Genomic DNA, 144,179 nt, shown 5'->3' with positions numbered 1-144,179 from the left:
AGGTCCTGGACATCATCCATGTGAATTTGCTTTTCATCATGTTGGGCACCTATACAAACGTTGTCCACATGCCCCTCATAACTCCCAAAACCTTCATTGTTTGCCCGAAGACCATTGTCATCCCCTACCTCCGTCGAAAAATGAATTGCAGACATAGCCAATTGTTAAGGCTCTGCATTTCCTATAGGACCAACAGGAGCCATCGTAGAAGAAGAACCATGTGGTTCCACCACCACAGGACCATCATCTTGCACCAAGGGATTACCAGTTTGAGCAGCCAATGCCTGCGATTCCGGTTCAGGTTAAGCAACAGAATTTCCAGCTTTATCGCCTTTCTTCACCCAAATTTGCCCCCTTTTACCTTCTTTCGCTGATCAAAGCCATTCCTATAGTTTTTGTGATTATGTCTCTGGCAACGACAGTTGGAGCAATAGGCAGGTAGAGTCTCTAAAATGGCTCCCTGTTTTCGGATATGTGGTGACCCAGGTATCTTAATCCAGAATGAAGAAATGGGTTCCACCGAAGAGTCAACTTCAAGACAGACCCTAGCCCCATCAGTTCGAGTTGCATAGGCCGTGACATTATCACGACAAATATAATTCCTGATCGGCGCCGTTAACATCTTCAAAACAGAGGAATGGTAGAAGTTCGGTGGAAGACCTGGCAAGAATACCCACACCGACACACATAGCGGTTCAAAATCTTCATCAAAACCAGGTTTCCATGCAAATGGACGGTAAAAAACATCGTTCACTTCACAAGACTCGAGGTAATGCCTTGTTAAAATCATTTTCGTTGGACAAGCGAACAATGACATGTCGAGGTCGTTGCATGGCAAAGACAACGGGCATACTAGACATACCCCAACGACAGCGAATAAAAGCTCTGATGGCGTCCAAGGATGGCCGCTGCTAGAGGAATTTCAACACCATGGAATAGCGAAACGGCTCAGCCCTTTTTTCCATTTCATCCACTATAAAAGAAAAGAAAATCTCTCCATTTAAGGCTTTTGGTTGACAGAAAGGAACCTCCACCGCTGGCAGGGGTTGCGGCGTTGCAGAGATGAGGTCAGCAAACGACCGGGGGCGGTGAGCCATCGACAGCCTCCATGCAGCCTACGTAAGGACCAGACAAGGAAGAAAAAAAGTCTAACCCTACCAGAGCAGAAAATTTCAGGAGATCTGTTTCTAATTAATATGGGAATAATTGGAAAAAACCAGCGTGATCTTTTCTTTTATTTCTACCATTTTTTTCCTAGAAAATGAGAGGAATCAAGATCAACCTGGCTTGCCCAAATTCAAGACTAACTCAAGGGGGACTGACCTTTAATAAAGCCTAGCTATCACAACTCTTCAATAGACAAATCTTGCGCAAGTATTTGTTAAAAAATGAACCTCACTTTAAAAAATTATAAAAAATTATTTTTTATTAGTGAGATCCACTTTATCTATTTGTAACTTGTACCTAACATTAGTTCTCACTTATTCAATCACGACCTACGAACTAAGTACGTATATATTCCATAGATAATTAACTTGAAGGACAATATTGCTACACAGCCCCCATTTTCCTCCCTGACGATCGATTCTTTTGTTCTTTTCACTTTTTAATGAATACTTATAAAAAATTGATAAGCAATAAAATTTGTTTTTTAAAGAAGAATCAATGAAGAATTGCTATCTTTGGGTAATGAGATGAGATGAGATGAAAAATTCTTAAAAATTTTCACAATTTCCTTTCCAAACAATATCACTCAAACACAAAACATTTTTCAATTTTAAATCTTCAATTTTTTCATCTAATTATCATTACGTAAGTATTATGAGTTTTACAAACATCCAAACAAAACACAAAAATCAATTTTTTTTTTTAATATTTCAAGTATTTCCTCTAACTACTAATACAACATTTTTAAACTTTAAATTAATAAAAATAATATTCAAAGACTTTTTTAACTTTATAATATTTTTATTTAAGTTTTTTCCTCTCATTTTTCAAAATCCAATAAAAAAAATCTTAACTCAAACTATTTCACTACTATTTATAAAATTCTGAAATACTCTAAGTGTTTTCTTATAACACAATTATTCTCGGAATTAGACTACTTCATTACTATTCACAAACTATTATTTATTAATTCATTACTATTTAAAGATATTATGACATATTCTTACCATCTAAAGAGCTTTTTGTTTTTTTTTTGTTGATTGAGAGAGGGGGGTTTCGAACTCCAAAGCTCCATTTTGAAAGTTGGGATTTATGCCAATCAGGCCACCTCTATTTTAGAGACTAAAAATTATATCAATCAAGTCACAGGCAGCCTTTGGTGCCATCTAAAGAGCACTAAGTGTACAAAGTAGCCATAAAAAGCGTTACAATTGATATGATCTTGATCAAGAGGTCTGGTACAATAAGAGATTTGTGATTAACTTTAAAGTTCAAAGGAATCGGGGGATATCTAATTTGATTGGCCATTGGTTCGAGAAAGTGCTACAAAAAATTCAAAAAATAAGATAAAAAGGTGAAAAAGAGCATCACAACCTTTCTGGAGGGTATAAAGGCTCATCTCAATGAGGTACGATTTGCGTTATGGGCTAGCGCCTTTGGCGGAAAGCTCAATCGTGCTTGTGTGGACGGACCTCTCTCTCATTTATTATATATAAATATATATATATATATATATCCTCAATTAATAATGTATGCTGATGGACAAAACAATTAATAACGGTAATACTAATAGTTATTGCCATTTGCCACTCAAGACCCACCTGATTTTTTACATCAACATATATCACAAAGGTTTTCTGGAATAAAGATCAACAACGATGAACATTGTTGCTTGATTCACACATATGACAGCAATCACGTACCATGCACATACGCAAGCAAGCGAGCGAGAGAGATGGAGAGGGAGAGGAAAACAAAGTGCAGCTTATAGGTGACATAGATAGGCACTTTTTGGGCAGATCATGATCTCAGTGCTCTAGAGACAAGATGGTGACAGTACATGCGAATAACTAAACTGCACATTCGATTGCTTGGAGATCGGGTCCCGGGCTTTCCATGCTTTTCTCAGGCTCCTCTCTTTGTTCTTCATGCTCTTCTTTCGCGCCATCTTTTTTCAGATCATGATCATCACCACCATCAGCATATGGCTGAGCATCGACCGGGTACACTTCAGAAGTCCCTAGCGTGCTTATGATCACGATGCTTTTTATGTGCTCTGGGAGTTTCTTCTCCCCTATGACCTTCTTGGTACTGTTTCTGTATATTGCGTACAGCAGCATCTGAAGTAGCCCCAGGATAAAACCCAGAACGTTTGGGAGCTAGAAATTATTCAGGAAAACAACACACAAAGTAAGATGAAAATTAATGGCTGATCACAATTACGTAATTAATATATAGGAAATAAGCCGGGAGAGAGTTTTGCCGATGGAAGTTATATATACTTACTGCAACGCAAATGTCCTTCAGGAACAGACCATAACCAAACCACATCACGGCACTCAATGTGAGGAAAAACGATAGGCTGATCGGCATAAACTCAACACTCCTGGTTCGAATTACCTGTGCCTAAAAGAAATAATAATAGAAAATTAATTATAAATTAAAGAAAAGAAATATGAAAATTATAGTTTTGAATGCTTTTCTGCTCACCACAATGCTCAAGGGAGCTGCAAACACACTCACAGAAATTACAACACATATCCATCCCAGAACTTGGACACGGTATGAACTTTTCACCAGAAACTGTGAAGTGAGAACGATCAAGGAGAACACCCCCATGTTCATAGAAGCAAACAATTTGAGGGTCAAATTCTGCAGTCAATCAATTAAAATTCAAAAATAAAAATTATTAGAGCACGAAAATGGGTAATTAAATAATCATATATATATAGGCCGTCTTGGTAAAAATTACTATATATATCATGATGCATGCATGCTTACCCTGGGAGCCTTTGGGGCGTAAGCAATGAACATGCTGATGTAAATCGTCTCTATGAAACATCCAAATAGGTTGATGGTGATGAGAAGCACGGCATCTTTTTTGAGTAACGCGTAGTACAGCCAAAGCATGGCACTGAACAATGCCACCAGATACGGTATCGATTGGAAACCTTCAGTTGATTTCTTCCTGAAAATTCGGTAAAATGTCGGCCTGCAATATAATTATCGTCATATATATATGATGTATATTGCTTAAACCCTTATTGATGAAATAATAATAATAATAATAATAAAGCTCATGCATGCAACTGAAACAAATTAAGGTGGAGAAATAGAATACTTACAGTGGAGCCAAGTACACCATGAATGAAATGATGTTACCTATATAGCATTGAACAGAATAGAAATTAATTAATTATTTTTTAGGAAAAATCACTAATTAGTATCCTTGTGTAATGGGTCACGTAAACATACACCAGGAGAACAACTCATAACCGGAAACACGGCTACGTATACATATCAACAAAATTCAATAAAATGCATACGTGATAACTCATCGATCTTACGTCTAGTTCATGATATTCATTTGGAGAAATGAAATACACACACACACATATAATATATATATATATATATATATATATATTCTAATCTCTGTGTGAGGAAGCTGGTGCATCATCCATTAGACCATCACACAGGTACCACTATTCATACAAAAAAGTAATAGAAGATCATATAATATATATTGACGTTACAATTAAAAAAGTTAATATCTACTATAGTACTTAACTAAAGCACACATTCGTTGAGAGAGAGAGAGAGAGAGAGATCAGATCAGAGAAGAGGAAAAGCTAAAAGCACAATTAGGGGATCGAACCAATTCACTTAAGCCAAAAATAACGTACGTATAGACCAAGAGTACTGCACAAAAACCTTGGAACTTTATGTGAAACTAGACTCGGACGAACTAACCAAAGAAGAAGAAGAAGAACAAACAAGAGTAATAGAGCCGAGAATTGGTCCTGGTCCGAGCTAAATAAAGCTGGTGGTTGCAGCTGTACGTATTCTGACGAAATCTAGCTAGCTAGCTATCAGAATTATTCTTTCTATATATGTATTTATAGAAAGACAAAGATGAACATAATAGGTGAGCGATGAGAGCATGTATTTTGAAATTTTACCTAAGATGCCAAAGGTAAATGCCCATGCGTGACTGTTCATAATTGCCATATCGAAAATGAAGAGCAAAAATTTCCCACCCTCTCTGATCTCTCTCTCTGGAAAGAAATTAAAATGCTGGGCCTGAAGAACCCTAGCTCTCTGTCTGAGCCAACCCCAGGAACTATCTCATGCAGACAGTGAAGGTTGGTGAGGATGGAAAAATAAGGCTCATGGAGCTTCATATATATACACATGCCGAGGAGAGAAACAGAAGAGAGTATGTGTGCGTATTGAACTCGTTCTGGGTTCATGCCAGGTGGGGCATTAGTAGGTAGCGTACCATAAAATCATTCACTCAACCGCAATCCCAGGTTCCCCCCACTCCCACTGCCGCCCACCCTCGCGTGTCAAAACTCGCCCACTCAAATGCCGCAAAATTTCAGTATGCTGGGGAATGGTTACCAAAAAACGTTTTAATAGTACAAACTTATTCAACCGACCGTTAATATTAAACCGGTTTTAGTTTTTTTTTTTTTTTTTTTACCTTTCATATAATCGGTTCAATTGGGCCATTCAGACCTATTTGAGTTGATTCCAACTAATTCAAAAGTCTCGTTCATTCATTTGTGTTTGTAAAATTAGTTTTTTTTTTTTTTTAAACTAGCTTCTTGTACAAGGATACGATATAAGAACTATATATTTACATATATATGTTAACTTTTCATCACTATGTTTAACATATAATAAGGATAGAAAAATTGAAATATATATACAACGTACATGAGATTATCATGTAGTACTATTTTATTTGAATCATGAATAAGAAAATAGGAGATGGATAATAAGTTTATATTAACTTAGTTTGTGATTTTGCACAAAATACTATACCATTGTCATGACCTTATAAAATATAGCTAAAAGGTATTTATTTTTTCATAGAAGGAACATTTGTGGCAAAAAAAGTGAATACAATTGACGTCAAATACATAAATCGGACGCTTAGTACTTAAGCTATTTATATTTATATCATATTCTTATTAAGGTCAATAAAATAACTCTTATTTTAAACATTTTTTTTTTTTACATATGTATGATTTTAAATGTTTGGATTGCATTTTATATATAATATATTTAAATTATTTTTATTAACAGTGAAATATCACATTAAAAATCATCTCTAATTTAATAAATTGAATTATGGAATTCATTTATAAATCAAATCGGTCATTCTTCAAATAATATTTCGATATTTCGGCATTCAATCGAAATCATGTAGCAATGTGTGAAGATGAGGTAGGCGCGCGGGAGGATCGGTTACATGCATGCATTTGGGGCATTTCAACAGGAGGATGAGGAAGATTGGACGCGCCTGGAGAAAGCGTGAAACGAGGTTGAAAGAGAACTTAGCTAGGGTTTTTACGTTACTAGAATAACGCAAATTAGTTGTCGAGGGTAGAGCTCGATTCACGTGACCTCTCCAAAAACACTCATTTGAGCCGTTTCTTTTTTCTTTTAATTTCTCTCTGTATCTCTCTCGCCTCGTCAGCCCTAAGTGTCAATCGCACCACCCCTAGTCTCTCTATCTAGATCTCTCACTCTTACACGATGTTCACAAGCTTTTATTTTTAATCACTTTCCATCCAATCCCAGCTTGTCTATTTGTCCGATAGTGTCTGCATGGAAACTAAAAGGTTTCGTGTGGTATATGGGTACGTACGTTCTGGCTTTTTTCTTCTTGAAGCTAGCTAGCCCTTAATTCCTTCGTTCTTTTGCGGTTATGTGTGTGTATATATATATATATATATATATATATTATATATATATATATATATAAAAGAAAAGAAAGATATATAGAAAGAAACAGGACAAAATTGATGAGCTATTATAATAATAATTAATGATGTTGTTATCATTTCTTGTTTTTATTACCTGTTTTGGGATTTGCTTGGGAATGCTAGGTGGAGGCGATTCAAGGCCACAGCTAGGTGCTCTGTACAGTAGAACTACTGTCGATCGTCTTTTTCTTTAAAGATTTTTTTTTGGGGGTATCTGGTCACTAGCTAATTAGTTACTTTAAGGAGTGCACATGATAATCTCCTCAAAAGAGGGCTCCTTTAGATCATCATGCAGATCATGATCAATACGGTGGCTAGCTAGCTAGATATTTCTCTTAAAAGAAAACGTTTTAATTTTGCTCTATTAATTATTGTACGTGTTGATCATGAATTGCTTACGCGGGAATTAGAAATAATATATATATATATATATATCTACACACATATATATATCATGCATCATCTAATTGTTAGTGTTTAATTAAGATCGATCCCAATCATGCCTTAATTAATTCAAACCTATCCATTTTGCGTCACTAATCTCATTATTTCAATCATATAGATCATAAAGTTTATGTTTGCTTTATATCTGGTTAGGGGAAATATTGAAATGACGCAAATAAAGATTGACACCGTTGGTTCTTCTGCCCTTTTTAGCGATCCGATCTTGGGTCTTTGTTTGCATATATATTGTTGATGACGCGTAACGCTACTATTAGCCTTTGCTTTCTGCTGATCAGCGCTCTTTAGGGACAAAGTTTTCGATTTAAAAGACAGATTGACATGCATGCAGTACTTTTTGTCACTCATTTCCTATTATGCAATCACACTGCTAATATTTTAAAAAAAAAAAAAACAGCTAAATTAATGGTCGTCTACGTACGTAATAAAAAACATGCACAAATATATATATATATATATATATATATATATAGGAATAATATCTTTGAACGATATATATAATAATATACCTAGCTAGCTAATAGAATTTGGATCGAGGAAATACTTCCAATTTTTAAACGGCTTTTAAAAAGTAATCCGTGCTTCCTTTCTCTTGAATTTCTTTGATTCATTTGATTTCGTCATATATTTGAATCGAAGATAAGAATTATCCATCAATCAATCAAGAACATGCTGGTGAATCTTTATTCGGCTGCCTCCCCGAAGGCCCCCCCATACTCCACCATATGGCACGGGTATTATCAACCTTTGGCTTTGCACAATTGGGTTCAAAACATTCGGAATCCTATCTTCATTAGCTGATGATCATGATCAATATGCGAAGTGAGGTGGGATAAGGAAGATAAGGAAGACCATGCATGATTAGCATTACAAGAACATATCTCTCTTTAACTTGGGTGCTCTCTCTTTTTTTATTAAAAAGATAACCAACCGATCATATTTTAGTCAAAGACACCCGGAAATATACTGATCCATGGTCCCGACGTTTCCTTCTTTTATTGCTTTAGGACGTCACGATTTAGCAATGTAGAAAGCGATGAGAACCATGAGGTGGAGTAACGATCGAAGACAATGATTAGCATTGATCTCTGAAATATGCATGCATGCATGCATGGAGCTTAATTTAGATATCTTGATACAGTACTAATTAGCACCCAATTATTCATCGATGGTTCTGACATGATGATCATAATTAAGAACATAGACAAATGAAGAAAAAAACGAGTACCATTCCTTAATTACAAAGATAAAACATATTTTGGCTAGTGATCAATCCCAAGAGGCCGTATATATATCGTTGCAAGTTGGAACTATATGTCCGACTAGTACTGCAAATCATGATTAAGCAGCGCAAGCGCCAGCGACCATCGTTTATCTGCAGCTCATTCCAATAACATTTCGTGCAATTAATGTCACATTAATATACCTTAATTTGTTGTATATATATAAAACCAAAAGGGAACAAATTTGATGTAGGCAAAAACAAGTGATCGTTATCAACCAAATTAATTAAATAGCATATATATATATATATATATATATATATGAAAAATGATAGTTGCAATCACAATTGTGTAAGTGCTGTATAATTATTTTAGAAAAAATAAATAATTACAAGATTTACATGAAAAAAAATTAATTTTTTAATAGTAAATTCTATTTTTTTTCAAAATGACTATAATGAACTCCACGACTAAGTGTAGCATTTATATATATATATATATATGATGTGGCTATGTATTCTTTTACAGCTATATATACACGTGTACGGAATTGAATTTTAGCGTATTATAATAATCGTGTAGTACTTTACAGCGGTTCAGAGACAACTTGATTAAGATGTGATGTCACAATCTTTTAATTTCTTACTCCTGATCCAACACTTTATCAGACGGCCACTACATATATATACAATGCTTAGCTTCATCGTTAATTCATCGAGCACTAACTTGATGTGGGTCTAATTGCCTTTATTTTTTTAGACAAAGATTTAAAAATACGTTCCCCCAACATGAACTTGGTTCTATGGTGTAGTGGTTAGCACTCTGGACTTTGAATCCAGCGACCTGGGTTCGACTCCCGGTAGGACCTTTTGATACTTTATTTTTTAATCATTTCCAACTAATAGTGTGATGAAATGGAGCTCAAAGCGAATATGAAAGAACCGATTGATACTTTATTCTTCTTTATTTATTTTTTTGGTCTTAAATGTTCAAGGTTTTTCCAAATATAGCATGTGATCATTCTGCATAAATTAACCAACTTGATTGCAAATCGTCAAGTCATGCTCAATGCATGCCTGAATAACCAAAATAATAATAATAATAATAATGAGATATGTTTTGTAATGGTCTGGTTTAAATAGTGAGATGAGATGAGATGATCTGTGAATAATAGTTAAATTATTTTGTGAATAATAATAAAATGGTTTGAGTTAAGATACTTATGGGATATTTGGAAATGAGAAAGAAAATATTGAATAAAAATATTATAAAGTTACAATATTGTTATATTATAATTTTTTAATATTATTTTTGTTTTGAAATTTGAAAAAGTTGAATTGTTTGTTATGTTTTGTTTGGATGTTTGAGAAAATTGTAATGATTAAGTAATGATTAGATGAAAATGTTAAATACTTGAAATTGAAAAGTGTTTATGTTTGTAGTGTTTATATATTGAGATAGGATGAGATATGAATACTTTGCTTTCACAACCAGGCCTAAATAGATCACATCCAGACAAAATCTATTAGTTTTCCTCTACCAAATCAATTATTATTTCCTTCCACCATATGATTATTGAAGTTTAAATATAATATGCAAGTTCTTAAGGGCATATTTAATCTCCGTCCTTGATTATGAAATTTTTAAGTTAAAAGCAATCAACTTATAGATCATAGAGGAATGTCAACTTAGGGCATGTTTGGGGTTGCGTTATAAGTCTTAAAAAATGCTTAGATAGCTTTAAAAGCTCTTTAATGGAAAAATTAGGTTGTTCAGGTATTACATATTAAAATACTTTTTACTCTCAAATAAACTAAAAAGTATGTTCGAAGAAAAGCATCATTTTGGTGTTTTTCCGGATAATATGGAATGTAATTCAAATTTTTAAAAAAATTATCAATAGGCAAAAATACTCATACAACTTTAAGATAATTACAACTTTTAAATTTCAATGATATGATCATAATTTTAAAAAAATCAAATGATCGTCTTTTCTACATCAAAAAATATTTTTTTAATTTATTTTCAAATAATTGTAACATGTTTGAAAGTGTTTTGAACACATGATTACTAAACGATAAATAATTTTTTAATAGTAAAACTTATTATTTAAGCTATCAGCTATAAGTCCTAAAACTATAAATTATATTTTCCACCGCAATCTCAAACATGCGCTTATACTTGATCCGTAGCCATTCATCATTTTTTTTATATAAAAATGACTTATTTTTATTAGAATAATTTGATCATTTCAAGTCCTAAAAAATAAGAACAAATTATTCTTGTAACTTAAGTTGTAGGGCTAGGTAACGGGTGGAAAACCAAGTGGATTCTTTTAAATTATTATTATTTTTTTTTTGAAATAGGAGCGGGTGGGTTTTGGGCAATATCCATCCATTTTATACCCGCCATCACGCCCACCTATCTATTACTATATATAAAAGTAGAGTCATATAATTCTGACGTGGCATTCTATCCATAAAAGTAGACATTCTCCATTAAATTTGAAGTGTTATGTTTATGAAGTGATAAACATTTTAAAAGCAATGTTTCATCATGAACTATTATAACTTTTATATTTCTTTTCTTACATATAAAGATATAAACCGATTCAAAACTCCACCTAAAAGTTATAATTCAACATTTATATTGTTTTGTATTTTAAACGGAGTCATATGACTCTGATGTGGCATTCTACCCATAAAAGTATGAATTCTACCCATCAAACTTGAAGTATTATGTTCATGGAGCGGTAATTTTTTTAAAAATAATGTTTCATTATGAACTGTTGTAACTTTTAAGTTTCATTTATTTTCTTACATATAAAGATATAAATCAATTCAAGTCTCCACTGAAAGGCACTAATTCAACCTTTATATTGTTTCGTCAAATAAACCGCTCTATAAATTGTGTCGAATTTTTTCTCTATAAAACCCGGTATCTCTCTAAATCTCTTTTTCTCATACACAATATACACAAATGCGCGGATTATAGGCTCGTACTAATAAATTAAAATTTTACTCTAAAATTACAATTCTACCATTAGATCCTAGCAGTTTATTTTTTTTTCTTCCCTCCATTTTTGCGCGTCCAACTTCTCTCTCTCTCTCTCTCTCAATTATTCTTCCTTCTTCATCTCTTTTGTTCTCTGTAATGGACCCACTACATATTGACTCTGTTCGAGATAGTCAATCTCCAGAATTGAGGTAAGAAGAAAAAGGAAAGAGATAAGAGAAGCTGAAGTAAGAAGAAATAGTTCTAAAATGAACTTCCGTGATTTCCTTCTTCCTTATTTCTCATTTCATACCATCTTTATTACACGGCATTGAGTTACAACACAACTAAAGACTAAAACATCATCGTATCTATTTACAATGAAAGATAACAAATGATTCATTCAATTACTGACACAAAACGACACCATGCAACTTATCCAAACGACGCCACACAACAAAACCACAAATTATCTTCACATATCTCAAACGACTACATTTCAACCTATCAACTACTTTAACAACCCATTTCTAATCTGATTTTCCTAAATTGCTATGCACCGGCCTTTCAACCCAACTCTCACCATCTTCCATGCCTTGAGCTATCACTACAACCCATGACATTCTCCTTCCTCGTTCTTTATGTTTCTCATTTCAACAACATACATTGGATTCAACATTACCCTAACTCCAAAAATCGCTTCTAATGTTCTTTCTTTTTTAGTCACTACAAGTAATTAGGCCTTGTGATTTTAAGATCGCTACAAAAAAAATCACCGCAAATAGTCCTTATTTGTAGCGATTTCCATTTCGCTGCTGAATTCCAGCACGAGTTTGGAAAATGTTGAGGGAGAATTCACTGTTAAGTTTTTTGCGGCGACTTTTTTCGCCGCAAAAAACTATTGTTACTTTAATGGCACTTTCTTTCTGTCGAAGAGGAAAATCATCACAAAAGATACTTTTGCAGTGAACATTGTCGTTGTAAAAGACTTATGCTGCCAATTAATGCTTATTAGCGGCGAATCAAAAGCACTTGAAATAGCATTTTACAAAATTTATGAAAAATTGTACCAGACTATTTGCGGCGAATTTTAGTCGCTGCAAATGAGCAGTTCCAACCATTTTTGCTTCGTCGAAAATGAGATTTTCATCTTTTGCGGCGATGTTTTAAGATTTATGTGGTGAGTTGTGGCGATATTAACTCGCTGCAAAAAGTTAATTAAATTTAATTACACCGCGCATTTTCCCCTTGGTCATTTCCCTCCAGCCGTCTCCCCCCCTCCCTCCTCACTCTCCACAATCTCTCTTATGCTTCAAACATCTGCCGCGCACAACCCATCGCCAACAACCCCACCACGCCAATGCCACCGCCACCTCACCTCGATGGCAACCCCCTCATTCTCCCCCAACCCCCTGCCAATCTTTTTCCTTTTCCTCGAATCTGGCCTCACTTCTCTCTCTCTCTTGGATTTCTCTATATCGCCACAGCTAGGGGCAACGTTCGCCACCACCTACACCTCGACACCGTCGCCAGTCCTCCGTTGGAGCCTCATTCTCCTCCACGCAAACACGCCCTAGAGGTCTCTTTCTCTTTTTTTTTTCTTTTTCTTTTTTGTTTCAGAATAAACCTTCACCATTCTCTGCACTCTTTTTATTTGCCCAAGTTTATATTGTGGCTTGTTGACATTCGCTTATTCATGTTCAGTTTTGTCCCATGGAAGCATTTAAAGTTGTTGTTAGAAACAGAGTCAGGTTTTTTTAAATGATTAATTTTTTGGAGTTCTTTATTGATTCATGAAACATTTCAAGTTGAATGTTGCGACTTTCTTTGGTTTAGCACCAGCGGCCCGATGGTTAACATAAATGTGGCCATTACTACTGAAAGAGAAGTTTAATTCTATTCTACTCATGGTAGTTTGATGTCCCTAACTGTACGCAAGTGATGCAAATGATATATCATGGAGGTGGGGAAAATACTGAGGCTGCTCCTCAGGAAAATTAGTACTTTCTCCACCTCCATAACATGATTTCATCAAGCCTATGTGCAATTAGTATGCACTTGGGTTATGTTATCTTTAGTTTAGATTCATCTTTAGTTTTTAATTTTTTTTATATTACACATGATTATATGAAAATTATATGGAGCAACTGTCACTCTTCTTGAGATCGCAAGGGTTTTTGCTACTAAAGTTCCTGGGAAGATTGATGCTGATGTGTTACAACTACTATGGAAAGTAGGTTTTCATGCATTCTTCACCTACAATAAGGCTTTCCCCTGTCTGTATGACTTCATGCTCTTTTCACTTTCAGGGTTTTTTGTTCTACTAATATGTTGGTGTTGTGTCTTTCCAGAAAACTCATATACAGGTATGCCTCTATTTCTATTTTTAGTCTCTCTCATAAGTCACACCGATGATTTATATCTTGTTCATTTTCTGTTATTTTTTCTTCTCTCAAATATGAAAGAGAGTAGACATGGATTTAAATGTTGGATTTGAAGATATATTATGCCTTAGAATCTGTAACATCTTTTAACAGCCTCCCAGAGATGAAAGAAACCATATAAACCAATTATATATAGAAACAAAGTCAGAAAGTTTTTGAACGAGTGAGTCTCCTATAATATAAGCCACCACTTTTCCACTCTTATTACAATGTGTATTAGCATGCACCCTAATTTACTAAACTTTCTTTTATACAAGATCACCAAATGGTATGATTGGAATCTTGGTCATCGGGCTGGCAGGGTTCCATAAAATCTGGACGGAGATGCTCGTTGTTGGATAATTGGTCTACACTTGAATTTCTAGTTTGCACAAATTCGTTGTGGATAATTCTCAAAGCTCTGCGAACAGGTGATGTCATGATTCTCCCTACAAAAAATACTTATTTTGCATGAAGTTGTAGTGTATCTTAATTATAGATTATAAATAATGGTGAATTACTTTATATGGCTTGCTATGGAACCGGAGAAAAGTTGATGGTTGCCACAACTTCTTAATTAACAAAACAGCCTAATAGCATAATGAATGAGCATGGATGTAAACTAGGCATATGCTTAGGTATTTTAGGTACCTTAACAATTTTAGGTGCATTTGGTTATTCTCAAATTGCTGGAATTTACTAGGAAAAAACAATAGGGACAAAAAATATACCAAATTCTATATTTATTAAGGAGTTGGAAACATTGGGTTTAATGGTTGTGAATTATGATTGGCTAGCTGAGGTATGGATGTAAAAAAACATATGGTGCACTAATGCACATACCAGAACTACTTTGGGAGAGGAGGGGATGGGTAAACAGATTAGAGAGAGGAGGCTAGCAGTGCATTTTACCTTTTGAGGTCTATACATTTGGTTAGCTAATTTAATAGAGTATCACAGTTAATAATTCAAAATAATTTTCATGCAGTTTTAATATATATTGAAATGTATATGAGTGTTCATGAAAGGTTACATGCATCTTCAGCATAATGCGTAGGCCTACGCAGAAAATCGAGTGACCCGGCCCGTCCGTGAGCATCGACCAGACCCGAACAAAAAAATACGGGTTTAACTCTTAATCAGGTTCGACCCATACAACCTGTTTATAAAATCTGCAGATGAAACCCTACCCCCCAAAAATGTTTTTAACCCTTCTCTAAGTATCGAAAATTACTTCAAGATAGTAAAAGATGCCAGGTATTATCTACGAGATTTCATGGAGCTAGCTTTAACTTCTTTAAAGCTATGCTCTCCTTGAGCTTCAACGTGCATATAGAGTCTCGAGGTCTTCCTTGGTTTTGTAGCTGATGTGGAACATGTGGGTGAAGTTGAGGGACGAAGACTAGTTATAGAGGACAGGACCAACGGTGAGGCTAAGGACTTCGTCAATGGAGACCAGGTTGTTGAGCTCAGTGAGTTGGGAGTGTGACTATGAGAGAACCAAGACCATGGCGATTTGAGTTTTCTGAGTTCATCTTCCCATTTTATCAAACACTTCACAAGCTTTTCATTTTTCTCACTCAGCGCACCATTTTCTCTTTAATTCATTTTCCTAATTACATCCATTTATATTTCCTCAGTCATTCTATTTTACATTTTTACTTCACTTTACATTGAGAACCATAACAGGGAGTCGATGCTGCACGACGGGGTAGAGATCTAGAGGCAACCGACAACGAGTCGGCGACGGGCTAGCAGTAGTGGGAGCAGGGACCTAAGGTTTACAATCCGTGAAGTGAGAAGTGAAACTGAGAGCACCAACAATGTTGCGGGAGTATGGCTTGAAGGAAAAGGAGGGTTGAAGACGAGGAAAAAAAAAATCGGGTTGACCCAATCAAGAATATGCAGATCAGGTCGATTATGCCCAACCGACCACGAAATGCGGGTCAGGTCAGGTCGGGCCCAAATGTTGAACATGTCGCAGCCCTAATAATGCATCATGCATTTAATTGTTGGTTGCTGTATAGTACTGATGCATGGAGTTAACATGTTGGAATATTGATTACAAACTTCAAGTGGTTTGATCTGCACCTAATTGAGGAATAGTGGATGCTGATATGACTATATATAAACTCCCTTTGAAGGTGGTCGAATAGAAGCAATCAAGAGTATTGCTGTCCAAAAAATACACGTTGAATTTTTCCACCTCCATTTTGGTCATTATTGTTTAGAGAGTTCCTGTTCTTGCATGGTTGCATTAATGTTGAAGTCGATATTGCACCCACCCCCACCTGGAGCATATTACTATTGCTGCCTAGCATCTAAAGTTGATTAGAGGAGCAGTTACTTTTTACTTAAAAGTGCAAAAATTATATCTGTTAGGCTATGATGTAGATAATTGCCTAGGGATGGATCCGATTTATACTTGCTTTCCATGTGAATGCACCACTGCCTACAGTATGTGTATATGCTAGTACATGTGTATCTTGTGGGGATGACTTCTAATAGGATGGGCACCTGGCCATCACATGTGTCCAAAAACATTATTGTAAGAGCACCATTGACTGGTTTAATGAATGAGCAGTTAGTTGAAACTAATTAAATTGTGCATTTGGATGAATCTATGATGTCATATATTAAATTTGAAAAGTCTCAGTACCTTTGTTATTATGTTTTGATGGGATTCCTACACAACAAAATCCAGGTTACATGCAATAGGTAATTTCCTAATATTGACTTGTCTTGTCATTTTTGTTTTCCACATATAAAATATATTTATTGTGAGAATGCATTAGATCATTAGTAGTCTATATGCAATGTGATTTTTTTGGGTGTTCAGGAGGTAAAGTATATGATATTTCTTGTCTAGAATTTATTTTACCAAAGTATATGCAGCACCTCTCAATTGAAGAGGTACTGCATGTGTTGTTGGATCATAATGACATTTTTGGGTGTGAGTTGGGAAGCTCGAGTAATTTATGTATTCTGTTTTTGTGCATTTTTTTATTATGTGAAAAACCTTTTTCCGGTGAGTAACGGAAATATTTTTTTTCATCCATTAAACTTATTTGTGATGAAAAAACCGCCACAAAAGCTCTATTTTGACAAAAATTACGCACTGAGAATATTTAATGGCGACGATAATTCATAATCGCTGAAAAAAAGGTCTAGTCATTTGCGGCGATTTATTGAGTATTTGCAACGAAATTTTTCATTGCCATTGACTTTTCTCAACGATTTAATGCTAAACGAATAAGACTAGTTGGGGCGAATTTTTGTGCATTTGCGACGATTAAAAATCGCCGGAAAAAATAATTTTTCTCGAAAAGTTTTGCCTATCGCTGGTTCAATTTATAAATGAATAAACAATTGCGACGAACGTTCGGCGTAGTAAAAATTGCTAGGAAAGATTAAATTCAGAAATTTTATGGGTTATTTGCGACGATGATTAGTGCAAAAAAAAAACAGTTTTTCTTGTAGTGAGTCTTCTTCATTGTTGTCATGGAATAGCTTTTGAGGTCGAGCATATGTTCTCTTCATTCTCATCCTTTTTATTAATTTTGTGGCTGACCATTATAGTCTGGAGATTTGATTTTTTTATTATTATTATTATTTGTTGGAAGTTTTGTTGTATTTATTATGAACTCACAGGTGAAAATGGTGAAAATTTGTCCGTCCTTTTAATGAATGCAGGGGAGACAGAATTGAGGCAGTGCTGAGGTGTTGTGCCAAAAATTGCCCTATTAAGTTGTAAGTTTTTTTTTTCTTTTTTTATTTACTAGTAAGTAGTAAGTTGGGACAATATGAAGATTAGTAATTTGATGATTAAATTAATTTTACTTAAGGGGAAACCAAATGAACACAACAATTATTTTTTTAATTTAAAAAAGAGAAATGATATTGCAAGTTCTAAGATATACAAATTTCGTACACTTCTTTTAAAAAAAGTAAATAAATATAGAGCCTATGTTAGGACTAATGTTAGATACAATCTATAAGCCTCACGCATCTCCTTTGAAAAAAGTAAAGTTCACCATTAAAAAAATGATTTATTTATGTGAGTTTCAGATTTATCCACTTTTTTAAAATGAGTGCGCATGACTTGTATATCCTAAAACTACAAATTTCATTTTTCAAATATGAGACCCACATGAAAGATTATTTTTTTAATGGTATGCCCAACCCTTTTGCAAAATAAATGTGTGTAACTTGCACACTTTAAATTAGATTACATTTGGATGTTGGGGTGAGTTAAGATGAGTTAAGTTATTTACAAATAGTAGTGAGTTGAGATGGTAGAGTGAGTTTTGTGGAACCTACCTAAGATGAATTTAGATGTGTTTAGATGTTAATATGAGTTTAGATATATTTATGTGAAGTTAAAAAATGTTGTGGATCCTACGTGTAAAGAGATGTTGAGTTGAAAAATGTCGTGGATCCTACGTGTAAAAAGGTCTTGAGTTGAGTGATATTTAGTGATTTGGGAGTTGTGTGTTTGGATATTGGTTTAGGCTTAAATTTGAACTCAATTCAGATGAGACCAGTTGCTTCTATATTCCCAACGTAGCAATATCTAACGAAAGTGAGATTATTTTAAGAATAATTCTTATTGCAATCCCTATTCGGGGGACTACATTACAAGCTTAATGAAACTGCGTTTCATTAGAAGGAAATTGAAACGACCCCCGCCCCCTACACACACGAGGCTACCTATCCCTCCCCTTCTAAGTCCTGAAGTCCCCCCCCCCCAAGTCGCTGTCCCAAGTTTGTCTCCACCAATTTCACTGTTGTCGTCGTTGTCCCTCGAGAAACGATTCTAAACAAATGTAAGTGGAATGTGAGGGAGAAGTTGAAGTATTTTCTCGCAGCACCATTGTCTTCTCTATTTTTTTTTCATTTGCTGTTCTGCTTCCCTGTGCCTCTAATTTGATGTTCTGCTTCCTTTTTTATCACCTGTAAGAAAAGCATCACAGATCAATTATTTTGATGCAAGATGATATCTATTTGGTTTTTTTATGCAAGATTATATATGTTTGGTGTTTTGATTCAAGAAAAGAAAATAATTTGATTTGATCAAGAGCTTTAAGACAAGTGCTGAGATTTGAAAGCAATAAGGCTTCGTTTGGTTTCTAAATTCATCTCAACCCATCTCAATTCATCATTACAACTTTTTCAAATCCCAATACAAAATATAATAAATAATTCAACTTTTTCAAATCTCAAAATAATAATAATATTAAAAAATAATATTCTAATAATATTTTATCATCTCAACTCAACTCAACTCAACTCACTTCAACATCCAAACACTACCTAAATGTACATAAGATGCTACCCAGATTTTACGCATATTTTCAATTTATATATTTCATATTTTACGCATATATTTTCAGCGTGCAAGAAATGTACAAAAGATGCTAGATTTTACATACCCAAATCTAATTATGATGAAATTTTATGAGAATTAATGGTCATTGAATATGACTTGAGCTGGATGTTAATCGGTAGGATTTGAGCACAAGTTTGCGAGAAATGATAATGAGAGACTGAGAGTGAAGAGCTATAAACAAAATCCTTACCTGTGGAGGAGGCCGGCGAGGTTGTCCCGTCGATGTTGGAGGAGCTTGGTGGAGGAGGTCGTTGATGGTGAAGGATGGAGTCGAAGGGCACAGAGAGGGAAAAAAAAAATTCAGAAGCCATGAATGAAACTCTTTCTTCTAGGTTTAGTTTTGAATCGAGGGCAATTTAGTCAATTTAATACTTCACACATGCGAACTACAAAGGAGTCCCAGTTCTGGGACTGTACGTAGCATGATCCTTATTTTAATATGTTTGGTAAGTACAAAGTTTTTAAAAGTAATATTCATTTTCAATGAAATACAATTATATTTCATAATTAGAAATTCTTGCATTAAATGGAAGTTTAGATAGTGAATTAAGATGAGATGAGTTGAAATAAAAATTAAAAATTGAATAAAATATTGTTAAAATAGTATTTTTTTTAATATTATTAATATTTTTAGATTTAAAAAAATGAATTATTTATTATGTTTTATATAAAAAAATTTGATGAAATTATAATAATTAGATGAAATTAAAATGAAATAAATTAAAGGCTTTGTATCCAAGAATAAAACTAATTTATCTCTCCGTTTTGACCGCTCAATTTGACTGTTTGTTCAAAAAAAAAATTATTTTATTTAATAATTAAACAATGATTTTAAATGTATTAATATATTTTTTTATTTTTTAAAATAGTTAAATATATTAAAAAAAAAAATTCCACCAAACTGTACGACCAGCGGCAAAATAGCCCCACTCTTGACTCCAAACCTCCGGCCTAAATAGTTTTTTCTTTCTTCTCTCGTTGATTTTGACCTTCTGAGCCGTATTACCTCTCTCTAAATTCGTGATTTTTCCGGTGGACTAATGGGTCCCCATATATTTACTCCAATTTTCCTTCGTTTACCTCTCCATCGTCTCGAACAGAGAATTAGCTTGTAGTAAACGCACAACAATGGAGCAATTTAAAACCCTACAAATCGTCCGGAAGACTCCAAATTCACGCGTCTTCCATCTCTACCTAAACCGCCCATCCCGTGGAAATGCTCTCTCCGTTGACTCCTTCTCCGAGTTCCCCAGAGCCCTGGCCGCCCTCGATCGGAACCCAGACGTCAACGTCGTCGTCCTATCGGGCGCCGGCAAACACTTCTGCGCCGGTATCGACCTCACAGCCCTGGCTTCCATCACCTCCCTATCTGGGGATCGCGGCCGTTCTGGAGAGAAGCTTCGGCGAGATATCAAATTCCTACAGGACTCTATCACCGCGATCGAGCGGTGCCGGAAGCCGGTTATCGCTGCTGTCCACGGGGCGTGTATCGGCGCTGGCGTTGACATCGTGACCGCCTGCGACATAAGATATTGCACGGAGGACGCGTTCTTCTCGGTGAAGGAGGTGGACTTGGCAATAACCGCCGACCTTGGAACGCTTCAGAGATTGCCTGCTATCGTCGGGTACGGTAAAGCGATGGAGTTAGCCCTGTCGGGTCGGAGAATCTCGGGTCCGGAGGCAAAGGAGTTGGGCCTGGTATCTAAAACATTTTGCTCCAAGGATGAAATGGACAAAGAAGTCGGACTTTTAGCCGAGGGTAATCTTGCCTTTTCCAGGCATCTTTTTTTTTCATCTTCTGACACTATGAGAATGATATATCTTGCCTTTTTTTGCCAATTCTAAGTTTTGGGTGTCAACTCGTTATAAATGGTTGCAAATGGTTCGGTCCGATTGGATGATGAATCGAATATTTTTTATCTATTAATTTTTTGGACCGAACATTCATGGGATTGGATCGGTAGTTATTGGTCTATTCAGTCCGATTTTTTTTTTTTTTTAAAAATCAATTAATAAAAAATTTTATTTAAAATATTAAATTAAATTAATTGATTTATTAATATGGATTATGTAATAAATTTAATAAAAAAATATTTTATATGATCAATAATAATAAATTAGATAAAAATTATATTATTAATTTATATAATTACTATATAATTAACTAATTGATATTATATATTAGTTAATTCATAGAATATTAACAAGTGTTAATAACATATTTAAAATTTTATATTGTTAATAGTGATAGGTTAGATGAAGATATATATCAAATATTGTTAATTTATAGAATATTAACAAGTTTTAATAACATATTTAAAATTTTATATTATTAATTGTATCATTATTATATATATATAATTTTTATTTATTTTTTCATTCGGTCCGGTCCGAAAAAACGGTGGACCAGATCGAAACTTTTCGATCCTCTAAAATGTGGATCGAGACCGACCGGTCTCAATCGCGGTCCGGTTTGATCCGGACCAACCGTTTACTTCAACTTATAATTATAGAAAAATTAAGGTAATAATATTCTTTTATTGTTGTGAGACCCATTTTAATAGTGTGTTGGACATACAAATAGTGCCAGTTTTCTTTTTTTAAAAAAATAAAAATAAAAAACTAAGACAAATGGTCAGGTAATTTTTTTGAAGAGACTAGAATTATTTAGAGGTTTAATGTTGTATAATTTTTTGTCACTAAACTAAAATAAATTTTTGGATTGGAGAAAAAAAACAAGCAAATAAAAATTTAAATTTTTTAGAAGTGGGATGAATAGCCTAGGAAGCATGAAAAAATTTGGCCGGGGCCCTCGAGTCATTGGCATCTTCAATATAGTCTAACTATGGGACTGCGTGAACGTCTGGGATTCAAAATTCCCAGAGAGTTGAATTCTCCCAAGCATGAAGATTGGGGATCAATAAACTTGAGCAGCAAAGAGGATGGAATTTACCATATGCTTATGGATAATGGCATAGATATATATATTGGCAATTCAAAAATATTTGTCTAGAGTTCCTTGAGTCGGCATTAAATCTCTTTTTTTCCTCTAGTTTTTATAAATAGAGAGGCAAAATGGTGTGGCATGCAGGAATTGCTTCCAAGTCTCCCCTAGCTGTCACAGGGACAAAAGCAGTGCTACTTAGAAGCAGGGAGCTGAGTTTGGATCAAGGGTTGGATTATGTTGCCACTTGGAACTCTGCTGTGCTGGTGTCCGACGATCTGAAGGAGGCAGTCTCCGCACAGACTCAAAAAAGAAAGCCTGTTTTCGCCAAGCTCTGATGCTGCATGCAACCCCTTGCATTTCACTGTCCAACATTCGATGGGTTTGTTTCATTCAGATTGGAAGGTGGCTTTCTTCTCGATCGATTCCTTCTTCTACCCCTCCCATAAACCAATCTCGGATAAGGAAGAGATAAGAGGGCCCCATCATGGAGAATGTGATCAGATTGCCATCTCATTTGTTGTTGTATTATTGTCTATAAAACTTATTTTATTACATCGTGTTACAACTTTCTCAGGACAAATTAAACCTTGGGATGTCTAAATTAAGGTGCTGTCTGCAGGATAAGTGGATAACAACCATAGACATGTTTCTGCAAATAATTCTGCTACGGGTACCCATTGCGGAATCGGTTTATAATGCCTTGCTCTATTTTAGTGATTCGGTTTATTTGAGAACACCCATCTCGTTTTAGGGCATACGAAGTGTGAAAATGAGATCGATGATTCAAGAGAATGAGAACAACCTATGACTCCCTTCGTGTTTCGTCTGGCAGCACATCGGTGGGCAAGGTTGTTTGAGGAGAAGTTTGTGGCCACCCATCATAACTTTGTGGAAAAATGGTCTTCGTAACAAGTTTGGAAAGCTTGGAGGTGTTTACAGTGCGAGGTGAATATTGGGGTTCTTCATCGGCTTCCATGGGTGTTTCGGGTTCGTCTGGCAGCACGTTCGTGGTACAGGTTGTTTGAGCAGAAGCTTGTGGTCACCCATCGTAACTCCGTTTGGGAACCGATTCCGTAGCAAGCGTGGAGGTGCGAGGTGATGATTGGGCATCGAAGCAATCTTCTATGGGTGAATCGTGAATCGTGAATCGCTTTGTTCAATTCTAAATCATCTAGGTATGAGCATTCGTCCGGGTTGATTTTAGAAAGAAGACTAAATAATTAAACGGTGCGTTTAACTTAGGGTGCATACGCACCGTTTAAATAATGATGATTTGGCACCCAGGTACGTGGCGTGTTCCCCGTCTTGGGTGCAAGTAGACTTTTTGTTCTGCAAATGAGCTAGAGAATCCCAAAGACGAAAGTATTAGAATTTTGTGTGTGTGTGTTAATATCTCCTCATTGGATCAGTCCAAAGCTATATGTTGAAGAATTCAACTAGCGTTCATGATAGATAGTTAGAAAATAAATTAACGAAACACAACTAGCGTTCATTAATACTACAATATATTATATGCACAAGCAGGGTTACTTCCCGAAAACTATTGAATATGAAAGCAATCATCCGGTTATTTCTTATTGGGTAATATCTTATGATCATCTTCCTGAAAATATGGATTTGTCTCGTGAGATTTCGAGGGGGTGTCTTAACCTTGGATATAAGGATGGGTCAGACAGATTTGCCAATTCTTCCTCGTGAAAAAATGCTCTCCTCACATGATCTCTCACAGTAGTTAGTAACGCTATATTAGTATCAATCACAGTTTGACACTTGTCAATTTGACCAGTCGTGTGTGTGATACGTGCATGTATAAAACTTTAAAAAAAAATTGAAAGGCATTAAAAATTATTTCAAAAAGTAAAATGAGAAAAAAATCCAAAATGGTTCAAATGCTACTAAAGGGCCACTACACAACGATATACAGGCCCAGAAAAAACTATCATGGGGTTCTTAACCTGATCTGTAGGCCTGGTCCAGTAGGCATGACTCAACTAACAGCCCAAATCTGGAGGCTTCTCTTTGTCAAATCGGATGCAAAACTAAACCATCAAATTAGCAATGAAAATCATCCTTGAAAAAACAATAAACTGACATTTTCCCAAAACCCTAAACAAAAATCTCAAAATACTCACGGGCATTACGTACTAGTTGATTTACCGAGCTAATATAAGGAATCGGACCTTTTCCAACCATATCTACATATATATATATAAATATATATATATTTACGTGTGATGTTTATCACAAAAAGTGAGAGATTGATATAACGTACTTAGTCATAGCTCCTTAAATAAAGCTTTAGTTGAAGTGATATCAGATAATATTATTACGTCCTCAGAGTCCTCCCGCCCTAGATATTCTCTCTCCAACGCTAGATTATATATGTGTGTGTGCGTGCGTGCAGGCGCTGCAGGTAATGCCAGTTTGAACCAATCACCTGAGGGTTTGTCGTTGATATGTGCCGGGCTTACAAGTATTATTGATAAACCATGTAATGTGGAAACAAATTAACACGCCAGTATAAATATAGATATATATATATATATATATATAAATATATAGTAGAAAACGAAAGGATAAGATTCCATGTTAATTTGGCTGTAGCTCTTACACAATGACACTTAGGAAAATGCTGATCCAAGAGCCCCTAAAAAAAGGAATAAAGTTAGAAAGACGATGAAATTTGCTTGTAAAGACAGGAATGATCTGTCCCTTGTAAGCTTCGTAGAACGAGAGAGTTAAGAGTTAGAGTTAAAGACGGTACGTACGTAGGTAGGTTGGAATGTGTGTGGGAGTGATGATATCAAGCGGGCCACTTCGGTTCACATGCCCAAAAGACAAACCCCCATTTATTTGTTGTTACTTTGATGGGCTTTTTGAGGAAGTTTCTCTCTCTCTCTCTCTCTCTCTCTCAAGTACTGTGCCGGAGGCATAGAGATTCCGATCCACCAAATGCTGAAAGCAACTTTTCTAGTTTTGACAGTTAATAAAACATGCAGCTCATGGCGATTTACACGGAGGAAAGGTACGTTTCATGTACCACCATACGTACAAGTAATGTAATATATCGGGGGAACATGATGTCAATTAACACTGCTTTGAAAATTCTACATGATCTCTTCATCGAGTAATTGGGATTTATAAGGACCCATCCAACTTGTAGCAGTAAATAGTAATATTCAACCATCTAATCACCAGATATATAGAAATTAATAAAAACCCAACCCCATGCATGCACCTTACTTTCCAATAACTCCATTCACTAGTACTCTATATTATTATTACAGTTTCTGCAAATATATATATATATATACACATACAGAGAATTGCTTTTTGGATGGTTTATAGCAAGTTGCTGGGGCGGACCCGACAGGTAGCCAATTGGGTGGAACCCAAATGTTGCAACCTTATTGACATCCTAAGGTCTGTACGTCTGATTCAAGCTTACGTAGTCAAGTAGAATTGGGCAAAGAAAGATCATATCTTCGATTCTTGGGTCTCTATTATGTTTTAAAGTCATACAACTTTTCGTTGCCCATCAGTACCACTGAAGAAAGACAGCTCTAGCATTCTTTTCTTTTCCTTTTTTTTTTTTTTGAAAGAAAGGTGGGCAGCACCTCAACCTGTATTGAGAAAACTTCATTTATGGCGGATGACAGCTCTAACATATCGCCTTTGTTTAATTGTTTTTATTATTATTATTTTATTTCTTTTATGATCTTTATTATTTGATGCTTGCATGTATGTATATATATTCTCTTGGAAATATTGTGGCAGGCATGTGTATATGTTGACAAAATTGTAGCTTCAAAATGAAGAAATGGTCTCTCAAATTGATCTTCTCAATGGAAAAAAGAAAAGTAATGAAAGTCATATGCATCATCTAATAAGGATTAACTGGGTCAACTTTGAAATCTATGGCGTTTTTTATAATTTCTCCACTCTTGTTCTAGAAAACTGCTCTCATTGGATATCAGTTGTTTCGTTGTGTTTAAAGATTTACATATTTAATACGTTTGAGTAAAAATCAGTACATAATTAATTAATTACATCTGCATGATATTGATGATCAGTCCTTGCATGAGATATTTGAATCTATTTTTCCTGGAAAACAAGAGCTAATTAAATGGAGTATCGAGTTTCCAGCACCACCCCCATAAATTAAAATCTATCTCAGTGTTCCACCTAAACTGCATTATTAACAAAACCTAATTAAAGTGACTGAAATGAGGACACCGGCCCCTTTTAACACATGGAAAATGATGATGATGATGAAAGAAAAGGGGTATGATCCATTTATGATTGACAGAAAGGACGGAGCACTATTTCTTCTTCAACATCAATCTCCCTTTTACTGTTTGCACCTCTTTTGAGTTCACAATTAACTGAAATAATTAGTAAACAATGTTCCAGCTGGTTCCCATAATTATTATCCAATGATCTTTGCTACACAACCTCCACTACACTCCACACTTTTTTAAATTTTTTAAATTTTTAATATTTTTTTTTTGAGTTTATTCTTTTTAAATTATTTCAAATTTTTTATTCATTATTCATATAATAAATATTTAATAAAAGAAAAAAATAATAAAAATAAAAAATAATATGGAATGTGGAGGTTGTGTGAATAGTAAGAGGTTGAGTAGATTTTTTGTTATCCAATAGCCTTACATTTTATTTTAAATCGTTTCAATATTCGAAGAACAAACAAATGCAGTCAATCATTCAAATTGTTCTTAGATTTTTTTTTATTTTTTATTTTTAAAGTCAATATTCTCATAAAAGATGTCCTATGATCTTTCCCTTGCCAAAGAAAATCAAAAGATAACATCTACTGTTTCTGCATGTAATTAATATCCACATACTGTAAGGCTTTCAGCTTTTCCTTCCAAGTATAAACTTTTTTCATTATTGTTGTTACAAAACGAAAACAGGAGTAAATGTCAGAGTCCTTTAAAAAGCTCTCTCTCTCTACAAGTTAGTGAGAACATGTTCAGTAGGTATATCAATGTATATGTGTGATCCAATCTGATGTTATTTTTGGATGCTTCAAAGGAGGGCAACCCCCAAGAAAAGTTTATTAATTAATAAGAAAAAGTCTCAAAAAAAGAAAAGAAGCGTGAAAAGATAAGAGGAGGGAGGGAGAAGGAAACCCAAATGAACGAAGCCAGAAAACCAAAACCAAAACCAAAACCAAAACCAAATGGGGGTGGGGGATCACATTTAATAGAGGGAACAAAAGGGGTATGTATTGTTAGATCGATCATAAGAAGCACAAAGACATTTTCCACTGAAAAACATACTTTACTCAAAACGCAATAATTGCAGCCTTTGACGTTTCCCTCTTGCTCCTTAAAACCCTCTTCAACACCCACACGCAAACTCCTTTGACCCCTCCAAACAAACAAAAGAAAAAAAATATATATATATATATATAAATAAAGCTAATAAATTAATAAAGAAAGGAAGGAAAAGGTAATGAAAATCATGGCCGCAATTTGGCTTACGAAAGCCCACAACTTTTTCTCTCCATAGAAAATATATATATATATATATATATATATATATGGAATAGAAGAATTATATATGCATTATGCAAGTGGGTTGAGAGCAATTGCTTGTGGGAATCTCACATCCTTTTACAATACACATGATTTTCTTTCTGGGTCTGTGTCTGTGTCTGTGTCTGTGTCTGTCTGTCTCTTTTCCTATTCAGTCTTCTCAGTTTTTTAAAATTATTCGTGGAAAATAAGTGTTTCCCTTCTCCCTACGGAATCAGGCTTCTTCAATTGTCAATGTTTGAGGCTCCGGTTTAACTAACATCTCAACCGTCCCACGTTATTCCCACTTCCCTTTTTTTTAAATTCCACAACCATCCCTCCTCATATTTCTTTTAGAACTACTCCAATTCCAATAAATAAACTCCATCCGCCTTCTCCATTTTATTTCCTATTTATGTTACAATATATATATTAATTTATAAGTTAGTCTACGTACACTCTTTAAATAGAGACTACTCATGTAAGCTCATATAATTATATTTATAAAAAATTATAATTATAATAATATTCTTTTTAAAATTATATTTTTTCTCTTTTTATCAATATTTATCAATGGGACTACACACCTAGTCTCTCACTCAAAACTATAAATAAAAAATTTCTTAATTTATTTATATTGTGTATTTATTAATTTTGAGTGCATCATGCGTGAGATGGGAGTGCATCTATGACATGGGATCCAATAACTCCATGTTTGCTAATTGTTTAATTACTAAGGCTATGTTAGGAATACAAACTCACAATATCAATCCAACTCAAATCAATCATTGATGAAATCCATTACTTTTTTAACTTGTAATATAAAATTAAACTCATCTCAACCTATTTTATACATTTAAACATATATCTCAATTTTCTATTGAAAATATTACTATTCACAAATTAACTCAGATTATCTCACTAAAACATCCTCATTTGAGTTTAAACAGGTATATATATATATATATATATACACACATTGAAGGGGTGACAAAGATAATTTTCTACATTAAATTGAAAATAAACGCAGCATTAATGATAGGCCAACTCAAAAATAAATTTTGAACCTCTTAGTATTTTGTGCATGAAGTATTCTACGGTATTAAAGAAAAGCATACCATTAGTATAAATTAATAAATTGTACATATATATAGGGGGTCTCCTAATTAGATGTCAATTAACATTTGAGATTGTTCAATGTTTTATTTTTTAACTCATGATCATCTAGAAATTAAATACGAGTCAAATAAGATGTCTGCAATTTAAGGTTACGTTTAGATAGTGAGATGAGATGAGATTATTTTACATGAAAATTAAATAAAATATTGTTAGAATATTATTTTTTAATATTATTATTAAATTTAAATTTAAAAAAGTTGAATTATATATTATATTTTGTATATAAATTTAAAAAAATTATAATGATGATATGAGATGAGACTGTTTCTATGAGCTCATGTAAAAGTAGCTATGTTTTGTTTTAGCCGACTTTATATTAAGTTTAATCCTTGGGAAAAATATTATATTAATGAAAATCAGAAAAAAAAGAATTATATTATGATGTGACGTAATATATATATTTATATATATGTATATATTATTGCATGCAAATGTAAAAACACTATTAATCTTCTATTGCTTATAAGGAACCGATAATCACAAATTCACAATAAGTACTAGAGGCTGTCATTTTATAACAACTCTATTGAATATTAGGTAAAGTGTAATTAATAAAAATATATATGGTGAGCGACTAAAACGTACATCTAGCTACGGCGTAAATAACATGATGATAAATAATAGACTTAATCTTATCATGATTTAAATATATAAAACCCAAGATCCTACAATTGCAAAATTATTTTATTAGTAGCCGAGTTTCTTGATCTTAAAAAATAAATTTATAAATTGACATAGTTTGATAAAGTATATTAAATTATAAAGTCACTTTTAATATATAATAGATCTAATAAATTACGTAAAATTATATCAATTTATAAACTTATTTTTATATAATTTTTTTATATATATAATAACGAAATAGTAGATAAATAATTCGAATAAATTCCTTTCGCAAAAAGAAAACAAAGTACCATTTACTTATTGGACACGAAAAATTATGCACACACTCTACTTCTACTAGCACATCATGTATCATTAGTCAATCAATTTAATGCCATAAAATAAAATAAAAAACTAAAAAAAGTTTGCCTGGAAATTCAGAATAATTATAAGGCAATTTTGTATTACCTGACAACTGATAGATAATCCTTTGGAAATATTTAGGAAACGAGCCGTATAAGATAATCTATTTGAGGTAGAGAGGAGAGAGGATGCATTTGTCTTTTCACAAGGAGGAAGAGAGGGATTCTCCGTCTCCGAACGATGTGTACTGAAAACTTTTTCCCATGAGAGACAAGAAGATTTGGGGAAATCTTGAGATGGGGCATGATTTGAAGGTGGCATTTTTGTCAGCTACCATAAATCCGATGTGGGGTGCCCGTCGTTTTGGGGGCAGGTAGGTCCCCGACCTTTATTCCCTTCACCCAACCCCTCCATCTAGGTCACAATTATCTATTTATTCACCAATCTATCCCTCCCTAATCGACCATTTCAAAAATTTATATCATTAGTTTTTGCAAATTGTGATGCCAAATGCCAATGGCTACAGTCACTTTTATTTATGAAAAACATCCCATGCATTTGTCAATGTCAAGGACCCCCAACCCCATATTCCCATCCCAATCTCCATGAATTTTCTCCTTTTTTTATTTATCACCACCATCACATTAAAATAATTAAGGCTTCGTTTGGAATCACAACTCATCTCAACTCATCATTACAACTTTTTTAAATCCCAACACAAAATATAATAAACAATTCAACTTTTTCAAATCCTAAAATAATAATAATAATAATAATAATAATAATATTCTAACAATATTTTATTATCTCAACTCAACTCAACTCACTTCAACATCCAAACGCAACCTAATTGTCAAAAGAAGTTTTTTTTTTTTCAAAAAAAAAAATTAGAAATTGGAATAATTTTGGGGAAATCAATGAGGAACAGCTCTACTACTTTTGCACTATTTTTTATGATGACTTTTAACAGTTAATTAGTTCAATAGAGAGAGCAGCCGCAGGCATTTTTATGTTTTAACCAACGAAAGCGTTGGAGGGAGAGAAAGGCCAAAGAAGAGAGATGGTTCCCCCTCATATGAGCACCTTCAAAGGGTATATTTGTATATTCACACATGCCGTTTAAAGGCACCGGTAAACTCCAGCTGTAAGCATATGGCATAAGGACCCTACAGGCTACAACCATGCACCCCATTAGCGGGTAACATCGAAATGACGATTATATCCATCATCTTTTTCCCCAAAAACAAAAAAACAAAAAACAAAAAACGACTAAAGATCAAATTACATTTCTTTATATAATCTTAGACAAGTGAATTAATTCTCCTTATAGCATTTCTTTTATTCGAATAAATATTTTGAACAATACTATATATTCAATAAATATTATAAGATCCAGAGATTTTATACTGTCCTAAAATTTGAACAGTAACTTCATATGCCCATATCTGCCTCCACCTATTATTTTAAAAAGAGTAATGTTAGATACAAGTTTCAAATAGATAAATTTTATATAAATTTTTTGTAAAATAATGAATCTCACTAATAAAGAATAACTTTTTGTAACACATGACTAAGATCTAATTACATTTCATAGACCCTCTTAACATTCTGAGCAATTAATTTGTTAAATATTTAATAAATATTATAGGATCTATCCATTTTAACTCACTATGAAATATGAATAGTAATTAAATAAAGATTAAAAATTTATCTGAATTGCGTACTCAAACGGCGCTTTTAAAAGGTAAAACAAATTACTTGTTTTTGTGTTAAAAAAATGTTGTCTTTTGGCAAGGAAGGAAAATAAAATTAATACTAGAAGAGAGAGAGAGAGCTCCGGTGATTCCCACACACAACACAAAGGTCGAAGACCACTAGGCTTGTTTTTTAGAAGTATTCGGGTTTGGGTTTCGTTTGCATAAGAAACTCCAACCTCTTTCGTGGACACCCAAATGAAACTCTCTAGACGTTTGTTAAAATAGCGTCAAAGGAAAGGAGTTTGAGTCTCGTTTACGCCAAATGGGTCGTCCTATTCCCTTCCTTCTTCTCCTTCTCCTGCTCTTACCTTTTTTCTCTCAACACCCATTACTATAAAAGAAACACACCACCACTCTTCCCTCTCAAACACAACCCCCCCACCCCACCACGATCCTTTCTTTATTGCCCCTGTATCTCTCCTTTTTTTTTTTTTTCCCTTCTTTTTCCCGTTGATTTCCTTTCTTGTTATTCCACATATATATGCATATCTTCATCAAAAAGGGGCTATATTTAAGAGGTCTGCATGAGTTGCTTGCTTGCTTGAGTTGTAGCCAGCTAGCTAGCTCAGTTGTTTAAGGCGGGTTCTGGGGACAAAGGGCCTGAGTTTGTTTTCAAAATAGCAAGCTGAGCTGAGCTTTTGGGTTTGAGGGAGGTATATAAAAATAAGATAAGATGGAGAAGCTCAACTTTGTTAAGAATGGTGTTCTGAGACTGCCTCCTGGATTTCGTTTCCATCCCACAGATGAAGAGCTTGTTGTTCAATACTTGAAGCGCAAGGTTTTGTCCTGCCCCTTGCCTGCCTCCATCATCCCCGAAGTTGATGTCTGCAAGTATGACCCTTGGGATTTGCCAGGTTGGTTTACATGATACACACAATTTATCAAAACTTTTGCAGCCGCAATTCTTTCTTTTACTTTTTGAAGGGGGCAGGGGGGGGGTTGCAGTTGTGTAAGTTTTATAAAATATTTAACGAATCGCAAAAAAACATGACTGCAAAACAAAATCAATGCCTTCCAAACTTTTTAGGATTAGCGGTTTCTTTCGTTTGTATTTTTTTCCCAATTTTTCTGATTCACGAAGCTTCTTGGGGTTCAGGTGATTTGGAGCAAGAGAGGTACTTCTTCAGCACTAGGGAAGCCAAGTATCCCAATGGGAACCGATCCAACAGAGCCACCGGCGCCGGTTACTGGAAGGCCACTGGAATCGACAAGCAAATTGTAACTTCAAGGGGCAACCAAGTTGTGGGGATGAAGAAAACTCTGGTTTTTTATAGAGGAAAGCCTCCACGCGGCTCTAGAACTGATTGGATCATGCATGAATACCGCTTTGTTAATGCTGAAACCACAGCCGCCAATGCCCCACAAAAGAAGAACTCAACCGAGGTGAGTTCTTATTTCTATTACATTTTTCCCAATTCAGAACACCAAATCTATGCAAATTTCAACAAACCCACGTCAAAAAAACATGCCCAAATTATGCTCCGTAAACTACCAGCATTGGCCATGTAGATTATCCTAATTTTTTTAGTAAAGGTAACGATTTTATCTCAATCTTCTGCAGAGCCTTGCGGTTCCAATGGACAATTGGGTTCTGTGCCGCATATTTTTGAAGAAAAGAAGCTCTAAAAACGAAGACGAAAACGTACAATTCGGGAACGACAAAGCTGCCCGGAAACTCGGGGTTACAAGGCCTGTTTTCTATGACTTCATGACAAAGGACAAGACGGACTTGAATCTTGCCCCTGCTTCATCCTCTTCTGGCTCAAGCGGAGTCACAGAGGTCTCGTCCAACGAGTCAGATCATGATCACGAAGAAAGCAGTAGTTGCAATAGTCTTCCGTTTTTTAGAAGAAAACCATAACAAAGCTATGTAATCTTCTTAGGCGTTCTTAATCTGTACCAGTAATTGGGCATCTGATTCCCTAATCAGAATAACCATCTCTGAAATCCGATCTTGGGTCATGAAGTTTCGTGTCTCTTGTATGTTACTATCGCCATTTTCAGTAGAGTAACCAAGAAACAATCAAACCGGCATCAACTTGTCATTGGCAATATGGTTACTATGTAGTGAAATTCCAAAAGTTTCAACAATATTGCGGTGTTCTGATCTTATTTGCATTTGAACAAAGTTTCTCACGAACACATTATAAACTGACATTGTTAAAGCACACCATGCAAAGGTACACCTCTTTATCGAAAGGCAAATGAATTTTGAGTATAATTGTATGAGAGAGTAAAGAAAGACGGAAAGAGGGAGGAAATTAAGAGAGGGAAAGGGAAGGCATATGCATGTATTGTAATGATAACTTTGTCAAAAGAGAACCAATTCTTGGGAGCACAAGAATGAGAACATGATCTTTGTTAGATCAGCTTCGCACGTGGTTCCATTCTCCCTTTAGGAAAGGCAAAACCTCTTTAAAGATCAAATTCCCAAACCCTTTGTGTCGAAATAGACCGAATCTCCAAAAAATATGAGTCGGTCTCCAAAGTCCAATAATATCGCGTCCTTCATAAATATACCAATCTATTTCTTTGGAAAAATGGCCGACTCTTGTTCACAGAAACAGACGTCCTGATCTAAATTCACACAATTTTATAGATGCTCTCCAATCTGGGTAATTGAAAAATGGCTGATTCTTGTTCTTGTTCTTGTTCAAAGACACAGACATCATGAAAGCTATTTTCCACAACATTTGTTGCGTTTGTCTTGCTCTTATACCAGTACAAGGAACCAGCAGAGTAGGTAAATTGCTGCTGTGGGGAATCAAAATTAACTAAAAATTTGAATCTACAAGACCAGTAGGTGAAAATTAATAGACTAGAAAATATGAGATGGGGGGGTCCCAGCTGGCTTTGAAAACTAATCCAATGGCGTTGGATTCTTTCAAGTACATGAATCTTTGCACCTTCCTGTAAGTTTGCGTAAACAATGGTACAACATGGTAAGCAATCAAAGACAGGGCATTGGTCCGCACCCTCAGAGAAGTATAGGATCATACAAAGCATATGATTTTTTTAAGATTCCCGATTTGGTGAATGTCATGTGGACCCAATTCTGCTATCGTTTTCGTTATTGAATTTTTGGGACAATAAACAGCCAATATCTGCATGGCATAGAGATTCTCCATCTTCCAGCCATATATACTGCAACTTTGACCTGAATTAACTGTGTAAAATACTGGTGTTGAGAATGAAAGGGGGGAGAATGAGGTAAGAGAAGACGAGGAGAGTGAATTCTAAATCCAATTCAATGCTTGCAAGTAACCTAGCTAGGTATTTATAAATTACTATCATCAAATTTTCTTGAGAACATGCACTTCACCCACGAAACCCCAAAATATATATATTTTTTAATTTCTTCGTGAAGTAATGCCCTTAACATTTCTTAATATAAAAAAAAAACTAAAATTAAGTACATATTGTCGTGGACGTGTCACGCATGCATGGGCCATTAGCCGGCTATAGTTGACTCACCCAATCATCAGTATATAAATTAGGGTGAAAATACAAGATGATCATCCCATACTTATTAATCTATCAATGTAGGTCCAAATAAATTAAATCAATAATAATAAAGATAATTAATTCAGGCAATTTGTAAAATATGGTGGGACAAAGGGTGGAAGTTAGGTTGTCCCCGCACTCAAACAAGGATGATATCATTGTGAAAAATAGGTTAAAAGGGAAGGACACAAACCCCAAAAGAGAGTGCCAAGTGGACAGCGGGCAGACGAAGGACGGCATGTAGGAAAGGAAACCTTGTCAGTTTGATTAGTTTTGTATTATCGAGCTCATTGAGTTGTTTTCCTATTAATTATATGACATAACAGGGAAAGAGTGATTAAAATTTTGAATAAGATAAGGAAAAATATTGCCGACCAGAGGTCCAGAGTTTCTTTGTGACAGTGCTATAGAGAATCCATCTAAGGCTGTTGGAGTTCTTCACGTCACCCTTTTCTATATAAAATTTCATTTTCGTGACAGACCCAAGACGTGAGAGAGAGAGAGAGAGAGAGAGAGAGTTGAGTTGTGGCTTGCTGACTGGGGGCTACATATTTTGTCAATCACGTGGGCAGCCCGTCATGGGAGACCACACACTCGCAGGATCAACTTTAGTAGGCTCACCTGATTAGGTCAATCACATAAAAGAAACCCCTACCTGTGTAGAAATGGGTGATGACAATGTGGGGTCAGTATCAAAGATGGGCAGTTTTGACATCTTCTGTAAACATTTTTGCCTTACAGGCATGGAACTGAAGGGAAAAAGAAAGCCAATGAATTATCAATTATGTTGACCGGTTCCCAAAGCCAACCTACTTTTTTATATGTGGTTTTGTTTGCACAAAATCAATATTTTTATTATTAAAAAAAAAAAAAAAAAAACAACCTTGCTTAGTATCTCTGCAACAAAGACATCTCCATTTTTTTAACCACATTAATTCCAAATTTCCATTAATATGGTCTGATCAAATATGAATATATAAGGTTGTGGGCCATGATTGTAATTGAAGGTTTCACTCTCTCCCTCTACACCAACCAGATGGGTATGCCTGTCAATCTTAATCATCCATTTCATACAGCTGAAAGGTATCCAAAGACTTACAAAATTAAAAGAATCTCTCTCTCTCAGTCTCTCTCAAATGAGAATTATGAACTAAACATATGAGTGGCAAGAAACCAAGATTAGGGTAATCCATTATTATTTATTATTTTATTATTATTATTTAATATTCTATAATTATTTTTTCACTATTAGTCATATAATATCTGAAATCATCTCATTAACTAAAAGCAACTTAAAGTCTCATTTGTTTTGACAGATGATATGAATTGAGATTAAAATTAAAATTGAAAATATTTTTTTTAATATTATTTTTATTTTAGAATTTGAAAAAATTGAATTGTTTATTTTATTTTATGTGAAAATTTTAAAAAAAATTATAATAATTAGATAAAATAAAATAAAAATAATTGTAAAAAGAAACTAGGACTAAAAGTAATAGCTAGAACTCGGGCCAAAAAATCCAAAAACCAATAAATTGTCCCAACAGTGGAAATAAATGGGCGGGGGAAAATGTTAAATGATGTTGGGACAGCTGCCTCCCGAGGTGGTGGGGTGGGTGCCCCCACATACACACACTGAGCCCGAAGGATTAGATCTAATTTAGAACTCTGAGCTCAGGAACAGTTGGATGCATGGACGGCAACAACCTGCATTATTGTGGGGTTGTGATTTCTTGCCCTATTCGCTATATTTGTAAATAGCTAATTTCCGAGGAAACGCAAACAAATGAAACAAAAGAAGTGGCAACATGCACAAACATGTCAAAATTCTCAAGCTGCGGAAGTCACATTTTATGCTTAATGACAAAAGTACACATTAGACGAACATACGAACAACTTATTTTCTAGGAAGGGCCCACACGTGAGAACGTCATGTGAGAGAGTTGCGTGTAAAAGGGCAAACTTCCCCAAGAGTGGCAAAACGATTTCCCTTGAAATAATTACTGTACATATTACTGCTATATACAATAATTCTTGACAATTAAAAGTTATTTATATTCAGATATTTTGGATGTGAAAATCAGTCACCTGGGTAATATAGAAGGGGAGTAGGGAGGGGTTTTTCAACCTTTCTTTCGGTGGTTTTCGTATCTAAATGTCTATCTATCCAACCACATTTTTCTTCAACAAACAACAAAAAGGACCACCTCTTCGTACAAGTATTATCCTTTCTATGACCATTGATTAAGATTCCCCGTGAGAGAAATTATAAAAATCTCATCAGCCCTTCAGCTGGGGAGGGGACGTTTTCCTCACTAGTTAAAGGCCAGCAGAAACGTCTATGAAACATCTAGGCTTTGCACGGGGCACGAAACCTCTAAATTCAAACAATCACGTGGAAGCAAAGTTACATTACAAATGAGTAATTGACACCGAAGAATATACTTCCACTGTCAAAAACCAGCAGTTTGACTTGTAAGATCATGGTCAAAATGATCACATTTAAAGGCTAGTTTGGATAGTGAAATGAAAAGATATGAAATAGTTTTAGATGAGATGAATAAAATATTATTATTATTTTGAGATTTGAAAATTTTGAATTGTTTATTATATTTTGTATAAAAATTTGAGAAAATTGTAATGATGAGATTGGTTAAATGTTTTTGTATCCAAACAAGACCTAGTCTTCCCACCAATCTTACACTTGGCTCCCGAACTGAAAATGTGATTCATTTGTGATTTACACAGTAAGAAAGGGCTTCTACAGCTCTCAGTATCTCACTCATGATCATTGACACACAAATATCGGGTATGCACTATGCAGCTAGACAGATACAAAACTGGTAAATCTCAAATCTTTTAGGCCCACCGTTGACAATGAAGTTTTAGATATTGTTATTGACCATCTGACGTTCGTTAAGAAGTTGCCAAGCCAAAGATCATACAACAACTAAAGTTCATAGTGTGATCAAAAGTAAGTAATAACCATGAAATTATATTATAGAGACATGACTGTATAAAGTTTAATATTATGGAGTGATCAAAATGGCAGTCACTCAATAACTAATATTATAGAGTGATCAAAACGGCGGTCATCATTAATATCCAGCTAAAGTTTCATGCTACACTTCAAATGAAAAGAAAAACTGCACTATGAAGCCAAGAATCACAAAACTACTCCTTTCAGGCTTTCCTAGTGTTCTTATTCATTTTGTCAACTGACTTAGCTGCTCCTGATGTCTTTCTCACTAGCTATTTCAGTACCAGCCCCTGAAGTTTTTGAAGGAGGTGGTTCAGAACATGCCCTCAGGACAGCCTCATTCTGAAGGACAGAAAAAAAGTCATCTCTGAGACTTTAGGTGTTGACAATGTCCAACTACCCGTCCCTAAATACAATCGGGACCTTAGGTGTTCAACCCATTACTTGAACACCACCCTAAAAAAACAACCATGTTGGCTGCCTTTATTCATGAGCAAAGTCAAGATGCAACTCAACTACAATCAACATCATAATTTTTTTTTATAGGAAAAATGAAATTTTATTGATAAAAGAAAATATGTGTAGCCCAAGTACAAATGAAGTATAAAAGGAGAACACCTAGATACAAGTTAGTAACTAGTAATGGATACTACAATCAACACCATAATTAAGAGTTGCAAAGACAATATATGCACATGAATGGCATTATATAAAATTATTAGATTATTCATTCATTCAATAATTATGGAAAAGTATCGGGCCAGTAACACTTTTAATAATCTCGTACATAAGTTTGTTGGAGACAAAAATTTAAGTGCTAGCAAAAATGCAAAGGTGACAATTTAGCATGCACTTACCTCTCAGATGAGGTACTCATTTATACAAAATGAGTCCTTTTTTATAAGTACCACTCAGATGAGTCTTTTTTCTTTTTTTTTTTCAGTACCTCTCAGATGAGTCTTTAAATTGTTTGTACAAATCGGGTGGCAAATACAGATAAATTTGAGCTGGACTGCACTCTGGCATATTCGAATTCATAGACCAGGCACTTCAGTTGGTGGATTTTAATTCACAAACTTAGGATGTCACGTTGATGCTAAGCAGCTAGCAATGGCAGAAAAGGCTTTCTTATGTATATCATGTTAAATCAGATGAGCGGCACACAATAGTTTTGTCTACCCAGCATCATTTTAAATCAGATGAATCATTTTTAAATCAGATGAGCGGCACACAATAGTTTTGTCTACCCAGATCATTTTCTTATGTATATCATGCTAAATCAGATGAGTCATTTTCATAAGTACCTCTCAGATGGGAGTCTTTAAATTGTAAGTTCTTGTTTTGTACAAATCGGATGGCAAATACAGATAAATTTGAGCTGGACTGCACTCTGGCATATTCGAATTCATAGACCAGGCACTTCAGTTGGTGGATTTTAATTCACAAACTTAGGATGCCACATTGATGCTAAGCAGCTAGCAATGGCAGAAAAGGCTTTCTTATGTATATCATGTTAAATCAGATGAGCGGCGGCACACAATAGTTTTGTCTACCCACCAGCATCATTTGTCCCCATTGATATGATCAAGTTCCATAGTAATCAAAACAATTTCATTTATGCTTGCATCAGACAGTTTTTTTTATAGAGAGCATCCAAAAAAGTTTAAATTATTGTACGCATCAAACGCCAAAGTAATGAAAACAATTGCATGTATGGCCGTTAAATTCTCCAAAGAGGGTTAAATTAACCAAGGTACTTGAGCAGGGGAGGTTGACCTACACCAACTAAGGCCCATAACGGTGACAGAAACTTAATGGAGACCACCTAACATTAATCCAACCCAGCTTATAACAAATATGCAACCGTAAATCTATCCAAGAAAAGTATCACAAACTGGCAATAAAAGCGAAAGCTAATTTTGTTTTCTCCCTAAGATGTTAGTGAGCCTCTTTAACATTTGTTTCCAATGTTTAAACCCATCTACGTATGGCCTTCCCCTACTAATCCCTTAACTAAAGTAACACTAATCTAAATTCCCAAAATCCACCTTCTTACCACTTTCAAGGATAGAGATACCTACAATATCTATTTAAAAAAGTTCGATGTTCCCGATGCAATATTTAGTACAGTCCATTTGTATATGGCCTTATTTTTTTTATATATGCAAAGTCAGTTCAATTCATAAAAGGAGCAATAGAAGGTCATTATTTTTCATTTAGATAAATTCACACCACATCCTATAGATTATATCAGTAAAAGAGTGGAACTTTCATCTAACAGCCAAACTCCAACACCGCCGACCCCATTTACCTCTTTAGTGCACCAGCCCCCCCATAAGCTTCCATATTTACAATCAATTACAAGTTTCCATAAGGCTTCTGTCTCCGTGTTATACTTCCATAGCCACTTCCCAAGCAGAGCCCGATTAAATGTTCTTAGATTTTTTATACCCAAACTACCTGACGAGAGTGGTCTACACACCTTATCCCAACTGATCAGATAGAATTTGAATTCATCTCCTATCCTACTCCATAAGAAATCACGATACAGTTTATCAATCCTAGCAGCTACCCTCGCAGGCAATTGGAACAAAGATAAAAAGTACATAGGTAAGTTAGAAAGGGTACTCTTGATGAGAGTCAACCGGCCACCTTTCGACAAGTACAATCTTTTCCATCCTGCCAGTTTCCTTTCTATCTTCTCGATGACTGGATCCCATATAGATGAGGCCCTTGCAGCAGCCCCCAATGGCAATCCTAAATAGGTCCTGGGAAGAGAAGCTACCTTGCACCCAAGAATACTAGCTAGCTACCTTGTGTTGCTCACGTTCCCCACCGACACTAGCTCTGACTTGTCAAAGTTAACTTTTAGGCCAAATGCTGCTTTAAAACATAATAACAATGCCTTCAATGCCCTCAACTGGTCACGATCTGCCTCATAGAATAGGAGTGTATCATCTGCAAAAAGTAAATGAGATAAAGTAATAATGCCCCTGTTGGGATCACCAATCGGAAATCCAGCCATAAACCCATGCGTAACCGCCGCCGATATCATCCTACTCAAGGCCTCCATAATGATAACAAAAAGAAGTGGAGACAACGAATCTCCCTACCTTAAGCCGCGAGAACTACTGAAAAAACCTGTAGGACAACCATTTATCAATATCGAAAATCTAGCCGTAGTAATGCACCAACTCATCCAAGAGCACCACCTAGCCCCAAAACCGCACCTCCCCAACCAGTACAAGAGGAAATTCCAATTTACATGATCATATGCCTTCTCCATATCTAGTTTGCAAATAATCCCTGTGGAACCAGCCTTTAATCTGCTATCCAAACTTTCGTTCGCTATGAGGACTGAGTCCAAGATTTGTCGCCCCTTAACAAATGCATTTTGTGGCTTCGTGATGATCTTGCCCAAAACCACCCCCAATCTGTTAACAAGAACTTTGGAAATAATTTTAACCCCATTCACAAGACTAATGGGTTGAAAATCCTTAACCTCCAGCGCTCCAATCTTCTTCGGAATCAACGCAATAAAAGTAGCATTTAAGCATTTCTCAAACTTTCCAATCGAGGATACTTCCCTAAATACATTCATTATGTCTACTTTCACCACCTCCCAACAAGCTTGGAAGAAGCCCATTGAGAAACCATCTGGACCTGGGGCTTTATCATTAACCATACGTCGCACTACCTCATACACTTCCTCGTCTTCAAAAGGCCTCTCCAACCAAGAGGCTTCCTGAGGCTCAATAGTGTCAAAGGCGAGACCATCCAACTTTGGTCTCCATTCCTCGTGTTCTGTAAGCAGTTTTTCATAGAAATCCACCACATGATCACTAATGACAGGGGCCTCCATGCACTCTATACCATTAATATTCAGCATTTCAATAGTATTAGTTCTTCTATGAGAGTTAGCAACTCTATGAAAGAACTTTGTGCTCCGGTCACCTTCTTTCAGCCACAATGCTCTTAACTTTTGACACCAAGAAATCTCCTCTAAGGATAGTAGTTTTTCTAGTTCTGTAACCAACTCTGTCTTGCGCAATAATTCTTCTGGTAACAGGGCTCTATCCTCAAGAATCTGCTCAAACTGCTGCAACTCCTCCACCATAAGCTTCTTTCTCTCTCCTATATCTCCAAAGGATTGTGAATTCCAAAGCTTAAGATCATTTTTCAAAACTTTTAACTTACAGGCTAAGATGTATGAGGGGTTGCCGAAAAACTGGTAAGAAGACCACCATTGCCTAACCTTATCCACAAAACCTTCACTTTTCAGTCACATGTTTTCACACTTGAAATAACAGCGGCCACATCGAATGCTACCACAGTCCAACAAGATAGGAAAATGATCCGAGCAAAGACGTGGCAGTCTCTTTTGGGACACCTCCGAATAATGCACATCCCACTATGGTGAGATTAAAAATTTGTCCAGTCGGGACCAAGTCTGATTATTCGACCAAGTAAAGGAGCCCCCCAATAGAGGAATATCTAGCAAGTTCAAGTCAAAAATACAATCTGAGAACTCTGTCATAGCTGGGCATATCCTACTTTCACTATAACGTTCACTAGGAAATCTGATGACATTAAAATCCCCTCCTATACACCAAGGAAGCTCCCACCAGCTATATAACCCAGCAAGTTCCTCCCATAATAAGCGTCTATCGTTGTCTATATTAGGACCACATACACCCGCAAAACCCCACACAAAATTATCTGCCACACTCTTAAAAGAGCATGCCACTGTATACTCCCCCACAAACTCCTCCAATTTCTCAACAACTTTTTTATCCCACATCACTAGAATTCCACCCGAAACCCCATTCGATGCAAGAAAGACCCAATCTCATAGGTACAACTCCAAGCACTTCGAATTAATCTTCTAGAAACACTTTTCAGCTTAGTTTCTTGTAAACATACAATGTCCGCCCTCCACTCTAGCAACAAATTTTTTATATGAAGTCACTTATTCGCCTCATTTAACCCACGAACGTTCCAAGACACAATTTTTGGCTTCATAAAGGATATGCAAGCCCCTTCCCTTTTGATCTTTCATGACTCGAGCTTCCTTCATAATTCAATGACCACTTTAGGCGCTTAAGCTCCTGCTGTTTTTTTGATCTAGCTTTCTTTGACTGTGTATGACCCTCATCAATGGCAATAAGTAAAGCCAAAAACTGCTCTTCATAACCCACACAATCCATACCTATCCAGTGATGCATATCTTTTACCTTTTGAAGCATCCAATCCGACACATTCGATTCATTTGGTAGCAAATGGTTCAACGAAATAGGCTCCCCTTCACTGGAAGCCCACTGCATATTAGGAATCACCCCCCTATCTTCCTTCTCAAATAAGTTTCTACCCTCCCATTCAACCACAGCATTACTAACGGGAAACTGAGTCTCAAGAACCCTTTCTACCTCACAATCAATTCCCTGAGAAAGCCCATCATCATCGCCCACATCCTCCCCTGCCCCCTTAAACTCTGGAACAACATAACTCAGTTCATGGCACGGTAAAGCTTCTGAGCAGATCTCTAGATGATCCTCGAGTTGTAGATGGGCCTCCGACTGAGAAGGTGACCTTTCCAACATGATCATCGGCGTTTTCTGGCTACCTGAAGTTGCAGCGGAGTCGCACAGTGGCGGGAACTCCACCCCCTCCATCGCAGGCCTCTCCTCACCGGAAGAAATCTCACAACACCGAGCTTCCACCAAAGGCGAAGGAGGCATCGGCGTTTCTGTTGCATCGACGTCCTTCGAAACTGGTCTCAGCAATCCAGTTTCCATGCATTGTAATTCAACTAGACCAAATTCCGGCAGTTTAGCCTCCGTCGGTGGAATTGTTGCCTTCGCCAGGGCCACCTGAGTCTTTGCCGACACTGGTGGCTGAAGCCCCCCTGTCGATGGGCCTGAGGCAGACGCAACCCGTCTCCTCCAAACGGGTCTCTTTTTTACCTGTGTCCCCGATAGAGAGGCCCACCACGAGGGCCCGACCCTAGATTTCCTTTTCCTGAGGTCTGCTTTAGTTGCATGGGCCCCTTTGTTTCCTGACCCAACACCATAGCCTGCTTCCCATCCCTTTGGCCCACGCCCACTTCCACTAAAACTTCCTCTTGAACGCACCATTTTAGCATATTGATATTAGATTGCAAAAACTCTACGTGTCTCTGCATCTCCATAACAGCCCGAAGGAAATTTTCCTCATTAAGACCGACTTCCCCTGCCATCCCTCTCCAACCTCTGAGCTCCTACCGAAACAACATCACCTACAGAAGCAACACCACCTCCAGACTGCAGCGGCGCTTCTCCACTAATTCTAACATGTTGTTGGGATGGGTCCAAGACCTTTGGTTTTTTTAGCGCATCCAGGCATGAACTAAATTGGTGTTGGATGGATATATGGTGTGGGGAAGAGGCCCTAAAGGATGCATTTCCAGCAGTTTTCCAAGTGGCATGCAACCAGGAAGCCTCAATAGAGGATCTTATGATTCTATCAGGAAACCAAGTGCAGTGGAATGTCACGTTTAGTAAAGAGGCACAAGACTGGGAAGTGGATATCTTTGAGGCTTTTTTCAGTTTGGTTTATTCTGTAAAGCCAGACAGATAACAAGCTGATAAGATGTGGTGGACTCTTGTGGGTAAGGGCATTTTCTCAGTTCGATCATACTATAAGTCCCTTTCAAAACCCGTTAATATTTCGTTCCCATGGAGGAGACTTTGGCGAAATAAGGCGCCCCCGAAAGCAATTTTCTTTACATGGACAGCAGCGTGGGGGAAGATTCTGACTACCGACAATTTGAGGAAGCGTCGGATAGTTATAGTAGACTGGTGTTGCATGTGCAAGAAATCTGGCGAGTCAGTGGAACATCTCTTACTACATTGCGAGATAGCTAGAGCCTTGTGGATGGAAGTCTTTAGCCGGATAGAGTTATCTTTTGTTATGCCTGAAACTGTGATAGATCTACTGGCCAGTTGGTCATTCCCAAGAGGAGTCCAACAAATCAAGGCGGTGTGGAAAATGATCCCGATCTGTATTATGTGGTGTATATGGCAAGAATGCAATGATTGGACTTTTGAAAACAAGGAGCGGTCTTCGGAGGAACTTAGAACCCTATTTTTCCGTACTTTATGCTTATGGGCCATTGCTCTAGACTTTAATGGCCTGAATTTTCATGACTTTTTAGTTTCTCTTACTTTGACCTAGATAGGTCTTTTCTCTTGTATATCATCTTGTGTACTTGGGTTTTGCCCATCTCTATTTATATATATCGATTACTTATAAAAAAAAAAAAAAAAAACAGTACAAAACACATGATGTAATATAAAAACAAACACTGATTTTCTTTGATAGTTCCACTAAGATGAAGCAACACTTATGGCATATGTTATTCCTTTATATCATTAAACTTGTGGCACAAGATTTCTAAAAAGACTATCTGCAAACCACTACATCTACAACAGTAAGGAATCCACGAATTTGAAACTAGTGTTCACAATTTCCTGGTTTCTTTTTCTAGTTCCTAATTTGTAACTAGGTGTAATCTTTTGTATACTTCCTGTATTCTTGGACTATGCCTATTTACTTGATTCAATAAAATTTCATTTCTTACTAATCAAAATAAAAAAGTTATTCAATCCACGAATTCACAACCATGACATTTTGTGTTAGAAAAATATTCCTACTTGCCATATTAAAAAGAATTAACCTAGCTCTTGAAAACCTTATATGTATGTGAGCAATATTTTTCTTCATCTGCTTGTTTTGCAGTATGACATTTATTTTATTTTATTTTTTATAAGTAGTATGACATTTAAGTTTTTAACTCTCCATCAGTCTTCCCTCATCTTTATGCCTTCAAATATTAACGATCCACGTTATTTTCACACTATCCCACATCGACATACTTGTTTCAGAAATGAAAGCGGAATTGTTCTATATTTCCAATTATTTTTTGTTAAGTAAAAATTATGATTTTAAAAAGTGCAAAAGAAGCACACAGGAAGAATACAAAAGATACGCCTATCTAAGAGAAGATTAAGATACAAGAAATTTATGTAGATTTAGCCCATTAAATTCTATTAAAGTATAGTGAAACATATTTATATTTCCAAATTCCACACTATACACAATTCTACGAGTTCTAAACTCTGAAGCTGTCTGACTTCTACTTCTAAGTAAATTTGGAATAGGACATGGCTAGAAAATTGAATGGAACAATATATTTAATCGTTAAAAGTATCACAGCTGACATAATCACAAATTGCAACGTTCTGCCTGATTTTTTTTCTCATATGAGATGAGTAAAAATGAATAAAATATTATTAGAAGTTTTATTTTTATTTTGAGATTTGAAAAAATTTGAATTGTTTATTTTATTTTGTGTGGTAATTAGTAAAAGTTGAAATGATTAAATGAAATGATATGAGTTGAGAAGTGTTGTGAAAATAAATGAAGCTTTATACACGCGCGAAATATTTCTAACAAATATCAGAGATAGCACCCAAAGAAAATGAAGAAAGCATATGAACAAGTTAAATAAGCAACAGAAAAATGTTCAAGCATCAGACCATAAACTCTTACTTGAATCAGAACAATAAAGCCCTAATACAATTTGGAGAGGGAGTACTACCTGCCAAACGCGGAGGAGGCGCTTCTTGGCGTTGGCTTTGCGAGTAGGGGTGAGCTTAATTCGCTTCCAAACCAGACCTCCAGAGTTGTGCTTCTTCACTATCTCCATCACCCTCGTCCCCCAGAACGCACCCCCCATCGGCCTTCCACTCTCTCTGACAGAGTCTGACTCTCTCTCTGTCTCTCCGTCTGGCCGAGTCACACTCAAAACTCTAGTTTCAAGTTTCAACCAAGTGTAACAACAAAAGCGGCACCGTTTCCAGGTTTAGACTATTGCTGGGCTAAACCATGTCATGATGCGTTTGACGGGCCCAGATATCAGTGGGCTTCAATAGATCTGAATAGGGCTTAATAATGGGGCCGGGTATGAGATTTCTAATGGAATTAGAAGTGTATGCTCTTTGTTCATAGAAAAATGCTATTTACAACTGGCCGTGCAATCATCGGGTAGTCACCACATCACAATGAAACGGTTTGTTTTAGTTGAAGTTTGCAGTAGACGGAGAGATGAAAACAATTCGATAATGGCTAGGTGACTCAACAAACTTCTTCATTTCTCAAAACAGAACTCTACTCTCACCCTCAGCTCAACGGCCAGGTTTGGATGACGGCGGCTTGCTGCAACCCATCACTCAATGTCGACTTCCTCATTCGATGGCTTTCGTTCTTCAAATCAAAAAAACCCGTCACTCTAAGCTGGCTAGGTCACTAGTATCCTTGTAATTCCTTTTGAAGAAACCTTGGAACGAGCATGATTTTCAAAGACTCTGAGGTTGTTTGGTCATTTGTGATTTTGGATTGGGACCGGAAATGTTGTGATTTGGGTTTGATTTTCTGTGTCATTCCTAGTGCCGTAAAACATGAACTTCTTGCATAATCAAAAAGAAAATAAATTCAATCCACCAACATAATCATTTAATTTTATACAAATTTACCTTCTTTTACTTTTTGAGTCAATTTTTATAAAATTGAATTTATTTTTATTTAAATTATATGATTACGTTGATTGATTTAATTTATTTTCTTCTAAGAAGTTCATATTCTTAAATTTTTAATCCAAATTTAAATAGCTAAAAATGAAAAAAAAAAATTAAAAAAAAAAACTGAATAGTAAAATAAAAGTAAAAAAAGTGTAAGAGGATCGTTATCTAATGCAGTGTGACTATCACACAAGGAGGATCAAAATTATCTTTTTCCAGCATTCCAATGTACGGCTGGTTTTGTTGCTTTCAATGTATTACGTACATGCAGTCAGCATGATGACTACCTTTGTCACAGATCCATATTTTATAGTTGTATCCCTTCGGTGTTCGATCGGTCCATCCTTCGATTTTATTATAAATAGAGCAATCCCCTTCCCCTCACTCCACGATATATATATATATACGCTAGCTGATCTTCTTATACATGGTTAGCGTTCTCTCTGTGTTTGTGTCTCAGTATTAATGTCTGTGCATGTGTTTACAGTGATTCTGAGTGAGTGAAACTGAACCCAAGTCTGAGAGAGAGAATGATCAGCAACGATGAACGTGTGATGTGCATGAAAAAGAGAAGGAAGATGAAGGATTTTAGGCGCATATTAGCATGGCACCATCAAAACTTTGAGAAGGGGGTGATGGTGCCACGCTGTATGCGTCTAAAATCGCATGCTTAAAGAGGCCGGCATGCATGCATGCATTTACATATATATATGTGTGTGTGTGTGACTGACTATATTGAAAATATTGTCGATCGTTTGAATTGGGATGATGCAGCATGCAATATGGAAATTCTTGCAACAAGCTAGCTAGAGAAGAAGGATATCGTTGCTGCATGCCGGGTATCTTAAACTAATTCTTCATCCTAAATTAAGAGTTAATAGGCATATGTTTCTCGTCTCAAAACAGATCAGATGATGATGATATATTTTTAAAAAATAAAACATTATACAGTTACATGCATTCTTATGATATTATATATTCTTGTTAATGACACGATAATTTTATGATCACTGAATCAGAATATCGTCATTTCATTAAATAATTGATTTTTTCTATTTAATTTTATTGCATTTTTAAATTTTACATAATCGTTTTTTTATTTTACAGCAATTGTAAAAAGAGTGGCGAAATGAAACAAGATTTTATCATAGATCGAAGACAAGCGCGCGCGCACATATATATATATTAGTAAGATGTTACGTGCCTGAGGCACGTATGTGCAGTTCAAAACACTAATATATTTTATTAAAATAAAAATAAAGTACATATATCTTATTATTTTATTACTAATATATATCTTAAAAACTATTAAAAGATAGGCTATTTACAAATTATTATAATGGTTTCCTATTATAATGAATACGAAAAGATAAATCTACATAAATCTATTTTTCTATTATAACGTATTTTCAAATTGAAAATTGAATCCATGATTATTATTAATAAATCTGCTTTATTAGCATATTTAAATATATTAATAGTAGAATAGAAATCAACAAAAATCATAAAAGTAGCCATAAATAAAATGTACAATGTATATTTTAATGGGATTAGACGAGAATTAATTGCAAACGTACAATATATATTCTTCCCTCTCTACTGGCCGGTTGAATTTCGTTGAAGGTTATAAAAAATAAGTTCTAAATTTACATAGAGTTACAGTACAAGAAGCTTTAGTTGAAACTAAGGTTATTTATTTAGAAAAAAATTTATTCTCACGTCGTATGTAGAGTATATTTAATAAAATGTTTACATAATATAATTTAATTTTAAATACATAATTTAAAATTTAAATATTATAAATTAAATATTATCATTTAAGTGATATATAGCTTAATTACGCATCTAAAAATAAAATAACTTAGTTATTTCACTGTGACCGGTACATATAAGATGCATGGTAAATAATCAACTTAAAAATAAAATAACTTATTTATTTCACTGTGACCGGTACATATAAGATGCATGGTAAATAATCAACTTAAAAATTTTAAAATTTTAAAATAAAAATAATATTAAAAAATATATTCTAATAATATATTTTTTAATTTTAATTTCAATTCATCTCAAAAAATAAAAATAAAAAACATTTGACAGCTGTGGGATTTGAACCCACGCCCTTTCGGACCAGAGCCTAAATCTGGCGCCTTAGACCACTCGGCCAAACTGTCGCACATTGTATGCGCGTGTAAATTATATTTGTGACATGTTTAAGACTGAAGTTAATTATTTTCTATCCTACGTGAAACTCGCTCGATCGACTGGCTTTTATTTCTCCAATTCAGAAACTTAGGATACGTTTAAACGTTGAATTGAGTTGAATTGATAAAATATTATCATTTATTGTTATTATTATCTTAAAATTTAAAAAAATTATAATAATAAATTAAAATAAATTGAATAGAACTCCATTCATCATGACCCGATCATTTCTTTGCCATTCATATATAATGGTAATAATGACGAAGCCAGTGAGTCAATTTTTATTGTATCTGTCATGGGCCTTTTTGGGTTATTTTCTATTGTGCTTTTTATTAAAAAGAGGAAAAAAATGTCACGGATAAGCTGGAATATTTCCATAATATATTTGGCCAGATCAAGTCCCAATTGCAAAAACTGAGCATTAATTGCAGAGTGGAAAAACAAACTAAGCGGTTTGGATTATAGGAGTGCTGGACAGAATCATTTCGGTTTGGATTATAGGAGGGGTGGTGCTACAGCCCCCGCTGGGGGCTCCCGCTGGGGCTGTAGTATTTTTTAATATATATTTTATTTAAATAATTTTTATATAGATTTTTTAATATTTTAAAAAAATAAAATAAAATAAAAATATTATTAAGAAAATATTTTTTTAATCTAAAAGTAAAAAATATATATTAAAAAATATTTTCTTAATTGCGAAGTAAAATAAAAAATTATAAAAAAATATTTTTTTATAATTTTTTATTTTACTTCATGATTAAGAAAATATTTTTTAATAATATTATGATTTTTTTTAAAAATATTTAAAATAGTCATATTACAGCCTCCGTTGGGGGCTCCCGTTGAGCTTAACATATACTTTTTTATGTGTAATTTTTTAATTTATTTTTTATATAGATTTTTTTTACACTTATAAATATTTTTAAAAAATAAAATAAATTTAAAATATCATTAAAAAACACTTCCTTAATCAGAAAGTAAAAAAAATATATATTAAAAAACACTTCCTTAATCAGAAAGTAAAAAAAAAAAATCATTAAAAAACACTTCCTTAATCAGAAAGTAAAAAAAAAAATCATTAAAAAACACTTCCTTAATCAGAAAGTAAAAAACAAATCAATAAAAAACACTTCTTTAATCAGAAAGTAAAAAAGAAAAACACTTCCTTAATCAGAAAGTAAAATATAAATCATTAAATATTAATTTTTATTCTACTTCATAATTAAGAAAATATTTTTAAATAATATTATAATTTTTATTTTATTTTTTAAAATATTTAAAATTATTAAAAATATCTATATAAAAATAAATTTAAAAAAAATATATAAAAAAATGCTACAAGCCCCAGCGGGAGCTCCCAGCGGGAGCCCCCAGCGGGGCATGTAGCATTTTCCTTATAGGAGTGATAGTAATCTATGAAAAAATTACCCTATATGCCAATGAAGCAGTTGTACAAACAAGAATGTGCACGAAGTGCATGCTTTTTATTATTATTTTTTATTATTTATAGATTATTTGAAATTACATCACTATCCAAACTGAATGTAACCGGTCTCGTTTATTTTTATAGATGAGTTGATATTAAAATTTAAAATTATATAAAATATTATTAAAATATATTTTTTTAATATTATTTTTATTTTGAGATTTAAAAAAATTAAATTATTTATTTTATTTTGTATAAAAATTTTAAAAAATTAAAATAATAAGATGATATAAATTGAAAGAAATTACAAAAATAAACGAGACCAATTGTATCCTTGGACTATACCTACTAATTTGTTATCAATACAATTGTATTTTACCTATATAATAAGAAATGGATTAAGCCACGTTAAAACAACAAAACACCCCAACCCCCCTCCCCCCAAAGTTAACGTGATGATCAAACAGTACTATCATTTATGCCTTTTTATGGCTACTCTACTAGGAAACAAAATATTGGTGCCCTGTGCGAGAATTTCGCAATATAAATTATAACCCCGAAAAGATATCAACAGATCAGATGCAAATTCAAACGAGATGAATTTGGAACCCCAAATGATATGACAGGTAGTTTTTTTTTTTTTTGATAATGACATGACAGATAGTTGGATGAAGCTGGAGGTGTGATATAATATATATATATATACATATATATTTATATATGAGTAATGCTATATTATATATAATTTTTAAATAAAAATTATAATATGAGTCTAAATAATTTAATTTTTAAAAAATATTTTTTTTAAAATGATATTTTTTCTTATTTAATAAAAAGTCTGCACATACAATCTTTAAGTAAGGACTGCAAATAAAATTTCTCTCTATATATATAAAAAAGAAATGATATTTACGACTGCATAATTTTTAAAAAAATATGAAATTTATATAAAAAACAATAAACTTTTAATAATTAATTTTATTCCTTCAAAAAAGAAAATTGTGCAGAGGCACTCCATGATATCTAAAAATGGCATAAAAAAAACCCAAAATAGTTTCCTCCACCAAATAATGGCACCCACAATCAAATGAGGTAGGGGTATAAATTTAAATCGAAAAATCAGATTGAATTGGACTGAATCGAATTTGTTGGTTCGGTTTTAAACCGATCTGGTTTGGAACTAGTTCTTATATTATGAAAATCGATCGGATCTAATCCAGTTTCGATTCTATAGTTTTCGGGACCTAATTGAGCTGTGAACTGGACCGGTTAAAAAATATATATAAATTAATTTTATATATTATACAAAATATTTTTTATATATAATTTTTTTATATAATATATAATCATATATCATATATGAAATAATTTCATAGTATAATTTATAAATTATAATATAAAATATTAATCTTAAATATGATCATTTGTAATTTGTTTAATTAGATGTTATTAATATAATTATATCTAAGATAATGTTATTATAATTTATAAAATAAAAGTTTAATCTTAAAGATGAAAATTTAATTGATCATATGTTTTAAACATAAAATATATATTAAATTATTAATAATATTTTATCATAAAAAGTAATATTTTATTATTTAGTTTTTACATTTTAAAAAAATCAAAAAATTAGACCAGACGAGAAATCGATAAAATTAAAAGTATTAATTTAAAAGGATAATTAGACGTAATCGATTTTAAAAAATATAAAACTGATATATATCGATTTGATCTTAAATTTTATTTTAAAAAATATAAAACTAATATATATCAATTTGATATTAAATTTTATCTAAAATTAAACTCGACCGAATCGATTCCACCCCTAAACTGCTAAACTGAGGTGGTAGCTGTGTTGCAAAAAGCGCATGCTGCCCTCCCCTCTCTCACCCACCCATTTACGTCTCGGTCTTGTTGGTAAAGTTTCGACTTTCGAGTACGAAACCAGTTTAATTGTTGGCGGTGTTGGGTTGAACAATACTGCCTATTAAAAAAAAAAAAATCAAACTCAATGGTTTTCCTTCCCACGACTGTCATTATCGACCCTTGGGGAATTTTAGAATAATCCGTTTTCGGACTTTTCTCCCCCATTTGAGCGCCAACCACCACCGCTCTGACGATTATAACCCCATGCTTCTATAAATTGAATTGAGTTTTGATATAAGTTTTATAAATAGCATTGTAACGTGATATATATGATTATTAAGGAGTCCTATAATATATTTGTATATGTTTTATAACTCTATTTTAAATTTAAGACATTTATATCAAATTTGAAATCCAAATCAGATAAAAGAAAATTAAAATATATTTCTACAAAATAAAACTAATACATCTGTTAATTTTAAAACAATTATAAAATAGTTGTAGCATTATCTATATATTATTCTCACTGTATTACAGGATATTGTAGCATTTGAAAACATTTAATTTATGTCCAATTTTCCATTGGAATTTTGTTACGTTTTCAATTTTTTTCATCTGAAACACAAGATAATGAGATATGCATATAATGGGTGGGACAAGCCATTTTCTACTAAAAAATTAATTAATAGTTGTATAAGTAATTAATATGACAGTCTTAAATACCACGAGGTTACCTTAACTATAATTAACGCTGCTAATATAAAATTAAGATTCCCCACTCGCTACGGTATTAAGTGGAATTTCCACTAAAAAAAAAACCAAAAAGGTAAAATAATGAAGGAAATAAAAAATATCAACTGGTCTAAAGAGGAAAAGAAAAAATTAGTTAGTTAAATATAGGAGAGCGAGCGTGCCGTGGTGGCTGTCTCATTTCTTCTGCGCACTTCCACTTTCCTACGTCTTCATCGTCTCCGATCGGATCCTGCAACAACTACTATCCTATTCCAAGGTCCGTACTTATCTCTCTCCATTCTCCATAACCTGACTCCATCACTCATCTAATATTTCTCCTTTTGACTATTTCTTATAATTTCTAGGTTTTTTAATCTCTATCCTATTTCTTATATTTCTTATATATATATATATATATATATGTTTATATACGTCTCAGTTCGCTTTCCGATTTGCTTGGAACCGCTGATAATCTGAATGCCTTTTTTGATGTTTTATTTTATTAGATCAATATTGAGTGAAAGAGAGAAAAGATGTTGGGGATTATTAATCGGAAAATCTGTGCTGGAGGCTCTTCTCTTCTGGTACACCCGAAATATTTTTTGTAATTTATCTTTTATTAATGTCTGGTACGTGGAGTTTGTTGTTGCTGTAATTTTAATTTTACAACTTATATTTAGTTTAATTGTAAATGCCGGTTTGGGCAGACTTCCGGACAGTCCTTGCAGTGGACTCGTTCCTCCGCGTCGGCATTGAGAAGCTACTCATCTGCAGCAAAAGAGGTAATCATGTTTTCGAGAATAACTAATATTTGGTGCTTTAACCTGTCTCAATTATTCGGTGGGTGCAAGCTGTTATTTCTCAACTTTAAAATAAAAAGAAAGTTCTGTTACTTTTTTTTATTTATTTAATTACCTTTTTTTATTTGAAGTTCCTCGAGGGGTCTCGAAAAGAAAACATGCTTCATTAATATTAATTCGATCCTACGAGTGTATCTGTTCATTTTGGTATTGTTAGGAACCTGAATTTGTTCTTAAAAAAATGCCGGAACGATAATTCTTTTTCCAGGGGTATAATACGAGACTAATTAATACGAGAAGCCGTCTATTCTCCTCTTTTCAAACTCACTGAATTTATACTGTTGAAACGATAATTATGCACAGATGACAGTGAGAGACGCTCTAAACTCTGCACTTGATGAGGAAATGTCTGCTGATCCCAAAGTGTTCTTGATGGGTGAAGAGGTGAGCATAAGTAGGAAGAAGTCAATTGTTGCTAAACTTCGTCTTCATTCTTTCTTCTCTCATGTTCTTTTTTTGTTAATTTGAGCTCAGGTTGGGGAATATCAGGGTGCATATAAGGTTAGCTCTAATAATTGAAGAGATGAGATTCCTGGATTTCCATGTCATGTGAAGGTTCAACGACAATTTTATGTACTTGTATAACATTGGTTCTTAATCTCCATTTTGTTTAGATATCCAAGGGGCTGTTGGACAAGTATGGTCCCGAGAGGGTTCTTGATACGCCAATCACAGAGGTTATTTCTGCTACTTGACTTTCCCTCTATTTGTTGGGTTTTTGGTTGCTTATGGTTGATCAAGTAGATTAGTCATGATCCTGCAACCCCCTCGTTTGCCAATGGTCATGTTTTTCATCCCTCCCTTTTCTCTCTTTCTCCAAAAAAGATATCTACATGTATAATTCTTGTTTGTATTCTATGTTAGTAGTTGTCTAATACCTTTTTTTCTATAAACCGTTTTGCAGGCTGGGTTTACAGGGATTGGAGTTGGTGCTGCTTACCATGGACTGCGCCCTGTTATAGAGTTTATGACATTTAACTTCTCTATGCAGGTTAGAGGTTCCCTCCCTCTCTTGTACTTGATTTTCTGAAATCTGTGCTAAGGGATTTTTAAATGTAATATGGCACTGTAGAATTACTTGTAGCACTCAACTACCCTTCAATATCCTAAAGTGGCTTCTTTATTGATTCGGGCCTCAAGTAGATTTTAAGGATAATAGCAGGAGAACATAGTTTATGTGCTTTCTCCTCTCTCCCTCTCTGTCTCTGACACTTGTGCATCAAAAAATTTTGGATTGAAGGGTAACAGCCATTACCTCCTGGGATAATTAGAAGATGCCAACAAATTAACCACCATATTTCGTTACAGTGCAAGTTTCTATTTTATAGCCAACTCAATGCTCGGTCGTTGATTTTCTTTTAGCGAGCTCATCTTACCTTGTTCTGCAGGCAATTGATCACATTATTAATTCTGCTGCAAAATCAAACTATATGTCTGCTGGCCAGATATCTGTGCCCATAGTTTTCCGAGGGCCTAATGGTGCTGCTGCTGGAGTTGGTGCCCAGCACTCTCAAGTATGTTATAGTGGGCTTTCTTAGTGTACTCAGTGTCATTTTTGTTTCCTCATCATTTTCTTGAATTGGCGCCTTTGTCTGGTTCTGGAGTCGTCCTTTATGACATAGCATGTTTGGGGTTCATTTCCCAGTATAAGGGAGACAAATGATTGGCAATGCTATATGTAATTTCTTTTTTAATGCAGTGTTATGCTGCATGGTTTGGATCCTGCCCTGGGTTGAAAGTGTTGACCCCATACTCATCTGAAGATGCTCGTGGACTGCTAAAGGCTGCCATAAGGGATCCTGATCCTGTCGTTTTCCTTGAAAATGAGTTGTTGTAAGTGCATTGTGATTGTTATATCTAAATGTTGTCCATGTTGAGCTAAATATTGTCTTTATTGATATCAATATTGTCAATATTGTGCTTCAGATATGGTGAGTCATTCCCTATTTCAGCTGAAGCTCTTGATTCCAGTTTTTGCCTTCCAATAGGGAAAGCTAAGGTGACTATAATAATCTAATTAAAGATGATTGTTCCAGTTACTATATCCAACAGTTTTCTTGCCATAATATTATTCACATTACCGTTACACAGATTGAGAGAGAAGGAAAGGATGTGACTATTACAGCTTTTTCAAAAATGGTGGGCTACGCTCTCAAGGTTTGTCTGCCACACCTCCTTTAGCTGTTATTAAATGAGTGATTTTCTGTTTCATGAGATAAATTGTCCTGGCAGTTTCATGGTGAGTGGTAAGATGAATAAATAGGAGAAGAATGCAAGGTATGTGATATGTATACTCATGTAAATATGCCCAAAGGATCTCTAAAAAAATATGTCTGGTGTAATGGTTTTGACAGTTGCAACTGCAAAATCGTTTGAAACTAATGCTTGAACGTTATAGGATTTAGTGACTTATAATTCTATTATTGTTTTGCCATGATCCCCGACTGCTTTTGAAGATATGGCATTTTTTTCAATCCCTCAGAAAGATGTTGATTCCCATGGTTATAAATATAAACTGTTAGTTTGGTACTGTGATCAATGTTTTGAATACCGTACCGGAAGTCGTACTGGTCAAGACACTGGAACGAAATATTTCGATACCGGTACCGTTTCGTGTACCGTTTGGGGATAGTCGATATATGAATAAATTATATATATATATATAAATTATATTCTAAAATAATAGTCTATATATGAATAAATTATATATAAATACACATATATATAAATTATAAATAGCCTAGTTTGAATTGGGAGTCAAAAAATAAGCTTATAGTTTGAAAAAAAATAAAACTGAAGGCCGAAATATCGGCCGGTACCGGCCGAAAGGTATGAAAAATTTTGGCCGTACCAGCCGGTACGGTACGAAATTACTGTGATTCATATTGCAAGGGATTGGTGTTCTTAGCAGTGTGATATTGCGTTACATGTTTTTGCTACTTCTCGTGTCTTTTAGGCATTGTTCCCTGTATATGTGGTTTTTTAGGATCTTTCACCCCAAGTGATCATTTTATGAGAATTCACTTCTTTATGCTCAAATAACATCATTTTCCTTGTGATTGGCTTAAGCATTGGAATGGGGGATGTAGTTTCTCTTGTCATTTCTTCTAAGTTCTGATCTATATATATATATATGTATGCTCTTTGGGTTATAGGCAGAAACTGTGTGGGCGTGTTTGTTTTCCTCCATGTAGGAATAATTGTAATGCTTTGTGTTCAGGCGGCTGAGATACTTGCAAAGGAAGGTATCAGCGCTGAGGTAAGAATGAACACAAAATTTGCTTTTTAGTTGTGGACACATTAATAACTAATCCTCTCAATATAGGTTATAAATTTACGATCAATTCGGCCACTAGATAGATCCACAATCAATACCTCTGTCAGGAAAACCAACAGACTGGTAACGGTGGAAGAAGGGTTTCCTCAACATGGTGTTGGGGCTGAAATATGGTTTGTTTCTTTCTTCTTATAAATCTACCCCTTGCCGATCAGTTTTCTGGAACCATTAAACTTACACTGCACCTCTTCCTTCTAACAGCACATCTGTTGTTGAGGATAGCTTTGGTTATCTTGATGCACCAGTCGAGAGAGTTGCTGGGGCTGATGTCCCTATGCCTTACGCAGCCAATCTTGAGAGGATGGCTGTTCCACAGGTCAGTTATTACCATCGATCGCACAATCTTAGTTAAGTTGACAGGCTTACAGCTGTGTGGATACTGGATTTGTAAGATATCAAACTAGATGTAATGATAGTGTTTCTAGCTTAAAAGGTTCATACATGATAATTATTCTTTTTCTTGGATTGTACGTGTAAGTTCTAATCACTACATGTGTGTGTGTGTGTGTTTGCTCTTGGTTCTTGTTTGGACAGGTTGAGGACATTGTTCGTGCAGCAAAGAGAGCATGCTACAGATCTGTCCCGTTGGCTGCTGCTGCCTAATTTCTATCAATCCCATCCAGAAACCTTTCCAAATTCAGGTTATAGTCTTATTGGCAGCCTGCTTGTGTGTAGTACAAGTTTTTGGTTTTAAAGTGGTAACCCTTTAAAATGACTCAATGAGTTTCATGTTGGATTACTTGATTTCAGTTTAGAAAACTTCTGATAAATGTGATTTTACTGCTGAATTCTTCAGGGGATAATGGAGATTGTACATTTTTTTCACCTTCTCATTACATGGGGAAGACGTTGCTTGGTAAAATAACTTGGAGAACAATGACACGGAGGTGGGAAATTTTGTGACTCCGTTCTCGATTTGATTTTGTAGTTCATGTGGAACCTATTGTACTTTTGGAAGCGACATTTCAAAAGTGTTTTATTTGGATTTTCTATTCAGTGCATCACTTGTTAGGTCTCAATTTTTTTTGTATTTACGGGAATCTCTGATGATGCTTGTTAGGCATTCCCTTTAAATGAAACACCGAATAAGCTTTTATGTCTTAGAGCCGAGGCTATCTTGATTGAGAGCAAAGTTAACTGTTTCGTATGAACTGCCAAGGTTACCATTTTCTATGCGCATTGCAATAACTGGTTGAATATGGAATCTGTTGTTTTATAATAATATACACCTTCCTGGTCTTTTAGACGGTGTTGCTGAACACTGCATATTGTTCGTGATTCATCTGATACAGGTATGGACTCTATACTAATGGAGTCCTTACTCCTTGGAGTTCTTTTCGTTGGCCAATCAAAAAAAAAAAAAAAAAGAGTGCCTACAGTTGTTATTGCACAGCTGTATCTCGGGTGCCACAGTTTTACAAGAATCAGAAGAATAGGCATGACTGGGTATGAATACGAGCACTCTTAACAAAGCATAACTAAGAAGGTGCTGAATGTCAACTGGACCGTTTTGCAGATTCTATCCTTGGACTAGAGTTGATCAACTAGTCCTTAGTGTTCTTTTCTCTTCTTTGTCAGATTCTATCCTTGGCCATGTGTTATCGTCATTTACTGCCCGAGCACTATGGCTCACACTAAACTCCATGTTCACTTCTCACTCTCAAGCCAAGGAATTCCAAGTTCGTTTCCAACTTACTAATCTCTCTCTCGTGGAGATCAGTCCATATCCGATTATTTTGGTAAAATAAGATCACTAGCAGATACTTTGGCAGCTATTGGAAGTCCTCTTCTTGATAAAGAATTAGTTACGTACCTGCTTTCAGGACTTGGCCCAACCTATGAGTCATTCGTTACCTCAGTGACCACTCGGTCCGATCCCCTTACCACACATGAGCTTTTTCAGCTTTTACTTATTCATGAGAATCGCATGAGTCATAACTCAAAAAAATATCTTTGATCCCTCTATCAACTACACTACTAGTGCAGGTTGAGATCAACGTGGTGGGAGATCTTATTTTCGTGGTGGTAGACAAGGCAGGGGTCGAGGTCGTTCTTCTGGTCAAAATGGCAGAAATTCATTTGGCTCCTCAGGAGCATTTCAACAAACATCTGGTGGCACATGCCCAACATGTCAAGTATGCAACAAAAGTGGTCATCGGGCTTTACAGTGCAGGTACCGATTTGATCATTCCTACCAAACAAAGCCATCTCAATCCTTTACCAACAATTATACTCCATCCAACTCCACTTTCTCAGCCAACTATACATCTAACTCACCCAATCCCTTTATCGACTCCTCTTGGTACCCTGACTCCGGCGCCACTCATCACATTACAAATGACTTGAGCAACTTGAATCTCTCATCAGAACAGTACCAAGGTAATGAGGCAATTCGTGTTGGAGACGGCTCATGCTTACCGATTCATCATCTCGGTGATTCCACTCTTCTCTCAAATTCCTCTTTCTTTTATTTACATAATTTGCTTCATGTTCCTCACATTACGAAAAATCTTGTGTCACTTCTTCAGTTTTGTACTGACAACAATTGCTTATTTGAATTCCACTCTACTCATTTCACTGTAAAGGACAATCGGACCAAGAGCATTCTTCTCACAGGTCAAACGCGTGATGGCTTGTACGTGTTTCCCACCTCTGGCTCTTCCTCTTCGCATCCTTCTGCTCATACTGGTGAACGTGTCTCCTTCCCTCAGTGGCACTGCTGACTGGGTCATCCATCTCTAGCCATTGTGTCTCAGATCTTGAATAAAAATCATTTGAGTTCTTTTTCGAGTGATGTTCCCTTTACATGTTCTGAATGTAAGATGGCCAAAAGCCATCAATTACCTTTCTCTCCAAGTTGGGCCGTGTATACTAGGCCCTTAGAATTAGTCAGTGCTGATGTTTGGGGTCTAGCCCCTGTATTTTCCAGACAAGGGTATAAATACTATATATCTTTTGTTGATCATTTCACTCGGTATTCTTGGTTCTTTCCTTTAAAACTCAAATCCGATGTATTTTCTGTTTTTTCTCAATTTCTTCCATATGTGGAACGTTTGTTCAATACCAAATTAATAACACTTCAAACCGATGGAGGTGGAGAGTTTGTATCTCTCACTCCTCTATGTCAAAAACTTGGTATTACTCATCGATTCTCTTGTCCAGATACACATTAACAAAATGATGTTGTTGAACGCAAACACCGACATATTGTAGAAACCGGTCTTGCCCTCCTTGCACACTCTTTTCTCCCAACCAAATTTTGGCCTGAGGCTTTTGAGACCGCAGTCTATCTTATTAATCTTCTTCCCTCAAAATCTCTCCAAAACAAATCACCACATTTTTTGGTCCATCATAGAGAGCCTGATTTCAATTTTCTTAAAGTATTTGGATGTGAATGTTGGCCTAATCTTAGGCCATACAACAAAAATAAATTCCTGCCTAGATCCATTTCTTGTCTTTTTCTGGGCTACAGTCCAATTCACAAAGGATACAAATGTTTGGATTTAAAATCTAACAGATTGTATATCTCTAGAGATGTCCTGTTTAATGAGGCCATCTTTCCTCTTCAGTCCAACAACTCATCTGGGCCTAAGGGTGTAACCGGTCCGGTCCGGTCCGGTTTTGAATAACATCTAGGACCGAACCGGTATGTACCGGTTTTGTATTTTTCAAAACCGATTACACACCGGTTACCCTCCTAAACCGGTACTTCCGGTTTTATCGGTTTCTGGTCTGGTTCGGTCCGGTTTTTCGGTTTTTTTAAAATGTAAATTTCATAATTTGTCATTAAAAATTTGTTTTTTAAAAAAAAAATTGATTTAAAAAAAACTGTTTTATACTTTTATTAATATATTAGACTATATAATAGTATTAATATTAGACTATTGGTATAGTTATAAGTTATATATTAGTATTAGTTATAAACTTTTAGTGATTTAGTATTAACATTTTATGTAATAATTTATAAATTATAATAAGAAATTATTTCATATATGAATATATATGTTATATATAAAATTTCACATAAAAATTTATAATTATACATTATATATAAAACTTATATATATATATTAATATTTAATATATATATATAATATTTTGTATAAAACTTATATATAAAAATATTATTTTTTATTTTTTTTAACCAACCGGTCCGGTCCGGTCCAAAAAATCCCGAAACCGAACCGGAACAGGCCGGTTTTTACATTTTAAAAACTAGTTCCGGACCAAACCGGTTCAAAACCGGTAAAACCGGTCCGGTTTGAGTTTACACTCCTATCTGGGCCCGTTTCTTCTTCTCCCACGTCCACGGTTCAACTTCCTATTTTTCCTCTCTCCATTCTCGGGCCTGGCTCAGACCCATCATCTCAAACTCTCATATCTAGTCCGCATTCATCAACCCTAACCCTAATTCTCCATCTTCTTCGGTTCAACTCATTTCCTATCCAACTTCTGTGCCGCCGCCTCTTACCTCTTCTCAAAGTCCTATCCCGCTGCAACAACTCACTTCCTCTTCACCTCCTGTTCAGACACAGTCCCGTTCGCTACCTTCATCCTCAACTATACTTCGGCCTCTTCGCTCCCCTGTCATCACTCGGAGCCACACTCAATCTTCTAGACCTCGAATCCCGACAGATGGTACTGTCCCTTATCCGCAACGACATTGTCTCCTTACAACAGGTACTGTTCCTGATGAGCCTACAAGTTATTATGTCGCCTCCAAATTTTCAGAGTGGCGCACGGCTATGTCACTCGAACACCAAGCTCTTCTCCAGAATAATACCTGGCCACTAGTACCCTTTAACCCTTTTTTGAATATACTTGGTTGTCTTTGGGTGTTTCGTACAAAATATAATTCGGATGGTACTTTTGAAAGACGAAAAGCACGGTTGGTAGCTAAGGGCTACCACCAACAGTCTGGATTGGACTATAATGAGACTTTTAGTCCTGTTGTAAAATCTTCTACCATCCGTTTGATTATCTCTATTACGGTTAACTCTGGCTGGCCTCTACGACAGTTAGATATTCAAAATGCATTTTTGCATGGTGAATTAACTGATACTGTTTACATGCAACAACCACAAGGTTTTATTGATTCAAAATTTCCTCATCATGTGTGCAAATTGTACAAGGCCATATATGGCCTCAAACAGGCACTGAGGGCTTGGTTTGCTCAATTGACTTCTTGGTTAACTACTTATGATTTTACAGCTTCTCAATCTGATCCTTCCTTGTTTATCTTTAATAGTCATGATCTTACAATTTTTGTCTTGATCTATGTTGATGACATGGTGATAATGTCATCCAAACCGAGTGCTATTGATGAATTCATTCATGCTTTGGGAAAGGCTTTTCCCGTCAAAGATCTTGGCCTCTTATCATATTTTTTGGGTCTTGAAATTGATTACTGTAAGTCTGGTCTTATACCGTCTCAACGGAAATATATTAAGGACTTACTTGTTCGAAGCAACATGCTTCAAGCCAAGCCAGTGACATCTCCTATGGCTGCATCAATCAAACTTTCTCAGTTTGATTCTCACTTTTGATGACCCTACACTATTTAGGAGTATTGTTGGGGGATTACAATATTTGTCTTTTACACGACCTGATATATCTTTTGTTGTGAATAAAGTATGTTAGTTCATGCACTGTCCAAAACTCTCACACTGGTCTGCAATTAAAAGAATATTAAGGTATCTCAAGTTCTCTATCAACTTTGGATTGTTATTCAAGTATTCATCATCTTTTACTCTTCAAGCCTACTTGGATTCAGACTGGGCAGGTTGTGTAGATGATAGACGATCTACTGGTGGTTTTTGTTTATATCTTGGTCGTCATCTCATTTCTTGGAGTTCTAAGAAGCAGAAAACAGTAGCAAGATCCAGCACTGAAGCGGAATACAAAGCACTTTCTCACACAGTTGCTGAACTTATCTGGCTTCAAACTATGCTTCGGGAGTTGGGTATTTTTTTGTCCAAGCCTCCAGTCTTACGGTGTGACAATATTGGGGCTACTTACCTCTCAGCCAACCCAATCTTCCACTCAAGAACAAAGCATATGGACATCGACTACCACTTTGTTCGAGACAGAGTTGCTACCAAAACTTTGCAAGTATCATTCTGTAGCTCAAAAGACTAGATTGCTGACATCTTCACCAAACCATTAGTTTCAGAAAAATTCTCTAGTCTTCGTTCAAGTCTCAATGTTGGTGATACCCCCATGGACTCGAGGGGATGTATTAACCCAGAACATACATCAGGGTCACTTTAGTCTTTATTATAGATTTTATTCTTTTATTCTATTCTTGTAACGGAAAAGATTCCCTTACATTGTGTATAAAAGGAATGCTTGTTTAGACTATAATGAGATGAGAATTCAGGAATTGTGCCTTTGTTAACACTTATCACTCAGGTAACAAGGTTACAAGGGAAGTACTATAAATGCAATTGCAAGCGTTTATCTTTATTTGTTCACCTTTTTATGATGGAATTCTTCCAAGATGCAGATGGAAGTATGCCGTTGCTATGTTACATTCTGAAAATGCATGTTAGCATGTGGCTTCTAACGCCTGATGATATTGGAGGGAGCACTCAATATGAAACAACATTTTGATAATTGACGAGAGTACATTGTATAATGTATGGAGTCACATGGGTTCCACAATTTCGGATTTTACATGCATAAATTACGGAAAAATGGCAAATCTTTGAATACAATTTGTACGTACAATCGATTGGCGTAGTTGGAATTACCAATTTAGTTTTACACATTTTCGGAGGTCGGTCAAAATCACCGTAAGGCTACTACATACATGGCAATCCAACATTGAATGCTCCAATATTAGAAAACACATAGGCATTGCTCTGATAGACAGAGAGAGTTGGATTCAGGACTCAGGAGGGTGGGTCAGCATCAACAATACAAATTGATTGAAACATCTAGAGGGCCGCCGTCGGTCCTTGATGAAGGTGGGGAAGTCGTTTGGTAGTAAAATACTGGGAGACTTGAAGGTAGAGAGTAGGAAACTTTGGCCTCACGGAACACGCTTTCTTGACTTGACCAGAGAACATAAATTCTCTCTTGCGGCTTGCCCATTCCTCCTAATTCCTTTCTTCTCTCCATGTTCTTTTTGGGATGGGTCCTGTGGAGTTTCGAGTTTCGTTTTTATCCAACTGTCAATGCTAAATTGCTAAGGAAAATATTTTACACGCAACATTTTTTACAATACTTTATACAATTATGTTTTAAATGATGGATATTTTTGTAAAACATCTTATAAAAGTAATATAATTTTACAAAAATACCATCATCTTGTGAAATGTGTTGTGAAAATATATTGTGTGTATATCATTACTTAATTGATAATTAACTTTTTTATTTATTTTTTGATATTAATTGAAAAGAATAATTCCTTTATATTAGAAACCACTGGACAGTTTTTATATCCATTTCTGAACCACAAAGGATAATAATAAACTTGTCTATGCTACTCTATCGTTGAAGGGACGAGGATAAAGGCAAGCGTGTACATATGCAAACGCAAGGAAGGTGATGATGGCGAGTGATCCAATCCATGTAATTTAAAGGGTATCCTTCGTATTTCAACCAAATGGGTGGGGTAGGTTGTTTTGTAATATGGAGAGACTTGCCTTTTGCCTAACCAATTATTTTATTTTTAAAAAAGCATTTAGCCTCTGGATAAATAAAATTTAGGCTTCGTTTGGAAGTTGAGCTCATCTCAATTCATTTCAACTCATCATTACAACTTTTTCAAATTCCAACATAAAATATAATAAACAATTCAACTTTTTCAAATCTTAAAATAATAATAATAATAAACAATAATATTCTAATAATATTTTATCATCTTAACTCAATTCAACTCAACTCACTTCAACATCCAAACCCACCCTTAAAGTTAAAAATTCTAATATCATTATCTTCGCTTAGTTTGTTTTCGGAAGTTGGATAAAATGAATTGAAATAAAAATTAAAAGTTGAATAAAGTTATAATATTATTTTTATTTTAAAATTTAAAAAAATTGAATTTTTTATTTTATTTTATGTAAAAATTTTAAAAAATTATAATAATTAAATCAGATGAGATGATTATAATTGTGAAAATAAATGAAATCTAAAGATACTAATCACATATGTGTCAAGATTATAATTTGAATTTTCTAAAATCATTTTTAATTAATAACGTTTCAACGTGACGCTTGACTTGAAATCCATATAATAATTTGCCAATAATCGAAATCAATCACGAATTCTTCCTACTAATACGTTGGATGTATCCTTTTCTGTTTTTTGAGTAATGGTATAAGTAGTTCCGTTAATTAAATAATTTTGACTTGACTTTTTGACCCAACCAAGTAGGGTTCGGAATTCAAAAAAAAAGGCTCAATTCGAACAACCTTGAATATGATATGTTATTTTTTTTCAATGATTCATTTGGAGCTATTCCAATTAAATAATATGTATCTGCCAATATATCTTGTTCTTTAAGATAACAAAATCAAAACAAGGCAGTTTTGGGAAAAGAGAACGACATCATTTTTTACCATTTGAGATAGCAAAACATCATTCAGGCTAAAAAGTACAGCATTTTCAACCTTTTTGGATCGGAAAAAAAGAAAAAAAATGAATCATTGTAACAAAGTGGAATACAAATCGATATGCTCATGTCTAGTTAGAATTGAATATTTTAAGTTACATTGGGTTGGATTTGGTCAGGTCGTTTTATTTCATAGGTTTTCCAAACTAACTAGTCACTGTAAAGAAATAGAAAGCTTTCTATTTTCCTTGATTAATTTGCTTGTAGCTTACATGCAGTATATATAAAAACATTTACAACTGATTTCCTAATAATCAGCAACGTTTAAAAATATTCAAACTCTTATACAGCTATACAACTTGAAGCCCTTAGAATCGTATATTCTCATCCCTAAACTTCAGCAAGGATTTTGGCATTCATTGACTGAATCATCTTCGATTATAGCAGGATCACTTCTCTTGATCTTCAGCAGGATTTTTAGCAGTGATTTCAAGGGAAATTACTTGATCTTCTATACGCCCCCTCAATTTGAAGGGGAGATCACGAACATTCAGATTTGATTGAACATCTTGGAACTTCTTTAGTGGTAATGGTTTGGTTAGTGCATCTGCTAATTGATCACAACTAGAGATGAGCTAAACTACTAATTGCTTACGGTAGACTTGATATCGAATAAAGTGAAAACCGATCTCTATGTGTTTTGTTCTTGCATGAAACACAGGATTTGATGTGAGATAAGTGGCACCAATGTTGTCGTATCAAAGAATAGGTGGTTGTCGAATAGAAATTCCAAGTTCATTTAGAATGGACTTGATCCACATTAGCTCTGCTGTTGTGTTGGCCAGTGCCTTGTATTCAGCTTCAGTGTTGCTACGGGCCACTGTTGGCTGCTGTTTACAGCTCTAGGAGATCAAGATAGGACCCTGATAAATACAATAAGCACCCATTGATCTTCTATCATCCCTATTTGCTGCCCAATCCGAGTCTGAGAATGCATGAATTTTGAAGTCTGTGGCTTTAGAGATTAAAAGACCTGTTGAAACCGAATATTTAAGATAACTAATTATTCGATTTACAGCTTGCCAGTGTGAGTCAAGAGGACTATGCATAAACTTGCTGACTTTGTGGATTGCAAAGGCCAAATCAGGTCGTGTAAATGCAAGGTATTGCATACTGCCGACAATACTTTTATAAAGGCTTGCATCAGCACATGGTTTGCCATCTGTTGAAGTGAGATTGCTAGTAAAAGCCATCGGGCTACTGCATGGTTTTGCCTGATCCATGTTGCTCTTTTTGAGTAAATTGACTATATATTTGCACTGAGTAAGATAAAGACCTTCATTGCATCTAAGTGCTTCTACACCAAGGAAAAAGTTAAGAGGTCCCAATTCTTTGATAGCAAATACCTCCTTTAAGCATTGAATTACTCGGGTGATGGTGGTTGAACTTGATCCAGTGATTAGTATGTCATCTACATATATTAAAACATAAACAATTGATGTTTTTGTTTTGAGAACAACTGTTTATGTTTTAAGAACAAATAGTGAAGTATTAGCTTTACTTTTATGGAAGCGTAATGACTTTAGCTTGTCTGAAAGCTTAGAAAACCAAGCTCGGGGAGCTTGTCGCAGACCATATAGTGATTTATGTAACTTACATACATGACTTGGTAATTGAGGATGAATGTAACCTGGTGGTTGAGTCATAAAAACCTCTTCTTGAAGATCACCATGCAAAAATGCATTTTGCACATCTATTTGTTGAATGGGCCAATCATGAGAAACTGCAATTGAAAGAACCAATCTGATTGTAGCATGCTTGATAATTGGGCTAAAAATTTCTGAAAAATCAATTCCCTCTTGTTGATGGAAGCCTTTGGCAACTAGTCGAGCTTTATGACGCTCAATAGTCCCATCAGCTTTTCGTTTAATGCGATAAACCCAGCGACATCCCACAATATTTGTACCTGGTGAGTGTGGAACTAAGGACCAAGTACCATTTTGTAGCAAAGCATTAAATTCTTTGTTCATAGCTTCTCGCCAAAGAATTGATTTGGATGCTTGAGGATAACAGCTCGGTTCTACAGCTGTGATGGATCTTTCGACTAGCAATGCTCGTGGTAGTGGATGTCTAACATAGTCATCTGATTGCTTGTGAGGCTTGTGAGACTTGTGAATATTGTTCTTTGATCTTGTTGTCATGGGATGACTGTTTGTCACAAGATTTGAAACACTGCTAGCAGATGGAAAAACCAAGGGAAGTTCTGTGATTTGAAGTTGATCTATAGCAGTTTGTGGATTGATATCCTAATCTGGACCTGTAGAAGGAGACAAGCAAGGTGCAAGTTCTATTCCAATAGGAATATGGTTAGATTGCAAATCTATAGAATTGAGAGGAGGTGAGACATTGATATTGGAAGAAATGTGAACATATTGCGGCTGAAAGGTGTTGGAAGGATTTTCTTTGGTGTATGGAAAAAGTGTTTCATTGAAAACCACATGTCATGAGACATAAATTTTGCTAGTAGAAAGATCAAGGCACTTGTACCCATGATAACATAGACTATAGCCAATGAATATGCATGTTTTTGAGTAAAAATTGAGTTTGTTTGTATTGTAAGATCTTAAGTTAGGCCAACATGCACAATCAAACACATGTAGAAAAGAGAAATCAGGCATGCGGTTGTAAATAATTTCAAATGGAGATTTTTGCTTCAAAACAGGTGTTGGGAGTCTATTAATAATAAATGTAGCTGCTTGAAAAGCATCTTCCCAATAGAGCATTGGTAAGTTTGAGTGAGCTAACATGCTTAATCCAACTTCAACAATGTGTCGATGTTTACGCTCAATAAAACCATTTTGTTGATGAGCATATGGGCATGTTAGTCGATGATTAATTCCAGTTTGTATAAAATAATTGTTCAAGCGTCGAAACTCTCCACCCCAGTCTGACTGGACTGATTTTATTTTACGTTCAAAGTGTTTTTCAACATAGACTTGAAACTTTAGAAAAATTGATTCAACTTTGGATTTGAATTTCATTGGAAATAACCAAACAAACTTTGAGTAATCATTAAGAAAACTAACATAATATTTGACACCAGTGGTGGAAGCCACAGATGATAGTCCCCATACATCACTAAAAATTAAATCTAGAGGATATGAAGAAACATGAGTAGAGTACTTAAAAGGTAAGTCATGGCTTTTGGCCATTTGACATTCAGGGCACACAGAGTGCTTTTATTTCTTTCTACTGGAAAATTGATGTAAGAAAGAACTTTGTTGACAACGGGTGTGGATGCATGTCCAAGTTAACGATGCCATTCACGAAGAGAGACACGTACAATTGAGAGAGCCTGTGGACAGCGGGATTTGGATTTAAATTGATAGAGTCCATCACTGAGATGTCCTTGATGATGGACCTTCCCCGAGTAATCATTCACAAGAAATAATTGATTATGAAATTCGAAATAAACATGGTTGTCAACACAAAATTTTTGAAGAGATGACAAATTTTTTTGAACTTCTGGTCTCATTTTATCTCATTCTATTTTATTTCCAAACATAATTTAAATACAAAATTTTTAAACTAATCATTACAACTTTTTTAAACTTTCAAATAAAAAATAAAATAATAATTTCAACTTTTTCAAATCTTTAAACAAAAATAATATTATAAAAATATATTATTACAATATTTTAACTTTATAATATTTTCTATTCAATATTTTTTCTCTCATTTTTTAAAATTAAAAAAATACTCAATTTAAATTATTTTATTACTATTTATAAATTTTTTTATCTCGTTTCATTCTATAAACAATCCTTGAGTTGCGAGTATCTCATGGTGATCATATGTCAGTTTTGGATTGGCTGCTATCGATGTCAATAACTAGAGATTGATAAAGTATCTAATTACAAAAATTTTACAATAATTTTGTGAAATTTGAAAATCGAAATCTTGAATTACAAAAATATAAATACTTATTTTGTAATTAATCCAATAGTAAAATTTTTAATAGATTTAGGGATTATTTTACGTTTTTTTATTTGTGGGTCGTGGGGTGCAGGTAAGAAAGAAAGAAATAAATAAAATAGCCAGGAAGACTTGCCTGTGTTTGGGCGCGCAATTTAAGTGGATGGAAATCAATTCATGTCACCAATAGGAGGTTTGAGAGTGAGATGAAATATAAAATTCTCATATCATTTTAATTTATTATTATATATTTTTTAAATTTTTTATATAAAATATAATAAATAATTTAATTTTTTTAAATCTTAATATAATAATAATATTAAAATATAATATTTTAAATATTAAAATAAAATATAAAATTCTCATCTCATCTCTTAAATCTATATAGTAAAAAGAAATGATATTTATAATTTTGAATGTATAAATATTGTGTAATTATTTTGAAAAAAACAAATAAATATGGGATCTACGTAAAAATAAATTAATTTTTTAATAGTCGATTCTATTCTTTTTCAAAACGATTGCATAAAATTTATACATTCCATAACTATAAATAGTATTACTCAATAATAAAATGACATAGCTTAAGATGCTATCGTGGCACTATCTCGTTGGCTCGTCCACTTTTGTGGGTGCCTCCCGTAGAAAAGTCAAAACAAAAAAGAGGGTCACCTCCACTAATTTTCCGCACAAAAAGAAAAAAAAAAACTAAAAGGAAAATAAAAGAAGTGAATTATATTGACCAGTCTGGTAGCCAATAAGATTTAAGTAAAGGAAAATAATTTATACATAATATTTTTTATAATATTTCATATAATTATATTTTAAATAAGAGATATTTTTATAAAATATTTTATAAAAAATAACAGAATTTTATAAAAATATTATCATTTTATAATATTATTATATAATATATTATATATATATATATCATTATTTTTAAGTAAAACGCAAAACATAAATAATTTATTTATTTAATAAAAAAGAGAAATGTATTGCATTCAAAGTAGTACTAAGGATTCGGGAATGTCAAATCGTGTTAACGGGTTGTGTTTGTGTCGTGTCAAGGTATGTACATTATATTTAATGAGTCAACACGAACACGACCCATTAAGAATTTCGTGTCAAAATTTTAAACTCGAACACAATACGGTAAGATAACAGGTTGACACGATACGAAACGTTAATGAATAAGAAATAAATTAAAATGACACGACACGACACGACCCGTTCCGTTTGACTTGATTGATTTTATATAAATATTTAAATATAAATAATATCTATAAAAAATAAAAAAAAAATTAACTACAAGTCTAAAATTACAATCTAAACAAATATGATCCACACAGTTTCTAATAATATTCATTATTAAAATTACATCCTAAATATAATAAACAAAACATAAAATGTAAATATATTAATGTTATAATCTCAAATATAATAAAAAATTAAAAACATAGATCTAAACAAATTTAGAACTTGAAGAAGGAAGTAGAGCGTCCTCTTGCCCTTTAAGTCTAAGGGTATAAAGGTAAATTTAATTTTCTTAACGGGTCATAACGAGTTGACTTGTTAGTGACCCGTTAAACAATCGTGTCTTAATGAATTAATTCATTTTGATCTAAACTCGTTAAAGCTAAATCTTAATCTATTTTTATCGTATTGTGTTCGTATTAAATTAATGAATCGTGTCACGTATTATCATTTCTATTAAAAATTGGATCGTATTAGCGGTTAATAAAAATGATGGGATTGTTAATATAATAATAATTAAAAATCCGTGGAGGTCTTCCCTCGGTTCCTGACGTAACATTTTGAATGGAATAGGAAAGGAAATTCTCATTCCATTTCGAGCTTCTTTCTTCTTCTTCTTCTTCTTCTTTCTCTTCTTCTTCATAGGCTTTCTAACACCAGAAAATTCTCAGGGCTCACGGAGAAATACAGGAATAAGAAAAAGAGAGACGCTTTGTTTTGTCGTTAGGATATAGAAGCCATGAAGACTCCGCTCAAAAAGTTGCGAGGGCTCGGACTTCACAAACATGAGCCCAAGGAGCGCAAAGATATTCGGCCTTTGTCAAAATTGGACGAGCTAGCTCAGGCTTCGCTGGTACGCTTTTTCTCATTCTCCTCCTCCTCTCTTGCCCCATATGTTTTGTTTGATTGAAGGGAAACTTAAAAGGAAAATAAAGGTATGAGAGCACGAATCTTGCAGGAGCTAGTCATTTTAATTTCTGGAAGTCGTCCATTTGCGATTTAATTGGGCATTCTTCTCGTTCCTATCGTTTCTTAGCAGATAAACGTATTTTTAGGGTTCCTCTTTGTACGGGTGTCCAGTCCTGACCGGAAAATTATTTGATTTGATCTTGATGAGCCCTAAATTCTAGGGTTTTACGAACTGCGGATACGAATTCTTAATTCTTTTTTTAAAAAAATTTAAACTGTAGTAAAACATTTATTCAAAGTTTGAAACATGGTCGTTTTCAGAGAATATTTTTCTTAAATATTGTTTTACTAAGGCCTACTGTCATCTACAGAACTCGGAAATGCATAGTGTATAAACTGTCTCTCTCAAAATTTTCAGCCGCTAGTTTCTCTGATGATTTGTTGTTTCTTCTCTTAAAATTGGTTTATAATTTTTGGGGTCCCGTTCATGTAGGAAATGCAAGATATGAGGGACTGCTATGATGGCTTACTTTCCGCAGCTGCGGCGACTGCAAACAGTGCTTACGGTACTTCATTAGTTTTTATTTGATTCTCTGATGTGTGTTTTTTTTTTTTCTTCCGTGTATCATTGAAGATAAGAAGTGGAGAGGGGAATGATCATCATATGCTTGTCTTAAGGGACACACATTATGTACTTGCATCATGATATCAATAGGCAATTGGATCTTTGTTTCCTTCCATGGATTTGGCTCCACAATAATTATAAAATGTATAAGCAAGAGTAGGCAGTGACCATGTTGGCTGGCACTAGAAAGTTGGACAATATTCTTCCAATACATTGTTATGTATTTCTAAGATGAAATTCTTTGGAGTCTAGAACTGATGGTGTTGTGGCAATACAGAACAATACACCCTGATGGCATTTTTGAACATGGTCTGTTATCAGAGCCTGTGATGGTATCTTGTGATGTTGTATTGAAGTGGCTTGGCACGTTAATAATGCATGTATGAAAGTGCCAGATTTTATTTAACTTGTATATTTTTTCTTCTTCCTTGGGGCAGTTAGATATTGTGAAATAGCATATGGTGCTTTCTGGGAATATTTTAGCATGTGTGAGTTGCGTATTTTAAATGATGATGTGACCGGTTCAATGCCACAGAATTTTGAGTTTTGAATTAAAGTTGTAGTACAATGAAATGTCAATTTTGTCATCTTAAATTTTGAGCTTGTACTCTCGTTTTTTAGTAGTATTCTTATGTAGTTCCATTTTATTCTTCAGAATTCTCAGAGTCATTGCAGGAAATGGGTTCTTGTCTTCTCGAGAAAACTGCGTTGAATGATGACGAAGAAAGTGGTAAAGTGAAGGAAATTTTATAATTCTGCCATTGTTTTTTTTATTTTTTTAAATGACATGAAGAACAAATAAGTAATTTACTGCTTAAACTTACATTTTTTTTTATCAGTAAAAGATAGATATTATATATATGAATGAAATAGACATAGTCCTTGTACATAGGAAGATACATATGAAACTCCTAACTACATTCTAAAGGCGATAAATTAAAGACAATAATTCCTTAACATTATCCCCATGTAATACAATAGTGGAAAACCAACACATTAGAGTGTGGAGAAAAAAATTCTTCAACTCGGTCATTGTGCGTTTCTTATCTTCAAAGCAACGCGCATTCATTTCCTCTAAATACACCACATAATACACAACGGAATCATCTTCTACACTGCTGCCACTTGATGACTACCTTCCATGTTTGTCCAAGAACCCAACAAATCCACCACCCTCATAGGCATAACCCAAGCAACATCAACCCTTAAAAAGATCTCATTTCACAACACTCTTGTTAGCTCACAATGTAGTAATAGATGGTCCACAGATTCTCCATTCTTTTTGCACATGTAGCACCAATCCAACACTACACATCCTCTCTTCCTCAAGTTTTCTGTAGTCAATATATTCCCAAGAGTTGCACTCCAAACAAAAAAAGATACTTTATAAGGCATACGAGACCTCTAGATATTCTTCCAAGGGAACGGAATAATATCAAGTTGTGTTGTTAAGATGCTATAATACGCCTTAACTGTACATATCTTGTGGTTATTAAACCGCCACTTCAAACTATCTCACTGTGCCATAAGAGTCTTCGTGGAATATAGTGAGCTGAGAAATTATGAAACAATAGGTAATTCCCAATTATGGAAATCTCTATTAAAAAGAACATTCCACTGATACTCACCATGAGAGAATAAATGCATGTCCGCCACTGAAGCTTCCCTATTAATTGTGATACGGTATAAGGCCAGAAAAGCCCTTGCCAATGCATGGTCTCCACACCACACATCTCGCCAAAATCTGATACAAATGCCCTCACTAACTACAAAGCGAATTTGATTTACAAAACATGGCCATCCCTTCCTTATGTACTTCTATAAACCCACACCATACCCCCCTCTCACTTCCTTAGAGCATCAACCACCCCAAGCGATACCATATATAGCATCAATAATATCCTTCCACAATGATCCCCTCTCCAAATGATATTTCCAAAGCCATTTTCCCAATAAAACTTTATTAAAAGTTCTCAAGTTACACACTCCCAACCCCCCATTCACAACTGAGGCACATACAGTCTTCCATCTAACTAAATGAAATTTCTTCTCCTCCCCCATGCCTCTTCATAAGAAAGCCCTAATGAGTATCTCCATTCTGTTCAACATCCCTACAGGTATAGGAAACAAAGATAAAAAATATGTGGGAAGGTTAGTGAGTGTACGATAAGAGTGAGGCGGCCTCCTTTGGATAAATATACCCATTTCCAACCAGCCAACCTTTTCTCTATCTTCTCCACTACCCCATCCCGTATATCTCTATTCTTGAAAGTTGCTTCCAGCAGGAGGTCCAGATATTTCATTGGGAAAGAGGACACCTTACAATCCAGAAGGCTAGCTAAGCTGAGGATATTAGAGACCTCACCCACAGGAACCATCTCAGACTTGCCTAGATTCACCTTTAACCCCGACACTAATTCAAAGCAAAGTAGCAATGCTTGTAAAGTTTGGATTTGATTACTAGTCACTTCACAAAAAACTAATGTGTCATCTGCAAAAAGGTGTCAAATGATAATAGAACCACCAGAACCATTGCCCACCTGAAAACCCAATAAGAAGCCTCCCCCAATAGTAGCCTGCACCATCCTACTTAAAGCTTTCATAACTATAACAAATAGAAGAGGAGATAGAGGATCTCCCTGCCGCAATCCCCACGAACTATCAAAAAAATCAGCAGGTGTGCCGTTAACCCCCAAAGCCACTTCTCTTAAGCAAGTGTAAGAGAAATTTCCAATTCACATGATCATATGCCTTCTCCATGTCAAACTTGACAGAACACCTGAACCTCCCTCCCGTAATCTGTAGTCCAAACAGTCTTTTGCAATGAGTACCGAATCAAGAATTTGTCTCCCTATAATAAAAGCATTCTGAGACTTGGAAATAATATGTTCCAACACCGGGCTAAGCCGGTTAGCAAGCATTTTCGAAATAATCTTATAAACGCTACTAACCAGACTTATAGGTCGAAAGTCTTCAATAAATGAAGCCCCATGTTTCTTGGGAATGAGCAATAAAGGTTGCATTAAGGGATTTTTCAAACTTTTGGAAAGAGTGAAATTCATTGAAAACCTACATAACATCACATTTCACTATGTCCCAGCAAGTTTGAAAGAAACCTATTGAAAACCCATCTGGCCTCAATGCTTTATCCTTAGCCATGCCAGATATAACCTTATAAATCTCTTTTTCAACAAAAGGTCTCTCCAACACACTTACACTCTGCGAGCCAATTGCTTCAAAATGCAAAGCATTAAGCTTTGGCCTCCAAGGAACCGATTCTGAAAGAAGGGTCTCATAGTACTGTACTATATGGTTTTCTAGCTCGGGAGGAGAAGATAGCACTTGAGATCTTGATTGAAGTGACTCAATAGCATTGTTACGCCGATGTGAATTGGCCACCTTGTGAAAGAACTTCGTACACCTATCACTTTCTTTTAACCAAAGAGCCCTAGATTTTTGACGCCATGGAGTCTCCTCTGACAACAAAACACTCTCCAGGTTTGTCATAAACATGCCCTTCTTCAATAACACTTCTTCCGAATTATCTCCCAAGAACTCTTACTCCTCTAAGCCTTGCAGTTCCTCCAACAACATAATCTTCTGATTGTCAATGTGATAAAAAACCTCCAAATTCCACTTGTTCAAGTCTTGTTTCATTGCCTTCAACTTGCCTGCAAGAATGTAACTAGGGGTACCAATAAACTGATGTGAAGACCACCAAGCACGTACCATCTCTACAAACCCATCCGCTGTTAGCCACATGTTTTCAAACTTGAAATATCGGCTTACCCTGTGAATACCTCCACAGTCCAAAAGGATAGGAAAATGATTTGAACTGACTCGAGCTAGTCGTTTCTAACTTACTTCCGGATATTTAGCTTCCCACGAAGGAGATACAAGGAATCTGTCCAATCTTGACCAAACCCATTCATTTGATCAAGTGTACTCTCCCCTAACCATAGGGAGATCCATGAGGTCCAGATCAAAGATGAACTCATTGAATTCTTCCTTAGCCATAGAATGTCGACAATGACCTGATCGCTCACTAGGAAAGCGAATAGTGTTAAAATCACCTCTCGTACACCATGACACATCCCATAGGGAGTATATGCTTGCCAACTCCTCTCACAACCCTCTCCTATCCCTATCCACGTTAGGACTATAGGAGCCTGCAAATGCTCATTCCCATCCATCAACCACATTTTTAAAAAGAATCGCAACCAAGAACTCTCCAATACACTCCTCAATCGACTCAACCACTATTTTATCCCACATAAGTAACACTCCACTTGAGGCTCCCAAAGAGGCCAAATAAGTTCAACCCACATACGAGCACCTCCATAAACTTCTCACAATTTTCATATCAATGAATCGGAACTCTATTTCTTGCAAACACACTACATCACCCTTCCACATTTGCAATAACGATTTAATACTAAAGCATTTATTGCGATCATTGAGCCCCCGAACATTCCATGATAGAATCTTAGGTTTCATAATAAAACTTTATTGCCCCTCCCTCTCGATCTATGCCTTCCGCCACTCCCTTCTTTAACATCATAATTAATGGAGCACGTTAACTTTTTAAGTTCCCTATCCTGCTTTGAGGCTGACTTCGAATGGCTATCCTCAAGATCTACGAGGAAAGCCTTAAATTGTTCTTCGTAACCTCCAAATGAAATCCTAATGACAGCTTGAATCTCTTCTACTTTCTTGAAAACCCACTTTGACGAACATCTTCCATAATTAGAGTTAGGAGGAAGTGTACACAAAGGAGTTAAAATGGCCCCCTCTTCACCAGTGCTTGCAAGAGTAAAAAAGCCAATTTCGAGCCACACATTGAATTTGGTTCCCCACTGGTAGGAATAGATAATTTTAGTTCTTCAACCCCATCCCCACACTTATTCTCTTCAAAAGAAACCATCTCTAGTGATAGAGGGTCTATCGGAGACCCCAATATTGGGATATCAAGCTCCGACACAACTGACTACATAGGAATCACTGCTGGGCCTCCATACCCCACGCACGGCTGAGTCTGTGCATTTTCCAAAAACAACCCACGAATCGGCGACGAGAACTCACCCAAAAACCCATCCTCTGTTGGTGAGACTAAACACGCAGGAGCCTCATCTGGGCCTTCGACCACCACGCACGGTTGAGTCTGTGCACTCCCCGACAACAACCCACCTAACGACAATGGGGGATCAACCCTCACGGTCTCAGCCACTACAATCCCCTTTGCCATCTCGCCGTCCTCCAAATATACCTGTCGGAATGACTATCGGCTCACCATAGTGCTTGACTGCGACCGACGGTTCTTTCTGTGTTGGTGGGGAGACCGGTGAGGCGCTTATTGACGCCAACGGAAGCTGACTCGGTGCCTGGGCCGAAATCTTGGTCACCAGCTGCTTTGCCCGCTAGCTTTTCCTTGGGCCTATACCCTGGCCCAAAGCTGAGCCCATTTCTATCCCCGTCAAGCCTTTTCCAAAACACGGATTGTCTCTATCGCCGCCCAAAACAGGGCCCATCTCTATCCCCGAATCACGGCCCAAGCCATTCCTTTCAATACAACCCGTATCACAGCCTATACCCAACCTCAACACCTCCTTACCCTTAACGCAGCGTTTTAGCCAATCTATTTCCTCTAATAAATTCTCAACTTTTTTCTCCATCTCACCCAGCACCTTTAAAATGTTTTCCTGATTTGGCCCCAATAGTACAATGCCATCACCGCCTTGTCTATGCACGATCTCTGTACTGACCACGCTTGGCATCATAGCACTCACGGCTCGAGCCTGACCCTTTTGTGTTTGGAGCACTTCACTGTACGACTGTGCACCAATTGCCGTCAATAGAGTAGCACCACCATCACCCCTAACCATCTTCGGGTTTCCTGCCTGAATAGCACTAACTACTCTGTTTCTCACACTCGAAATAGAGGAAGGAGGACTGAGCTCCTTCAATGTAACTCCAAAGTTCCTCCACCCCTTCCCCTTCCTTCCGGCACCACTAGCATACCTCTCCTCTTTTCATGCCCAAATTCCGAAATGAAGATAAAACAACCATTGTTATTACATCCCCTCCTCACCATTAACACATTATATTTCCTTTTCTACAAGTTCTCAGGAACTCTAAAGAGCCCAATGAAGCTGCACATTCCCTTACTATAGAACCCAACCATCCCAGGGCTTCATGATCCAAAGAAATGTATTTCATCACATGGCGACTGCTCTCTAGGATTCTCCACCTCCTATCATTCTCCTTTCTGAACTAAAAAACCTTTTGATCAATAACAACCTCTCTGCACAGCCCCATCCAAGCCAACCAACACGGCAACTCAGGCAGGACTAATACACTAATCTCCACAATGAGATGTTTCCATTAAGAATTAATCATTTGGATCATGAGTTCCAATTGGCAACAAACCGTAAGTGGTCTTCATTGCCCTTAAACTTACATTAAACTTCACAGAGTATCAAATCTTGTCATCCTGAGTATTTTTAGCGTTTGGAACTTTTTTGTATGTTGACTTATTGTTATGAACCAGAACTTTGCCATCTGAATCTCATATAATATACTTTTTTCTCGGGCAAAAGTTGAAACTATGTCTTACCCCAGACCCACTTCAACTTTCAGGAAAGATTTAAATCTTGCTTTTAGACTTTGTTTCAGTCTTAAGTTTTGTCAAAAACAAAAATTGACGTTCAGCAACTCTAGCCTATGGGACATACGTAAGTAATCACAGTGCTGGTCATTATATTTCCTGTATGTTTCTTTCTGAAAAAGTGTGGGGCAACTGGCAAGCAATATCTCGACTGTTGTATCTGTTTTTTTTTTTTTCAAATGTAAATATCCTAATAGGATTGCTATGTTTACATTAAGATTTTGATGAAGTTGACTTGCACTATCATGCTTAGTTAATTCTAACTCAAATCAGTTATATCACTTGAACATTAATTTGTTTACAAGGAATGCACATCATTACAGTGTGGTTGTTTCATCAGTAGATAAATAATCTTTAGTTGTTTTTGATCTTGTGCAGGCAAAGTTCTGCTAATGCTAGGAAAAGTACAGTTTGACCTGCAGAAACATATTGATAGCTATGTGAGTACTTGTGTATAAATATTTAGGAAACCCCTCCTTACTATTGGTACTGAGTTTTTGTTTTGCATATTTCAGCGCGCTCATATATTTCAAACAATCACAAGCCCATCAGAGTCTCTTCTTAATGAACTTCGAACAGTTGAGGTTTGTTGATTTGGTTTTTTAAAACTTATCAGGTTATGACAATTTTAATATGGTTCATGTGCTGTGCATAATGTATGCATGATCTGATTTCATCCTAGATAATTGGTTAAACTTTTGTTTTTGTTTTTGGTGGTTTCCTGCCCCTTCTCGATCATCTGTTTAGTTATCAGGCCTCTATTTCTGGAGATATATAGCATCTTGCTGTGATTGTTCATATTCATTTAGCTCATGCTGTTATTTTAGGGGTTGTTTGGAAATAATTTTCATCTCATCTCATCTCATCCTATCTCATTTTCTTCCCAAACATCACTCAAATACAAACACTTTCAAACTAATCATTATAACTTTTCCAAACTTCCAAATAAAACACAAAAAATAGTTCAAGTTTTTTAAATTCCAAAACAAAAATAATATTAAAAAATAATATTCTAACAATATTTTAACTTTATAATATTTTTTATTCAACTATTTATCTCTCTTTTCCCAAAACCCAAAAAATATTTAACTCAAACTATCTCACTACTATTCACAAGCCATCTTTCTACTATTCACAAAATTCTCATGTTATCTCATTCCCCAAGCATCCCCTTAGTCTGGAAATAAGAATGGAGACAGATAAAAATGCTGAAGCTAGAAGATTGACCGGAAGATTTCAGAGAGAACCAAGGAGGGAAGGAAACAGAGTCGGAAGCTCCCTTCTTAACTAGCAAGTGACAACTCAATTATTGGCTCTTTTAGTCTCTCCTTTAACAGAAGAAAAGAAAAACCCAGGGAAACCAGCTCAAGCTTGAAGGAAAACGCAATGGCTGGTCTGGCATAGCAGGAACAGGAAGCTAGGGTCTCTTAGTCTTAATTTGTAAACAAGTAGACAGAAATTCATGGGAGCTCAACCAACTGATCGAAAAGTTGGGATCTACCATCATTTGAATTGTGCTATGGAGAGGACCTTGTGCTATTATGGAGTTTCATGTTGGCAGAAAGATGAGAGGACATTGTCAATGCTCTGTACTACTGGTACCTGTCCTGCTATCCATTCCTAATTGAACTAAACCAACCTATGGACCTTTTCTTGGACAGATAGAAAATGCTTTAAAAAGCCACAGAAAACCTTGGGAAAATTCAGGTGCTTCTGACATTGTAAAGGCTTAACTGTCGAAATTGTCTTTCAAGCCTTTTTTAAAGATCTAAACGTGCAATTTGGAATTTAATTGCCTGATATGCAATTGTTAGACTAATCTAATTTAAAATCTCTGTTTGTTGTTTCCATTCCCTTTATTAAATTTCTGTTGTTAATTATTGCCCTCTTCTCTGGAATGATTGTTTGGGCCAAATGCATGGCTGTTTATGGGTAGAATTTTGGCATTGTCATTATTGCTTCTATGTACTGATCAATTTCTTCATTGTATTTAATTAGCCATATAAAATAACAGTCAATGACTTTTTTCCTTTTATGTTGATTCAGGAGATGAAGCGCCAATGTGATGAGAAAAGGTTTAAAACTTTATAATCTCTCTCTCTCTATATACCTGCATATATAAAATATGGGATTAATGTCTTCTCATTTTGGGACGTGATCTACAGAGATGTATATGAGTATATGATAACCAGACACAGAGAAAAGGGGCAATCAAGAAGTGGAAAAGGGGAGATTTTTTCCATGCAGCAGCTACAAACTGCTCGTGATGAATATGATGAAGAAGCAGCCTTTTATGTATTCCGGTCAAAATCTCTAAAGCAAGGACAATCCCGAAGTCTTCTTACACAGGCAGCTCGTCACCATGCTGCTCAGGTTTTCTTTCTCTTCTTCTTTAACTTCGTCATCATCAAACATCATCATCCTTCTTGTTTCATGATGCTCTCTCTTCTGCTTGCAAACAGTTGTGCTTCTTCAAGAAGGCTGTTAAATCTCTTGAGTCAGTAGAACCCCATGTGAAATTGGTAACTGAACATCAGCATATTGATTACCAGTTCAGTGGACTTAATGATGGGGATGAAGCTGGCGACGACGATGACAACGACAGCAATTATGATGATGATGATGATGACGATGATGATGGAGAATTGAGTTTTGATTATGGACAAAATGACCCAGAGCTTGATGTTTCTACACCACGGAAGTCAATGGAGGTAACACTTTATGTTCGTCAGCTTCTGGTTGAGAAATAATAAACCAGATATCTCTTTCCCTTTCAAAATGAATTTATAGTGCAGACAAAATAAGTTAAGGTAATCAAGTATGTCTATAAAATTATATGGGCACATAACATTAACATGATGCACACATATATTTATTTATATACACGCATGTCCTAACTCATGATAGCTTCAACAGTTCAACTTCTTGGATATGATGCAGATATGCTTTTATGCTCTGTAATGATTCTTAAAATCTTGTGTTATCACAGTGAGGATGATGGCATTCTTTTGTGAACTTGTTTTGTAAAAATTGGTGGATAAGAGAAGCATTTGACATTTTTTTTTCCTATTCAGTGCTGACATTATAAATAAAACAGGTAGTGACCGTATAGAAACGATACTGTTGGTTGTCTTCTGTTTTCAAATTTCTGAAACATTATATCTTGATGTAAATATGTTATTATGTCTTGACTTCTTATATAACGTTTAATGCAGCTGGATCAGGTGGACATTACATTTCCCCAGGTTGCAACTGTGGAAGCCGTGAAGGTGAAGAGCATTTTCTGTTATTAATTCACTTGTTCATAGTGGACAGGATATGTATCACAATTTAGTCAAAACTTTTAAAAAGTTGCAACATGGCTTTCTGCCAACAATCCTATATGATCAATCTGATGACAAAAGTATACATGCATAGACTTGTCATGTGTATATAATCAGATCATGTATATCAAAGTTATGAATTTGGATTTTACTTTCATTTTCTTAAATCATTGGTCATTGAATTGGAATCGAGTTTAGACAAAGCACAATACATGTAGAATAAATTCTATATCCCAATAAAGCAACTCCAGAACCTGGACTGTTTATTACATTTAATTTTCATTCTAAAATATATGGTCTTCAAGATGCAGAAAACATCAATATTGTAGCTTCTGAGTGTATGCCTCCCTTTCATAATATTTGCAGGAAAATCTGGGTAGGCTCCACAATAATTCTTTTGCCTATAGGGCGAGGCTGGGCAGCCAATCGGCCCCAATTTTTGCTGAGAATAAATTTGATTCTGCTGAAAAAATAAGAGAGATTCGACAGTCATCAACACGCAAGTTGCAAACTTATGTCCTACCCACTCCGGTTGATATGAAGAGTTCAATTTCTGCTGGATCAGGTAATCCAATGCTTCACAAAACACAGACTACTCCAAGTGGGCGTACAAGGAATTTGTGGCATTCATCCCCATTGGATCCCAAAAGGTTAGAAAAAGTTTTGGTAGATGAGAAACTCTCCCGACCCACCAATGTAAATGCTCAAGCTGTACTTGAGAGAAACAACACTGCATCCACACGCTTGCCTCCTCCATCTGATGGGCTTTTGTTTTCACATCAGTTTACACTTTCTGCTTCTGATCCAAAAAAACTCAAAATACATCCTTTTTCTGGTCCATTGACGAGTAAGCCATGGCCTACAAAGCTGGTCTCAGTGGAAGGTCCCCATTTGTATTCGGGACCCCTTCTTCAAACATCTCAACTTCCATATACTTCTCCAAAAGCATCTCCAAGTACTTCCCCTACCTTTATGTCCTCACCCAAAATAAGTGAGCTTCATGAACTTCCTAGGCCTCCTGCAAGTTCAACCTCCAAGTCTTCAAGACCTGAGGGTTTGGCTGGTCATTCAGCCCCCTTGGGGTCCAGGGATCAAGTGCTTTCTCTCATAAATAAGTCCGTTGTCTCAAATGTAGCATCTCCACTGCCAAGACCTCCACTAATTATTTCTCGTAGTTTCTCCATACCCTCAAGTAGTCCTAGTGTGGCAACTTCCTATGCATCGAAGCCCCTGAAAAATCGTCACAGCATGGAGATAGGTGAAGGCGTTGATTCGCCCCCTTTGACACCAATAGACCTTTCACGCAACCGGCCATCATCAGCTGCTTCTGAGACCGTCATTCGCGTTGTTCAAATTAGAGGTAATTTGAAACCTGTACTTTTTTGTCTTTTAACCAAATAGAGGCTTTGCAGGCTTTAATAATCTGAATATGTTTCATGTCTGGAAATACACCTTCTAGGGACTCATATGAATTCACTGGCGACACCGTAATTGATGGACCTGTTCAGGTAAGCACCTGTTCACACGAGGAATTCTGGCTTTTTGTTGGCAGGTAATTAATTTGTTAAAAAAAGAAGAAGCACCATGTCGCTTATACATATCAACAACCAACTCAAAACAACGCAACTTGTACCCAAGTCTCATTTTTCAGGAAAAGAACAAACAAAAATTAGTACACAAGTCCTATTTGTTTCACTTAACCCAGCTTTGATGTAACGGCCCTAGGAAAAGCCTAACTAAGCCATATCTGAACCCCATTTTGGAAACTCAAATGCTTTAATGATTCACAAGGACAGTTTTTTGGTGGGGTTTCTCATGAAGTTACTCCCGTTTGAATTTCAAATAGAATACTACAACTTTGGTTAGTTACCAGGTGTATTTCAAATATTGACATATTATTGGTGTGGGTGTGTAGCTAGCAATCTTCCGTTTTTAACCGTTTGATAAAATGTGGACACAGGTGCATGCGGATTGATTCTATTCATATTCAGTGCCAATTTTGTTTTCGATTTGGCAATCCAAAAACTCGTTGGGGGTGACATTGCTTCTCACCATTTCGTACAGCTGCAGATCTGTAAATTAGTCATTTTTGTATAATTTGTTGTTTTCTTTTATTTTATCTATTATATTAACCAATTAATTTTACTTTAATGGGCACACCTGGCATGGATTAATTGAATAAATGCCATAGTGTTCCATCATTTTTGGGGAATTTGTATTTTCTTCTAGCACTTTAATAGTCAATTGCTCTCTTCTTTTTTACTTTCGTACAATCCACGTTGGCTGCCTCTATATCTCGACCCTGGCTTTCAATGTGGAGCAATCTTTTTTTCTAGTTGATTTGTTTGAACAGGAGGAATCAATCGACAGCTTTCGCCCCAACTTGAATAATTTGAAATCGAAGAGCTGATGTTGTTTCAGAAAAGCTCCAAGTGATGGATAAATTAAGACTAGTACTAAAAGTGCTTTTCTGGTTGTCGCATGAGATTTCTATCTCCTCCCCCACCTACATTGCATAAATTCTTGTTGTATTTGGCAACCGATTATCCTAAATGTTGTTTAGAAAGTTGATATTATCGGACGATAAAAGGCATGTTTACTCCCTCCAAGCAAGAGTCAAAATCTTTTCTTCACTCGCTCTACGAACCAGTCATGACTTCACCTATGCAAATTGCAACCCCCTACTGTATTCACAATCGCCCTTTTGTCATGGAATCTGACTCAAACCTTTCCTCCGTCGCTTTCCTCTCCCCGTTTTCCCAACTTTAAAAGTGCTCCATTTAATGAATTCCAACTCATCTCCCAACTACTTTGGATCTATTCATATCCCACTTTGACAACTCCTTCTCCTTGGCCCCCCTCGATCAGGATTTTGAGAGTTTAAACTTGATGTTGGCAACTGAGAGTTGGGTGGTTTCCTATAGTTTTGTGGTCGGCTGAACCAAAAAAATGGTTGCACAAATTACAATAGTTTTGGTAGCAGTGATCTACAGATAATTCTTATATATTTATATTGGGTTATTATCCTCATTTTATTTTAAAACAAGCGTAATAAAAAGGAAAAATCTATCTAAAATTCAAGAATCTGCTTCTACCATTAACGTTCAGCAAAATTGACTGTTGTATCCTTGGATCCCTGTTTAGAGAATTTGTTCATTGAACTTTAAGACAAAACTATGGAAGTTGAAAGATCGACTTCAAAGAAGTGGATCAGAGTAACCCAGTCCACAAGTTATCCAAGAAGGAATAAATTAGTGGATAATCACTTTAAAAAAAGATGATTCGCTAAAAGCTGACCAACTTTGTCAGTTAGTTGGCCTCATCATTCCGAAAGCTAGTTAGCTGTCTCCTTTATACATATATATCCTGATTATCATTTGTATAATTAAGTTCAGATAATACGTGATTAATAATAAGACTACACTGTTTGGAGCATCAGAATCCTCCAAGCTTTATTTCTATGTATATGTATATATAGAGTACAAAAACATCCACAAAAACCACCTTCGATCTATAGCACCAAGAAGGGAGTAGAATTACTACTAGAACATGTGCTGATTTACATCGTCAAATTGGAAAAATGGATAGTTGTGGAAGCTTGAAGTTGAATATCAGTAGTACTATTATACATATATATATAAGTGAAACATAAGAAGATCTAGAGCTCTTCGTTATAAAGAGACATTAGACAAAAGGAATTAGCAATTTAGCAAATGCATTATTTCTCTCTTGACTCGTTAGCAGCTTCCTCCCACATCGTATCTCACAAATCCCATCAGTTCTGGTCCTTCAAGTCTTGGATTGTTCTTGAAACTGCATCCAAACAACCAAAAAAAAAAAAAAAAACTCTTGAGAAAGCTTAGAATTTCAAGAGCTTGAAAATTTAGAGCTCTTATATATTCCTGAAAGCTAGATATGTATTACAAGTAAATGATCACAGTTACCTTTCCTCCGAGAACTTAGAAAACGAACCCGAGGTTGGGAATGTACCACACAAATCATTGTGAGACACGTCACTACACGAATCGCATCAAGTTCATTAATTAGGGGAAAAAGGATTAAACGAAGAGAGAAAAAGAGTACTTAAAGGCTTATATTTTACATGGAGAACATACAGGATCTTGAGGTTTCCAAGTTTAGTGAGTTCCCTCGGTATTCTCCCAGTCAGATTATTGCTGTTCAATCGCCTGCATGCATGGACATTACGTGAACCACTGATCACCAAAGAAGTTCGTCTTTAAATGCACACACTAAAGACAAATTAACTATAATTATGGTTGGTACCACAGAAGTAGTGGGCCAACCTGCATAGTTATTAATCAGACGGCAGGAAAAATGCTTACAGGAATTTGAGATTGGAGAGCTTAGAGAGGGAGGCAGGGATGCACCCAGTGAGGTTATTGTGATAAAGATCCAAGCTAACAAGGCTCTTCAGTCCTCCAAGTTCCTCTGGTATGGAACCCACCAAGTTGTTCATGTACAATTCCCTGCATGACAGCGATCGAACAAATTAAAAATTTACACAAGGCTAATTGCCTCATGCATATATAATCCACCACAGTGAATTTAACACCAAATCCATTAGGGTTTCCTAATACAACGGGGTACGTAATGGGGCCATTATATATATATATATATATATATATATATCTTGGCTGGCTGGTACGGTAGGGTTGGTGACATCGATAAATGCTTTTCCGCAGCTGATCTGTATTAGCCTACAAACTAGTACGTATCATGTCAGGTCTTCCAAGCCTGTTCTAGATCTGCATTCGGTCATTTTTGTTTGCGTCTACCATTAATTAATCAACCTCACTCAATACAAAAGATGTCTGTGCATAGTTTACTTTTTTTGTTTGACTGATGTTGCCAAGGGAAACTTCACCAGACATTAATCGCTGTCACTTTTTCCCTTTTTTTTTTTTTTTACAGCGAGTATTTTATAGATGGTAAAAAATTGGAGGACATTATCATTAATTGTAGTAGTACTTACAGATACTGAAGACGCTCAAGCTTCCCCAACTCTGGAACCAGGTTGCCCGACAGCTTCGCATTTCCGAGGTCACTGAACAAAGATTATACCGATCGACTTACTATATAGATGAAGATGACATACAACAAATTAAGAGATTTTTTTAAACACTGCGTTTAAAGTAAGATGAAATTTCCGTTTCTTAGTTCCCTTATATTGGCATAGAAAATTACGATCTCTCCGCAAAAACTTGAGAGAGTATTACGGTTTGAACTCAAAAGTAACTGATCAAAAGAGGCAGATAAAAGAAATAAAGACGAGATACAAAACAGACGTTATAAAAAGGGAAGGAAATAGAAAAAGCAGAAAGCCAAGGGAACAAGTGATTTACAGTCGGGTAACCCGATTATCACCGTCGCAAGTAACGTGGAACCAAGTGCAGGGATCCACTAAGGTCGGATCCCAGCTCGCCAGAACACCATTTGGATCCTTCACAGCTCTCCTCAATGCGTACAGAGCGTCCCCTGTTGATTTTAAATCCATAAAAACCATTTAGAATATTATAGCAGAAAGAGAAGTACTCATGTATCAAATATCAGTAATTACATGATATATATATAAAGATTTAAGATTATTTTTATACCTTCTATGTTTGCCTTTGTAAGCGCTGAAAGGCTCGATAAAAGAAGAAAAGCAGGAAGAAAATGAAACATAGCACAGATCTTCATTAGCAAATCTTGAAGGCTTGCTGTTGTTACAACTTGAGAACCACAAAAAGAAGTTCAAAGTCGAGATGCTTATGAATACTGCTGTGCGTGCGAGCGAGCGAGCGAGCGAGAGAGAGAGCGAGAGAGAGGGAGGAGTTGCCTCTTTCTTCCAAGCAAGGAACTGGAAGCAAGGAATCTGAACTTTGTTGGGAGACTTTATAGAGCCCATAAAAAAGGACTGCTAGTTGTGTAGCCAAACCAAAACAATGATTCCAATTTTCATTTTCTTTATTTTTATTCTTTAATTGCACACTATATATATTTTCTTTTTCCTTGGGTAATACATACAACGAGGGGGGGGTGTTTGTTTTATATTACATGTCCGTAGAAGAAAATGCTATGCAACAAAATATTTATTTGTTCATTAGTCCTTGATGTGACAGATGAGAGTGGCGCAGGAGTATATCAAAATACACATTATGCTCATTATGTTTATATATAGTGGATACATTGATGAACTGATGTATCTTTTATATTCATTTTCTGCTGCCTCCATCAACCCATCTTTCATCTTTTCGTTGCCCGGCTCGGCCGCGGGGAGCTAGCTAGCTACCTAGAGAGATTCTTCCCTCGATGCCCACAAAAAAGATATAAATAAATAAATACTTGCCTTAAGAATTTTTTTGAAACTTAGAAAATTTTACAGGCCAGTGCATGCATTTGAAGTTTCTATTTATAATTGACTAGAAAACGAGGACAACAAGTATTTTTATAAACTTACTGGCTAACAATCTCTGTGATTAACACATCTTACGAGTCCTCCTGCATCAGATAGTGCAGCTCGCAGCTTGTCTTTATTTTAACTCGTAGACAACTTCCAACTGCCTACCTATTTTCTATGCTAATAAATTGGAACAACTAAAAAAGATTTTTTTGTTTTTCAATTCTCTTCTCCCATCGATCGATGCTTTTTCGTTTATACTTTCGCAAACAGTGTAGTATATACGAGTAGGGGGTTGCGTGCATGCCAGCATAGAAAGATGAGAAGGGCAATATATATATATATATATGTATATATGCAGGGTGGGAGAATATATCATATCCAGACATATTCTTTGAACTGATCTTTTGGTCCAAAAATGTTTTGAACCCCTTAGAGCCAAAATGGATAGACCAGAATAATTGAGATCCGGGCATCAGTAAACTGACACTTGCATACTTTTCCAGCATGCATTATTATATATGTTCATTACAGATTAGAACGTACACCCAGCAGCAGCTCCTAGCAGCTACTGTTGTTCTTTTCCTTTTTATTTTTTCAAGATAAAAGTATCCAAACGAGTTACTAATTTTATAGACGCAAAGACAACTAAGTGCTTAGGCATCAGGGAATAAATAATAGTTTATTATATATTTTACGTCCAATAAATTAATTTTATTCCTGCACTTCATGTTATTGATGTTAATAAATAAATAAATAAATAAATAAATAAATAAAAATGTATGTTGATGCACGGATTCGGTATTGAAAGGCCCGATTTTAAAGTGGCAAAATTCGAGTCGCAACAAGTCAATCGAATTAAATTTGTAGAAAGAGAAATCGCTTGGACTCGCTCCTCTCCACCAAAAATAATTACTAGTTCCAACTTCCAACGACTATGTCATTTAATGTTAAACTACGTCGTAATCTATGCAACAAAATCCTTTTTATGTTAATAATACTAGAGAGTATTCTTGTTTGAGTTATTCTTTTTTAAATAACATTATTTACATAATTTAAATGATAAAAATTTAATTTATAAAATTTATATTTTAAAATACATCTTTCAAATCAAATTTCATCATCATATAGGTGTGTTATATATATATATCCACGCCTATTTATAAATAAAATCTTTTCATTCTTATGAATTGGGTTGCAAATGGAATAGTTGACAGTATGGATATATTCATGCAATAACTAATGATGATAATGTCACAGCAAAGCCGAAAATGAACATATAAATACAAAGAAGAACGGGTCTAGAACTCCAACAACAATGGCTAATATATAGCCTTATTCTAGATAGATCGTGCCCATATGAATAAAACCGAAAGGAGGCGAGAGAAATTGGTGACATGTGAAAGCTAGACTCGTCTTTTAATGCATGTATGGTGTAATTGTTATTGGAGGGGTCCATGTCCTAGTTTTGACTCATCACTCATGGCCTTAGGCTTAGCTAGCTGATGAAGTACTGCATGTGCATGTTTAATGTTTTGGACCTTTGGCCTCTTGTACTACTGGAAGTGGGACATAAATATTAAAAGAGGTACACCTTTGCAATCTTAAGATTGATATTATGATCATGACCAGCTTTCCCTCCTTAAAAGAAGTGATTTGACCAAGCCAAAGCACTAACACTCCATATTCCTCAAGTACTTCCTTTTATCTTTTTTTTAATCGTGTTTTTTTTTTTTCAATTCATGATCATGATAAAATTGGACCGAACCTGGAAGAAGCGTTAAAAGGGACTTCTTCTCCTAGCTAGCTTCTTGTTCAAAGAGGGGGAAAAAGCCTTCTTCTATACGGACCATTGAGTGTATAATAATAACCTCACGAATTTCTCCATGCAATGTCCCACCCCAACTTTTAAAACGTAAAGGGAGTTGATGCAGGTTGACCATTAATATTAATGATCTATCATGTTCAAACCATGTTCTTAGCCACCGGATAAAACAGACTATCAGAGAATCGTTATTCTCTATAAAGCCACTATTCATCAAATTAATTTTAAAGGTAAATTTAATAAATTGGAATGAGAAATTCTTTAATCACAATAGAAATAATATTTATAGTTTTAGTATGTGTAAATCTAGTGTATTTTTTTTTAAAAAAATGAATAAATATGAGATCTAAAAATTATTTTTTTAATAGTAGACCTCATTTATTTTTTTAAGAAGAGTGTATGGGACTTACACACTCTAGGATTGCATGTATCTAGCAGTAAGCTCATAAATTGACGTAACTTGATATGTTACGTTATATTATAAAATTACTTTTGTTGTAAAGTTATTTAACGTATTACATAAAACAACGTGATCAGTTTGTGAATTTACTTTTGTAAAAAAAAATTTGTGATTATAACACTTGTATGTCTCTTTTGATCAATATCTTGAACCACTTGAATTTCATCTTTGTGACATGTTTACTTCCTTTTGATCCATCTTTTCTTCGTAAGAACTTCTTTTTCCGTCCAGTTCATCTAGGGTTAAACTTTCATATATAATTGTATTATGATCATGAGAGATATAAATGGTCTTGCCTCCACCACAATTTTCCCTCCTTATTCTTGAGTATCAATTTTCTGTGAGATTTTCGACATATTGATTGTGTTAATTATTTTATATATAACAGTTTAATGAATAAATAAAAGTTAGTGATTCTACAATCAACTTTGAAAAAACAAACGGTCAAGGAGCCAGCTTAATTAATTTATACAGTAGAATTAAACAGATCGATGCTTAAGAAAAGGAGGGAAAAAAAAAAAGGAGACAGAGGTAGATCAGCATGATCCTGGGGGGGGTTTAAGTGATGAGGTTTGTGTGGGCTCAATATCGCCATGATAAGATTGTAAAAAAAGGAAGAACATGAAGGGTCAAAAGGATCTTTTTTTAGTTTAAATAATCAAACTTGTCAATATATTAACAATAGAGGCAGGCAGCCAACTTTGATCCTGATCGGTGCCTTTCCCTCCTGATCAGTCAATTTCAATATTTATCTTTCAAAAGCTTTGCCCAAAGTAACTTTTGGCTAAACTGGTTTGCTAGTTGTCTGGGACCCTTTTATATATAATTATTTACTTTTAAAATATATGTCATGTTCTCAAACAATGCTTGAACATCATGTCATGTTCAAAGCAAGAAAAATGGCACCATTATGTGGAAATATGTAAGAAAAACAAAGAGGTTTGGTTATCATGGAGACAAACCTCCCTTGTAAGATGATATGAAGTGATCTTCTTATTCATTTTCCATATTTATGAGCTTTTAATATTTTTCAGTGGAATCGAGATGAATATATATATATATATATAGAAGCGCCTTGACCCTAGGCCTACTTAAGCAAGGGAGTATTACTATTTATACATCCCACGATCATAGTCTTCTAGGGAGTAATATTTACTATTGTCACAACCCAGTCCAAAGTCATCTGAGAAACATCATATATATCAAAAGACCTTTCAAGTTCATATCCAAACTTGAAGACTTTAATCTTTCAAATTAAAAATAAAAAATAAAACTTGAAGAGTACTTTAAGTTGGAGAAAAATAAACATATAAAGTGACTAATTTTACAGCATTTATTGAGGTGCTTGAAAAAATCACACACTAGCAATAATAAATTAACGTTGTAGGAGAATTTTGTGTATCTTGTTTTTTATCACCTGAGAGTCCCGAGTTTAATAAGAACTTTAGTGTCTGTATAATTTCCAATCACTTAATGACACATCATAGGATAATGAAATGATGATGAGAGTTGAGATGATGAATAGATTTTTTCCTGATCAAATTCTCATACCTTTTCACTTGAAAAACAGAAAGAAAGAAAAAATGTTGTTAGCCTTTCCAAGTATGGATAAGGCTTTTCATAGAGGTAATCAAAGTCCAGTCCATAAGATTTGGGCCTTGGCTACTTTTTCACCCACCCAAAGTCGAAGATGAAAGGACAGATTAGCCCCATGCCATGCAAGTTCAGTATTTTAGTAGAATTAACAGCATTTCTCTATGAATTCTGCTAGGAACCGAATTGTAACCGGCCAACATCATTTGACATAAATTTTAAAAAAATAAAAAAATGAAATGAAAATTGAGAGAAGCGCATGGGACTGTTTTTGATGCATTTGTTTGCTCCTATTTTATACACTTCAGACACTACTCTCTCTCTCTCTCTCTCTCTCTCACACACACATTAAAGTAGATAGAAGCAATCCTCACTAGGCTAGGCTGCTTTCGAGAGTGATCTGAGACCAAAACCAAGGAAGAAAACATAGATAACGCTTTGAGGGATCTGAGAGTGAAATGGGATTTGGGGCTGCCAATTTTTTCAAGGTTCTTCTCAAGAATTTTCATATTCTTGCTTGGTATGTCTTCCTTCTTCTAATTTACTTTGTTAACTCAAAACAGAAAGAGGAGGAAATAGATTTTTAAGTTAAAGTGGTTGCTGTTGATTTTTTTTTTTCCTTCACTAATTTGATTCATTGGTTTGATTCATAGGCTTGTTATCCTCTGTAAGTGGAATTCTGGTTCAACAACAATTAGGGGCAAGGAAATTTTCAACAACTACTCTATGCATTAACATAGGTCTCTGGGTTAGGGAAGGAGGAAGGGACGTCGATGGTTAGAGTTTGGGAGAAGGGACGCATGGAAGGAAAAGTCCCAAATTAGATGACTTTAAATCAAATATTTGAAATTCTCATAGGTGTGAATCTGTGATTTTTAGCTCCCAACCAATTGAAAACTATAAATAAAATGGTGAGTTTCATTTTAAATGATGTGGTGACTATCTCGCGGTTGCACGTGATGGTTGTGTAAATAGTTTCTCTTTCTCTATATATACACACTAACATAAATAACAGGAAAACATGTATATAGAGTAACGTAGAGGTTTATTATTGCCACCAAAATTACAAATTTATTTAAAAGCTGGATGGTTGCAAGCAGGCAGTACTGTAGTCTCCATATCGTCTTAATTTTACTTCTGAGCTTTTGGATCTTGTATTATAGAACTTAGAAGTATATGCAAATCCTACAACCCATAAAAAAAGGCCATGTTTATATTAGTATATTATATATGTCATTAAATTAATTGCGTATAGGATTAATGACAAACTAAGTTCCTAAAAAGAGATCTAAATGTGCACCTTTTGTGTTTGTGCCGTGGGCTCTCCCAACCAGCAGGTTGTCAGATACATTCCTGATAAAATAAGTATGCCAACTTCTGTTAGAAAACGGGTCGACCCTTATAAATAATTTATAAAAAATTTCATTTGATCATTAATTCATGTGAACTGCTATAGACACAAATAAATTTTATAAAAGTAAACTAAAAAACTGACGTGATTTCATATATTTTATTTGATCTACTTTATAAAAAAAGTAATTTTATAATCTAACGTATCACATAAAATCGCGTTAATTTGTGGATTTATTTTTGTGTAATTTCTTTTGTAGCTAAACTATTTCTAAAAACCAAAAATCTAATTAGGAATGAACATTAACTCCCCGTCTTCAACCAAAAAAGACGACTCTTTGGGAGCTTTCAGAATCAAGGTAACGAGAAGGTGAAAAACAGTAACTAGAGAACGATAAACTCACAAAATCCTCAAATTCCCCCAGGTAACGAGTTTGAGGACCTCTACTGGTATCTTGCCAGTAAGCTTGTTACTGTTCAATCTCCTGCAGACAAAAACAACGTGGTCTTGAGACAAAAGTCTTCTTTTTTTTTTTTTTTTGTTTGTTTGTTTGTTTGTTTTATCTAACTTTCAATTTAGAAGTAGTTTATATCTGGAGGAAAATCGAATCGGTACTCACAAAAACCTCAAGGAAGGCAAGTATCCAAGTGATGCTGGAATGACCCCAGAAAATTGATTTTGGTACAGATCCAAACTTATCAGGCTTGTTAGGTTACCTATCTCCATTGGTATTGATCCACTTAAGTTGTTTCTAAATACTTTCCTGCCAAAAAAATTAGCACAATGCTTAGTCTTATAAAATCACGATATATATATATATAATAATGTTAGATACATGTCTTAAATATTTTGTATAAGCCTTTTTGTAAACATGTGAGCCCCATTGAGAAAAAATGAGTTTTTCACACTTTTTGATCCATTTTTTATAATAAACTTATACGAGACTTGTGCATTTAGGACTTGTATATATAATACAACAATCATTTTTCTTTATTTCCCATATCTAACACATACACATATATACATACAGGAAAATACTTTACCATATATAGACAGTAGTAAACAAAAACATTATAGGAAAACTTCATTTTAATTCTTGAGAAAGATTCCCCTTGAAAGTATTCTGTAAATCAATGAAGCGGATGAGAAAATGGTCTTACAAATATCGAAGATTAGGCAATGCTCCAAGCTGAGGGACAAGAAATCCCGAGAGTCCAGCATTTCCAAGGCCTCTTCAATTTTCAAACAAAGCCGAATTCAATCAAGAAACTCCCTTCTTGGGCAGCCAAAAAAAAAAAAAAAAAAAGAAGGTGCATAAGTAATTACTAGATGAAAATGAGAAAAGGGTGCTAAAATAGAAGAGTGCTTACACCCCCGTAACGCTGTTGTTGTTGTTGCAGGTAATGTGAAACCAGGTGCATGGATTGAGCAATGTTGGATCCCAGCTCTGAAGTATATGGTTAGGGTCGACCAATTTGCTTTTCCAAGCATAAAGAGCATCCCCTATTGAGGAAACAAAAGATGAGTGTGGAAGACACAAATTCTATTAACGGTCTTCGGTGTTAATTATGATTGATCATTTAACTAAACATGAATTTCGTGTGATGAATACAGAACAATTCTCCCCAATTTTCACTAAATTCGAAAGAACAAACTATAAGGGGAAAGACAAATTTCCATACCTTCCGAGTTGCAATCTACTGATGCAATGGCAATAGCAAACGAGAAGCAAATGAAAAGTTTGGAAACCATCTTGTGAAAGCTAAGACACCTAAGAGATGATATGGAAATAATCACAAGCAGCTTCTATATATAAATTGGATAGTCCAATATATAGAGATATCACCCAATTATGTATGAAAAAGAATAAAATTAAGTGTGATGTATTGAGATGATGAATAGCAAATCTACGGGGCAATAAAACTTGATAGTCAAGTCAATAGGGCCGAATATAATAAGGGATTGAAGCACGCGGCCCTAGAGTCATTCAAACTTGTTTATCAAATTAATTATTTTCTTTTCAAAGATATGTCATGTCCTCAAACAATGCTTGAACATCATTTCATGTTCAAAGTAAGAAAAATGGCACCATTATGTGGAAATAGGTAAGAAAAAACAAAGAGGCCATGTTATTATGGAGACAAACCTCCCTTGAAAGATGCTATGAAGTGATCTTCCTATTCATTTTCCATATTTATGAGCTTTTAATATTTTTCAGGGGAATCGAGATGAAAAGATATATATATATATATATATATATATATATATATATATATATTATATAAGCGCCTTGACCCGAGGCCTACAATCAAGGGATTAGTACTATATCAAAAGATAAAAAATAAAAAGACCTTTCAAGTTCTTATCCAAACTTGAAGACTTTAATCTTTCAAAAAATAAAAAATAAAACTTGAAGACTTTAAGTTGGAGAAAAATAAACATATAAAGTGACTAATTTTACAGCATTTATTGAGGTGCTTGAAAAAATCCCACGCTAGCAATAATAAATGAGAAATTCTATTTACAGTTCTCATTTAAAAATTGTATGTGCAAGCCCTTCATTTAATAAAAAAAAGTACCATTTTGATAAGAATATTATTATAATTTTGAAAAAAATTTAAAGACAAAATTAACTAAACTTGCAATACAATTCTCAATTTAGGAACTATATGTAGCATTGATCATAATAAATTAATGTTGTAGGAGAATTTTGTGTATCTTGTTTTTTATCACCTGAGACTCCCTAGTTTAATAAGAACTTTAGTGTCTGTATCTGATCAAATTCTCATACCTTTTCACTTCCTAAAAAAGAAAGAAAAAATGTTGTTAGCCCTTCCAAGTATGGATAAGGCTTTTCATAGAGGTAATCAAAGTCCAGTCCATAAGATTTGGGCCTGGGCTACTTTTTCACCCACCCAAAGTCGAAGATAAAAAGAAAGATTAGCCCCATGCCAAGTTCAGTATTTTAGTAGAATTAACAAGCTTTTCTCTATATGTATACACTAACTTAAATAACAGGAAAACATGTATATAGAGTAACGTAAGAGGTTTATTATTGCCACCAAAATTACAAATTTATTTAAAAGCTGGATGGTTGCAAGCAGGCAGTACTGAGTCGCCATATCGTCCTAATTTTACTTCTGAGCTTTTGGATCTTGTATTATAGAAGTATATGCAAATCCTACAACCCATAAAAAAAGGCCATGTTTATATTAGTATATTATATATGTTATTAAATCAAGAGTAATGCTACATACAGTCGTAGAGTGCGTAAGTGTTGTACAATCATTTTGAAAAAGAGTAAGACCCACTATTAAAAAATTAATTAATTTTTTCATGTAAATCTCATATTTACTTAATTTTTTCAAAAAAATTACGTAGTGCTTGCGCATTTCATAATTACAAATATCATTTCTCTTAAATTAATTGCGTATATGATTAATGAAAAACTAGGTTCCTAAAAAGAGATCTATATGCGTACCTGTTGTGTTAGTGCAGTGGGCTCTCCCGACCAGCAGATTGTTTGATACATTCCTGATAAAATAAATATGCCAACTTCTGTTAGAAAACGGATCGACCCTAATAAATAACTTATAAAAATCTTGATTTGATCATTAATTCAAGATAAGTGCTATAAACACAATAATATTACATAAAATTAAACTCATAAATTCACGTAGTTTCGTGTAATCCGTTTTATCTATTTTATAATCATTAGGTCATATCAGTATGTGAGTTTATTTTTATGTAATTCACTAAATTATTTCTCTTAATGAAAAACTAAAAATCTAATTAGGAATGAACATTAAATCCCTGTCTTAAACCCAAAAAGACCACTCTTTCGGAGCTTTCAAAATCAAGGTAACGAGAATGTGAAAAACAGTAACTAGAGAACGATAAACTCATAGAATCCTCAAATTCCCCCAAGTAACGAGTTCGAGGACCTCTACTAGTATCTTGCCAGTAAGCTTGTTACTGTTCAATCTCCTGTAGATAATAACAATGTGGTCTTGAGACAAAAGTCTTCTAATTTTTTTTTTTTTGTTATTTTATCTAGCTTTCAATTCAGAAGTAGTTCATATTTGGAGGAAAATCAAATCGGTACTCACAAAAACCTCTAGGAAGGCAAGTATCCGATGCTGGAATGACCCCAAAAAATTGATTTTGGTATAGATCCAAACTTATCAGGCTTGTTAGGTTACCTAACTCCATTGGTATTGATCCACTTATGTTGTTGCTAAATACTTTCCTGCCAAAAAAATTAGCACAATGCTCAGTTTGATAAAATCACGATATATGTATATATAATAATAATGTTAGGTACATGTCTTAATTATCTTGTATAAGCTTTTTTGTAAACATGTGAGCCCCATTGAGAAAAAATGAGTTTTTCACACTTTTTGATCTATTTTTATAATGGACTTATACGAGACATGTGCATTTAGGACTTGTATATATAATACAACAATCATTTTTCTTTATTTCCCATATCTAACACATACACAGATATATACATACAAGAAAGTATTTTGCTATATACAGACAGTAGTAAACGAAAACATTACAGGAAAACTTCATTTTAATTCTCGAGAAAGACTCCCCTTGAAAGTATCCTATAAATCAATGGAGCGGACAAGAAAATGGTTTTACAAATATCGAAGATTAGGCAATGCTCCAAGCAGAGGGACAAGAAATCCCGAGAGTCCAGCATTTCCAAAGCCCCTTCAATTTTCAAACAAAGCCGAATTCAGTCAAGAAACTACCTTCTTGGGCAGCCGAAAAAAAAAAAATTGCAGAAGTAATTACTAGATGAAAACGAGAAAAGGGTGCTAAAAGAGAAGAGTGCTTACATCCCCGTGACTCTGTTGTTGCTGTTGCAGGTAATGTGAAACTAGGTGCATGGATTGAGCAATGTTGGATCCCAGCTCTGAAGTACATGGTTAGGGTCTACCAATTTGCTTTTCCAGGCATAAAGAGCATCCAATGTTGAGGAAACAAAAGATGAGTGTGGAAGACACAGATTCTATTGACGGTCTTCGATGTTAATTATGATTGATCATTTAATTAAACATGAATTTTGTGTGATGAATACAGAACACTTCTCCCCAATTTTCACTAAATTCAAAAGAACAAACTAAAAGGAGAAAGACACAGATTTCCATACGTTTCGAGTTTCAATCTACTGATGCAATGGCAATAGCAAATAAGAAGCAGAGTAAAAGTTTGGAAACCATCTTGTGAAAGCTAAGACACCCAAGAGATGATATGGAAATAATCACAAGCAGCTTCTATATATAAATTGGATAGTCCAATATATAGAGATATCACCCAATTATGTATGAAAAAGAATAAAATTAAGTGTGATGTATTGAGATGATGAATAGCAAATCTCATTATATACATGGCAATAAAACTTGGTAGTCAAGTCGATAGGGACGAACATAACAAGGGACTGAAGCACGCGGTGCTAGAGTCATTCAAACTAGTTTATCAAATTAATGGAGGTCAAACTCTGCTGTCCATATTATGATGCGTTTTATTGGTTTAAATCTAAAGAACTTTCTTCCGGTTGGAGACCCGTTCAAGTCCAAATAGGCATTCCCTAGAAGAGGCTTCCTGGTCCATTGATGTTAATCAAATGATTGCAATTGAACTAGTATTTTAGGATTTAGATTGCTGCCATTGTAATGGGCAATGGCAGTGAGTCAGAGGGAAAGAGAGAGAATCATAAAAGAAAAGATTTTAGTATTAAGGGATGGTTCGTGAGAAGTTCCCAGACAAATTGAATCCCACTATTTATCTCTCCCTCCTTAAATCACCATTCAGTGCAATTACAACGATAGAGAACCCCAATCTCGCACGAATAAGATTCCCTCATATTTTTCAGCGTGTCTAATCACTTTGAAACATAAATATTTCCATCATTTCACCGAATACTCGCTTTTTAAATGGGATAGCTTATAACCCTTTCCTTCCATCTCTTTCTCAGCTATCAAAACAGTGATCCTTTCTTCCAAGTAGAAATCATCTATCATTGTATTTTGAAATTGCACTTAAAAACAGAGATCCTTATCCCCAATCCGCCGGCTCGCATCGTTATTAGCCAGACTTCCTGTATCTTAGGAAACAATGGTAAAATACTAAAATGTGCATAAATAAAGTTAATATTTATCCTTCCCGTGGAAGTTGAGAAACAACAAATATTACTACAATAATACCGCCTAGAATGACTGGGAAAAATCTCAGCTGTTTAATGCCTCCTAAACTTTCAACACCATTCCCAATTTCCCAGCCTATGAAACCTAATGGATCAACCTACAACCAACCCTATTCTCCATCCTCGTTGAACCTCGTACAATAAACCCCGAGAACCGAAGCATCACTTAAAGACAGAAAGCCAATACCCTTTTTTTGGGTTTTATGTCTCGTTGGGAGGTGGTTAGGGAGAGAGGTGAGGGATTACTCGTGAATGTGCTTCCCTGTGTGCTTGTGCGAGAGCGCGCGCGTGGGAGAGAGAGAGAGAGCAGGCAAACGAAGAATTGTTAATGCAGACAAACAAGACTTGCAGAATTATACATTGAACTGTGGTAAGAATATAAGATATATTTACAGACAGCGAGCAAGGAGAAGCTGTTCTTCACGTGCATTAATCATCGGGAGCTTCACTAGTCTTCACAAACCGGCCCTTGACTCGCTTCCTAGTATCAGCTCTAGCTTTCCTTGACTCGTACCGTATATGCTTATCATATCTATAAATACAAAAGTTCAAACATTTAGAACCAACTAGTCTAGAAAAATAATAGTAAAAGATGGGAGATGAATATAACCATATGAAATCGTACCTTCGCGTTTTCTTCTTCTCCTTGTATCGTTGCATGGCATTGCCTCTATTCTGTGCCAGCAGCTCCATGTCAACCTTGGGAGTTGCTGCTGTTCCCACACTGTCACCTCTAACAAAAAAAGCTTGTTCCACAAACTGGACATCTTTAGAGCCACCAGAACCTCCTGCTTTACCAAATGCTGAACCTGTGGATGGTCTTCCCATAGGAAGGTTGTTACTCTCCGATGTTGCGGGCCCATGGCTGGTTGATGGGTTGTTTGAATTATTCTGCAAAGCCAAAGAAAAGTCTGTCAATCTCTCAACACCCTGCCTGTACTAGGATTGTCATGAAGCATTGCACAATGGAAGTAGCCATGCTGTTAGGTGCTATATGGTTAAGCTTTAGCAATCAATCTGCCAGTTCCTGTTCTGACATTCTTCATGTCTGCCAAAGATGTAATACCATTAACCAACAATCTACATAGCCTACCACAATGACACTTTGTTTCCCAATTTCTTGCAGAACTAACATATCTTCACATGAAACAAAGAAATTATCTGAGCCACTGAAACAAGTGGTCAGCCGTTTCCTACATTTTTCTTTGAAACTGGATTACAGTCCTTGCAGAAACACTTGATGGAACCTTCCTAAAATAAGAAGGGAGATTGCTGCATATAGCCCATTCACTTCTCTTAAACGAAAAGTGGGACTGGCCAAGAAGAAGACGACGCCAACCTCAAAGAGGAAAAAACACTGGTTCAATATCTTAAACGTTTACATTCCCCACAAAAACTCATCTGTGATTCAGCTCAAGATCCAGACATGATAAATATTTATTTCACAACTGCCATCGCATGGATTACCTTCAATATTCCCTAGAACTCGAACCCTATGGTCTGAAGAAAATTAATGAACTATAAGAAGTCCTCAACGTCATTAGGATATAAAATAAAATTCGCAACCACTGACTTTCTGTATTTGACAGTTATGAGCTCCATATCTTAATTTTGCGATCCACATCATGCACAAGGTGCCACCATTCTCCAAAAAAAAAAAAAAACCCAAGACTTCCAATTTTCCAAACACAGCCACCTCATAGTGGAAGGTCGTCAGGAAATATTGCATTTACAACACGATGGCGCACGCAATAAAAGATTCAATTAAAAAAATAATTATAGATTAATACAATCAAAGAAGACTTACATTAATCGCCATATCATCGTGTGCAGTAGGGCAATTCATCTGGTACAAGTCTCCGAACATTTTTGATTTATTCAAAGATGTTTCTTTCATAAGTTCACCAAAATTTCTCACCATAAATCCTGCATCATTTACACCATAGGCAGCTTCCAGCTCCACTGTTTCTTCAAGATCCCTCAATCGTCCAAGTTTAAAATCCCATATCTGCAGGGGAACATCAACTGAGGATAATCGTTGTGTGTAAACGGTATCATATACAACCAGTGTTTACATGCCATTATAAAAGGCACAGTGCCCCATTCTGCGCTACCGGCAAGCGTGTACCAAACTATTCGAGGGTAGCAATAAAATTACAAGAAAAAAAAAAGTTTCAATAGGAATCTGAAGACCCTGCTTCCGGAAATTTTGGTTTTTAACAAATAATAAATGCAGTGACAAACATAATCAACAAATAATTAATTATACTTACTATGAGAGACAAATTCGTTCGTTATCCAAATAGAAAATATCAGTTTAATTGTTTACACAATCTTAAACACAAACTTGGAATCTAATATAAACTCAAATGATTCAAAACGTTAATTACCTGGGTACTATGACCATTGGAATTAGAACCCCACAACATATCCCCATCCACAATACGATTGTTCTCCTTCAAATCCATCATAAGCAAAGCCGTGAGCGGCGCTTGTCGTGGTTGTTGTTGAGCAACCGGACTCGCACCCACAAATTCATCAACCCCATCAACTCCATTTCCCAGACCCACTACGCCTTCCAAACTCATTCCCTGCCAATCAGCACTACTCCTCGGCGACTCCGCCGACAAGCCCCTCTTGAAAAGCTCCACCAGCTGCTTAAACATCACCTGCCTCCGCTTCCCACAGCTCGGACCGCCTTGTTTCTTTGACGTAGTCACGATTTCCCCACCATTCACGCCGAAAATCGCATTCTCGTTCGGCACAATCAGGTCCTGAAGATACATCACCCCAGCTCTTGATTTTTCAAACACCCACGAGGACGAGTCGTCCATAGTACCATCGGTCCAGTTCAGAATTGAAGGCGCCGACGGATTCAGCTTCTTGTCCTGGAGATCGATGCCCCAGAGAGAAGCCAGCTCGAGGGCCGAGGGGCACCCGGAGAACCCTTCAACCGGGTCGCGATCGTGTGAGGCCGACAAGGAGCAGCTGCCGTGGGCGTCCCAATCGCACTCCTGGCACAGCACCAGGTTGTCTGTGGCGCAGCGAACCGAGACCGGCTCCGAGCTACAGTTATCGCAGATCTGAGAGCGCATGTGCTTCTGGGAGAGCAGGTTCGCCGAGTGCACGTGCTGGTCGCAGAACAAGCAGAGCTTGGCTGAGTCGGCTCTACAGTACAGAACTGCCAGTTGCTCAGTGCAGAAATCGCAGGCCACGCTCTCTCCGGTCCTCGATCCAGGGCTCCCCATTTACGTTACCAATTCGGTCCTGCAAACAAACCCTAGTTACTTTGGAGACCCTTCAAATCCACCCCCTCCCCTCCCTTCCAAGCTTCAAGCTCTAACAATAATAATAATTAAGGGAGACAATATTCAGCTTTTGGGAGAGTGATAGATAGATAAATTGGGAAAGATGGAGCCCATCTCGGAAAATATATTTTTACCTTTTTGCTGACCTGGCACGATTGCTCAGCGCATCTTCTTTATAGTTTATCCGTTGTAATATCACTATTCAGAGTTCCACTAAATTGCGGCGACGCTCTATCATGCTCGGCACTGCTTATCTGAATCTCGGCCGTTGGGTTTTTTGGCATTGGACGGTTCGATTGGTCAGTGAGAATGAGAAAGGTAAGAGTCGCTTTTGTTAGGTTTGTTGGGAGAGATGATATTTGGAATGTACAAATATTGTATATTATTTTTTAAGAAAGTGAGTAATGAGATTTATATAAAAAAAAATTAATTTTTTAATTATAAATTCTATTATTTTTTTAAACAAATACATAATATTTACACGATTCATAATTATATCTAATATTACTCTTGCTAATCATATCAAATATTATTATATGAAATAAGAGAGTAGGGTTAGTATTAAAAGGAAAAATATATTTTGATTCGTAATTTATTTATATTTACATTTTTAAAATAATCAAAGGACTCGAAATGCACGTCAAATGATATCTTTTCAATGATTGTTTTATATTTGATTGTTAAGATTGATAAAAATAATGATCAAATCCTACAATAGCAAAATATAGACATGTGAAATTGGTCTAAGTATATATATATATATATATATATATATTTTTTAATTTGAGTATTAAAGTTCAAACATAAATGATCTTAAGAAATATGAATTCAAGAGACAATTATATTGATTTTACAGATTTTGTTTTATTTTTTTGCTATTTGATTTTACAGAGTTTTAATTATAGGCTGAACTAATTTCTTTTTGATATAAGAACAGATGTGATGAATTTTTTCTCGGTCGGTCGATAGAATCTTGAAAACTTAAATAAATTAATTGTAATATGGTTTTGAATATCAAATTGGTTATTTATTAGAGAATCTTTATTTCGTAATTAGTACAAGAGAAGTTCTAAAATGTAACACGTTATTATAAGTTGTTTTAAAACATACAAACTTAGAAACTATAAAGGTAGTAAGGAAATCACGAGAAAATGAAATATTACATGATTGAATGTGGAAGCTTTGGTTGATTTAAGTGGTGAACAACAAACAGAGCGTATGAAGTTGGTAACATGGAAAATACGAGCTTTCCAATTATTGTGAGTGAATACGAGGGAGGGAGGGAATTGGAAGGTGAGGACTGAGGAGGGGTCCACTCAGCTCTCTCGTGTCACTTCAAGTAAAATGCAGATCTTGAATGGATTTTTGGAGAGGAGAGGGTGGGACGCATATGAAAACGTCAAAAATCACGTGCTGTATTCCTCATTCAGAGATGAGTTAAGAGCTGAGCTAACCTTTTTCGCTAATAATGAGAGAGAGACTTGACTCCGAGTGACTCGGAGATTGGCGGCTCTCTCTCTCTCTCTCTCTCTCTCTAAACATACAGTCAGTAGTCGTCACCCATGACGTCTCTCCACCCCTCGTTCATATTCTCACCGGATAAAACTATTTTGCCTCTCTCACCGCACCGCTCAAGTTGACGGTTGGTTAATTTTTTTATTTATTTAATAATTAAGAAAGTAATTTTAAAAATATTGATATATTTTTTAAATATTTAAATATATTAAAAAAAACATGTTAAACGGTACATCTAACAATAAGAGTGGAGCGGTATTCACTCATTCTCACCGTCTCCTCTAATCTATACTGACTTAAATTTTTTGAAAATTTTTTCTCGTAGATCAGTGTTGATTATCCCACATATTATATATTATAAAAAATATTCTCATATTTTATAAAAATAAATATATAAATATAAAAATAAATAGTAATTAATAAATAGAATTTTTTTCAAATATGCATTTTATTAATAAAAAATAATTCTTTATATTTTTAAAATACACTTCACTTTTTTACAAAAATTGTATCACTTTTACATATCATTTCTTAAAAACATAAGTGTAGTATTAGTGTGCCGCTGACCGTCGGACGTGTTTTTTTTTTATATTTTATTTGAAGCCATTGGACGTGTTTATTAGTATAAATTTTATTTTATTTTTACATTTTTTAAATATTTTTAAATATTTTAAAAAATAAAAAAATATATCACATTTTCTTAATTAATAAGTAAAATAATAAAAAAAACTAAATGTATAAACAGTCGAAATGAAGTTATAAAATGAGGTAACGCTATTCAAAACATAATGCATGGGAACCTGAAAGATGATACATCATGTAATGCTGGCGACATAATAGCTCGGCACTACTTTTAGAGCCCGCAAAAAAGGAAAATTAACGCCCAAAACAAAAAATTGCTGAAAAAGTGAAAATATCCCGCAAAGGATGTTCCGATGCAATGAAGAGGAAGACCCGTTTAATTGCTAAAAGTAATTGATCTCATTTTATTTTATTATTGAAAAATACTTTAGTCACAAATAAATTATATAAAAGTAAATTTATAAATTGATGTGATTTAATACAATACGTCAAATTATAAAATTACTTTTATTATAAAGTAGATATAACAGATCACATAAAGTCACATAAGTTTGTAGGTTTATTTGTGTATATTCTCTTTATATATGTAGCACTTCTCTTTTATTATTATATATATTTTAAAATATTATATAAAATATAATAAATAATTTAATTTTTTTAAATCTCAAAATAATAACAATAATATTAAAAATAATATTATAATAATATATTTTTTAATTTTTAACTTTCATATAAAATTATCTCATCCCATTTCACTATCAAAACCGTATCTAAATATTGCATATAATTTATGACTTTTTATTATAAAAAAAAAAACAACCCTTAGTCCAGACTTAGAGTCACATACTTGGCATTTGCTTCCCTTCTATACATGTTCCCAGTGTCATTTGAACACGTGGAACTGTCCGGTTATAATGTTAATTGTCTAGGAAAAATGATAATTTGTCGCTTAAATTTGTATCCTCAAATTAACAGTTCATATATTTTTTTAAAATTTTTTTTTACTTAATGGTTAATTAAGTGATTATTAATATATTGATTTTTTAAAAATATTTAAAGATGTTTAAAAAATATTTAAAACAAAAAACAAAAAAAGAAGTGCAATTTGTACTAGGGGCACACACGTGGGCAAAATTAGGTGGCATAATAGCACTACCCAATGTTTTAAATTTTGTTATAGTGATCATTTTGATATAAGTATTGTAACAAAATACCTTGATATTGGTGTATTCTGGTATACTATTTCAGGATTAATTATATATTATATATAAATGTTTATATGTATATATAAACTAACAACTAAAAGAATAAATACATATATATATATATATGTAAGTATATATCATGTATATGTGTATATATATATATATAGAAGAATTGAAAATTTTTAAAATGAATATACGTCGAGAAAATCACAAACTTGAGTTACATAAACTTGAGTTGAGACACAAAAATAAAGGAAAAAAATAAAAGAATATAGAAATTATTAAAAATAATGATATTTAGAAAAAAGAATGATAGGACTTATTTAAAGTTACAAAAAATTAAAATTATATAAATACATTTTATATTCTATAATTAATTAAATATCATCTAAATTTAACATGTACAAAAATGTCAATCAAGTATAAGAAAATTACAAAAAAAAAATCCGAAATGAAATAGGGCACGAAATGCCAATTTCGATCGAAATGACCAAAATTTGACCAGAATTGCCGAAATAGACAAGAACGGGCCGAATTTGGAGCGAAACAAAACAAATAGATATAGTATACCAGATATTAGACCGAATTCCATCCAGAATGGAACAGAATTTAAAACTATGGTCTCTTATCTTTCATTCTTGTTTGGATTGGTCTTTTTGACATTCTTTGATGAGCTTTAGGCTCTTATGGCTTAAATATTATGAAACATAAGTGTTATCGTTATAAAGATCAAATTTCAAAAAAGTAAATGTATAAATTGACATAATTTTGTATAATAAATTAGATCTATTCTATAATAAAAATAACTTTACAATTTAACGTACCATATATATTAAGTCACGTCAGTTTGTAAATTTACTTTTACATAATATATTTAACTAAAACAATTGTCATGAAATATGATCCACACATTATAACGTGGTTTCATTGCTGTGAAAATTATTTATACAAATTATTAACGTCGTGTTTCGCACATTTTTTAGCTAAGTTTTAATAACTTAGGTCTTCAAAAATGGATCCTGCACAGGGTAGAAAAAACTGCAATTTGATTAGGCGACCTTGGGATCGAGTAGTCTCCGATGCTAAAATTAGTAAGTATTACTGGAGTGTAGAAAATAAGTAAAAGAGTCTAGGGATTAGAGAGAGTATTCTTGTACTTGGAATCTACTATTTATACTACCAGTCTGAGGAGCAGATTGTGCCTGATTTCCTGAAGTCCGTGTTCCTCGTTACTGTTCCTTTTGTTAGAGTCTTTAAATGCAATGTGCCTCTGTAACGACGTCACTAATGTGGCGAGTTGTTCGGGTGGCAGAACCATTAATGCGACGTTGTTTTCCAACCTTCTCCTCCCAATCTGCTTTCCCTCTACTTCGTTCAAGCCTTCTCTATCAGTAGATCAATGATTCCATGTATACCATGCCTGTTGTTCGGGTCGACACTCGAGAACTGGGCACTACCCAAGTGATCCTCAGATCGATGAGTTTCATCCTCTGTAGCACCATCTCCCCTACAGGTCATGTACATAGTAGCCTCCTAATGGGCTGAGTTAAAGACTTTCTACTCCAGGCCGAGCTTAATTGGGCCTCTTAGGCCTATACAGGAAAATCCCCTTACACAAATATTAATTTTTAATGACGTAATCCGTACTTTGATGGTTAGTTTCTAAATAAAAATGCATGGGTTCTCTAACTGTGATTGCACAAGACACCTTTGATTTCTACAAGCTTTCTTTCGAGAGTCATCCCCATGTAGTAATTGACAGCTAGCGAAAGAACGCTACTCGATCGCATCACATCGAAGAAGAACTCAAATGGCTAAACCCAATAATTTGTTCATCCTAGTAGCATACATAATTTGTTACAATAACGATATTCTATTACAAAAATCATCCTCAGACTACCTGATCTCCAAAGCGGTAGAGATGGAAGGCCGGTAGCGAGTTGTGTTACTATACCACCTTCGTAGACTACAGCCAGCAGAGTCCACAAACTAACCAACAAACCATGTTTATCATCACAAGTGAAGTTAGAACTTAGCTTGAACAATTGTCTCGAACAGACCAACCAACAATGTCTTGCGTTTTCAACGCCTGCATCACATCAGCCTCGGCACACACTACCCCTTGTTGGCCTAATAATTCATGTCCTTTGTTACCAGATTAACAATACAACTAGCAAGTAGCAACCCAACCCACCAACACTAATTCAAATTCCTCCTCTCCTCCGAGAGGCAATCATCTGTTTTTTTCTTTTGGTGTAAGTAAATATTAAGTTTTTGAGTTGAGATGAAAGTTGAATAAAATATTGTTAGAATATTATTTTTTAATATTATTATTATTTTGAGATTTAAAAAATTTGAATTGTTTATTATATTTTGTATAAAAATTATAAAAAATTATAATGATAAGATAATATGAGATGAGATAAGATGAATTGAGATTACTTCTCAATCCAAATGGGTCTTATTCTTATTTCTTAACTTGAAAATATGGAGAACACAGGCATGAAAAGCTCTATCAAATGCTTTGAAGTGATCAACTATATCAAAAGTATCAAAAGCCCTATCAAATTCTTGTCATAGTGATGCTAATCCTTCTTTTAGCCATCATTGACTTGTCAAGGAACATATAGGGGTCGGTACCAATATTATTTTTTAACTTTTGCTTTCAATTATATGCTTGTAGGATTTAAACACGCAGATGTCAGCTTGTTGGGATCCCCACTCACTCTTTTTATATCTCTCATTTTAGTTTAATAAAATCTTATTTCTTATAAAAGGACTCTATATATTAAGAGTGAACACATGTAAGTGTAATAAATTACATTCTCTTGAGAGTTATGAAGTGGCTTAATATAAGTCTTGATAGATGACCCTTAATGGTTAGTCAGAAGTTGCACTTTAAGGGACTATTTACATAGCCCCTCCTCATTTGGATGAGTAACTTGCACCATAAACATGACATCTCTCTCAATATTTTCGTTCTCTCTAGTCCCGACATTTAGACTATGGAATGTGTGGGTATTGCTTTGGTCTTACTACGTAGCACACTCCATCGATATGGGAAGATTTCAAATGATGAAGAATAACGACGAAAAATCCGTGGAACAACCACACTAGATCTATAATTTACCAACGAGGTAATATCACTTCTGCTATATATTCTGATCTACTATCTTTAACATTGGTATTAGAGCATTATCGGTTGTTCCTGATTTATGTTATGTCGCGTAATTTCTTTTACGAAAATATTTTTTTTTTTGTGATAAGAGAATTTTATTTTTCCTCTATGAGCTGCCGAGAATGGTCATAATAGCAAGAGGTGGTTGTGCACCTTAGTCCATCACACTAGCTGCAGCACCGTTCCACACTCCACAAGGAGCAACTCTAACCACCTACACAAATTTGAAAACCACACAAAGGTGCAACATAGACGTTGCATGAAGCGTGATGGGCACCTAGAGAAGCAACCATCACGGTGTGTCGCACACCTGAGGATGATTTGAACCTCGGGGCTACAAGCCCCAGAGGGTTGCAATCGAGCACCTTGGGTAGAGCCATGCACCCAAAGATAGAACTAGGATTTGGTGTTTAGGGGGGCGATTGACAAAATGTGTGGTATGTGTGAGTATAAGTAATATGTATTTTTTGCATCTGACTATATAAAAAATAATAATAATATGTCATAATATTATATGCAAAAAACACATGTTTATAAATCATCTTAAAAGATAATTTTCCTAAGGATTTATGTAGTTTGCTAGAGACCATTACAAAAAGAAAAGAAAAGAAAATATTAACTTAAGATTTTCCCTTCAAATTAAGCTCGATTACGATCTTTCATGGAATAAAATTCATCTATTATCATCTCTGAACTGATATTCTTGGCAATTTCTTTCTCAATATAAACTAGCAAATGATTTGCACGAAACTCATCTTGCATTCGAGTACACAATCTAGTTTTTATAAGTCTCATGGCAGAAAATGTTCGCTCAATAGTAGTAGTAAAAATAGGAAGAGTTAATACTAGACGAATTAACCTGTCAATCAAATAATAAATATTTGACTTTTATGAAATTGCTAGTTTTCTGCATTGCTTAGATCATGTAGACATATCTTGAAAATCTAGATGCATCATCTCATCAAGTTCATAATGCTGCAATTGAATTCTCAAAATGAATTTTTCTTGCTTAGTAAAATTATGTAGATAAAACTTCTCAACCAATTTGTATATATCATCAATTTTAAATGATTTGTATGCACCTTTAGGGTTTAAAATAGCACCAAGAATGAGAAGTTCCATTGTATGATCGTTAAATCTATTGTTCAATTTGTGCAACTGGAAGTTCCATTGTAGCAGTAAATATATAAATCCTAAAATGATGCTCCATTGTTGTCAACGACTTGTCAACTTGATGACGAAATTTGCCTCGAGCTCTAGTATATTGATCATTCATATCATTCATATCAATTTGATATTTTAAACAAAATGATTTAACATTAGTAGGCAAAGACTCCTACCCATCATTTCTCAGCTTCTGAAAGAGTACTTTTGTGGTTGAAACTAGGCTCATGGCATTCACAATGTCTTGAGAATTTTGTTGCAAAGATTGGCAAGGTGCATTAGTGATTCCCATAATTTTTTTCATCTTATATAAAATCAGAATAAATTCAAAAGATGTTAATACCATGTAAGCCACTTCAATATCACTATATTGAGAATAATTTGATCCCTCATTTGAGATAGTATTGATAATTGAGCAAGTAACACTGAACATCTTTATCAAGCTACAAATAGATTGAAAATGAGATCTCCATCTAGAATCTCCAGTTCGTTGTAGCGTACCAATTTGATTTGTCCATTTTCCAATCTCAATCTCATTGAAAGCGATCAAACTTTCAATTTCAGCAGCTTGAGCAGATTATAATTCATCATTACATTTAGAAGAGCCAACAAAAATATTGATAATGGATGTCAAATGGAGAAAGAACTGATGAACATGTTTGGCTTCTCTAGAGGTTGCAACTAAAGCTAATTGTAGTTTATGAGCTCAACAATGCACATAATGTGCATAGGGACAATGTTTAAGAAATAAAACTTGTAATCCATTTCATTCACCACGCATATTACTTCCTCCATCATATTCCTAACCTCGAATATTCTCAATTTGAAGGTCGTAACGAGAAAGGAGAACACATATCTCATTTTTTAGAGTTAGTGCCATAGTATATTTGACATGCACAATATGAAAAAATCGCTCTCTAATAAAATCATATTTATCAACAACCTCAAAATGATAGCCATTTGTTCACTGGTAGACTCATCACAAGCTTCGTCAACAAGAATACGAAATTTGGCAACCTCAATTTCTTCACAAATTAGATTTTGCACTTTATTTACAAATATATGCAAAACTTCCTTTTGAAATTTGGGTAATGTATATTTGGCATTCTGTGGAGTATTTTTTTTATAATAACTCCATTAACTTGATCATTATAAATTGCCAGAAATTTTATCAGTTCAATGAAGTTACCTTAATTTTTTGAGTAAGAGCTTTCATCATGACCTTTAAAGGCACAAACTTGGAATGTAAGCTATCGAACACTATCTATTGAAGTTTTAAGCCACAACTGATTATTCTTCATCTCTTGTGATATTTGTTTTTCAACTAACTTGTCAATATGTCTTGATTGATTCATTTGATCCTCACAACATTTTATAGCACTTTTATGTGGTGAATTTGGATCTCTCCCCACATGTTTTATTAAAGGACAATTCATTCTATCATTCAATTTTTTTCAATTGTCAAAACCTTTATTGATAAATACATCTGATCTTGGACAACCCGTTGATTTCTTAGAAAAAACGTAGCATGGAAGGCAAAATACAACATTCTTCAATGGTGAGTACTCCAACCTATTTGAATATCTTTGAAACCAAGAAAATTGAAATCAGTGACGTTGATTGCCTATTCTTGAAAATGGATATTTTGTAAGTTTAGGTTGATATGAACCAACTTTAAGATAGGTACGTCGGATCTCATCTTGTAGGTTAGTAGAAAATTATCATATTTGTGGACGTAATCCTGGATTACGTCCCAAAGAGGTAGCATCCATCTCTTCAGGTTGAATTCTTGAAATTTTAGAGGGACGCTCATCAGGGATATAAGCATCACATTTCATTGCTACCTAGCTCTCTAAATGCATATTACTCTCCGAATTGTCCACGTCTTTCTTTCTAAAAAAATAATCAAATGTTCTTGGCTTGCTCATATTTTTCTACACTTTAAAAAAATTTTATAGATCAAGAATAAACATGAGAATTACCTAATAAGTAATGATATAAAGTTGTTAGATTTTTTTTGTATAGTTTGTATTTATTATTAAGTGAACAAAAAAACTAGATGCAAATGTTCTATCAGGCAATCAACAATAGAATAATCATCAAAGTAGAATTGAAAAATTCATAAAATATCTTTTAAAAGCCTGTGGCGGCATGACCCTATCTCAAAGATCATAAAGTACATTTTATGAGCATTTGATCCCTGAAATAAACTCAAAATAAAGATGCTGACAAATTAGATAACATTACTTAAAAGTTTATGGGTAACCTACACTATTTGTTGGAATACATAATATTGCTAAAACTGGAAATTCTTCTGGACGTTAAGCAAATTGAAAAGCGTGTGCTCTAAAATATATTTCAAAACATCATAAACTCTAGATGGCCTCTTCAAAACCTTGGTGTGAAAAACATTTAACCAACATTTTGATTTCTTCCCAAAAAAAAAAAAACTTATTTTTATCAAACGTAGCATGCTTTGTAAGCAAACAAATCCATTTTCGAAGTAAATAAGTTATATCAGTTAAAGACAATAGTTTCACAAACTTTAACCTTCAGTCAAAATGCAGCTCACGTAAAAACATTTCAGAATTTCATAGGAATCAAAATAAAAATCCAAACTAATTTTTTTTCTTATTTAAAAAAAGGCACATAGAACACTCATCACGCACTGGAATAAATCTTGAAGGCACTGATTATTAAAAATGAAACCCATCAGTGATCCAGTACCTTATGGCAAAATAGAGTCCACACATAAGATTTAAGAACCCATTTTTCTACAAACAAAAAAATCAAACAAAACTGAGCTTACTTCATCACCAAAAGGTCAAGACCTAAACAGTGGGGAAGTGAAGGCCACAATACTTAAATCGTAGCTGAAAGGTGAAGCGAAGGCCATTCTTGTATCATTACAGAAAGGTGGAGAAAGTCATGAAGGTCACACTCGAGTTGGTATTTTCTCCTCTTTCCCTCTCTGTGTGATGTGTTATCTGTAAGCAGCAGATTTAGGTTTTCACTTTTCGAGGTTTATACTTTATTGGTAAGCAGCAGACTTGCGTGTCAGTTGTCACCATGTTAGGTGAGGGTAAAGTGAAGAGTTAGAGTAGGGTTATGTGAGTATTGAGATTTTGGGGATAATTTCAGTAAAAATTTTGGAAGTTTGAGTATTGGGGGGAAATTTTAATTATATAAAGAAAAAGTATAATTATTTACATATTATATTAATTTTTTAAAAAACTTTGGGGGGTAGCAGGCTGATTTGTTGTGGGCAAAGCTACGCGTAGGGCTTCACCCAGAGCTACGAGCTCTTCTGCAGGTGGCGTCACGGACATAGGGCAAGAAATCATGGTGGCCGAAGTGCTTACCAGTGATGTTGTGTTCGTCTTGGTCGCGTCTCTCCGACGAGGGTGGTGTAGCAACTAGCATTGTAGTGCGCATTGCTGTGCATGAGATCAGTGTGCTCTACGACTTGTACATAAGTGGATCTGCACCACACCAGAGTGTTGTGCGAAGCAGCGGTATGGTGCGACGTGCACCTTGGCAACCTTCAATGCTGTGGAAATTGGTGTTGTGGGTGAACCTTACAGATGATGGAGACGCTGCACTGCTAGGTGCAGAGCGAAGCACCAGGCCGATGCAATTGCTTTGTAGGGTGCAGAGCCAAGCTCCAAGACAGTGCAGCGCGATTTGCTGCCTGCAAAAGATATTTGCATCAGGCCAGTGCTAAACTGCTGCCATGATGCATCGCTACATACTGTGCTGCATGGGGCAACACTGCCATGGAGTGCACCAAGGAGAGCGGCACGTCCTGTTGCAAGCAGAGTGGCGAGCTCCCCCGTGGAGGCGTTGTCCTTTGTTGTGCGCTGAGTAGCATTCACCATGATGTTGTTGTGAGCTCTGCTACACGTAGATGAGCATGACAACTCTGCTGCTCTCCAACATGCAGGTGCAGTGCTTCCAATTGCCAGGATGTGGCATGATGCAGACGGGGGAATCCATAAGCCACTATCTGCCATGGTGGGCAGAGCTCCGTGGAGTGGATGAGAGAGTGGTGGCAGCTAGAAAAAAAAAAATCTCTATTTTTGAACAATTGCCCTAACGTGTTTGTGGAAGAAGAGCAGTTTTCTTTTTTGTCTGAATTTGGGTTATAGGCTGAAAAAGGGGCTTGGACTCAAATCATGTTGGGTCTATTTTTTAAAATCAAGTTTTAAGTCCAGCCCATATCTTTAAAGTAAAACCCAAACCTAGTAGAACTGGGCCATGAGCCCAACAGGCAAAGGCCTGCTTTGCATTTGGGCACCCAAGATGGTGAGACCCATTGATAGTGGCCAGGCCTAGTGACACTGGAGGCTATTCAAAATAATCTTTTCAACTAAAGTTTTTATAGTGTTTTGAACCCAAGACTTCACACATAATGGCAATAAGTTCAACCATTGGGCTCGAGATTATTTTAATTGTATTTGTTGAATATTTTTTTTAGATTTGTTATTAATTTAACATGTTATTGTGGCACATAAATATTATTTGGAATTATTTTTTGCATGTGGTTATTGAATATATGCATGCCATCATATTATGAGATAATTTTATTGCATTTGTTAGGCATTTACTTTTATGTTATAAATTGTCTATATTATTATTCTTGGTGAATAATCAATATTTAGATGAAATGTGATTATTTTTGTGCATGTATTTTGATTACAAGTAGTTGTGTAAGCTTATTTCACCATTTGTATTTGTTAGGCTAATTTTAGAAATTAGTCTTTAAATTTTCTTTTAGAATGTGATAAAATAAAAGATTAAGTAGCCCAAGTTTGTTTAGTTTATGCTTATAATTGGCTCAAATTGATTTCTTCGATTTGGGAAGAAATTATTTTTTGCATGTGACCAACTCGTAGATTGCTTATCCTAGTGGGAGTATAGTTGAGATTGATTTGGAATTAATCTCCTATACGATATAAATTTGCGTAAAAACTATGTTAGAAATTAATAATTATGCATTGTGGCACAAGAGATGATTAGGAAGCATAATGAATTTTTAATCTTGTGACATGTATTAATCATTTTCGTTCTAACTTAGATTAATGCGGCAAATTTTGTAGATGTGTGTGAAATTAGATGTGCATAGGTTAGTAACTTTGCGATAATCAAGAAGAAAGCCTAGAGTTTATGTATGCGACTTAATTGTCTCATTAATCTCTTCCATGAGCAATAGTTGGAAACAAATGAAAATTATTATGAGTGTTAGATAGTCTTTGACCATCATTATTATCTAAACCTATGCAAAGTCTATTGTAAAAAATTGAAAGTGTGTATGGGACGCATGCACTATAATTTTCATAGAAGTTGAAGGGATTGACTAAAACATAGAGTTAAACTACTATTTTGCCTATTGAGAATCTTGTGGGCAATCATGGAAGTTGTGCGTTGTTTTTGTAACGCAAACATTAATTACTCTTATATTTGAGGTTGGGTATTATAATCTTGAAGTAATTTAGATTAACTCACAGATAAACGCATACTCTCTAAAACTTGCTAGTATGTCTAGTAAGTAAGGACATTAAAATCTGAGTGTGTAATAGTATTGAATTAGTACATTCATTTTAAAGGTTTTATTAGTGCACCTCTTTGTGGTATTAGTACTGGTAATCTTGCTCAAGTTTTATTTCTCTCAATGCGATAAAAAATAGGTTATTGCATATATATGAACTTAGGAACACCCTTGAGAGTAATATAATACCAAGCATCTTGGCGGTTTGCATGATAACTGTGGCAAAAATCTGAATAATTAGGTACGACTTACTTAAGTCTAAAAATCTTGCTCGTAGTCACAGTGATGCAAGATAGGTTTTAGGCTAATATAATTTCTTACAAAGTTTTTTTTTCTCCTACAGTGGATTTAAAAATACAAAAAAATATTAAGTAAATGAGAAATAGAGATATCGCTAGTTAGTTGCTAAAACGTCACATTCTGCATTTATTGTACAAGGAGATGTTTTTGACACTTTTAACGCTATATTGGCAAAGTCTATACCTAATTTGATTTGAGACTCATTGCAAATAGTGATGTTAGTGAGGATTCCTAGAAGTTTACGAGTCGGATGATCACTCATTGACTTAGTGAAATTATTTCTTAGGTGGAGAGATGATATACTAAAATGTGTCATTGAGGCATATGATAATGAGTGTGAAGTTTGAGAAATTGAAGATTTTCTCGCTAATGATATCCTTTTTTTTTTTCTTTTTTTTTCTTTTTATTTAGAAGAGTAAAAAAAAATGTCGTATGAGCATTTACTATGTGGAAGTTCTTATACATGCACACTAAAGATATGGAATAATAAAAATATTGTTTTATCATATAAATGTGATTCTAAATTTTTGTAAGGAAAATATATTTTTCAGTTAAAGTAATTTTTTAAAATTGGAATCGTATGAGTTATATGATGAGAACTATTATTTCGCAATTTAATGACTTGTTGAGAATGAAGTTATAAATGAATTATGAGGCAAAACAGTTGTTACATGGGTTTACAGCCATAATTCTGACTTGTCGTCCTTAGATCAAGTTCATTCGTCATTAAGAAAGATTGAGTGATTGTTTTGTGCAAACATGAATTCTATTAAAAACCTATTATCTAAGCTTGAATATTTTTTATCGAGTCAAGAAAATTACTCGTATTTTAGGCGAGGGTGGGGTATTCTAAATTTTTGTAACACTTGTTTTTTGAAAAGAATGTTTCATTCCACATTACCTTAATATTAATATTTTATTTTTTTTTATAAAATATTGTCGAAAATAGTAGGAGTAATTCACCAATTAGTGATGTGTACAATTACTGATAGTGACTCCCAAAAGTTATAGAATATAAAGATTCTCATAAATAGTGTGGAAGCTATATATTAATAATCGCTCGTCGTTTAGAAACTAAAAGATAATATTTGTAATATGAGTCTGCCAAAGGTACTCCAAAGGTACTAAATTCACATAGTAGGAATCCGAACATAGAATCTTAGATTCATTTCACTTATATGATCCAACATGGGGTTGTTGATCCGATTGACAAAGAAAAATTGGAGTTGATAGAGGTATAAATCCATCTCTTGGCACTAATTGAGTTGCATTTAAATAATCAGGTGCACATTTATTGGAACTTTTCTTGAAGGAGTTAAATAGTTGATTCTCGTAGGAGAATTAGATAGTTAGCTTTTGTGATGTTTAGGTATGAAGTACTTTAAGCGCATGATTGTTGTTTGTACTATTTTGGTATAAAAAATGAACAAATGATGCTGGTACTTTTTTTTTTTGTGCAGCTTAAACCAACCATCTATTCAAAGATACCCAATATGCCTAGTCTTTTTTATTAACGACCTATTAAATAAAATGTGGGTTCTTTGAATGCAGTTGACGATCTTAGAAAAATGTCCCCTTAAGAGATATGATGATCTGGTTGTCTTAGATAATTAATTATTGCCTAATCAGAGGTTTTCCATACTACGAGGTGATGGATATGAGTTTGAGAAGAGTAGCTAACACTTCACATATTGTGAGACTGTGCATAAGAAAAATAGTTTCTAGGAGCTCTTGTTCAAAATCCATAATAATTAATGAGATGAAAAATACCAAAAAATCTAGTTTTACCTATACCATTTTGTGTTTCCATTATGGTTTGTTCAAGTTAAAATTTTGTTAGAGGGTAAATATGACTTACTTGATTAAATGAGTTTGTGATGTGATTGTCGTTATTAGTAATGACTAATCTATTGTGATTGTCTTTAGGGGCAAAGGCCTTAATTGCTTTACCCTTGATGACAAATAACTGATGGTTATCTCACATGCTTTTGTTGAGTACAAGAGATTCATATGAAACCCTAAAGTCGCAAATTAAGTTCGTTGAATGATATTTGTGGTCACCTTGTAGATTCTTAAAAGTCGCAGTTGGATTTGCTGACTAGAATCTAAAGTTTAAATTGTGTGTTTGACTTGAATGAGATTTGTGATGAGTCGCTAACTTCATGGTTGTGCAAATGACTTTTATATATAAAATCTGAGTCTCTCAGTAGGGACATATTTTAGAAAGTTACTACACATGAGAATGCACATAGAGAGAAATGATCCTAAAACATCACTTGAGAGTTGCGATTTGATTATTTTTAGTTGATCATGTGATTTCTCTCTGTCATGGTATTGCTCGTTAAGCACATAACACTAATGTGTTCTATGATCATGTGGCATGACTTAGAGCATTTTTTGTTAAGCACATACATTCACCATAAATTTCGGAGTTATGGTGAAAAAGGTATATCGACAGACATAGATCAACTCACTTACATGAGCGATCACCTTTGGTACTACATAGGGGTAGCAAGCAAAGATGAGATAATGTGTCATTCGGTACTTGTCCAGAAAGGGATAAGATTGTAAGACACAAAATATATGTAACCTTAGTAGGACTTAAGATGAGGTCCACATATTTAAAAGGATCGGGCATGGTTATCCACAATCCATGTACCTTGTGATTTAGCTAGATGCGAGATCCTCTTTGACATTTTGAATAGCGAGCAAATTGAGGGATTCGAGTTAGATGTGAGATAGCGATTAGACTAAGATCTGTAGGGTGTATTAAGATTAGATACGCTCTTTCTTTAGAAGTAGAACTCTATTATAGCATGTATCTCATACTACATGTGATTTTGCGACGAACAATAGAGGTGAGTGAATGGATCCCTGCTTCCTCACTATGTGAGTATCGTAGGTCATAATTGATGACCTTAATTTATTTATGGCCTTACGAGTCATTTGACTATGTCATGAGGTTGTTGTTTTAGTGTTTGCTAATTTGACATATTATCTATGACCATGAATAATGCGGACTAAAAAGGCATTGCTGGGAAAGCGACTAGATTGAAACTGAATGACATGAGGGCGAATGAAAGATTATTTGGTAACACGTGAATATTGGTGTGCACTCACTGCCGACAAGTTATGTGCGAGTGAGAGAAGTAATAAAGAGGCACCCATAGTGGACACCCTTTCCCGTTCTCTTGGGGGTTATGAAATGGCTTAATAGTCACTTCATAAGTCTTGATGGCTGACCCTAAATGGTTAGTCAGGGGTTACACTTAGAGGGGCTATTTACATAGCCCCTCTCCCTTTTGGATGAGTAGCTTGCACCATAAACATGACCTCTCTCTCAATGTTTTCGTTCTCCCTAGTCTGGGAATTTAGATTGTGAAATGTGTGAGTATTGTTATGGTCTTACCATGTAGCACATTCCACTATCGATATGAGAGGATTTCATATGACCAACGACGACGAAGGAGAATTTGTGAAACAATCACATTAGATCTACGATTTACCAACGAGGTAATATTGCCTCTGCTGTATATTCTGATATAGTATTTATAACAATAAATATATAAACAAAAACAAGAGGAGTTACAACTGACGTACAAATGTACAACAACTGCAGCACTGCCAATCCTAATGTCTTGTATCAATATAAATCAGTGTATTATGAAAATTCTGAACAATATAAAAGTCGGAAACATAATGACCCAAAAAGCAATCACTTTAAAAAGAAGAATATTTTTATTTTTGGTGATGTAGAATAGAATAATTTTTTATTTCATGAGTTTTAGGCATACCATATTTGAAGTCTAATCAGTTTAAGTCCACCACATTAGAACTCCTAACAATCAGAGAAGGTAAGTAAACAAGTGGAACATCATTACTATACAAATTAGGAGGCATTCCCCAAGGCTACGCTCTTCCATGAAACAGAAGGCACAAGAAAACTCGACTTGGGTTGTCATTTCCAATTGTCTTTCCTTACTTTCTTCCGGCGAACATAACCAAACTACTAGTTCGATGCACGCTAGGCCTTTCGTGGAGCTTCTCCTCCCAGTTAATGTCCATCCCAACGAGTTTGTGCAAATAACCACAAGTGCCAGCGGCACTTCCTTTGCTTCCTACATCTTCTAGAATTCACCATCGAAGCCAAGACTGAAATCAAACACTTGTCGAAATCCTGTGTTGAAGGATCAAAGAAACCGAACTAAATGTATTAATTTCCCTCTCTTCCTTGACATGAATTGATCTTCGAAAAAGCAATAGGTTAGCCAATGCCTTCGCATCCATCTTTATCTCCTCATTTGCCTCATTGTTTGAATGTTGAGATAAAATGAAAAATTTATAAATAATAGTGAAATAATTTGTGAATAATAATGAAATGGTATGAGTTAAGATGTTTGATGGAGTTTTGATAATGGAGAAAAAAAGTTTAAAAATATTTTAAAGTTAAAAGATTGTTAAAATATAATTTTCTTTTAAGATTTAAAAAAGTTGTAATGATTAGGTATGATTAGATAATATTAACTAGTTGAGGAACGATTAAATGTTTATATTTAAATGTTGAGATAAAATGAGGCGTAATACCCAACATATTAACCAATTGAGGAACGATTCCAACTACTCCAATTTCTTTCCACGTTCTTTCCACGTTTTTTAGCTGATGCCCAATACACAAATGACCTCATAAGTGATAAGCTGAAATCCCCACGCCCACAAGTCCACAATTCAATAGCCCATGTAGTAGATGTGTTAAATCGTATTTTCGGATCGTATTTGTGTCATGTCAAATCATGAACATTCTACTATATAAATCAATCAGAATCTAATCTGTTAAGCTAAATGTATCAAATTTCCAAACCATAACCCAACCTATTGACTCGTTTATAAATTATGTCTTAACAAATTAACTCGTTTTGATCCGAACCGTTAACATTAAATTCAAACCTGCTAATTTGGTTTCGTGTTCGTGTTAGATTTATAGATCGTGTCACATATTACTACCCTTATCACGGAGTCTAGCTATAAACCCTTCATAAACAAAAACTTTCCCAATTGGCCTACAACTAACCAAGTTCCTCAATAGCTCAGACTCGTCGGCACGTTCCCAATAGTTCTTCAAGCATTCAAACCTTGACAAAATAAAATTTCAAACTTTCATCCTCAGATGCCAAATTACTTAAAACACCTAATTGCATTTTCTTCAGCCACGAAAGTCCCTGAACCACTGGGCCGCTACCTCAACGAGCACAGGAATTGCGTTGTCCTCTTTTTTTTAAAAAAAAAAAAGTGCTTAATTTATGAAGGATAGTTACTATAATCCTTAATTTATATAACTTATTTTGGTTTCTGACATAGCGTCACAATGTGGTGCCAAGTGGATTGTTAAAAAAGTTAATAAAATATATATTCAAAACAAATTTGCACCGAAAACATGAAAAGTGAAAAATTAAAATATTATGAGCTCATTTATTTTTAAAGATGAGATGAGAAGAGATTAAATTTAAAAAATTAAATAAAAAATTATTAAAATATATTTTTTATTATTATTTTTGTTTTAAGATTTGAAAAAGTTGAATTGTTTATTTTATTTTATATTGAAAGTTATGAAAATTGTAATGATTAGATGAGATGAGATGAGATGTTTTCTGAAAACAAACGAAATATTTCCTCTGCTCTTTTATGTTTATATTTTTAATTTTTTCTACAAGCCACTTGGCACTACATTGTGATGCTACATTAAGAGAGTAAAAAGAGTGATATAAATGAGTAATTCTCAATACTGTCATAAATTATATAAATATCGTGCATTATTTTTAAAAAAGAGTAAGGTTTATTATTAAAAAATTAATTTTTTATATGAATTTCATATTTATTCACTTTTTTTAAATAGAATATGCGAATCTTGTACACTCAATAATTACAAATATCATTTTTCTATAAGATATAAATTAGAGGATATAATAGCATTGTCTATTTCGAAAAGGAAAATGATACTATACTCTATGATTTTGCCTTTTTATTTTGACAGTTTATTAATTTAATTTTTTTATTTAATTATTAAAAAAATAATTATTAATGTATTGATATATTTTTTATTTTTTTAAAATATTTGAAGATATTCTAAAAATATTTTTTTTAAACAAAGGCTTTGGCCTAGGGAACATGACCGCTGGGCGGCATAGTAGCAGCCCGCCAGCCCCCTTTCCAAGAACCAATAAAGAACTCGCAAAACCCCAGTTGGATAAATTTGGGAATAGATTATTGTTCGGAATTGGCAAATATACAAAAGTTGAGCAAGGCAGCTCTGGATGCAGTAGCTATGGCATTCTTATATTACAAAACTTTCTCGAAAACTTACTTATAGAAGGAAAATGTTAAATGTATAATTTTTTTTTAAATTTATTTTTTTTACGTATCAGTTATTTATTAATATCTAAAAATTATGAGATTTGAAATTTAAAATTAACAAAAAATTAATAAAATAAATTTTATAAATAAAACTGTAATTACATGTAGCACTACTCCTTATCGAATTCTAAAATTTAAGCCAGTGGTTGATTAAGAAGAGGTTTGGATAGTGAGTTGAATTGATATGAAATGAAATGAAAGTTAGAAGTTGAATAAAATATTATTAAAATATTATTTTTATTTTTGACTTCTGAAAAAATTAAATTATTTATTATATTTTATTTAAAAATTTAAAAATATTATAATAATTAAATAAGACGAAATAAATTGAATTTAAATATTTTTTAATTCAAACCAGGCCTAAAAAGACCCATTCTTTACGCCAGCGGTTAACTATAGAGTATCCACAGTGGGAATCCGAGAGACCGCATGGCTCATAGAGTGCTTTCCCAATTCTCTCTAATCTTCTTGGGACCTTGGAGTTTTCCGCAATATATATATATTTTTTGACCGTGGGTAATTATATATATTGTTTTTTCAATTGTATGATTATATATATTTATTGCCAACGGCCCTTGATGGCACAAGATCCTAATCTCTAAAATGGAGATAATGGATTCAAGCCCCCTCCTCCAATGTATATAATATATATATATATATTTATTATTTAAAATTAAATAATTATTTAAAATATACCATGTTAATAAACATAACTGATGGAAAATATCCTTTTGTTATATTTTTTTTAGATGAGAGAGTTAGGTCTCTTTGATTTCATAAATATTTCAAACCATCTCATTTTATCTCAACATGTAAACATTATTCAAAAACAAATATGTTTCAATTTTCAACTTTTTAACTTTTTCATCCAATCATTTCAACTTTTCTAAAATTCTAAAGAAATAAATAAAAAATAATCCAAATTTTTTTAAATTTCAAAACAAAAATAATATTAAGAAATTATATTCTAACCCTATTTTAACTTTATAATTTTTTATTCAACTTTTTTTTCTCTCATTTTTCAAAATCTCATAAAAATCTTAATTCAAATAATTTTACTACTATTTACAAATTATCTCATTATTATTCACAAATTTTTCATCTCATCTCATATGTATAACCAAACGAGACCTTAGGTTACGTTTGGGTATTAAATCCATCTCAAATCAATCATTGATAAACCCATTACTTTTTCAACTCTGCTTAAAAAATTAAACATATATCAATCTACTTCATATATTCAAACATATCTCAATGTGATTCATAAAAATTTACTATTCATAGATTAATTTAAATCATCTAAAATTATCTCAGCATACGCTCTAACAAAGGCAAACTTAAACAAAAGAAAAGAGTTGTGAAGGGATCAACATACGCTGGAATAACTTTTGAGGGATAAATGACAATTTTCTCTCTCTAGGCGGAATTTTGCTCTAACAAAAAACCCAAAGTTCCCATCTTCTCCGCCGCTCTTGTCAGGGAGGGAGGGAGGGAGGGAAGGGGGGGAGGGGGGGGGGAAGCTTTCGATCCTCCCTCACTCTGCTTGGCTTGTCCATAAACTGTCCAAACCATTTTTTCCTTTTTTTATTGTGTTTTCCGTCCATAGGAAGGAGAAGTGCCGATTTACTACTTTTTGGCTCCCCACAACCGCCCCATGCCCTAGGACTCCCCAACCACCAATCATTCAGACGGCAAAAGTAGAATGTTAAACGGAGCGGCACGTGCATCACATGTAGGCTCAAACAATGCGTGAGATCCACGTGCCGCTACACCGGGGAGTGTTTGTTGCCACCACGCGTGGAATTTTCGGGGCTAGCAACCTCGAATCCTTTAGATCCGACCAACCTCCACTTTCATAGATTGGCACGTGGCCTCCACGCGCCGCTACAGAACATAGCGATTGTCCTCTGGCAATTCAGCGCATTTCTTGTTTGCTATCTGCCTATGTTTCCGTTTCTCCTAACCAATGATCATGGGAAAGAGATAGTAGAAGTCTCCTATAGCCAATCCAGACTAGCGAAATGTAGCGTAACTCACTTCACTGCGACTTCCAATGGTAGTATTACAATCCGTTTATCGGACTGTATCAAAATCGCTTCAAGTGGCTTCCTCTTGTGCGAATGGGTATGGGTCAAGTCATTGGTCCCAAATTCCGCTTTCTTTATTTTTATTTCTTGTGTTGTATTTGCTGGTTTGGGATGAATGTCGGGACCTCCCATCATGTTGACTATTGTATCTTGTAACTGTTAATCTATAATATGCTTGCTTAAAAAAAAATCTTTGGAGGGATAGACTATCATCGACAAGTCCTATGGTGCTGAACCCATCCAATATCCAGGACATAGACTATAAGTTTGACTTTGGGCCATGATATTTCTCTCCATTGACAATGCTGTCAATATCTTCTTCTTTTTTCTTTAAAAAAAATAGTAATAATATGGATTATATATGGAATTGTGGCTAATTAGGAGAGAAAAGTTCAAACCCTTTACAATTATTTTAAGAAACTCCAATGGTAACTTTGACCCTATCTTTTTGGAGTACGACTCAAGATATAACATGTCATAATTTCTTGGATTATTACAAGTGGTATCAGATTCAATTTTAGCCATAAGTATTAGACTTGAGCCGTATCATCTATGATGCAATGACCTAATGAGAACATCGGGGTCTAAAGAGGAAGATTGTAATATCTTGGATTGTATTCCACTTTCAATGGGACTTAAATTGTAATTTTGAGAGTACAGATGGATTTAGAAGTGGCTGTAAGACTGCTTCTCTCCAGTCTTATGCATTTTTTATTTTATTTTCTTTTTAATAACATGCCCATTGGAATTTTACCAAACTTGGATTATTTTATTGTTTGATTCATTTTCAAGGACAAAAATTACAAATTTAGTGAAAAAAAAAGGATGACAAGAGGAACTTCAAGAAGGCGCTCCCCTTTATTCTTATGCTCATCCTATTCCACCGCATATAGAACTAGCAACTTTGCTACGTACTCGAGTTATAAAGAGCTAGGTTGGACCAACTAATTCCAAATAAAATGTTGCACAAAACGGGCAGTCGAATAATGGTAGTGAAAATTTAAGTGGATTTCCCTGGAAGGAGGAGTCCCATATTTAGGACTGTACAAAAAATCAGCCAACCGACTGGGACCAACTTAGACCGGCCTCTAGAGCTCAGAACTAGCTGAAACTGGCAGGGAACCGATCGGTCGTCGGTGGTAAATTAACAAAACCGGCTTCGGCTGGTTCGGTCTTTGGCATAAGCCAAACGATGTTGTTTCTACTAGGGCTTATTCAAATCCCCTCCCTCTTATTCTCTTCTCCTTCGAGCCCTTAGCATTGCTTCTCAAACACTCCAGTCGTCCAGCGTCCACATCGTCCAGCCTCTGAGCTCTCCCGCTTTAGCCTTCCGCAACTCTCCAACGGTAGCGGCAGCGACGCAGCCTCCACTGCTCCACATTCCTTCGGCAAACGACGTAGCCTCCACCGCTCCACGTTTTTTTTAGGTATGATTTTGAAATTTGAATACTCTGATTTTGAGATTTTTTTTAATTTTAGTAATGATTATCGACTGATAAGTCTAATTTTGTTGAAATTTATTTTTTGATAAGAGATTGTGTCGTTGTGGTATTTGGGTTTAGGGTTAGGGATATGGTTTTCTAGTTTGGGATGGTGAATCGGTGATGAACATTGAACACCATGTTGATAAGAATTTGCATGAGTGATTTTATACAATTAGGTTTTTAATTTATAATTTGATAAATGTTCATATGACTCAGTCACAGGTTTTCTGATTTTGATAAATTTTGATAATTTGTACAATTAGGTTTTTAATTTATAAGACTCAGTCACTCAATAGAGGGGATACAAATCTAATTAATAGAAATTTCAAATTATTAACTTGTGTTGATTGCCAATTTTGTTATAAATTTATTTTGATTCTTAAAATAATTTGTGAGGTTTATGAGCGATCTAAAATATATATTAGAATCTTAGATTTGTGATGTTTGCCACGTGACAAACTAGTTGCTGTGTAATTGACAATTATGTTGATTTTTTTGTTCTTTCTTTGTTTTACGTGTTAGAAGGATTTTTCGTCAAGTCCAACTGATCTTGATTCGAACTCCCAAATACCAAAGCCCCTTGCCTCAAGTGCCCCTAATAGTAGTAATTGTCTACTTCGTAAGAAATGGTGGAAAGTGAATGAGCCTAACTATTTTATACTTGCGAGGATTGCACGAAAAGTATTAGTCATGCATGTTTCCACGGTTGCATCAGAGTCAGCATTTAGTACGAGAGGTCGTGTACTTGATCATTTTCAGAGTTCCGTGGCTTCGAGAGCTGTTGAGACATTTATTTGTACTCAGAATCGGTTGCGACATCCATCAACGCCAATTGATATTCGAGATTCCGTGGATAATATTGAGAGTTTTGTAGTAGAATCTGGTAATGTATTTTTCTCATTCAATTTTCATATTCATTTACTTTTATAATTTAATTTAATTGTTTTTCATTATCCTAATTTATTAATATTGATTATTTGATGTTTTCTATATAGAGTTAGGAGCATCGTTCATCACAATGATTGATGACTGAAAAGTTGAAGACTGCATTGAGAATTTATTTGGAATCTTGAAGAATAAAGATTTGTGAAATTTTATTCAAAATCAATTATTATTTGTTGCTTACTTGCTTAATACAGTTTTGTTCGTAATGTGTATTAAACATCTAGTGGATTTATTTATTTATTTATTTATCTAGTAATTAGTATATAAGATAATAAGACTATAAAGTATAAGTAGTATATATGTAGTAGTTATTAGTTACTAACAGTATATACATGACAAAATTAAAAAGAAATTGAATATATAAAATTAATTTTAAAAATTTTGCAAAAAAAGTCCAAAATTTAGATGATTTTGAATAATAAATTGAGTCCCAAAAGAGGTTGAATTGGGTTTTAAAATGGCCCAAAAAGAATGGCCGAAACCAGCCCAAAAAGTGTGGCCGAAATCAGCCCAAACCATTAAATCAACCGTGAACCGGCCGGTTTTATTGTTGGAATATACAAGAGCAAATTAAAGCATTAGAGTTAAAGTCACGTGAAGCCAAACTCAGAAGATGAGAAAGTTGTTATATGACAGTTAAATTAGTTAAAGTTAGTTAAAGTCAGATGGCTTACATTGCCAATTCGTGTATATAAATAGTAGTGATGTACAACATTTTAATTCAAGAAATTCAATACTGTTTTAATGAGAAATCACATTGATTTTCTCTCAAGGAATTATTTCTCAAAGCACTAGTTCTCTGTTTCTGATTCACATATTTTACATGGTATCATTGAGTTTCAAACTTTCGCTACTTTCTTGATCCTTCTTTACCTTTCTTGCTATTTTTTTGCCAATATGGAATCTCCTGCCAATATGGAATCTTCTACCAATATGGTAAAATCTTCTGCTTCATCTTCAATGAATCCATTTGATGATTCAGCAAGCCCTTACTATCTGCATCCTAGTGACAACCCTGGAACTCTTTTTGTTTCATAAATTTTCAATGGTGCGAATTATGTTGCTTGGAGTAGATCAATCTCGATTGCTCTTACTGTAAAGAACAAGCTTGCTTTTGTTATGGAAGTCTGCCTCAACCCAGTCCTGACAATACTAAACTTCAAGTTGCTTAGTTGCGAGCAAACAACCTTGTTTTGTCTTGGTTGATGAATTCAATTGCAAAAGAGATTCGGGGAAGTCTTCTCTATTTAAATATTGCTTTTGATATTTGGGATAAACTAAAGGTTAGGTACCTTTGAAGTAATGGCTCACGAATTTTTACATTAGAGAAATCTTTAAGCTCTATTTCTCAAGGTTCAAACTCAATCACTGAATATTTTAGTGATTTCAAAATTTTAGGGGATGAATACATTATCTATCATCTTCTTCCTGAATATACTTGTGGAATCATGAACACTTGTACTTGTGCCATCTTAAAGAATCTTGCTGATTGCCAACAAGCTAACTATGTGATGAAGTTCTTGGTTAGTTTACATCACTCTTATTCAGCCATTCGAAGTCAACTGCTTCTTTGTCCTTAACCATCAATGGGGAAGGTCTTTTCTATTTAACCCCCTTACACGGTTGGTTTCGACCTGTTTGTCCCACTAAATAAATCCTATCGGTTGGTTCCTTTTTTTGCTCAAAACCGAACTGATAGGTCAGTTTTTCACCCCTACCCATATTGATCAAAGCATCTAGCTAGATCCCTATTCTTTGTATCATCATGGAACAATTTAAAGGCGAAACCGTATAGGAGAGTCAATGGCGTACAGATGACAGAAAGATGTAAACTTTGACATGCGTCCAGTACCCCTTCCATGCAGTCTACTTTCCTTCTTATTCCATCGAAGCTTTGGAAAAAGAAGACAGATTTGGGAAGTATCTGTCTTTATTCTTTCTTTTAGAAGAAGCTTCTTAATTTGCAGTGTTTGACATATATATGGCTGCTTTATGCGTTGAAATGCCCTAAATCTTCAAGAATTCATATCTATCAGATTAACATCCAGTCAAGAGGACTACAACCATACCCCTCATCCAACAATCATCATGAAATGACACATATATGCCTCATGGATGAAGACCCCACATTGCAAGAGCCAATCAGGATCGAGACAATAGTATTTCTTTTTTTGGTTAGTGAGGTGAGATGTGGATTGATATTATTGGAATTGGAATATTAATGAGACATTTTGGTTAGTGAGGTGAGATGTCAATAGGGGGTTTGTCAACAACCCAAATTGATCAAGAGAAGCCATATATTCTCCAGTTTCTTCCCCAGTAAATTATAAGCAAATGTCAAAACCCTTTTTCTCATCCACTGGTTTGAGACAGGGTGCAGCCATGAATGAACAGAGAGTAATTTGCAGAAAAGATGCGAACACAAAATGACACGAACCCCGGTTTCCCAGGACCCTTTGGAAATGGATGATGGTCACACTATCACATCTGAGCAATAGCAGAGTGCCATGTGAGCAAAGCTTTTTTTAGTTCAGAGATGATAAGCATTTTTGGGAGTTTGGAATTTTATCTATCATCATTACCAATAGCCATCGAGCGGCCAACATTGGGCCATGCAAATCCCCGAATATATTCGACGACAAGAATCTAGATGATTGGATCATCAAGATTGACGGCCATGATATGGTTGATTAATCTTACATGTCTCATCTGAATCCAATATTGCACAATGCTAATAAGCTAGCTACCTATAAATAGGGTCAATAACAGTGTACAAATGCATCCCATTGGAGAAAGACGATTTATTTACGAGTTAAGATCAGGAAGATAGGTCTTGCCTGAGGATAAAGAGTGTTGTTTTGTAGCCAAGGATGACTTGCCTGCAGCCTCACGAGGAGCCTTAATTAAAAAGGTAGGGAGGGCCGTGATCCATATTTGACAGGGTTTTAAGGATCCTTGTATGGTATACAGGCAGTCTCCTTGGCTAACGAGACCGGCTCTTATCTCTCATGCTGGACCTAATCTTCTAATTTATGCCGCATCCACACAATGAAGGTATATTTATATTCTTTTTCTCTTCTATCCATCCTTTCTTCGTAATATGATATATATATATATATATATATTACGATTGCATGCGAACTAGAATACATGATGATCTTTGTTGATCAATGGAGACGGGACGAATGTATGAGGATCTGTTCTGCACTAACCCACTGATCGAGCATTTTACATGTGTAGTTGTATTTAAGGGCTAATAAAATAATGTTGTGTTCACATAATCAATCTGCACAGCTATCCTCCCAAGAAAGAAGTGTCTAAAGAAGTAATAATACTTGTTAGCGTTTCAATGTGAGTAAGACATTCCTAATATATATATCCAGACCCAGAAGGATAACGTACGAGAACCAGAACAGATTTTAATTTTTAGCACAGGCCAGATTAGATAGTAATATAATGACTCAGTTGTAAACTGTATTAAACCACAACCTACTTTCCTTTTTTTCTTATTATTCTCCATTTTTTTCGAGTTTCTGTCAAAATATAGTGTTTTTTTAAGACCACCATTATCGGGGGGGAGCCGAATAACAGAGTTGAGGAACTGTTCAAGACACTGTTCATGTAAAAGCCTCCCGTGTATTTATCATTTGTGTAACAAAGTCTAGCCTATATTCTCAAAACTGAATATATCTATATGAGAGATAATTTCAGCATTTTCTCATAGCTAGGGTTGAGAACAATACCAAGATTCCAATGGCAAATCGAGGATTTTGGAATCATGGGGCCGAAACATTTTTGTGCCATGGGAATACAGTATATTTATTAATTCCTTAATTGGCCACCAATACTGGTGGCTCCAACTACTTGTGATTCACTGCTCGGCCTCAGAAGAAGACATGCCATTGGGCTTCCTTTCTTTTGCTTACCGTTTGACCTCAAGTAAAACCCCTAACCCACCTCCACCCCTATAAACTTAAAAGAGAAGGCATTCCATATAGTGGGGTTATCGCTAATCAATCCTCATGATAAAAGATACTCATGAATTGTATCATAAAAACCCATCAGAACAGATTTTAATTATAAAAGAAAACAAAAACTACACATCACGCCACTGATTGACACTTGCAACCCGCTGTACACAGGCGTAACATAATTACTAGAAAATTTATAACGGTTCTATCTTTACTCTCAAATGCAATTGCTTTTATCTACAAGGACATAATATGAGGGATTCAGCTCTGGATTAAGCAAAACCAAAACAGCAGCAAGTCCAAATGCAATACAGAATCGTTGATTTATTAGTAATAGACAAACTCAATTTTGCTGATAAGAAATCTATGGTGCAAGACAATACAGATTGTGTATCTCACAAAGCTCGTGAGTAATTCAAAACAATACTAGCTGTATGGTACAAGACTACATGTGTCGTAGACATGAAGGTTGTTATTGCAGCATTTTAGAAACATATACATCAAGAATCTTACTTTACCACTTCATGTAAAGAGAAAGAAGTTGCCAACAAACAAACAGACAAGTTGTCACGATCTGTATAATGGCGGGAGCCTATCATGCAGGCAATGCAAAGCTTTCCTGTGTCCAGTGAGGAGGATCCATCACAGCACAGGGATCTGATTTCTCAAAATCCGCAACCTATAATAGAAACCATCAGATATATCAGTAACAATATTAATTACCAATCAGAACTTTTGCACACGAAGGCATGCTATTATAGGAACAGAAGGAAAAAATGACGGGGAGTTTATATTGATACCTTTTCCTTGCAGCTAGGGCAGTAGTGATATTTATGCCAGAGGCAGTCCATTGAAGGACAAAGAAAGCAAATTCCAAGCATCATTGGCATCATGCAGCCAATAACAGCCGCCAAACTTGGCTTTGATCTGGATTTTGTGTGATATATTATAATGAGAGAGGTTGGTAACAAATGTAAACAATTGCTTACTATGATAAATTAAAAAAAAAAAAAAAGGAAGATTTAACTTGTCAAATTTCATTAACTGGTGAGTCTTCAAACTTGCACTCCATCTAAGGAAAGATGGATTAGACTTACTTAATGAAATGGATCCAAAAGATCTAAATTCCTTCCCTATCTATTTATTGGAGCTGCTCCACACATAATATGGCTTCATGCAGGTACGAGTACAACAAATGTGAAGCAGCAAGTAGAAAAGATCAAAGCTGGCAAAGAAAAGTTCCCACAACCCTTATTGGCAATGCCTATTGACCTGGAGTGGGGAATTAAAACATGCAGTGATACAGATGGGTCATCTACGGCATCTTGTAGATATGAAATAGGGCATCCAAAAGTATAATAAGATCCTCATCATCAGAACAGATTCCTCTGTTCACAAGAAGATCCAAATGCAAGGTGACAACCTACATGGACAAAAAGGAACTTATGGAAAATCAACGGGAGTTTATGTGCAGGAAATATTAGCCACTTTGATATACTGATGCCTAAAAAGCTGTCCTTTCAATAATCCTACCCAGTACTTAAAAATAACTGACATAAGAGACCAGTTATGGACAAAAAGGAACTTATGGAAAATCAACAGGAGTTTTGTTTCAAGTTTTCAGTGACCTTTTCTACTTCAGAAATAGTATCAAATTCTATTCTTGTGGATATCTCAAAAAAACACGAGACATTGAGAAAGTAACCATTCACAGCTACCATTCTAACCACAAAGAATTCTAGAGGTCTGCTTATTTTTCAACACCAGCAAGCTCCTCATACGCATACCAGGGTCTCTAAACTAGGTGATGGTTCATTTAGCAATTTCATGAGGTCAGTTTAAAGGCTCTGAGAAGTATTTCTCTGAGCCATATGAAATCAACACCCTTTCCCCTCATGTTATCCATCCCAATTTGGTTCGGAAAGCAGAGCTTACATGCCTCTCATGTTAAACTAAATAGCTGATACCTATCTCAATTTTCATAGCTCAGATAAATTTACCAAGATTGACTTTCACATATCAAAGCTCTAAACTTCTCTCATTTTTCTTAATAAATTTTCTTTTAAAAAGCAAAAAAAATCAATAGAATTGAATAATCGATCAAGACTCGCTTGATGATAAAAATCCAACAAGCATATCATTTTTGGATAAACCTTCCTTATTTAGTGTAAATCTAATGAACTTCCAATTCACATAACTGACTGCAATGTCTCAATACCAAGATAAAGTATCAAATTCATAGAAACGATAATACCGTCCCGGGGGTGGGGGTGGTGTTGAGAAATATAGAACGACTGAACGAAAACAAAGTGCGAATTTCACAATTTTATTGCTTACCTCACGGTGGTAACCCCGGTGTTGCCGCAGTAAGCGCAGTTGAAAGGAGCGGGAGTGTCCCGGTAAATGGTCTGCTGAATGGGAATCCCCTTGGGATCTCCGTAGACCACGTTTGGTGGGACGGCTCCGGCTTGGTATGGATTCTGTGCGACATAGTACGGAACTCCGACGACCGGCTCGTCTGCCTTGGACATATTTCAACCTCCTCGTTCTTCTTTCTTTCTTCCTACGGATCAAATTCAAAGCGGTTAAAGAAACTGCAGAGGAAAGTCTCTACTTTATACTCCTTTGAACATTTCACACGTCTTTGATCTTTCCTTTGAATGGAAAAAAAGACAACAGCGACGACGTAGTTGGTAAAATATTTCGGTAACCAGACTAAACGAAAAGTATTTTCGTACGGATAAAACTATTCTACATGTCAAACGCAATGAATCATTTTCATATTAAAGTCTCTTAAAAAATTATTATAATATTTATTATTATTATATATAAATAAAAAATAAAATTAATATAATATTTATCATTATTATATATAAATAAAAAATAAAATTATTATAATATTTATTATTATTAAATATAAATAAAAAATAAAATGACTATAATATAAAAGTAATTATAGAAATTTAATATTATTTATCAGATTATAAAATTATTACTTTTAAAATAAACCTGATAAATTGCATAAAGCCATATTATTTTGTCAAAAGTAATCTATTCATAGTTTGAGCACTCCTATTTACTCAATACATGGACCATGGTGAGAGATTTAATGACACAGCATGACTTATTTGAACATATGGAAGGGAAAAAGAAAAGTCTATCTGGGATGGATTAAGCTCGATCAAGCTGGAAGATTCTGGCCATCTCCGCTCAATTTATAGAAATTAACAGACTATATTATAAAGGGATTTAGTATGTATCATTACTATTCATTCTTATATTTTATATCTATAAATTTTTTATAGGATATGAGAATATTTTTTATAAGATATAAGAATATTTTTTATAGAATATAAAATATAAAATGATAAATAATGATCGATAAAAAGAATTTTTCAGTATTTATGTTCATGTCATCATGAGTCAACATTCCACACCTACGTTCAAATTAGGATAGGTCCCTTTATTTGATTTTTATACACTATGCGCAGGGCCGGATTTAGGGTGCTGCATGCATGCATGCCAGCCCAACATACAAAAGATATTATTGACACAGCTGAAATTAAAATAATCCTTCAATTATCTGAAATTCTATAATATCATTTTTATATAAAAAAAAATTAAAACATTATATACTCATCACTCATGTTTGAAAAAAAAAACTCAAATGATGCCCTCTAAGAATATTAGCATTGGTCTATGCATATACATATACAAAGTCAAATTTACATAATATGACCCTAAAATCTTCTACATTGGCTTATGCATATCTAAATATTTAGCTATCTATGAATAGTACTTATCCAAATTTAGATAACCACTATTCACTCTACAAATCATATTTAAATAATTATTTCTCTCTCCTCCCACTCTCTCTCACACAATTCTTTCATTTTCTCACTCATTCAACAACAAAACAAACATTCACTTGCACATTCATTTTATTATTATAATATATTTTTTTTTCATTTTATTATATTTTTAATATATTATTATTTAAAAATTATATTTTTTATTATTATATTTGTATTATTAATGTCAAATGTATGTAGTGGATGTTAATTGCAAAATATATATAACAAAATGGATTTTAGCAAAAAAGTAATAATAATAAAATAATAATATTTTATTATTATTTTGTCTCAAATATGTATAAGCCAATGTGAGAATTTTGCTTGAATGGCAAAGTGGATATGTAAAAGAGGTAATTTTGCATATGTATATGCATAAACCAATGCTAATGCTCTAACAATAGAGTCATATGATCAATGTATTAAACTGACCAATTGATTGAATTGATATAATTAAACTTGTCAACATGCATTTGTAGGATTTATTAACTACGAAACAGCTTGTGTATATTATATCTTATGAAAAACATTTATTAATTTAGATATCAAAATTCAATAGTCATGTTGGGAAGGAACAATTTTCTTTCTTTGGGCCCGTTAAGCAAAACAAACATACAAAAGTGTGCTAACATATCCATTATTATTCAAAGAAAAGAATACCTACATACTGGTCTCTTCTTCAATAAACAGCCCTCCAATAGTTAAGCACCACGTATGCATTTTATTTTACTTAGTCTGCATTTGCCTACACCCGATGAGACCCCATACAACCCTCTCGTGCCTCGCTTCTTCGTCTTCCCCTCCATCCCATTCCCAAACGATCTCAACCCCCACACTCATATAGGAGGTAACTCCACCCGTAACCCCACGGCGGAACTCGAATCTCGACCCCACACTCATCCCGTCAGCAACTCGAACTCCGACGGAGCTTGACCCAAATGATGGCATGGAGGGAGCTCGATTTCCAGAGAAAACTGTGAGATCTCCACCCCTAAACTAAACTGATTTTCACTATTTTTCAAATTTTCCAGTATTTTTTTGGCTTCTTGATTTTTGTAATACAGTTTTCTCATTTTCTCTGGTTTTTCAAATTTATGCATATAAGCTATAATTTTTGGTTTAGGGGTATGCCCTTTTCACAGTTTAAATATAAATTTCTCAATAAATGGTTGGGCGATGTTGTGTTAGATAGCTTCTTTAAGTGTTAATATGTTACTTGGTTGTAAGTGTTAATGTAAACTAGTGAAGAAGAAAGAGGTGAAACTGATTGGAAGCCTCAGAAAATGAGATGCACATAAAGTGTTTGGTAAAAGTTCTAAGAAGAAAAATTATGCTCAAACTGGAGAAAATTTATGACCAAACTGCCAATTTTACATTGTATTAGCATTGGCATGGGTCTATTTGGATGAAATGCACATATACAAACATGTAGTTGTGCATATGTTGCAGAATCTAAGTTATTAATTTTGAGTTATGCACTGACTGAGATATGTTAATGTAGCACTGAGTGTTAACAATCCAAGTGTTAATGTAGTTGTGCATATGTTAAACTACCAATATGTCAAAATATTTGGTTGAATGCACCTATGACCCCTGAATTTCTATACCTGAAATGGTAGGGTAGCATCTTTCTATTTACAACAGTTACTTCACTATAAGCTTTTATACATTTGGTTGAAAGCTTTGTTTCTTCTTCTTCACTTTGGTGCTATTTAGTTGAATGCAACTGCCCCTATTTGTGAGCATGCACCAGCCCTTCGGTGTGTACTTGAGATTTGGTTTTGTATACCATTGTGATGCCATTATAATCTTGCTACTTTGTCAACGACACTTTCTCCTCATTGTCACATAAGGATGTAAGTCTACACTCAATCTTTGTGTCTACTTTGGAATTATTTTGTTCTATTGTCTACTCCTATTTTGCTTCAACCCACTATAATCAATTGCCCTACCCACAAGGCTAAATTTGTGGTAAAGGAAAATTGTAGAGGACCATGATATATATATTCAAAAACTACATATAGTATTCATAAGGCTTGATTAATTGATACTGCATGCGACAAATGGTATTCATAGGGAAAACCAACATCCTAGTTTTTTTTTCTTTTTTTTACCTAAATTGCCAATATGCACCCAACATGCCATTTTTTTTTGCACAAATATGCTAGTTTCTTTTATGCACTATCTTATGTTAGCATTGTTAAAATTGATGACTTTTCAATATGATGACAATCAAGGAGAAGTCCGAGCTTTAATTCTGATTATCATTCTTGGACTGTTTGGAGAGACCACTTTGCTATTGTGGCTGCCAAGTGAAGCTATGTATTTCCGGAAAACCTAATAGTTTTGGTAAAAAATTTTACAGTTGTTCAAACTATAACATGGGTAAACAATGTGGATTTTTTGAGTGGAATGATCTTCAAAAAGAGCAAAACAACTGTTGTAAGACAGTCTTAGAGTTAGCTGAATGGAGGAACGACATGGTACTTAATGAGCGGCTACCCATCAAAGAATCCAAATTTAAAGCAATGGAGAAGAGGTACAAAAGAGTCTTGAAAGTGATAATCTTGTCATGGTTATTTTTTATAATAGTTCGTGGTATAATGTATCTCAGTCAATGCTATAACTCATGTAACTCGTTGTACTTTAATGTAATAACTACTTTTTTTAACATGGTATGACTACTTTTATTAATGTAATGACTACTCATCACAATATGTTTACTTATCTCGGTGTGAAGTTGCTTTGACATCAATATGTTCTAACAGTCAAATATTGCACATCACAATATTTTGCTTGAACTCAATATATTCAATTCCAAAGAAATACAAGATAGTTCCAATAGAAATACAAGATGTCTGGAAAAAAATACAACATAGTTCAATTTCCATGTTTGGTTACAATTAACAATATAGCTCTAAAAGCTTTCTTTAGCTGCCTCGAATACTTAATTCAGCTTCTCCTCATTTGGCTCAAAACCCTTAACTTCTCCTCGTCGTTCTCAAAACCCTTCCTGGACATTGATGCACAAGGGATTCAAATTGCTTATATTTATAAAGCAATCAAGATATAGCTAAAGAGAAGAGGGAATATATCACATCCAAGATATATTCAAATTTGCACTATGAATCCAAGTGTTCCGATATGTTATCAATTGTTGGCCTAAAATCCCTACAAAAATAACAACAAACTTTATTAGTTTTTTTAATTAAAAACCAATAAAATACAAATAACTACAAAGTTACTATACCTCATTGAAGGACAATTATTTTTAGCATGTCCTTCATTCTTGTAAATGCTACAATATCTTTTCTTTGTTGTTTGTATTTCCTTTGGGTTCTTTGCTCTCAAAGACTTTGGGCGCCCTTTTGTGGTCACCCGTGGAGGATCCTGCACCATTTTTGAAAAGTTCGATATAACTTGACTTTTAAATATTTTATCATCATTGGTGGGCACCGTTTGTGAACATTCTACATAAACTTCCATTGCAAACAACCTTTTGTGAACCTTCTCTAAAGCAAGTGTGAAATGATTGTGTTTTTTAGCTGACTGTGATGCAAGTTCGACAATGTTATAAAGTTGTATCATTGACTTGTTTTTTCTCATCGTAGGCTCATCTTATCATTGCCGCACTTGGTCATCAAAATATGGTATGTCGGAAATGAGTCGACTTTTAGCATTAATGGTCCATTTGTCTAGTACATAATGTTGTGGAAATATACTTAACTTCGCTTTCTTGCTAGAAACACATAAGATGTACCTACAAAGAATCCTCATAAACTCTCACATATGGCATGTACATGTAGCATGTCCTTTATCACCCTCCAATGTCACATGGTAAAGATGTGCTTCTTTACCATGGGCTGTCACTCCATATGTCTTGGCCTCACCACTTGCATACAATTTTTTTTCTTGGTACCGTAGACTATTGAACAACTTATCTTGGAAGATCATGAAAGACTTTCTTGTATTAACAATTGACGCCTCCTCTTCAATTTTAAAAGATGTCTTTATTATCACCTGTGTAGATTTGGTCTGCACATCATTCTCTTTCTCTTTAAAGTAATGTGCATCTATAGCTTTTTCATATTGATGCATAAAGTCACTAACCATAGTGTTGGAACAAAAATAATATTTGAAAAATTTATTCATGCTTTCACTCCTCTGAGTTGTTGGCATACCGACATAGAATGTCGAACACAAGTAGGCCGGTATCCACTTATCCCGTCGGCTATAAAGATTTTGCACTCAAGTATTTTCTCCTAGGTCATACTTCACCACAATCAAAGCTCATTCTTGCTCGAACTCATCAGTAGTAATTGTCTCATGTATGCAATGACGAAAATCTTTTTAAAAGTCTGGAAATTTGTTATATACATGGGCCAAGTATTCGGGAAATTTTTGTAAAATGTGTCATAAGAACAACCTATGAGTTGTATTCAGGAGTACCTCTACAATTTCTTTAATCATCGCCTTGTCATCATTGGTAATTATCGTTAAATGGGCACATTTAAGCATTGCCTCTTGCCATGTTCTCAATAACCATGTATATAATTCCGTCATTTCATTAGCCAACAAAGCATAACCAAAAATTATGGTCTGATGATGATGATTAACTCCAGAAAATTGCACAAATGACATCTTATAAATATTGGTCAGGTAAGTGGCATCAAATGTAACAACATCCCAAAAATATTGTATGCAGCTATTGATCTCGTATCAGGCCAAAAATAACTTCTCATATACTCATCTTTGTTAACTTGCATGGAGAATACAAACTCAGGTTCTTTGAGTTGTCGATCAAGAAAGTATGAATATAACTTTTGTGCATGTCCATCTTTAAATATTTTTCTCTTTTTGCTTCCCAAGTAATTTTCTACATCATTGCCAATACAATCGACATTAAATTCATCACCTGAGTCTTTACTCAACACCGACATTATCTTCATTGTCGGTACATCGAACTCATTCAAAATCATAATAAGTTTTTTTTTTTTTTTTTCACTTTAGTAACTCCCCTATATCCCCGAAAGAAACCAGTACTTCTCGTTGTAAGTAAAATATGATTATGTCCAACCATAAACTTGTTGACTATTACTTTTCACAATCTTTCTTTATTCTCATTATTGCCTTACATCCAATCTTTGTCTTAGCGGGTTCAGGGATTGTTTGATCTGTGTCTTTCCAACTTTCTCACTAAAATCATTCCCTTGTGCAAACATAGTCTACTACACAAAGAGTTTTATCATCTTTCAACAATTGAGTATGATTCATTCGGATTGTGAATCATTGTCGCCTTGCAAATGCTTTGTAAAATGCTTAGGCATCTTCGATCTCCTCAAATACCATACTAATGAATGGATTTAACGGATCACTACTTGAAAAGGGAATCACATTTACTCCATCTTCGACATTGACACCATCTTCAACATTCACATCACATTGAATGTCTTTCACTCTTAGCCTCAAGTTCATCACTATCAATATTATAAATTGGTTCCTTCAATACAAAACCACATGATTATAAATCCATTAGTTATGGAAAATCACCAAATTACACATGCAAGATGCTTATTAAAATAGGGACTCATGTAAAGAGCACAACAAACAGGTCAATGAGATATTCTATAATCTCAACATCTGACTAATTCACTACACCCTAATACACAAGTCAGTTATTTTATTATGTATTACACACTTGGACAAAGAAAACTCCCAAATGATACAACTCAAATTGAAATTCAATGGGTATTACACATATGGGCAGATTCAACTTTAAAGTTTTATGATCATAACTGACAAATCCAAGATCAGACAAGAGTTTTACAAGAGGAAATGCATAAATTCCATCCAAAAATAAGACTAGAACTATGACTAGAACTAGATTCTCTTCTGTCTCAAACTTTGTGCAACAAATTCGACCAAAATAAAGAAGAGCATGTCTGAAGTGCATGCCATCATCAAGGTAGTACTTTTTAGTTTTGTTTTTTAAATGGCCGGGTGTGAAGTGAGTTTAATATATGGGCATTTTTTTTTTTTTTTGTTCCTTTAAACAAATCATCAATCTCTCGGCTAGGCATATGGGCATCTTTAAACTGAAAGCCAAGCTAGACAAACTAATATAATGTGAAGTGAAATCTTTCAAACATTTTGTCAAACACCAATAGTGTAAAGATTTATAATGTAAAAGAGGAGAAATTCCTAAGCAACACCGAGGTCACTGGAGTCAGCCATGAACAACTGTTAGTTGGTGATGAACTATGGTGGGCTATGAACGGACCAATGGTGGTGTAGTGGGTGACGAAATTACAAATAGAAATCGGGTTGTAATCTAGAGTAATCGGTGTTTGCAAAATCGGCCAAGGAGGACAACGACGACCTTAAGGTGGTAGACTGGTGGCTATAGATGCTGGCGGTGCTTTGCTTGGCTTTGGTTTTGGACGCACGTGGGCTTAAGATGAAGTCGTAGATGAAGTGAACTGTTTTGCAATTCTATCCCATGCACATAAGTCTAGCCTGATTATGGTGTGATTTCTGATATGGCGCCCAACTATTGAAGGGCTTTTATTTCTTCAAAAACGGACGTACCGTTTAGAACCAGCTCTGAAAAATAATCACTAAAGATCGGTAAGAGTATGAAAAATTCTAGTTATCATTTTCACACTACACGTGATTTTTTAATTTTTTTTCCTTACCAAATATGTGGTATATGAATTAAGAATATAAGAACTAAATTAATTTAGGAAGAATAGAACCAAAAAAATTAAAATTAAAAAAAAAAGTGTGGTGTGGTGTATGGGATAATGAGTAGCAAAACTCAAAGAGTATTCACATGGCTTGCAGTTGCAGAAGAGGCTCTTGACCAACCATATTTAATATATATTCTCAAGAGTCTTTCTACTTGTGCTTGTAACTTGCACATCTTCCGCATTCGGAATATAATATGATTTTATTTGTAAAAGACATTCAAGATTAAAGGCATGTTTGGAGTTGCATTAAGAGTCTTAAAAAGTGTTTAAATAGCCTTAAAAACTCTTTAATGAAAAAATTAGGTTATTTGAGTGTTACATGTTGAAATACTTTTTACTTTGTTTCCAAACAAATGTAATTTGAAAGTAATTTGAACACA

The 144,179-nt window shown here is 34.7% G+C and overlaps 10 protein-coding genes, 2 non-coding genes and 1 pseudogene across 13 annotated transcripts; 5 read left to right on the top strand and 8 right to left on the bottom strand.

Annotated features, from left to right (window-relative positions):
- Positions 1–2,718: 2,718 nt before the first annotated feature.
- On the bottom strand, positions 2,719–5,326 carry LOC108984368 (bidirectional sugar transporter N3). The gene is made up of 6 exons (XM_018956296.2): positions 5,130–5,326; positions 4,293–4,329; positions 3,949–4,159; positions 3,658–3,819; positions 3,454–3,573; positions 2,719–3,326 (listed from the first exon to the last, which is right to left on the bottom strand). The coding sequence occupies exons 1-6, from the start codon at positions 5,176–5,178 to the stop codon at positions 3,018–3,020; spliced, it is 888 nt and encodes a 295-aa protein (XP_018811841.1). The 5' UTR covers positions 5,179–5,326; the 3' UTR covers positions 2,719–3,017.
- Positions 5,327–9,425: 4,099 nt separating this feature from the next.
- Positions 9,426–9,497, top strand: TRNAQ-UUG. Its single transcript has one exon. It is a non-coding gene; the product is annotated as a tRNA-Gln (tRNA).
- A 10,857-nt stretch (positions 9,498–20,354) lies between these two features.
- Positions 20,355–23,078, top strand: LOC109016740 (delta(3,5)-Delta(2,4)-dienoyl-CoA isomerase, peroxisomal-like). The gene is made up of 2 exons (XM_035683988.1): positions 20,355–21,194; positions 22,527–23,078. The coding sequence occupies exons 1-2, from the start codon at positions 20,564–20,566 to the stop codon at positions 22,715–22,717; spliced, it is 822 nt and encodes a 273-aa protein (XP_035539881.1). The 5' UTR covers positions 20,355–20,563; the 3' UTR covers positions 22,718–23,078.
- An 8,914-nt stretch (positions 23,079–31,992) lies between these two features.
- On the top strand, positions 31,993–33,928 carry LOC108984364 (NAC domain-containing protein 83-like). The gene is made up of 3 exons (XM_018956292.2): positions 31,993–32,678; positions 32,921–33,207; positions 33,386–33,928. The coding sequence occupies exons 1-3, from the start codon at positions 32,498–32,500 to the stop codon at positions 33,683–33,685; spliced, it is 768 nt and encodes a 255-aa protein (XP_018811837.1). The 5' UTR covers positions 31,993–32,497; the 3' UTR covers positions 33,686–33,928.
- A 4,378-nt stretch (positions 33,929–38,306) lies between these two features.
- On the bottom strand, positions 38,307–47,173 carry LOC108980286. Its single transcript, XM_018951150.2, has 2 exons — positions 46,947–47,173; positions 38,307–38,650 (listed from the first exon to the last, which is right to left on the bottom strand). Exons 1-2 carry the CDS (start codon positions 47,082–47,084, stop codon positions 38,552–38,554), a joined length of 237 nt encoding a protein of 78 aa, XP_018806695.2. The 5' UTR covers positions 47,085–47,173; the 3' UTR covers positions 38,307–38,551.
- A 2,843-nt stretch (positions 47,174–50,016) lies between these two features.
- TRNAL-UAG lies at positions 50,017–50,096 on the bottom strand. Its single transcript has one exon. It is a non-coding gene; the product is annotated as a tRNA-Leu (tRNA).
- A 4,208-nt stretch (positions 50,097–54,304) lies between these two features.
- LOC108980291 (pyruvate dehydrogenase E1 component subunit beta-1, mitochondrial-like) lies at positions 54,305–59,550 on the top strand. The gene is made up of 16 exons (XM_018951155.2): positions 54,305–54,431; positions 54,661–54,738; positions 54,862–54,936; positions 55,318–55,398; positions 55,489–55,515; positions 55,629–55,691; positions 55,919–56,005; positions 56,403–56,528; positions 56,714–56,847; positions 56,941–57,013; positions 57,106–57,171; positions 58,235–58,273; positions 58,340–58,464; positions 58,553–58,667; positions 58,886–58,992; positions 59,148–59,550. Exons 2-15 carry the CDS (start codon positions 54,688–54,690, stop codon positions 58,952–58,954), a joined length of 1,131 nt encoding a protein of 376 aa, XP_018806700.1. The 5' UTR covers positions 54,305–54,431; positions 54,661–54,687; the 3' UTR covers positions 58,955–58,992; positions 59,148–59,550.
- Positions 59,551–72,695: 13,145 nt separating this feature from the next.
- LOC108980289 (uncharacterized protein At2g33490-like) lies at positions 72,696–85,924 on the top strand. 2 transcript variants are annotated; one of them, XR_001994382.2, is made up of 12 exons: positions 72,696–72,990; positions 73,540–73,612; positions 74,327–74,401; positions 80,714–80,775; positions 80,851–80,919; positions 82,382–82,410; positions 82,501–82,708; positions 82,798–83,046; positions 83,551–83,604; positions 84,025–85,018; positions 85,118–85,210; positions 85,619–85,924. XR_001994382.2 is itself a non-coding variant. In XM_018951154.2 (12 exons), exons 1-11 carry the CDS (start codon positions 72,877–72,879, stop codon positions 85,147–85,149), a joined length of 1,959 nt encoding a protein of 652 aa, XP_018806699.1. In that variant the 5' UTR covers positions 72,696–72,876; the 3' UTR covers positions 85,150–85,166; positions 85,619–85,924. The 2 variants fall into 2 exon arrangements, 1 of the variants encoding a protein (XP_018806699.1); XM_018951154.2 differs by having other exon boundaries at positions 85,118–85,166.
- Positions 85,925–87,168: 1,244 nt separating this feature from the next.
- Positions 87,169–89,534, bottom strand: LOC108980287 (leucine-rich repeat protein 1-like). Its single transcript, XM_018951152.2, has 7 exons — positions 89,274–89,534; positions 89,022–89,154; positions 88,652–88,723; positions 88,002–88,145; positions 87,774–87,845; positions 87,603–87,674; positions 87,169–87,471 (listed from the first exon to the last, which is right to left on the bottom strand). Exons 1-7 carry the CDS (start codon positions 89,356–89,358, stop codon positions 87,396–87,398), a joined length of 654 nt encoding a protein of 217 aa, XP_018806697.1. The 5' UTR covers positions 89,359–89,534; the 3' UTR covers positions 87,169–87,395.
- Positions 89,535–94,964: 5,430 nt separating this feature from the next.
- Positions 94,965–97,109, bottom strand: LOC108980288 (leucine-rich repeat protein 1-like). The gene is made up of 7 exons (XM_018951153.2): positions 96,970–97,109; positions 96,658–96,790; positions 96,448–96,519; positions 95,907–96,050; positions 95,691–95,771; positions 95,237–95,289; positions 94,965–95,121 (listed from the first exon to the last, which is right to left on the bottom strand). The coding sequence occupies exons 1-7, from the start codon at positions 97,037–97,039 to the stop codon at positions 95,012–95,014; spliced, it is 663 nt and encodes a 220-aa protein (XP_018806698.1). The 5' UTR covers positions 97,040–97,109; the 3' UTR covers positions 94,965–95,011.
- A 1,312-nt stretch (positions 97,110–98,421) lies between these two features.
- On the bottom strand, positions 98,422–101,322 carry LOC118344195 (annotated as a pseudogene).
- Positions 101,323–101,833: 511 nt separating this feature from the next.
- On the bottom strand, positions 101,834–104,908 carry LOC109008345 (zinc finger protein CONSTANS-LIKE 14-like). The gene is made up of 4 exons (XM_018988402.2): positions 103,895–104,908; positions 103,312–103,512; positions 102,130–102,395; positions 101,834–102,036 (listed from the first exon to the last, which is right to left on the bottom strand). Exons 1-4 carry the CDS (start codon positions 104,750–104,752, stop codon positions 101,934–101,936), a joined length of 1,428 nt encoding a protein of 475 aa, XP_018843947.2. The 5' UTR covers positions 104,753–104,908; the 3' UTR covers positions 101,834–101,933.
- A 28,544-nt stretch (positions 104,909–133,452) lies between these two features.
- Positions 133,453–135,947, bottom strand: LOC109019686 (GSH-induced LITAF domain protein-like). Its single transcript, XM_019002035.2, has 3 exons — positions 135,537–135,947; positions 134,000–134,126; positions 133,453–133,878 (listed from the first exon to the last, which is right to left on the bottom strand). The coding sequence occupies exons 1-3, from the start codon at positions 135,728–135,730 to the stop codon at positions 133,795–133,797; spliced, it is 405 nt and encodes a 134-aa protein (XP_018857580.1). The 5' UTR covers positions 135,731–135,947; the 3' UTR covers positions 133,453–133,794.
- Between the last annotated feature and the right edge of the window lie 8,232 nt (positions 135,948–144,179).

Source organism: Juglans regia, chromosome 13 (assembly GCF_001411555.2).
Source record: "Juglans regia cultivar Chandler chromosome 13, Walnut 2.0, whole genome shotgun sequence".
Classification (NCBI taxonomy): Eukaryota; Viridiplantae; Streptophyta; class Magnoliopsida; order Fagales; family Juglandaceae; genus Juglans; species Juglans regia.
Note: the sequence above shows the minus strand (reverse complement) of the source record. Positions and strands in the feature narration are given on the sequence as shown.

Coding starts and splice junctions, on each gene's coding strand:
- LOC108984368 (XM_018956296.2), bottom strand. CDS start 5,178: ATGGCAATTATGAACAGTCACGCATGGGCATTTACCTTTGGCATCTTA. Junction 3,574..3,657: donor CAGCTCCCTTGAGCATTGTG/GTGAGCAGAAAA, acceptor TATTTCTTTTAG/GCACAGGTAATTCGAACCAG. Junction 3,327..3,453: donor TGAAGGACATTTGCGTTGCA/GTAAGTATATAT, acceptor AATAATTTCTAG/CTCCCAAACGTTCTGGGTTT.
- LOC108980289 (XM_018951154.2), top strand. CDS start 72,877: ATGAAGACTCCGCTCAAAAAGTTGCGAGGGCTCGGACTTCACAAACAT. Junction 82,709..82,797: donor CTCGTCACCATGCTGCTCAG/GTTTTCTTTCTC, acceptor GCTTGCAAACAG/TTGTGCTTCTTCAAGAAGGC. Junction 85,019..85,117: donor TCGCGTTGTTCAAATTAGAG/GTAATTTGAAAC, acceptor TACACCTTCTAG/GGACTCATATGAATTCACTG.
- LOC108980288 (XM_018951153.2), bottom strand. CDS start 97,039: ATGGTTTCCAAACTTTTCATTTGCTTCTCGTTTGCTATTGCCATTGCA. Junction 96,791..96,969: donor AGTAGATTGCAACTCGGAAG/GTATGGAAATTT, acceptor TTTCCTCAATAG/GGGATGCTCTTTATGCTTGG. Junction 96,051..96,447: donor TTGCCTAATCTTCGATATTT/GTAAGACCATTT, acceptor TTTTTTTGGCAG/GAAAGTATTTAGAAACAACT.
- LOC108980291 (XM_018951155.2), top strand. CDS start 54,688: ATGTTGGGGATTATTAATCGGAAAATCTGTGCTGGAGGCTCTTCTCTT. Junction 54,739..54,861: donor CTGGAGGCTCTTCTCTTCTG/GTACACCCGAAA, acceptor CGGTTTGGGCAG/ACTTCCGGACAGTCCTTGCA. Junction 58,668..58,885: donor AGAGGATGGCTGTTCCACAG/GTCAGTTATTAC, acceptor TTGTTTGGACAG/GTTGAGGACATTGTTCGTGC.
- LOC108980286 (XM_018951150.2), bottom strand. CDS start 47,084: ATGGGGGGTGCGTTCTGGGGGACGAGGGTGATGGAGATAGTGAAGAAG. Junction 38,651..46,946: donor GCCTCCTCCGCGTTTGGCAG/GTAGTACTCCCT, acceptor TCTGTCCTTCAG/AATGAGGCTGTCCTGAGGGC.
- LOC109019686 (XM_019002035.2), bottom strand. CDS start 135,730: ATGTCCAAGGCAGACGAGCCGGTCGTCGGAGTTCCGTACTATGTCGCA. Junction 134,127..135,536: donor ACCGGGGTTACCACCGTGAG/GTAAGCAATAAA, acceptor CACAAAATCCAG/ATCAAAGCCAAGTTTGGCGG. Junction 133,879..133,999: donor GCCCTAGCTGCAAGGAAAAG/GTATCAATATAA, acceptor TTTCTATTATAG/GTTGCGGATTTTGAGAAATC.
- LOC108980287 (XM_018951152.2), bottom strand. CDS start 89,358: ATGAAGATCTGTGCTATGTTTCATTTTCTTCCTGCTTTTCTTCTTTTA. Junction 88,146..88,651: donor CTTGAGCGTCTTCAGTATCT/GTAAGTACTACT, acceptor GCTGTCATGCAG/GGAATTGTACATGAACAACT. Junction 87,472..87,602: donor TCTAAGTTCTCGGAGGAAAG/GTAACTGTGATC, acceptor GTTTGGATGCAG/TTTCAAGAACAATCCAAGAC.
- LOC108984364 (XM_018956292.2), top strand. CDS start 32,498: ATGGAGAAGCTCAACTTTGTTAAGAATGGTGTTCTGAGACTGCCTCCT. Junction 32,679..32,920: donor TGACCCTTGGGATTTGCCAG/GTTGGTTTACAT, acceptor CTTGGGGTTCAG/GTGATTTGGAGCAAGAGAGG. Junction 33,208..33,385: donor AAAAGAAGAACTCAACCGAG/GTGAGTTCTTAT, acceptor AATCTTCTGCAG/AGCCTTGCGGTTCCAATGGA.
- LOC109008345 (XM_018988402.2), bottom strand. CDS start 104,752: ATGGGGAGCCCTGGATCGAGGACCGGAGAGAGCGTGGCCTGCGATTTC. Junction 102,396..103,311: donor ACGATGATATGGCGATTAAT/GTAAGTCTTCTT, acceptor TTGGCTTTGCAG/AATAATTCAAACAACCCATC. Junction 102,037..102,129: donor GAGAAGAAGAAAACGCGAAG/GTACGATTTCAT, acceptor TTGTATTTATAG/ATATGATAAGCATATACGGT.
- LOC109016740 (XM_035683988.1), top strand. CDS start 20,564: ATGGAGCAATTTAAAACCCTACAAATCGTCCGGAAGACTCCAAATTCA. Junction 21,195..22,526: donor AGTCGGACTTTTAGCCGAGG/GTAATCTTGCCT, acceptor TGTGGCATGCAG/GAATTGCTTCCAAGTCTCCC.